The sequence below is a fragment of the Acipenser ruthenus genome, chromosome 19 (assembly GCF_902713425.1).
Source record: "Acipenser ruthenus chromosome 19, fAciRut3.2 maternal haplotype, whole genome shotgun sequence".
NCBI classification, from domain to species: Eukaryota; Metazoa; Chordata; class Actinopteri; order Acipenseriformes; family Acipenseridae; genus Acipenser; species Acipenser ruthenus.
The window spans coordinates 15183759-15327937 of record NC_081207.1 but is presented as its reverse complement, the minus strand read 5'-3'; the positions used below and the strand labels follow the sequence as shown (position 1 = coordinate 15327937).

Below are 144179 nucleotides of genomic sequence, written 5' to 3'. Positions count from 1 at the left end.
TCCCAAAACACTTCTATTGCTCTGTGGTCCCTGTTCCTCCCTTTTTATAATCAGCCGATGACTATCATTGGCTGGACAGGCAGGACTTCCTATTAACTGTGGGGATAGTGCTTAACCCAAAACGTCAGGTCACAGTGCACATGAGAACTAGCAGCAGTTTAAAAACAGATTCGCTAATAAAAACACACAACAAAAATACAGACAATTAAAACCATCACTTGTGACATTAGCTTTCCTTGCTTTACTGTTGATCGGAGGTGGTTTTTGACATGCTTCGTTAAACAAAATGCTCGTTCTCCAAAATATTGAAATAATGCTCCCCTTTGCCACTTGCAATCTTCTTCCCGTTTGTGTGTTTATGCTTTGCTGCCCCCGAAAGAGGCTGTTTGCTGTATTCAAGCAAAATCAATCTGACTGACTGGGAATTTACTTGTGTCGCCGCGCGAAAGTGAGTGAGTAAGTTCAGGGTCATCCAGTTTGAGTTTGTTCTTCCAGTTTGCACTCCACTCCGCATCTGTTTTATTGACTTTGGGCCCTAGGCAGCTGCCTAGTTTGCCTATGTGTTAATCCATATAGGATGGGTAAGGCAGCTAATCTGATAGACTTGGGCTAGAAAGCAGACTGACAGCGGAGGTTTGGTGGGCAAGTGCTTCCAAAAGATCCAAAACAATCCTGATGTTTCACGAGTAACAAGTAAAAGCCAGAACTGACTGCCGATTTCCATCACCCAATACAACACAACAGCACTCCAGAAGGAACTGGAGTCTCGTATTCATCAATTAAGAACAGGTCTGTACACCGCCAGAGCAATTTCACAACCTGCCTGCCTTGTCCAATCAGAGCATCCATAAATCTAAAAAATATGTCCAACGTTGTTCATTTTACACAAAAGTATAAAACAATTGATTCCACACAGTATACACAACAGATTATCAGCATTGTAAGCAGTCTAAATGGGACTTTTTAAAAATCAAATGAGAACGTTAAATAGGGAACAACAAATTGAAAGGGGGGACCCTTTTAAACTGCTGCACCCTGGAAACAACTATGGTTTTTTCGGTCAGTCACTAATTAAATTGTAGTTGTATCAAACTAATAATAATTTGTATTGAACTAAAACTAATATTTATGCAAGAATGAATTAGTTTCAAATCAAATTAAACACATCCTTTAAAACTTTTTTAAACCTTGAGGGGTAGGTTTAGTAAGATGGGCCAGTTGCAGTGCAAACATACAGCAATTTGTATTTTTGTTGCAACACTTACCAAAGTAAACATACAGTCATATGTACTAAGAGAAAATATGTTAATGAAGACAGGTGCAATATACAAATTTAAATATCTGTTGTGTCTTCATAGCGAGATCTGTAGCATTATACATTGCAAGAGTCGAGTGGCATTGTTCAAATAAATAGCGGGAGTTGAGTGAGGGTGCCGGAAGGATAACGTCTATACATGCAAGGGTGCAGAGTAGAGTAGAATGAGCAAATGGAAAATGTCCATTGATACAGACAGGCGGGAAGGTGAGGGAAAGTTCTTAAGAATCCCAGGGAGGCTCAGGCAAACTGCTTGTATGGAGAGAATGGTGGAGATTGAGAGAATCCCTAGTGTGGAAGATGAAAGCCAGGATCTGGTTTTGATTGAAGGAATAAGATGAATCCGATTCTGGGCACAGAAGGTTGAAAACACTCACCAAGCTGTAGAATATGAAGCTCTCGAAGAAGGGGCGAGGGCTGCAGACATGAAATGCTGAGCAGATTGAAGGAGGTTACTGAGAGTAGGATTCAGTCAAATAGCAGCTGGTGAAGCTGGGGTCTGAGGGGGGTTGGGGAAGCAGACAAGAACAACTGATGGAACTTGGATACCGAAAGTAGAGGGAGAAGGGGAGCTGGAACTGAGGGTTGAGGTGGCAGCTGGAACTGAACGAACATGTGTAATCGATTGCTGGGGAAGCTCAGCACCCTTTGCGCTCCATTTTCTGGAAATGAGGGCAGAGATGAGATGTCGACCATCCTATGTGTTAGTTAATACAGGATCGATCAGCGGTTTGATACTATCATGTCTGCTTGGAAAAGTTGAACTCGCATTCAGAGATTTGGGTTTCACAACTGTCCTAGTAGTGGAACTCCTTAACTCATAATCAAGACAGATTTCCAGTCTCACCGCGTGTCTCGCCATGTATTAATGCTGTAATATTTGAGAGGATGTGTGGACATATGAATAGATTGCTGAGAAAGTCAAGCGCCCCTGTGGCAATGTGCCCCGCCTCTGTGTGTATTTTTGTGTTTTATGTTGTATGCTGCCTGTGTTAATGTTGGTGTTTTGTAGTTGGTACACGGGATATAACGGGTTTGAAATTTAAGAATGTCGGTTGATATGGGTAGACAAAAGGCTGAGGCAGGAGGGGAACTCCCGAGAATCCATCAGAGTGACAACAAACTGCAGGAATGGATAGAAAAGCTTCGCAGCGATAGCAAACCGGCTTAAAATATATATAGAACTTATTATACTGTATTATAAGTATTATACTGCCATCTAGAGGTTATGATTAGAATTAAACCATTGGCTTGAGTGAAGCAGGGTAGAATATATGAGGTTATTACGATTAAAATCCTTGTCTATGTTATGTAGAACAACATTTGCTTATTCCTTTAGATTTGAATAGTAAATATTCAAGACATGTTTACGCACTATTTAGATGTCATGATTCGGCGAGTTGAACTCGTCCCCACCAGTTGTGAAAGCGCAGCAACAGGAAGCTAAAAGATTGCAGTACAGAGCACGCAGTGCCTAATGAAGCTGCCTGGTCACCATGGCAACATACCACTCCCCGCAGTCACTCAATGAGGGCGTTACCGTGGTAACCATGGTCTGTGAAGCGCCGGTGGAAAAGTTGTAGTAAAGCAGTGTCATTGGAGCATGTTGTGACCAGTCAAATCACAAGCTGCCACTGGTTGAAATCGAGTTTGTAATGGGCTTTAAGTCTTTAAGACGTTGAACTAACCTGATGGAAGTCCAGGGCAGGATCTTCTGATGGAACGGTAAATTGAGTTGGCTTTGTGGGAGCGGGGGAGGGGGTCTGATTGCAGGCCAGGAGTAAAGAGAGATTCCACAGACAAAGCTTCCTGGTGGATTTAAATAGAGCTAAAGTAAGGCAATCGCTGACAACGGAAATGTTGATGTCTTGTCGAAGGAGCTTGAAAGTTTAGCGGAGGGCCAGTCTTTCTGATAAAGTTGCAGACAAGTTGAGTAATGAAGCTGCGCTTTGGACTGCGCTGTTGCTGGGGTGGAGAGTGGATGGAAAGACTAACGTTGGAGCTCTTGGAGCCGAAAAGAGAAGCTGAATGAAAAGAAGGATCACCTGAGCAGGTAGGAAAAAATGATTGATAATATCTTGGCAGCGCTGTGCAAAGAAATGACCTGTAGTGAGCGAGGCAACGAAGTTTAGATATTAGCGGTGAAGCACGAAATGACAGCGTCTGAGCGTTTGCTACAAAACGAAACATTAGACAGCAAAGGTGCAAGTGATCAGGGCTTAAATAGACAATAGATACTAATTAACAGGAAATTAGAAGCCCCCAGCTCCACACCCCCTGAACCACGCAGGCTAACATTTAATATGCAATTGCATATATATTTAATATCAATTTATGCCACTCAATATAAAGCCTTAGCTAAATTTCTTATGATCGAGTACACTCGCATGAGGACGTCAGTCAGAAAGTGCAAATGTGGTAACGTTACATTGGTAAGCAGAAATCAATGTTTTGCAATGATTATTGTGAAGAGTCTGAATCGGATTAATTTGTTTCCCAAAGCAGATTTTTATTTGGCGGTTTGTCTAGATACGTCAGCAGAATTTCTTGTTGCCTCTTGACTTTAATTTATATGTTTTATTTTCCTTTTACAATGGCCCGACTCGTACTTGCGAGGGGCCGACATAATACTCATGAGACTGTTTCGACTCTGAATACAATTTGTGACGCGCGCAGGTCTCCCTTAGGTGTGGGGCCCTAGGCCGCCGCCTTGCCCTAAGGCCGTCCCTGGTCTTATGAAGTGTCCATCGGCTGTATTACAATAAGGTACAATGTGATCATGTGATTGGGGTGTTCAGTCGGCAGTATAATGATGACGTCTATATGATGACGTAAAAGCTGCACACGCATGACGAGAGCTGCTTGGCTGGAGGATCCAGGCTGCAGAGATACACTCTGTGTGTGTGATTACTGCAGTCTATATATTTAGCAGGGTTTAGGACCCAGGGGAGTCCTGTGACAGGCATGCATTCGGTGTGTGAGGCAAGTTCACATACTTAGCCACGCACCTGCACCCCGTCCATACCCCCTACCCCCTACAACTTAAAACAAACAAAACACTTTAAACACAAAGGCTTTTTTAAAGAGCCAACCGCATTTTCACGAAAGTGTTAATCCTGTTACGATTTACTTTCATACAATTTAAATGCAGTTACAGTACGTGCTGATACTGCCCTCAGATTATAATAAACATCGCTTTATAGAGCAAGTGTGTTTTAAATGTATTAAGGTTTCTTAAAATAAATCCAGGAACAATATACAATATATATTAAGTATGGATTATTCCTGGGTGATATAATACAGTACAGATCCAAAGAATAGTTTTCACGTGTATAGCCCATATTAAAGATAATCAAACAAGGGTGTTTAAGGCTGACAAGCAGATTTGAAATCTGCAGCAAATTTGGTTACTGATAGTCTATCGAAAAGGGTTTCTGAAATACAAACAAAAGATCTGGATTATTATTTTTTTTATTATTGAAGTACATTAACAACCCCATAAACAAAGGGTTTCAACAACATTAAAAATGGTTTAAACTTTTTTTTTCTTTCTTTTCATTAACGATGACTGGTTTTGGGAAGCAACGACCCCACGAGACTCAACACTCCGGTGCAGTAATAACGTTTTTTCAGATTTAACCCTTTCATGTGCATATTCTTTGAAAAGTCCCCCAAGAAATCCTCTTAGATTTTACTTTATAATTAGTTAGTTTTTAAAAAATGTAACCACCTTTTTTTAAATTTTTATTTTATTATTATTTCATTCTTAGCAGAAATATTTTTATATATATTTGGATTCATTATTCATATGTCCTCATTTGAGGACACTGCATTTAAGTTCCCTCCCATCTCAGTATAATTGTAGTTATTAGAGTCCTACGCTTACTTGTGGAAATTTCCCATACATGTTTGGCATACAGCTATATTGACTACCTGTAAAGTTCGGCATACAGGTATACTGGCTACCTGTAAAGTTCAGGATTACTTTAAAAATTCTCCTGCTCACCTACAATGCCCTTTATCACACAAGTCCTGAGTACCTCTTCAACCTGCTGACCTGTTAAGTCCCTGCCCGCAAGCTGAGGTCCTCCGACTCTGGCCTGCTTGTTATCCCCGAGCAAAGGTGCACCACACTTGGAGAACGGTCATGTAGCTTCATGGCTCCGACTCTCTGGAACTCTCTCCCAGCTTTGGTACGTGATGCTCCCACCGTCGCTCGCTTTAAATCAACTCTCAAGACCCCTCTTGTTCTCTCTTGCTTTCCATGCTCTTTAAGCCTGATATCTGTTATTAGTTGCTGTGTCTCTGCTACGTCTGATCTTTCACTGTATCTTACGATTCTATATGACATACGCATCCACAATGTTTAAGAATTTTCACAGCCTAGCCTTGTATTTAATGTATTATGCTTGGTTTTTCACTGTATTTAATGTATCATGCATTGTTTTTTACTGTATCTTGTAAAGCACTTTGTGATTGTGGTCCACTATGAAAGGTGATAAATAAAGACTGATTGATTGATATTGCATTTGCCACATCGAAATCTGGTCTTTTTGCATGCAGTCATGACACTGATTTCTCTTTCTCTGTCTTTACTGACCAGTGAGCGCCCACTTCTTGGTATCGGGCAGTTGCATCTGGTGGTTTTCTCTTGAGTGGGAGTGTGTGTTTGTGTGTGTGTGGGGTGGGGGGGGGTCATGTTTTCAGAGGGACTCCTCTTCCTCGCTTCTCCAAAGTGTCCATGCTGATTACAGCAGATGCAGTAGATACCTTGAATTGAAGCAGGTCAAGTGATGTATTTGTGGCATGCCACTTGTGAATAATCCACTCGTTGACAACAGCTAGGTTAAGAAAGTGGTAGAAGATTCACATGTACCACCTCTTCTGATGGGTGGTTTTGGTGGTACAAAGCAATGAGGTGGTCCATCTTATTCACATCTTCTATGTGATAGTTGTACAAATTCACTGAGTTTGGGCGGTCAATTTCCACTTTCGGCCCTATCACCCCAGCAAAAAATGGTTAAGATTATATATATATATATATATATATATATATATATATATATATATATATATATATATATATATATATATTACACTGTGGTTTGCAGAAGTATTCATCCCCCTGCAAAGTTTTTGCATTTTGTTGGCACCTCAGCGTACTCCACAACGATTTCAAATTAGACTTTACATGTAGAAGCTACGCTACACAAACTACTCCACATTGTTAAAGTTAAAAAAAATGCATATAGAATATAAGTAAGATTTACAGGGAAAAAGATCTCGGTTGCGTAAGTATTCAACCCCTTTGCTACTGCAGCCCTAAATCAGCTAAGGTTTGTTTGAAAGGTCACAAAATTAGTGAAATGATTTCAGCCTGTGTGTACTCAAAGTGGTTTAACTTGTAGATAATTTCCCTCAGGTAAAAAAAGACTTTCAAGCTGCAATCCACATAGTGATCTGTAACAGGGCCTTGTTTGTTTATTTTTAGAACGGAGTCTCCCCCTCCGCACCTGTGCACTGTGTTATTTTGTATTTGTGTTTTTTGATTTATTATTGTATTTATATGACGGCGAAGCGGCATGTGTTTTGTTGTTTTTGTTTAATTTAAAACGTGTTCTTCCAGAGGCGAGATTGGTGCTCGTCCTCAGAATAACTAGAATAATTACTAGCCAGTTAAACCCCTCGGCCACGATATATAAACCTGCTGCTCTCTGCACTCCAGGTGGGAGTTATGAAGTGGGTGTGGTAGGAGCGAGAGCAGAGAGTGAGAGGAGCGAGAGAGAAACGAAACTTATTTAAAATTAAAGTATACAGGAACAGTGACAGCGACTGCCCAGCCTGACCTGTATTTTGTGTTTGTGATTTTGTTTTGTTTTAACATTTTATTTTTGCTCCGTGAGCAAGTGTTTTGTGTTTAAACCTTTTATTTTATTTTTGTATTTGAATAAACGGTGCGCACAGCGTCTTTTTGTTTTGAATCTGCAGTACTTGGTGTCAGTGTTTTTCCCTTCCTGCTCTGACCTGATGTCACCGCACAGCCACCCTGTCACATGATCCAACAAAGCAACCATGATGACCAAGGAGCTTTCAAAACAAGTCAGGGATAAAGTGGTAGAGAGGCACAGAGCAGGAGAAGGGTACAAGAAATTTTCAAAGGTGCTGATTATCCCTCTCAGCACAGTGAAGTCCATCATTAGAAGACTGGCTCTACCTCCGCTACGCTCCCCTGCCTCCCGAGCCCGCTCCTTCTCCACCCTTGCTCCGCAGTGGTGGAACGACCTTCCTACAGATGTCAGGACTGCCCAGTCCCTGACCACATTCCGGCGCCTCCTTAAGACTCACCTCTTCAAACAGCACCTGTAGAACTCCTCTGTTGTATCCTGGGACACTATCACCCTTCATTTAAATATGCTTTATTTTGCTCTTATCTGCCCCCTATTTTACTGCATTTAATCCTGTACCTCAGAATATTGTAATCTCCCAAGTGTTTAATCTGTAGTATTTTGTACTTAATCATATCCTGATGTAACTATCACTACTTAATCATATCCTGATGTAACTTTCACTATTATCTGCTGTATTATTGAATTGTGGTTTGTCACACTTGAGAATTATTGTATTTCTTGTTCTTATTGTATGACTTATATTGTAACACTTGAATGTATTTGTATTTGCTTGCGATTGTAAGTCGCCCTGGATAAGGGCGTCTGCTAAGAAATAAATAATAATAAAAATAATCATTAAGAAGTGGAAGATGCATCATATCACCCAACTCTACCCAGATCAGGTCGCCCTCCTAAACTGAGCAAGCAGGAAACTGGTTCAGGATATCACTCTGAAGCCAACAATGACCTTGAGAAGGTTTTGTGGTCAGATGATTCAAAAATTGAACTTTTCTCGTCCAAGTGTGAAAAGTCACGTCTGTTGCAAGCCCAACACTGCATCTTACCCAGTCGACACCATCCCAACTGTCAAGCATGGTGGTGGCAGCATCATGTTATGGAGATGCTTCTCCTCAGCAGGGACTCGGAAGCTTGTCAGCACAGAGGGGGGAATGGATGGTTTAAAATACAGGTGAATCCTTGAGGAAAACCTGTTTGAGTCAGCCAAGACTCTGAAACTGGGGAGGAAATTCATTTTCTTTACAAGTTTTGTTGACATTTAACCACCTCCTCATATAACAGTGTTCAGTTTAACCACTACAGCTTTGAATAAAAATAGTTTGTTTGAAAAACTGTGCAAAATTATTTGTAATTCAACATAATGTGACATTATTGGTAGGGGGTGAATACTTCTGCAAACCACTGTATATATGTGTGTATGTAGATAGATAGTTATACAGTCACCTCCAAAATTATTGGCACCCTTGATAAAGATGAGCAAAAACGGCTGTATAAAATAAACAACACAGGGAATGAGCTATATTTTATGCTCAAATATATGGGAAAACCATATTCTTTTATTATAATACAATTGCTCAGAGAAAAAAAAAATTAACAAGTAATAAAACATTTTCTCAAAAAGATAGGTGTCAGAATTAATGGCACCCCTAAGGATTCTTATAAATAAAAATTAAATATAAAATTAAATCTTCATTCTACTACTTTAAGTTCATCTCAGTCTTAAGGAACTGTATTGTGGCCTTCCATGGCTTCCTGTTTCACTGGGGTATAAAAATGAGGTAATACACATATGAAATCCATTTGTCATCCATCACCATGGAGAAAGGCAGAGAACTCACAAATGAAAAGAGACAAATGGTTGTTGACCTTCATAAATCAGGCAATGGGTCCAAAACAATAGCTAAAAAACTAAATATACCACTTACCACTATTAGGGCAATAATTAAGGAGTTCAAAACCACTGGAACAGTGGTAAACTTGCCTGGTAGAGGACGCAAGTGTATCTTGCCCCACGCACAGTGTGGCAGATGGTTTGGGAGGCAAAGGGAAATCCAAGGGCCACAGTTGGAGAATTACAGAACTTGGTTGCATCTTGGGGTCACCAAGTCTCCAAATCTACAATTAGACACCACCTCCATGCCAAAAGGCTATTTGGAAGGGTTGCCAGAAAAAAGCCTTTATTGAGAGCAACCAACAAACGTAAGCGCCTTGAGTTTGCTAAACGGCATTGACACGTCGATTGGAACCGGGTCAGATGAGACGAAAATAGAGCTCTTATTGAGAGTAACCAACAAACGTAAGCACCTGGAGTTTGCTAAACGGCATTGGCACTTCGATTGGAACCGGATCAGATGAGATGAAAATAGAGCTCTTTGGCCACGCACACCAGTGGTGGATTTGGCGTCGAAAGAAGGATGTGTGTGCAGAAAAGAACCTCATACCTACTGTAAAATATGGTGGTGGATCTAAGGTCAACGGCATCATGAACTCTACCCAGTACCAGGACATTTTAGCCAAAAACCTGGTTGCCTCTGCCAGGAGGCTGAAACTTGGCCGCAAGTGGATCTTACAGCAAGACAATGACCCCAAGCACACATCAAAATCCACAAAGAAATGGTTAATTAACCACAAAATCAACATTTTGCAATGGCCATCTCAGTCTCCGGACTTGAACCCCATTGAAAACATGTGGTTTCAATTGAAGAGGGCAGTCCATAAGTGCAGACCGAAGGATATCAAGGATCTGGAAAGATTCTGTATGGAGGAATGGTCTAAGATCCCTCCCAATGTGTTCTCCAGTCTCATTAAACATTATAGAAAAAGACTCGGTGCCGTTATCCTTGCAAGGGGAGGGTGCACAAAGTACTGAAAACAAGGGTGCCAATAATTGTGACACTTCATTTTTTTTGGAAATAAATTTATAATTTGAGAAATGTGTAATTTGGGTTGATTCCATTGAATCAAATATATTCCACACGTTGGAAAATTACAATATAGCTCAGTACTGGTATTATTTTGTACTGGTCTTTTTTGCTCATCTTTATCAAGGGTGCCAATAATTTTGGATGTGACTGTGTATGTGTGTGTGTGTGTGTATATATATATATATATATATATATATATATATATATATATATATATATATATATATATATATATACTGTATTGTGGCAATGTGGTGAGTGAATACAGGTGAGTGCAGTGCAGAGCGAATATAAAAACAGACAGACAATGATTTCCAGGTGCAAAGGTGTTTATTGATTTAATTAATTATGTCCAGAGCCTTATGGCAAACACCTGTAAATAATAATGTTGGAGTGATACAGCGGCGTGTATCACTCGGTATTTGTAAATCCCCGGGTTTGACCCGTAACCAAAAGTTCAGTTTTACACTAAACACAAACACAGTTCTTAGTGATAGTGAATACGTGCAAGTGGTGTAATACAGTTATCCGTGAAATGCAGGGGTGAAAGTGATGTCCGGGTTTATGCTGGCTTTCGCTACAGCTCCGGATCGTGCAACTGGTAGTCTATTAAAAAACAGACGACAGTTAACAAAACACTAACAAACACAAGACAAAACTCACAGTTCACGATACAGCACACAGACTCCTTGTAGGTTTTCAACACTAACCATTTACCAAGGAACAGATCACGTCAGCTATGACCCCTATTTATATCCTCACTCATGACCCCTAGGTTAACGAGCGCATCTGCTCCTCCAATTCCCTTTACTCCCCCCTCCCAGGAAAAATAATCCACATTTTGGTGGTCTTTCCCTGCACGGTGTACCATGTGGTACATGAAGGCCTGCAATGCAAGATACCACCGAGTTATCCGGGCATTGCTGTCCTTCATTGTGCTTAACCACTTGAGTGGGGCGTGGTCAGTGATGAGGTCAAATGAATGCCCCAGCAGGTAGTATCTCAAAGAGTGAGTAGCCCATTTGATGGCCAAACACTCTTTTACGACAACGGAGTAGTTGCGCTCTTTAATAAATGTATATGATAAATTTCTTTTTCATTACAGCGATCAGGCTAATATCATAATTCACCTTTCCTTAGCCTGAATCACTTTATATGGCCCCTGCCATTTAGCACATAGTTTTGATTCTGAGGAGGGAAGCAGCAGCATTACCTTGTCTCCAGGTCGAAAGGTTCGAATTAACCCTTTGCGGTCCATTTATTCAGCGCTGTTTTTGCTCCTGATTCACAAATCGTCTCAGCATCGCCTTCAAGGTCTGATTAAAACGTTCCACCAAACCGTCCGTCTGTGGATGATAAACAGACGTCCTGATGGGACGTATTTTTAATAGTTTGTATACTTGCTGTAACGTATTAGACAAGAAATTAGTTCCATGATCAGTCAAGAGTAGGGATCCCTACTCTAGCCATAATCTGCACTAGCTATATCCCTTTCATTCAGTCAATACAGCATATAGGGGATCAGGTGATGCTGCGTATACTACCCTGGCTTAGAAACTCTACCCGTTGTGACGGCTGACAGCTGCTGAGGAAGCATTCAACACCACGCTTGGGCAAATATGGGTAGTGGGCACTAGAAAGGGAGATGGTGGATACTGATGAAATTGGACTGAAGTGCAGCATTAGTTAGTTTTCAAAATTGCCACTGCCTGCTGTATCCTGCACAAACTCTTGTCAACAACAAAATGAGGTGGAATCAGTTGCTGCCTGTGAGACAGACAGGGAAGGTTACCAGTGTTGCCAAGTCTCACAAGAAAAAAACAGCAGAACTGCCTTTCAAACAAGCCCAAAACAAGCGAACCCATGTTAGAGTATGGGTGTTTATGCAAATGTGAACCCGCACGCTCAAAAAACAAGCCCAATCCCCCTTATTATAACTTGTGGACTTGGAAATTGTGAAGGTTTCCTCAGCCGCCAGTTTCAATTGGACAGCAGCGATCTAAGGAGGCTCGTGCTGTCAGAGATTCTCTCCTTTCTTTTAAATTGTGTTGGATTTGCTGTTGTGTTAAATAATAATGATGGAAACATATAAAACACAATCAATACATTCATTTTCAATTTTATTTGGCCAGCTCTGAGTGGGAATCAACAACTTGTTGGATGTTGTTGCGCTGTTTTGGGAGATCGAGCTGGCTCATGACATCCAGTTCACCAACTATATTTATTAACGTGGAGGGCAGACATGTGTTGTTATTTGGACATAGCTGGGACCAAAAAGAGGACGGGATTTAATTCAGTTAGACATTTAAGCAGCTCACTGTTTAACTTTAGCGTAGTTTTTACAGCAAGGGTATTCTCAAACAGCTGCTTTTAATATTATAACAAGGGCATAACACAATTCATGGTAAGTGGTTTTATGCAGAACTGTAAACCCACAAGAGATATACAACATAACAGACTAGACACATCAAAAAACAAGCCAACACATTATCATTAAGGTGAACTACACCACTGCTAACCATAAAATCACCCATCAGCCACTACTTTATGCCATCTTGGAATCCACAGTAACAACTGACCTGCTGCCTTGCAGTATTTATAGTTAAGGATAAACACGCTCATTAACGTTTACACGGTTTCTATGCAAATCTGGGCGTGGATTTTCCCATGTGTTTCGTCATTTATAAGAGTAAATGAGATTTACCCTATCTCTCTTTGACCGTTTTTTTCTGCCACAAACCTGATTTACACAAGTAATTCTCCCAAACGTGCACGCGCATCGCCGTTTCACGTGTAAATTTACCAGGCATGGAAACCCCAAGACTGTCATTGTTTTGTTGCTGCTGTCGTTCCACTCGCAGCCACTAGAGGGCACTAAATACCACTGCAGTCCAACATTCATATATTGTCACCCTACCTCTGATGGTATTTATCGTTTATGACTATTATCACAATTCCAAACAAGCTTTGTTGTGCAATGCCTCAACTATTGACTTCAGTGCACTGTGCAATTGTTATATGCTTTGCCATCTCCCTTCAGAAATTCATCCTTGAGCAATATGATTCACTACAGTCAGACTACATATCATTAGAACCCCTTATCAACAAAGTTTATATTTTCAGAGTGAAGTCCATAAAGTTACACTTCAAACTGAGTGGTGTGGTGGAAAAGAACACCACCCTCCAAGACAGAGACACACATTCTTACATGAGAACGTATGCAAAACATTACAAGAGAGGAGGCCATTTGGCCCTCTTGAAGAATTCCAGTAAATCAACAATGACGACATTGCTCTCAACCCATTGTGAAGAAGAAAGTGCCACCTTCCCTCTGTGTTACAGAACTACTGGGTGTGGAATTATTTTGTTGTCCCTTTTATTTATTTATTTAAAATGTTATTCACTGGAAAAGCCATATGAGATACAAACTGCTCATTTACAACAGCTTCCCAGGAGGAAGGCAGGAGCAAGTTACAGTCAAATACAAGCATACAGTTTTACACTCCATGAGTTAGTGTATTCAGTTCCATTGCATGCAGTCACAAGGCTGATTCAAATGATCAAACAGCAGTCTCTTAAAATGAGAACGTGTCTCTGTGGATCTGAGTTCTGTGGGTAATTTATTCCAGAGGGGGCAGCAAAAGCAAAAGCTTTCCTTCCAATAGTACTTATCACTGTTGGTATTTTGAAATGTTTAGTATAACCGGTATTTCTTAAGGAATAAACACAATGAAACTCCTGGAACAGACTATTTCGACAGACAGGCAGTTTTTATTCAGATCCCTTGCTTCAATCCTTGCTTTTTTACTCACTAAAGATGTCCCCTGGATAGATAACAGATCCCTCTTTAAATGGAAAAGATATTAAGAAAGCAAGCCATCCTGCAAAAGCTCTGCGATCCCAAAATCTATTTACTAGGATTGACAAACAACCCATTGACCCTAATCAACCTCAATCACCTTTCTTACAAAATGTTGGTGTCCTTGAAAAGACAATCACACTCTTGTACAATCACTTCTAAGTAAATGTGCATGAATGGAGACAATAAGTGCAGCCGACATTATTAGGAGTTCAACAATGACCAGGCAAAACAGCATTAAAACACAGAAGGAGGATCGACACAACAAATATACTCATTCTACTGGGAAACTCAAATACAGCACAAGGTACTGCATTGATTACAATAGTGTTTAGTAATGAGGGTGTTCTCTTATATATATATGCTTTTCCAGTGTTTTTATTATCATTTCAATATACAGTACTGGTACAAAGTACAGTATGGCAAGAACAAATGATTTACAGCAAGCCATGGGGTGGGGGTTGCATTGCTCACCATGTTTCCTCACTCAGACCCCTTACTTACTAAATACTGTGCTATCACTGAGTAGATAATTGGCTTCTCTTTAAAAATATGCTAAATATTTTAATGAGGAAGATATCTCACAAGTACAGTGGTACCCGAAATAATCAATTTACTAACAATGTTGAATGACTGGGTGGAGCATTTGTTCTCTATTTTACCCCAAACATTTCCCTGAGTGTTGACTGCCAAGACTGGTACACTATTCAATGCAGTGCTGTCCTGGGCAGGTAAAATGAAATGAAAAAGAAAAAGAAAATGTCATACCCAGTCATTCTGCATTGGTAGTCATTGAGGGTGATTAATATTCATATGAAGGAATTATTTAACTAGTGTGAGGGAAAAGGGCGCTGGCCCTTTAAGGAAATCTGGCAGTGTAAAACTACAGGTACCAGAATGCCCAGCACTGCAATTACAAAAGGGGCGGGGCCAGTGAGTATATAAGGAAGTGCACAGAAGAGTCAGAGGTATTGACGTGGGGAGACAGCCATGTCTCTGCTGGGAGACATGCCGCTATTGAAGCCTGTGGAGAGAAGCAGTATTAGAGTGAGTAGTTTGAGCAATACGCGGCCTGAGCGGGACCGACCATTGTGTGTTTATATGTAAAAGTTTATGTAAGAACTGTGCTGTTTTATCATGACGCAGTGGGTGGGTATAATCACTGCTAGGTTTAATATGTAACGACAGTAAACTCCCGGTTTGGAGATAGACAAGCAAGAGAGGAGACCATTGTGTGGTATAACCATTTATTATTGTTTACAACAGATACTTGGGAAAAGGAGACCCTTGGGTGTTATAATCTGTTATTGTTGTTTACAACTAAAGGAACAAGAAGGAATCTTTGTATCAAACGATACCAGACTGTGCTGAGATGGTTGTCAAAGCGCAGCAGGGCCATCCTTCACTGTTCCTGGAGGGGAAGCCATTTCCCCAACTTACTTGTGCTTTACTGTTCCCGGAGGGGGAGCCAATTCCCCGACTTACCTGTGCTTTACTGTTCCCGGAGGGGGAGCCAATTCCCCGACTTACCTGTGCTCTACTGTTCCTGGAGGGGGAGCTAATTCCCTGATGTACCTGTGCTCCACTGTTCCTGGAGGGGGCGACAGTTCCCCAACTTACCTGTGCTTTACTGTTCCTGGAGGGGGCGACATTTCCCCAATCTATCTGTGCTACCCAGTCACAGGATCAAGAGAGGTCATTCCCAGCCGGCGGAAGAATGCTGAGACCAAACAGGGAATCGTATATTTAAAGCTCTAGAATAGAGAGGGATCAAGAAGTGAGTTAGTTAATGTCCGTACAGGACTAGGGACTATTAACTGACAATTGTAAATAAAAATCAACTCGCAGTGTATTTCCTGGTCCAGTCTCGTCTATTGGGGAAATTACGCCAACTAGTGGCAAAAATCGGAGTGACAGTTTACACTAGTTTCATGTCATTTTAGTTGCCCCTATACAGTAACTGTTATAGTCTGCAACCTAATCAGCTACTGTGCCCCACCCCTTTTGGTTGTTAACTTTACTGGAAACAACTCTCAAGTGATACGTCAGTTTAACACATTCCGCCCATTTCAAACACATCTTACACTTACTGTATCACTTCTGCTTTCTCACTTTGTTAGCATCCTGTCCTTCTGCTAACAGTTACTTCTCAGGTCAAGAAAAACAAATAGAAAAATATATTATTTAAAAGAAAATTGACTAATCAACTAATTTTAAATTTTAGAACCAACATACACAGCAGCCAGCCAATTCAAATTTACCCGCATACTAGTTACATTGGCCATACACCAATCTGCTCACCATTATTCTGTTTTGATTTAAAATGAAAGGACCAGGTTATACGATCTACATTTTCCTCATGCTTTTATTTCTCAATGTAATATCCTAGAATGAGACTGAATATACAATGTGGGGGTGTCAGGATGTGGGGTCCTAATACCTGCTGCACAGGTGGGGTAAATGTACAGGGGGAAAAAAAGATACAACTGATCTGTCAAAACAGCCTCTTAATGCTATAAAACCCTGTATAGAACTACAGCAGCTACTTAACATGGTGTCTATATCAAGTTGTAATCTAGTGTGCTGGCATTGCCTGCTGTGTGCTGAGCAGAGCCTTGCTGTACTGTCCTGTACACAGGGCAATGCTGGCGGGACCACACTAGAGCCTCGCTGTACTGTCCTGTGCACAGGGCAATGCTGGCGGGACCACACTAGAGCCTCGCTGTACTGTCCTGTGCACAGGGCAATGCTGGCAGGACCACACTAGAGCCTCGCTGTACTGTCCTGTACACAGGGCAATGCTGGCAGGACCACACCAGAGCCTCGCTGTACTGTCCTTTAATTAGTTAGTGAGCAAGCCTGGTAAATAATGATCCAAGCAGTAACTGTAATTGAAAATTATACAAAACGCACACAATAGGATATTAAACAGGTAGGACCTGACATTTAGAAAATGTAAAAGGTATAAAGTGTTCTTAAACTGCTCCTAATGTCCCTGTTATTTATTTTGGTAGCTGATTAAACCACAGTGAACAATATTATGTGTGGGAAAGAGCTAACATTTTTCAGGTCTCGTTTCATTATCACACAGTCAGCATGCTGTCTTATCTTCAGTCACTTAATTGTTCTGTAAAGGTTTTCTCTCCTAATCTGACTCGTTTGTTTTCATGATACATTAACACAGTGTTGCATCTTGTAAAGATGTTTAAAGTAGGAAAAGTTTCTGTGGCAAAGTGGTTGATTGGGTACAGGTGCAGGAGTGATGCAGTGCGTAATTAAGCAGACAGAGAGGTTTGAAATCCGGTTTGGAAACAGTTTTTATTTATATCCAGGTCTGGTGATCAAATAATAATCCCTGGCAATACACAGCAATGTGTAGTGCACAGAGTATATACAACAGGTTGCAGTCCCAAACAATAAACACAAATATCCATCCCACAATATACTAACACGGTCACCAGTCCTGGGTGCGTGCAGTAGTGCTCGTGGTGGGTAATACAGGTTTATAACAGTGACAATAGTGCAGTGCTGTTCCAGGTTTTGGTGCTGGCCCTTGGCGACAGCTCCGGAACGTGTTAGCCATCTAACAATAACAAACAAGACACTGATGATACGCATACTCACTGCTCTCTTCTCGGGTCCTTTCAGATTTAAAATACAAACCAAAGCGAAGGAACAGATTGCGATTCTCCGTCCCCTTTTATGCCATCACACATGACCCCTTGGTTTTAATGGTGAAACAACATCTATAGTAAATATTTCCTTTTTGGCCATCAGTTGTAGGCAAAATTCCCATCTTTCATTAAAAAAAAAAAAAAAAAAACATTTATAAAAATTCACTGTTAAAAGTGTTTTACAACCAGCTACAGTAACATTTCATTACTGATTTACTAAAAAACAGTGCAGTGATAAATGCAGATTTCAGGCAGAGTTTCAGAAACGATAGCTGATGAAATTTTCCCCCATATCTTTTCAGTGCATTGCATTTCTACATTAGAGTTTTCTGCAGCAGACCCCTGAAAATGCAGTGTGAAACGGTCATGTCTAACCCCATGGCGAATCTTAACCCGAGAATTGTAGAGCACGGCAAACGTGAATGCATGCAGGCCTGAACTCGGGTGAGTCACCCCGGGTTTTGGTGGTCTAGTGTGAAAAGCCCTTATGTGTAAATGTACCTTTGCGTGTGGTGCTGTCTGTGTCTCCCCTGTAAGTGGCTGTTATTTGTCTGTGCCCATTGGTCCTGGTGTGCGGCTGAGGACAAATGGGAAGTGTTTAAAGCTCCAGCACCCGTTAACATAAAGGAGAGGATCTATGTTATAAAAGGGTGCTGCGTCGCCAATTATTTGTTGTTGTTGCTGTGCTGATTTGGTTGTGTTCCAGAAAGCCGTGAAGCAGTCAGAGCAGTGGCCTCTGAATAGGTGCTAGATTAGCGTCCCGAAGTAAAAGATTTGGAACTGATTTGATCGTGTTGTCTCCCTTCTTCCCTCCCTGCCTGCGCATAACGCTACAATAGCCAGCATTTAAATGAAAAATGTGCTTGTTTCTGGTTTTTAAAAATGACACAGAAAGGTCCCGCATTCACACAACTTGAACATGTGACCTAATTTTAAGCTATGGCTTTTTTTTGTTTGTTTGTTTGCTTTTATCATAAATAATGTTTTGTTCACTAAATTGTTATGTAGCACAAATCAGTGACATGAACAATGTCTTTACATATGCATAAAGTGAACATATGCATAAAGATATTGACCAAACAAACAAAAATAATATCGAGGTCCTACTATTCTATATATTTTAAAACAAAGCCAGCAACACGTTTGTATTCTATGTGACACATCCCAACATTACCAAACTCATAGTTTTGAAGATTATGAGCCATATCTGTTCACTGGACTGTTTTAAAAGGAAAAACTAAATAAAAGTCTTGCCATGGCACACAACCTTGTTCTGTGTCTAAGTGGTGACTTTCGCATAAATAATAATAATAATAATAATAATAATAATAATAATAATAATAATGTTGCACTTTAAACGACTTAAAGAAGTTAATAAGATGGATCAATGAAGGAATTTGTAAAGAAACACATTTCAGATTGCAATAATTTGTAGGCTATATATAAATGTATAACAATAAAATTATTTTGTTGAAAATATCAGTTCAACTATACTACTATTGTCCAGCTGACTACTACTACTGCTGGTACCATGAAGAAAATAATAATAATGCTATGAGTACAACTGTACAATTACTACTAATGTATGATAATAATAAAACTGTTGGATAACTGTTGGGCAGCAGTGTGGAGTAGTGGTTAGGGCACTGGACTCTTGACCGGAGGGTTGTGGGTTCAATCCCCAGTGGGGGACACTGCTGCTGTACCCCTGAGCAAGGTACTTTACCTAGATTGCTCCAGTAAAAACCCAACTGTATAAATGGGTAATTGTATGTAAAAATAATGTGATAACTGTATAATGTGAAATAATGTATAATGTGATATCTTGTAACAATTGTAAGTCGCCCTGGATAAGGGCGTCTGCTAAGAAATGAATAATAATAATAATAATAATATATAGGGATGTTCAGTAACTCTGATCTATAGATTTTACCACACAGTTGCCAGGGTGGTAATCTTTGATAAAAACAAGACCTGTTTTGTAATGGGACAGCCCATCTCTAGTGTGTCCAATAGGAATGCATGGGCAGGGTCATGTATTTATTTCCAGTCTTTTGGATCGTTTCCAAGTCGCGTCTGGTGTTGATTGATATTCGGTGACTTCGCTCGCTCGTGTTGCTCGTGTCCAGTGTGGATGCAGTTAACTTACCGGTATAGTAAAAATATTTGCTTATATTGGTAAATTCCAGTAAGAGCACGTAGTAAGTATTATAAATGGATGAGAAAGATTTCAAATAAGAGCAATTACAAAAAACGTGAATACGGATACGTATAAGAGTAAAATCAATGAGCAGTTCTGATTTCATGGGTAGGTCATTCCACCACTCAGGGGCAAGGGTGGAGAAGGAGCAGGCTCTGGAAGGGGGGGAGCGGAAGGGGCGTACAGCTAATCTGCCGGTAGTGGAGGAGCGGAGAGGGCGAGAGGTGGTGTAGGGAGAAATGATAGTCTGGAGATAGGATAGTTCTAAATTGTATGTGGGCAGCGATAGAGAGCCAGTGCAGGGAGCGAAGTAGCAGTGTAGCGTGGGAGAAACGAAGAAGGTAAAATACAACTGATATTAGCGTATAGTATACTCTCCTTCTGTCATTGTGTGGCCAGTAAGTGTATTTTACAATAAGAATTAGTAAGATTGTGGGACACTTCATTCAAAATGACATGGACACACTATAATTATCTAGGTCACAAAAAGTGACTAAGCAAACTTAACAATATGGGATATCGCTGTCAGGCGGTAGGGATTTGCTGAGCTTCATAGCAAAGATGCCAATAGGCCTCTGCGCGAGCTGATGTGTAAGCCCGCCCCTTTGGAAGCTTACAATACGCAGCACGCAGAGATCCTCTTCCTCTTTTGCCTTCAGCCTATGTAGGATTGAGCAGGTAGCCTAAGTTTTCTCTTTGAGAATACTCACTCACTGATTGTACTCGTTTAGCTTTTCAGCTTGAGAAGCTGGCTATCGCCCCTTCTCAGAGTTGATTTCAGTGTACGCTCTTCGGAGCATTTAATATATATATTTTATATATATTATATTTTCACTCTCACGCTTTGCTTCGGCATTGCGTTCTGTCCGCGTTGGCCTCTTCGCCACCCATCTTCCTTACATATTAGTATTTTTATTAATTATTATTATTATTATTATTATTATTATTATTATTATTATTATTATTATTTATTTAGCAGATGCCTTTATCCAAGGCGACTTACAGAGACTAGGGTGTGTGAACTATGCATCAGCTGCAGAGTCACTTACAATTACGTCTCACCCGAAAGACGGAGCACAAGGAGGTTAAGTGACTTGCTCAGTGTCACACAATGAGTCAGTGGCTGAGGTGGGATTTGAACTGGGGACCTCCTGGTTACAAGCCCTTTTCTTTAACCACTGGACCACACAGCCTCCTTAATATTAATATTAATATTAATATATTATATTTGGGGTTTTTTGTATTTGTCTGTTCTCTCCCTTAGGTAGTAGAATAGAGTTTAGAGGACGGATTGTGCGCTTGGCCTTAGGCCGTGTAATTTTTTGCAGCCTCGGTCTCGGTCGCCTGCAGCGAGACCCAGTGTGCAGTCTGCTGCTGCAGTCACTCCAATAAATACCACCCGCGGCTTGTAAACATCACTGCTGCGTGGTAGCTGTAGGGCTGTAGCCCACTTTACAGCGATTGTTTTGCACTAGTTACAGTGCTGCTGCAGCGCTGTAATAATAAAAAAATTTCCATACATATATAAGGAAGACGACCACCAAGTGCACCTATACAGGCAGTAGCACCATAGGTAAGTATAACACAGCACCATTGTCTTTTAAGACAAAGACACTGTACTAGCACTTAGCGACTCCGCTCTGCGGGTCAACTGACGCCCTGGCGTCTCGTGCATAGCGTCTCGACGCTTGGTACTCGCGCTTCGGAGCTCTTGGTGTCAGCGCTTCAGCCCCTGTGCAGTGCTTCGGCGCTCGGTGCATAGCGCTTCGGCGCTCTTGGTGTCAGCGCTTCGGCACTCTTGGTGTCAGCGCTTCGGCGTTTGGTGCAGTGCTTTGGCGCTTGGGGCTCGATGCTCGGTGCACATACCTTTGGCGCCTCAACGCACGGCGTCCTGGCGCTCAGTGCTCTGCACACGCACTCAATGCACACCCTTCAACGCTTGGTGCTCGGCGCTCGACACTCAACGCTCGGTGCTCAACGCTTTGGCGCTCGGCGCTCGGTGCACGCACCCTTGCCGCTTTGGCACGTGGTGCTCGGCGCACGGTGCGCGACGCCTCGGTGGTCGGCGCTCAGTACACGCACCCTCGACGCATCAACGTTTGGTGCGCGGCGCTTCGAAGCTCGGTGCTTGACGCTTCAGCACGCGGTATCGCCGCTTCGACCAGTACATAATTGACACGCAAGGCTTCGGCGATTGGGGTGTCATAAACATGTCCGGGTTCCACCGTTGTGTCACCTGCGAGGCAAAATTGCCGGCGAACGACCCACATGAGGACTGCGTGGCGTGTCTGGGTCCAGACCATGCTGCGTCTGCCTTAGCAGACAGGACGTTCTGCGCATTGTGCGTGAATTTTCAGATGCGCACTCTCTGCCAGAGGGCAAGGAAAGTGGTTGGGGGTCACTCCCCCTCCTCAGGGTCTTCCCACACCCTATCTGCCCTGCCGTTGTCTTCAGTGACTCTGCCAGTGAAGCTATGGCTGTCCAGGAGTCCGTCTTCCCAGCTTACGGCTGGTCAAAGGTCTCCGGACACCAGACGCGCTCGGGAACGTTCTCCCATAGCCCGTCTATGCAGCCGCGAGGTCCCTCCCCTCGCAGGGAACACCCCCGCTGGGCCTCAAGATCCTGTTCCGGGTCACCTTGCTGAAGAGGATGTTCTCGTTCTCCTCGTCGAGACAATCGATACAGGGAAAGGTTGAGCGTCACAGAGCTCCCCTCCAAAATGTCCCAATTTATGGATGTTATGATGGGTCAGCAGTAACAGGTGATAGTTAGTCAAAATAGACAGTGTATGCACATCTGTAAGCTACAACTTCTAATGCATCCTGAAGTGACTTTTGCTGTTAACTATTAACATCTGTATTACTTTTAATTGCACCTGTTTTGACTCCGCTGCATGTACTTCTATCTAATTCGTGCTATTGCCAGATTATCTGATTTTACTTGTTCTGCCCCTTAATTGAATCATTCTGTATTTTGGTCTTAATTAAATTTCCCCTTTTTTGAACAGAAGTTATTGTTTATTGTAATGTATGTATATTTTGTAACAACTGAAAGTCATCCTGGGTAAGGGCATCTTCTAAGATATAATAATAGACACAAGGCACTAATTATATATATATATTAAATTAAGATCAAAACTTTATAACATCTCAGTTCTTCCTTCAGTGCAGTATCTCTTTTTTTCATTTTATTCATCAATTCAGTTTTGGAGTCTGATTCCTGTAAAATATATAGTGATTATACAATACTATTCATTGTTGACACCGATAGAATACTTTAAATGTATGATTGCAAACAAAAGTATATCTATAACCTGCTGGTATCTTGCATGTATGGATGAGTCCTCAGATGAAAAATTATTATCGTGTTTTTATTACGTAGCCTAGGTAAAAATGTACAATATATTAGAAACTACACTTTTAACATGTTTATGAAAGTGCTACAAAACTTTATTTGGGGCTTTCAACAAGCCATTACTAATCTTTGGTTTCATCTTCTGCAGAATATGTTCTTCTGTTTATTACACCTTTTTACAACCTTGGCAGGTTTGGTGATTTTTGCTCCTCCTAGAAAATAGGATAACAACAACAAGGATCACAACAAAAAACCACTTGACTTACATGAAGGTGTTCTTTATCCTTGTACACAAAAATGTCTATTTTAATGTAAAAGTACCAGTCTGTGTTTGTGTACATTTCAGTTACCAGGTCAAACTGTATTAGCGTAACACTGTAAACACTATTTGTTTACACTTTATTTGTATTTGCTACATTCAATTTAAATACATAATACAGGACAGCTAATCAGCAAAAGCAAAAGTCGGTGCTTAGCCTACTGTTTACTTTCAGTGCACTTCACTGATTGACTCAAAGTAAGGACGATTTCCATTAACACCCCCTGGCTTGCTTGCAACCGAACCAGTATTAGATACTGTGCAGGTTGTGGGGCCAGAGTTTCACGGTTGGTTCCTGCTCAGCTTGACATAACAGCAGTGTAGGCCAGTGGAAAAGAGGTACTAGAGCCAACATTATACTTTAGAACTTTGAGAACCAGAAAAAAATTGTGATTACCTGGTACAGCATTGAATGCATATTACAGCAAGGATCAAACCCCAAATTACCCAGCTAACACAAGGTTTCTACATTTCACAACGTTGCCGAAAGGTTGTGGTTATGTCAGATATAACTTTGCAGCAACTTTTTAACAATGTTGCTAAAACGTAGAATTGTTAGCTGGGTATCTCTTTGCAAAAACTGAACAGCTACTGTAAACAGTGTTGAACAATATTAATCTCTTTGAAAAACAAATACATTAGTTTGTTATACCAAAATACCTGTACTTCTCCTTGATCACGTGGTCTCTTTTGTTTGCTCCTCAAACCCTTTCCTTTACCTCCTTCTGATTTTAGTATAGCGCTCTTTAAGGAATCTCCTCTTTCCAGGCAGCTCATTATATTCATGAGAACAGATCGTTCATCTGGGCAATAATTATTATTATTATTATTATTTATTTCTTAGCAGACGCCCTTATCCAGGGCGAATTACAATTGTTACAAGATATCACATTATTTTTACATACAATTACCCATTTATACAGCTGGGTTTTTTTTACTGGAGCAATCTAGGTAAAGTACCTTGCTCAAGGGTACAGCAGCCGTGTCCCCCACTGGGGATTGAACCCACGACCCTCCGGTCATGAGTCCAGAGCCCTGACCACTACTCCACACTGCAGCCATTTAAAAAAATATATATATTATAAATGCAATTAATTTACTTTGGCTTCTGAATGTATATACACACATATTTGTGTTTAAATTACTTACCTGAAAACCTCAACACCTTGGCTGCCACTTTTTTGAAAGTTTTCTTCATTCCCTATTTTACACAAACATGGGTTTCAAAATCAAATGCTTCATTTGTAGTACTTTCTTCTGCAATCCCTTCAATGTACGAAGTCTCCCCAATATCCGTAGCACAATTTTCTTTGATAAATTCAAATAAAGCGTATTTCAAGTCTTTTTCCAATTGTATCCTTAGGACAACAGGAGCCTACTTTCCTTCCCATTTTAAACCCAACAACTAGTTGACAGCTGTGGTATGGTTTATTAACACCTGCTTTGATTTTTTGCATTTCTAAAAGGCTATTTTTCTAATGTTTGATTCAAGAATGACTCAAAAAAGAGCAACTCATAAGAAATATAAACAATATCTAAGAGACTTCTCTATAGATATCCCTTACAATACAGAGAAATACAGGCTTCATACAGATAATGAAGGACATGCCCTGGAGCAAGAGGAGGACAATCAACAGACAGCAGACCGGCAGGTGAAGGTAATACAATACATTGTTTCTATTGTGCTATTGTTTTAATATATATTTTTTAAATATGTATCCACAATACAACTTTTCTATATTTCAGGAGGCATTACATCTGTTTCATTATAAAGACAATGATAGAAGTTCACCTGCACCACAGGTAAAAAGTCATTATTTGTAGTTTTCTTTTTAATGTCATACACATTTGATCCAATGATGGCATGCCACACTGTAATGTTTGTCAGTCTTGCTGTTTCTTAATGTGTATCCTTTTTGTATTTTTAAAATATAAATTATAAAAAGATACATGTTAGTATGATATATTCATTAGATCTCATACTTTGTTCATTTAAATCAATTGATTGATTAAAATAAGTCAATTGATTAAAAAAAATCTATTAAGGCTTTTGGAAATGTTTTGGAAAACCATGTAATGAGTGTCTATGTGGAAGGGTGTGGGTATTCACTGACACAGGAGACAGAAGTTGTAGTCGAAACACAGCACAGGTGCTCTGTTTAATCTTATGATTTGTACTGATTTCTTTTAGCCCACAGAGGGCGCTGCTGTCCGTGGTCTGGCTACCAACTATGGTATCCAGAACCTACGGGAATACCACGTCAGGGTACACAGTACAGTTCAGGTGCACTCGCAGGTGCTCAAAAATAATGAAAACGAAAAGGCAAAAAGAAAAAGGGAAAATAAAACACAGTAATCAAAACTACAAAATAAAGGTGCTGCACTTTGCAGCGTGAATTTCCCCAGTCGCTGCTACCCGTACGACGCGGGTCTCCGTCCTACTCTCTCTGCTGTTCCTCAGCTAGGTTTTAAAAACACTATCGGGGTCTGCCCAAGGATTCCCCACTTTCTCTCTATCTCTTTAGATTCTTCCCTTTAAGATTCTTTGTGGAAGTTTTTCTCCCGTCCATCAGCTGGTCTTGCCGAGCAGCGTAACCGCTTGCTCGTTGTACAGGTCTAAAGGGACAGAGCTGAGGAAACAACAAAGTATTAATTTATAGGACCAGCAAATCCCCCCAAGACCCGCCTCCCAGCCACTCAGAGAGGGGGAAAGCCCACACACCCTCTTCCCCACCTCTCTGTGTCACTGCCATGACTGGCAGGCAGATCCCATGGGACTGCCACCCTCTTCCTGCAGCATCGTGCATATGTCAGACGGGCAGTCCAGATCTCTCCCTGTTACACATCCTCCCCATCAGAATGGCACCACCGGTCCATTCGAAATCCTACACCCCCATGCCTTTCCGAGAGAAAAAATCTGCATTTTGATGCAGCTTTCCTGCTATGTGGACAACCCTGAAGGCATAGGGCTGCAGGGCCAAATACCACTGGGTGATTCTGGCATTGTTATTTTTCATCCGGTGGAGCCACGCTAAGGGGGCATGATCTGTCACCAGGGTGAAGTGTCGCCCCAGGAGGTAGTACCGGAGTGACTCGACTGCCCATTTTACTGCGAGACACTCCTTCTCGATGATACTATAGTTCTTTTCACAGGAAAGGATCTTCCTGCTGATATACAGGACTGGGTGCTCGCTTCCCCGCACCTCCTGAGACAACACTGCCCTGAGACCTGTCTCTGACGCATCCGTCTGCAGGGTGAACCTCTTGCTGAAATCAGGACTGCATAGCACTGGCTTGCTACACAACCTTCGCTTCAGAGTGAGAAAGGCCCTCTGGCATGGCTCCATCCACTGAACCATATTTGGGGCAGTCTTCCGGGTGAGGTTTGTCAAAGGCGCAGCGAGCGTGGCGAAGTTCGGAATGAACTTCCTATAATAGCCCGCTAGACCCAAGAAAGGCGCACCTGGGTTTTGGTCGTAGGGACCGGCCAGTCAGCCAAGGCTTTCACCTTAGCAATCAGCGGTCTGATCTGGCCGCTCCCTACTCGATACCCCAAATACTCCGACTCACTCTTCCCAATGGCACATTTCCTTGGGTTAGCAGTGAGCCCAGCCTACCGCAAGGACTGCAGTACCGCCGCTACCTTACACAGATGACTCGGCAAATCCTCGCTGTGGATAACCACATCATCTATGTAAGCAGCGGTGTACTGCTGATGGGGCCGCAAAATGCGATCCATCATCCGCTGGAACGTGGCTGGTGCTCCGTGCAACCCAAAAGGCATGGTCCTAAATTGGTATAACCCGAAGGGATTTGAAAATGCTGTCATCTCTCTGGATTCCGGGGTCGGGTATCTGCCAGTACCCCTTCGTTAAATACAGTGTCGTCATAAAATGAGCCATGCCTAGACGCTCCAGCAACTCATCTACTCGGGGCATGGGATAAGCATCGAACTTCGATTTTTCATTAACTTGTCTGAAGTCAATGCAAAACCGAGTTGACCCGTCTGGCTTATCCACTAAAACAATAGGACTGTTCCAGTCACTTTGGGACTCTTCTATTACCCCCAGTCTCAGCATCTCATCAATCTCCGTTTTTATTACCTGTCTTTTACGTTCAGGTATACGGTACGGCATCTGGCGAACTGGCGCCCCCGGCTCAACTTCAGTGTGTTGATGGGCTACTCGAGTCTGCCCCGGGACGGGAGAAAACACATCAGGAAATTCCGTCACCAGCGCCCGAGCCTGACATTTCTGTGTTGTTGTCAGATTGTCTGCAATCTGTACTGACCCTGTTTTCGCCAACACAGAAAGATCAGGTCCCAGGTCTGTGACGTCATCTGCCTGCGCCACTACAAATGCCTCCTGTTGCAACCAGGGCTTCAAGAGGTTAACATGATAAATGTGTTTTTCTCTCCGTCACTCTGGCTGGCAGATCTCATAATCCACCGTCCCAATCCGGTGTGTAACCTCAAAAGGTCCTTGCCACTTAGCCAGAAGTTTCAACTCAAAACTGGGTAATAATAGAAGTACTTTATCCCCCGGCTGGAATGTGCGTAACCGAGCTCCTCGGTTGTACTGTGTCTCCTATCTGTGCTGAGCTTGCAGCAAATTGTCATGCGCCCATTTTCCAACAGACTCAAGACGTTTGCGCAGGTCCAACACATGCCTGACTGTATTGGTCGAATTATCCTGCTGTTCCTCCCACAACTCTCTAACCAGATCAAGCAGACCCCGGGGTCTTCGCCCTTACAGCAGCTCGAATGGCAAAAAGCCTGTGGAAGCCTGGGTTACCTCTCTGATAGCAAAGAGAAGGGGAGGAATCAGCTGGTCCCAGTAACGCACATCACTATCAATAAATCTACGCAACATGTTCTTAAGGGTCTTGTTAAAACGCTCCACCAGACCATCGGTTTGAGGATGAAACACTGATGTCCTAATGGTCTTAATTCCCAAAAGCTTACATGTTCTGCGGATTAGTGGGGACATTAAGTTGGTGCCTTGGTCGGTTAGTATTTCTTTGGGAATCCCGACTCGGGAAAAGACCTTCACAAGCTTGTTGGCAACAGATATGGCTGAGGCAGAGTGAAGGGGAATGGCCTCGGGATAACGCGTGGTGTAATCCAGAATGACCAATAGGTGTGTGTATCCCGCCGCACTCCTCTCCAGCTGCCCAACCAAATCCATTCCAATACGCTCAAATGGAGCTTCCACTAGGGGTAACGGCACCAGTAGGGCCCGTGGGACAGCTCTAGGACTGGCCTTCTGACACTCCCCACAACGTTCGCAAAAACGTCTGACGTCAGCATCCAGCCCCATCCAGTAGAACCATGACACAAGCCTTGCTTTAGTCTTATCCCTTCCCAAATGACCAAAAGAATAGCGTGAGCCAGCTGCAGCAAATCCTCCTTAAAAGGTTGAGGAATTAACAACACTTCCCCCGGTCTGGGGCAATTTTTCAACACGGTTGTGGCAGAATGGCTTGCAGTAGTGAGGTGTGGTGACGTCATGGACCAGGAAGTACCAGAACCAAAACAGTGGATGGGCGGGTGAAAGCTGAAACGCTACAGCGTTCAGCTGCTTTTATTAAATCATAATACAAAACAAAAGATTTAAACAAATAACAAAACACAAAACAAAAAGGTGCGTTGGCCAAACAAATAGAAACTAATAAGCGTGCTGGTTTTAACCCAGCACGATACTTAGCAGTTATTTTATTTTATTTTCCTCGCTTTCTCCGCTCCCCGTACTCTCCTCTGTACACTCTACCGTCACAGCACGGACAGCTACAGGTTCTTATACTCTGGCCGAGGGGTTAACTAGCTGTGAATTATCTTATTACCCCTCGGCCACAGTCTGCACGAGTTTAGTAAGGATGCGTGACTGTCAGCTAGTTAAATAATCAGTAGCTGATCAGCTACACATCCTCAAGGTTTTTAAATTATAAATAACAAATAACAAAATCAGCTTTTGCCGTAATAAACAAATCATAATAAATAAATAAACAAAGGGGCAGGACAACGGTACAGGAGGTCTCAAGCGATTTCAAAGTGAGGGTACGTGGCGGCGCGTCTGGGCTCGACCACCTGACCATTAACCACCGCTGCTTGGTCAAAGAGCCAGCCCAGCACATCGTCACACCCTTGCTCGAGTCGGAAGTCACGGGATCGAGCTAAAAAATCAGCTCCCATGGCTTCCAACTCGGGATCAGGTCTGTCCTGAGCGGAGGCAGCTGAACCAGACGCCTGCGCTGGCTCCACGGCCTCCCCCCCAGACTCTTCACCGATCACCCCCATCTGAAACCTCACACCCCCTCCACTGCCAGCCCTCATTCTTAGCAGCCCGGTGCTCCCGTTTAGTTTTACGGGGTTTAAATTTATGACAAAACCACTCCGGGTCGCAAAAGGGAAAGATTTCTCCAATTACTTCCTCTTTCTTAGCCAATAGGGAGGACGGGGCCATCAGGGCAGCCAACCAACTCTTGAACTGCCCACAGTCCCGTTACTGGCAATCGAGGACACAACCCCACCTGCACCTGCGTCACCTGCTGGCCAATTTTCACCGTTATGCTAATCTTGGGATAAGAACGAACATCCCCATGAATACATTTAATATGCACCGGTCCCAATATTTGCTTATGCCCCAGTGAGATTAGGCTCTCCTGTACTAGGGACTGACCACACCCTGAGTCCAAGAGAGCCTGGGTTTTTGTACCATCCACTGTCACAGGAATAACAAAACCTGTCTGCTGAAGTGACTGAGGTAATTGAACATGCTTACCTGGTCGGCTGAGGTCACAATCCATCACGGGGCAATCCCGAGCGATGTGGCCCACCTCCCTGATGTCCAACACCTTGGTGGGCTGGTTTCTTGCCCCAATGCTTCAACAAGAGGTGGAAACACTGGAGCCATCAAAGGGGCTCGACGGTGAGGTGGCCGCGTGAGATCCCGGTCCGACACCGCAGCAGTCAGTGGCTAACCCCACCCCGGCCCAGGAGCTTGAGAGCTCCCGCCGACACCCCCCGTCCAAATACCTGTCTACCTCTTCCCCCCAGTCCCTTCGCCCTCTCCGGGGCCGGGGGGGGGGGGGGTGATACAGTAGTTGCGCTCCTTCCAGGCAGTCTTGTTGGCGTTGGCTCTGCTGCCTGATACTGCTCCGCCAACTCGACCGCCCGATCCAAAGTGGCAGGTGCCTGCCGTTGCACCCATAGCCGAGGTGCCGGGGCCAAGCACTCCAAAAATCACCTCCACCAACCTGGCTTTGGTGCTCGCGTCCGGGTTCAACCAGCCCATGGCGTAATCTTTTAGACGATGGGCGATGGTTCTGGGATGCTCCTCCGCCGAGAAAAGCTCCTCCCGGAACTTTCGCCGATATCCCTCTGGTGTGGCCCCCATGCAATTAAGGATGGCCGCTTTCAGCATGGGGTAATCCTTTCAGGGGATTGCGTTCTCGCTGCTGCCTGTGCCTCCCCCGTCAACTGGGGCAAGAGGTAGCTGGCCCACTGTGCCTGAGCCCACCCGGCAGAGGTCGCCATGGCCTCGAACACCTCTAGGTAGGCTTCGGGTCGATCATCGGCCGTTATCTTTGTGGGTCTCTGCAATTGGGGATCAGGACCTGCCGGTCCAGCAGGCCTCTGCACCGCAGCAGTTAGGGTCTGGCGCAGGAGGTCCATCATGGCCGCAAACTTAACGGCATCCATTTCTGCTCCGTTTGTGGGTGCACTGCTTTGTATGGGCAGTGAATGAATCCCTCTTCTGTCACCACGTGTGGAAGGGTGTGGGTATTCACTGACACAGGAGACAGAAGTTGTAGTTGAAACACCACACAGGTGCTCAGTTTTATTTTGTTTAATCTTATGATTTCTACTGATTTCTTTTAGCCCGCAGAGGGCGCTGTTGTCCATGGTCTGGCTACCAACTATGGTATCCAGAACCTATGGGAATACCACGTCAGGGTACACAGTACAGTTCAGGTGCACTCGCAGGTGCTCAAAAATAATGAAAACGAAAAGGCAAAAAGAAAAAGGGAAAATAAAACACAGTAATCAAAACTACAAAATAAAGGTGCTGCACTTTGCAGCGTGAATTTCCCCAGTCGCCGCTACCCGTACGGCCCGGGTCTCCGTCCTACTCTCTCTGCTGTTCCTCAGCTAGGTTTTAAAAACACTATCGGGGTCTGCCCAAGGATTCCCCACTTTCTCTCTATCTCTTTAGATTCTTTCCTTTAAGATTCTTTGTGGAAGTTTTTCTCCCGTCCATCAGCTGGTCTTGCCGAGCAGCGTAACCGCTTGCTCGTTGTACAGGTCTAAAGGGACAGAGCTGAGGAAACAACAAAGTATTAATTTATAGGACCAGCAACCCCCCCAAGACCCACCTCCCAGCCACTCAGAGAGGGGGAAAGCCCACACACCCTCTTCCCCACCTCTCTGTGTCACTGCCATGACTGGCAGGCAGATCCCATGGGACTGCCACCCTCTTCCTGCAGCATCATGCATACGTCAGACGGCCAGTCCAGATCTCTCCCTGTTACAGTCTAATTAAGCACTTATTTTGTTTTACATCATTAATATTTTTTTCTGTGCGATTGAGCATCTAGACATATTTAAACAGCAATGTTTTACATCTGCTTCAACTGGGTATAACTAACATCCAAGTCAATATAAAGGAATGTTTGTCTAAAACTCCTCCAAGGCATAATAGCGGATTTATTGGTAGAGTGTTTGCCGTTGTTCTGAAAAACTGAGCATCCCCTCCAAATGGGCTACTGCACATGCGCATTTCCATTTTTTGACATCTTATGACGTCATATGACACACCGCCAGAATTTGAGCTACCATCAGAATTCAAACTGCCATAGCAAGGAACAATCATTTCATTTAATTTGTGTTTTAAGCTATGTAATACGATTTAGTACCATCATTTGCAATCGGTATTGTGTACATTATATTACTTCACTTGAGATAATTAAAAAAAAAAACGCAAATGTGAACTTAAACTGAGTATCTTTGATCAGAGGTTCATTTTTTTTTTTCATAACGTGAATAACAGACCTCTTTTCTATTATAATTATCATGGACGCCTAACTGATAAACTAATTTACGAAAGTGGCTATATGTGGGGGTTCTGTTTTTTGGGTCATTTCTTATTCTATTTTTAAATCGGGAAGAATTATTGAATGGAAAAACAAAAAATCGAGCAACAATGTCTAGCTAAATATAATCAGAGAGTAGATTCTGAACTGTATGCAGAAGAAGAAACCCCCCCCCCTGTAATTTACAGCTTTAAAATGACAAGTTACAGTGTCAAGTAGGATACTTTAAATGCTTAAAGAAAAATGAAAATTTATTTTCAACTTTGGTGCCTTTACCAGCTCAGAGGGAGCCCGCGGACCAGGACCAGGACCAGGACCAGCACGGAGACCAGTGGACGAAATTGTGTTTGCGTAATTCAGGCAAGTTACTGCCCTTCGAATGTAGGTTATTTAATTCAGTGTAACCAAGTAGATGTTAAGGACACGACTCCTGGAGTATTTCCACATCCATGGAAATATCATGGAATGCCCATCACTACCATTACAGTTTATTCTAAAAAGACGTGCCTGTTGAGCAATAGAGCGAGCAGAACAGCAGCTAGCCGCGATTGCGAGATGCTTTCATGTGCACAGTGTTTAAAACATTTTTACACCCTGTGAAATTGGTAGGTTTGCCCTGTGAAAGGTCAACCGCTAAGTCCACCACTGATCTATTCAGGGGCGTAGCCTGGTTATTATTATTAGTCGTAGTAGTATTGATGTATCTCTTGTATTATAACCTGAAGTGATTGTATTTTGTATCTTGCTCTTAATTGAACTGCAATTCTTTTTTTTTTTGAACAATTGTTTTTTATTTGTTTTCCATAACAAGAAAGTAAAATAATTGGGCATAATACACATGAATACAAACTAACAATTGGGGGCTTTAAAACAAGTAAAACAATGACAGAGAGAAGAAAAAAAGAGGGGGGGGGGGGGGGGGGGGGGTTAGGGCCTAATTGAACTGTAATTCTTGATGTATCTCTTTTGTATACAACTGTAAGTCACCCTGGATAAGGGTGTCTGCTAAGAAATAAATATTTATTTATTTATTTATTTATTTATTTATTTATTTATTAGCAGACACCCTTACCCAGGGCGATCCCCGGAGGAAAAGAGCACAGTTTTCGTGCACGGAGGATTGTGGCTAACAGCGTGTCTTTTTGTTTACTTTTGGACCCTGAACCTTTTTGTTATTTTTACCAGCGGGCTTATTATTGTTTTGGTTTGGATTTCGTTGTGAACTTTCTGTTGGATTTATTAAACTTTGATTATTATTGGGAAACGGCAGCCTGGACATTTCACTCTTTTGCACTGCACCAGTCATCTTTATCACAGTGTGTCTCAGTGTATGTGTGTCTCAGTGTTTATGTCAGTTTGTGTGTGAGTGCCTCAGTGTGTGTGTGTCTCAGTCACAAAAAGAGTCATACAAAGAGCATTTCAAGTGGAGCGATAAAGTGGAGCAAAGCGATCAAAAAAAGGAACCAAGTTGGAAGCAAGAATTGTGTGAATCTTGGGCCCCAGCACCTTTCCAATTGTGCCTATTTGCTTGATGCTTGACAAGATTGGCCTAATTGCTTCTCCTAACTTGGACTTTGGTGTTTGATATCACCCCTTTAAATGGCTGTTGCATTTTTCTAACTTTTTTTTTACATAGATATAAAATGCCACCAAATATAAAAAACATAAGAAAGTTTACAAACGAGAGGAAGTCATTCAACCCATCTTGCTCGTTTGGTTGTTAGTAGCTTATTGATCCCAGAATCTCATCAAGCAGCTTCTTGAAGGATCCCAGGGTGTCAGCTTCAACAACATTACTGGGGAGTTGGTTCCAGACCCTCACAATTCTCTGTGTAAAAAAGTGCCTCCTATTTTCTGTTCTGAATGCTCCTTTATCTAATCTCCATTTGTGACCCCTGGTCCTTGTTTCTTTTTTCAGGTCAAAGAAGTCCCCTGGGTCGACATTGTCTATCCCTTTTAGGATTTTGAATGTTTGAATCAGATCGCCACGTAGTCTTCTTTGTTCAAGACTGAATAGATTCAATTCTTTTAGCCTGTCTGCATATGACATGCCTTTTAAACCAGGGATAATTCTGGTGGCTCTTCTTTGCACTCTTTCTAGAGCAGCAATATCCTTTTTGTAGTGAGGTGACCAGAACTGAACAAAATATTCTAGGTGAGGTCTTACTAATGCATTGTAAAGTTTTAACATTACTTCCCTTGATTTAAATTCAACACTTCTCACAATATATCCGAGCATCTTGTTGGCCTTTTTTATAGCTTCCCCACATTGTCTAGATGAAGACATTTCTGAGTCAACATAAACTCCTAGGTCTTTTTCATAGTTCCCTTCTTCAATTATCACTATCTCCCATATGATATTTATAATGCAATTTTTTTATTGCCTGCATGCAATACTTTACACTTTTCTCTATTAAATTTCATTTGCCATGTGTCTGCCCAGTTCTGAATGCTGTCTAGATCATTTTGAATGACCTTTGCTGCTGCAACAGTGTTTGCCACTCCTCCTATTTTTGTGTCGTCTGCAAATTTAACAAGTTTGCTTACTACACCAGAATCTAAATCATTAATGTAGATTCACTGGTTGCCTACGAGGGCTTGAGAGGAGGCGAAATTGGGAGTGAGATATTGAGAATGAGACAAGATGAGAGGATTTCTCCGGTTGCTTAGGAGGCTTGAGAGGGGCGAGAGATTTGAGAGTTTAAGAGTGAGACGAGTTTGAGAGGGATGGCGAGATTAAGGGATGGAGTTTTGGAATTGTGCTTAGTAACATTGAGATTAGATACTGATAGCAGGACGAGATAGGGTAGACGAAGAGTTTTCCCTTCTCGTCGCGTCAGGCAGCATCCTCTGGCTGCTGGGCGACATAGCGAGGGAGACACGAGAAGAACAAAGGATTAGATATAAACACTTTCCACCAGGTCAGGCAGCATCCTCTGACTGCTGGGTGATTTAAAAGTGAGAGAGAAAGAGCAAAGTTTAGACACATAACATACAACAAATCTGACTCTCGCTCCCGACGGGTCAGGCAGCATCCTCTGGCTGCTGGGTGTTTAGTGGAGCAAGAGATAGGAAGGGGACGAACAGGACAAAAGAACAGATCCTTCGCAACTCAGTGCAGCATCCTCAGGCAGCTAAGCTGGCAGCTGGGCAGCATGGAGAGCTTAGGAAAAGTGTCTTGGGTCCGTTTAGGAGAGACGAAAACAGAGAAACCCCCCCACCCCTCGGTCAGGGCCCGCTCGGCAGGTGGAGGCTCGGCCTACTGCATGAGGGGGCTGAAATGGTCCTGGACCTGAAATGGAAGAGAGGAGATGGGACAGCAAGGTTGAGGCCTGAAAGGCTTAGCGCATAAGCAGCAGAATAGGATGTGGCCAGGGGTCCCCTCAGGCCGGTGAGGAACAGCCGGGTGGCAGTGGTTGAGATGAGAGGCCGACCCGTACAGCCGGGGGAGTGAGACTCACTTGCCCCCCAAAAGAGGACCCCTGGTTCCCCGCAAGAACCGCACCGTGGGATAGAAAAGAGATTGCAGAGCCGCACACATAGACAAAAGCTAAAAGAGAAATGAGTAAACAACCTATGCCTATAAGCCGTCTGCACTATGGAGAGGAAAAAACCCTCCCTGTAGGGAGGAAACCTCTCGTGGCCATGGCGGAAAGGGTGCCTCCCACTCCGGGCAAGCTAACGAGTACTTGGTGAGCTGTGGTGATGTCTGCAGAAAATGTTCTAATATAAAGTTCAACAGCTGAAGAGGTCCAGCGCCCCATAGACTTAATCAAGTGTTGACTGATTCCTGCCCTGGCCACGGAGGCAGCTGCTCCGATTCGGAATGAATGGGGGGAGAAATAGCTTGAAGAAAGCCCGATCCGTGACAAGAGGGTGCATAAACGGGATGAGAACCAGTGTCTCGTAACTATAGATCTGGAGCTGTCGATGAAGAGGGGATCAGACGGAAGACACAGAATCCTTGGCTTAATTGGACCGTTTTTGAAGATCTGACGTGGAGGATAAAGTTGTTTCTGGGAATTTGAGAGAGATCGGAGCGCTTGAGGCCTAGAGCTGGGAAGCTGGAAGTTGATGGAGTTGAGAATTCTGCACAGCAGAGAAATCCAAAGGTGGCGGTCAGGCACAGGGTTTCCATGACGATGTCGTCGAATAGGCTGAAGCATCCTTGCCGGAGAGCAGTCATGAGACAAAGGAGAAGGTCTGTAGAGATTGGTTAACTTGAGGGAGAGGAGGGGAGCAGGCTTTTCTCCATGCCTCTGAGCGTTCTCTCTTGAGATCCGCCATCTCTAGAAAGGACGAGAGGAGATGAGAGACGAGGGTTGGGGTCTGTTCCTGGGACCAGGTTGCGGAACTTCTTGATCTTGATGTAACTGTCTGTTTTTGAAGTCCTGGTGAATAAGAGGAAGTTATTTCCAGGGACTTGAGTGATGTCAAAGTGCCGCAGGCTGATGGCTGGGAAACTGGAGATTCCAATGAGATTGGTTGTCTTGATGGAGAGGAGGATGCAAGACTCTCAGGCGGACCTCCGGGATTGAAAGGAGCAGGGTGGGGGGGAACGGAGGAGGAACTGGTGCTGGATACCTGAGATAATTCCTGATGGAGGAAGGGGCCAGGTTAAGGGATAGCCTGAGGTCTGACATAAAGGGAAGGAGGTGCTGAAGGTTATAGATGGCGAGAGAGATATGAATCTGGGCACAGAATGTGGTGAAGGAAGACCAGGCAGTAGAATAAGAAGAGCGAGTGGAAGGGGCGAAGGCAATTCTTCCTGAAGCTGCAGGTAGACTGGAGGAGGCTGGAGAGTGTGGAGTTTAGTGGAACACCAGCTGATTGAAAGGAGGAACTTGCCACTGGTTGGGGTCTGCTTTTGGGACCGCTGTGCAACTTGCGGACCATCACACAACCTCCACCATGTTTAATACTGGGCATGGTTAACTTTTTTTTTTTTTTACTGCAAGGTGTAGTATTCTGTAGTAAAATTACTACAGCTGGCCAAAGTCCAGTATCTGGGTGCATGGAATGGTTCACAAGACCTCATGGTTGAAATGGCTTAACGCTCCAAGTCTATCCATTGATTCCCCTTGATGTCCTGGTAACTGTTGCTTTTTTTTTTTTTTTAAACCGGTAAATCAACTGGTGTTGTCACGGTATATTCACAGGGTGCACTCTGTTCCTTCAGGAGTCCTGCAGAGGAAGTGCTCCACAAGAGCAGTTAGACATAGTATTTCCATGGTCAGGTCATTGAATAGACAGAGCAGCCTTTTCTGAGGGTAGAGATTAATAGATGGATAGGAGTGTTGGAGAAGGGACGGAGATGAGGCGGCAGAAATACTGAATTCCAACCACTGGACCACACTGCCTCCTATATTATCTTTGAACAACCTGAAACCCAACTTCCTTTGTAACACAACCTAACAGGCGTGACAGGAAATACAAATACGCTGCACAAAACTGACAAACTTTTCAGGAAACAAAATGACAGGCTATTTATTTTAAATTAACCGTTTTGTGTCAAGTTAAATACAGTGCCTTACTTTGGCTCACTTGATGTTTGTGCCCACAACATCAACATAAATACATAATATGGATAGGGGTCCTTAGATCAGATACAGTAGACACATCTGATAGATACGGGACAGCACATGAAAGAATACAGACATTTGCCTACTTTTTTACATTTTAAAACAAGTTTATTTATGCAGTACATAAGTGTTTTTTTTCTCCGGTTGAAATAATACAAATGAAAGTTTTAAATAACTTGTATTAAAACAAACAAAAAAAAGATTAAGATGAAGCAGAACTGACTGGCAAAATGAGCATTCCTGGCTGACAGCTGGCTATACAAATGTGTCGGCTACATACACCCCACCCCACCCCCCCGCCACGTTGCAAAGAACAACCCTTCATAAAAAACCTGAATGGGAAAGAAAAAGAAAAATCACCAAGACCTACATTCACCATTTGCACATTGAAAATGGAGAGGCACCGAGTAGTCTAACATACTTTCAATAACTATGTTTCATCACAATTGGACAATGGTGGATAACGAACCAAAACAAACAAAAAGCACTTTTCAATTACTGTGTTCATCTTTGCATACAGTACTATTGTGCTGCATTGATTCCTATATTTACATTCAGTCTTGCCTTTATTATTATTAGGGTAATGATTGTGGGGCACAGTCTGTGTGCAGCTTTAAGAACCAAGGTCTTTCTTTACTTTATTCTAATAAAGCAGTGCACAGAAAGATTACAGACAACACAATTATATTGCAGTGTTCAACTGAACATGATTGTGGAGCACTGTCTGTGTGTTTAAGAACCAGTCTGTCTGTCTTTCTTTTTCCCCATTGCAAAACATTAAGCACTGAAACTGAAGATAATCCTAATGGTTACTAATATATACTGTACTATATTACAAAAAAAAGACAAATGTACAACACTAACAATGGTGTTTCATATTAAGTTTTTTTTTTTTTTTAAAGCACCAATTTGGGGAAAAAAAGGCAAAATTCCCAAATATTGAATTGAGAAAGTGAAGTTTCACAAAGAAGAACATGCACACACTCCAAACTCATTGTATAAACTGGTTATAAAATAGTGATAAATGCTTCTGGACTGAAAAATCATTAACTCATTTTTAAGTTCCCAGGGGGCCACGCACAATTGGCCAAGCGCTGCCCGGGTGGGGAGGGCTTAGGTCGGCTGGGGAATCCTTGGCTCACGGCGCACCGGCGACCCCTGTGGCTGGCCTGCCTGTGTGCAATTCAGAACTACATGATCCTCCAACGCTGTAGTTCTGTAATGGCTTCACGGCAGGCTTGCAGTGCGAAAAAATGCAGATGGCTGACGGCACACGTTTCGGAGGACGTGAGTGCTCACCTTCATCTCTCCCGAGTTAGTGCAGGGGTTGCAGCGGTGAGCCGGGTTGAATAATTGGGCATTCCAAATTGGGAGAAAAGTCGGGGGTAAAATTCCAAATTTAAAATAAAGAAATGTTGAAGTCAAAGATATTTTTTAACAAATCAAATGTGCTTAAATGGTAACCTACAGTTTTATATACATATTCAGTTCAGCATAATGTGTGGAGTTTTCTGTGGGTTAATTAAAAACAGACCTACATGGTGAGGATCCATTCAGTAGCTTCTCTCTTTAGATGAATATATCATTTTTTTAAAACCATTGCTGTTTATAACCAAGCTACATCCTGCATGGAGAGACTCACTCAAAATTGTGTATAAAGAGTGATTCACAAAGTAGCAGGGGAAACAAGAACATTCATCGAAAATATGTCTTTTGGTTTGGTTTGAGGTTCAAGTAGACAGTCATAGTATCATCTCTTAAACTATTAGAAACACTATTAAACTTCATGAAGTTTATTTTCTTCCAGTATTTCTTAAGACAGTCCTAGTAGACATGAGCGCATAGAGTACTGATCAACAGGTTTGACTTGGCTGTGGTCTGTCTGTCTGGATGCTATTCATGGAGGGCCTCTGCTGCACCTCAAGTATTTTGCCCAGGACAGTCTTGCACACACAAAAAGTCTGCGTGTTCTGCATTCAACACAATGTATTCCTGCCTGCTATGACTGTCTACTTGTAAACCTGAAACCATACAAAAAAAAATTCCCCAAGCAACGTTCCAAACAGATGTTTATTAAAGTGCTAACCAAGGTTTTCAAATGTATTTTCTTACCTCTAAATTAGCCCTAGCAACATTATCACTGCCCCCCCCCCCACCTTCAAAGGAGTGCTTAACAAGTCGTCTTGAAAATCAACTTCCTTAACTTCCTTTAACAATAGCAACATCATCACTGGTCCCTCGTCAAAGGGGTGCTAACCAAGGGTATACATTGCCTTAACTCTTATTAGTGCACCAGTAACATTATCACTGCCATCTTTAAAGACAGTTTACATTGTTCTACTTAAACCCTCTCCAGACGTTTTATCATAAGACTCCTACAGCCTCCTTGGATTGCCTGTGGCTGTAATCCGTTAAATCTTGGCGACTGTTCCCAATATGTTTTTTACAAATCTTATTTTGGGGACTATGGGGTCTGTTCAACTGATCTAAGCAGTGGCAGTGTTTAGATCGACCGACTCCTGTGTGCCCGCATTCACTGGTGTTCCTGGACCCAGTTTGAACGTCACACTGGACAGACTTTCAGGGATGGAAATAAGGCTATTGCATAGCACTTGAACCCAGTCCAGGTTTTACTACGGGCTTGAGCTCAGGTGTGTCCGATTAAACTTATAGTAAAACTAGGAATGGATCAAACCGCTGTGCAATGGGAGTCTTGTTTCCATCCCTGACTCATTCCCTAGCCCTCCTTCAGCATGTTGATGCGCGCGCAGATCTTCAGCGCTGGTCCCAGCTTTATGTTCATGGTGGTCATCAGGTGCTCTTCCTTCAGAAGCAGCAGGGCCTGCCCATCAATCTCCTGCGCCAGAAACTCTGTCGCCACCTCCTGGCAGCCTGCAAAATTACGACCAAAGGGAAAAAACAAACAAACGTGTTAATAAGTAAACACATTAAAGATTAAAAAGAAACTTCTACTACCACCATCAACATCATCAGAATATTAAATGTCTTATCTGTTTAATATCTTATTGTGTGTGTCTGTTTCTGCTTAGATTATTGTTTACCAGGTGCACTAACTCAGGGATGAAAATAAGACTCCTATTGCATGGCAGTTTCATCCATTCCTGATTTTACTAGGAATTTAATAAGACATACCTGAGTTTGTTATCTGTACACTGTGGCTAATCAAGCTTCTAGTAAAACCTGGAATGGGTGAAACTGCTATGAAACACAAGTCTTGTTTCCATCCCTGGTTTTAACTGCGCTTTCAACCACTGGGTCAGTTAAGAGTCGTTCAACATATAGCCCCAATTTGTTTTTTAAAAACCAGGGCATTAGGTTTGTAAGCCTGGTAAATAAGGAAAGCAAACAGCAATAGAGAATATACAATAAGTCACGGCCACTGTTGTAGACAGAAACACAGACACAGAGAGAGAGAGAGAGATGGAAAGACTCACCATGCAGAGAGGAAATGAACTCGCACACTTCCTCCACGCTCCAATGGGCAGGGCTCCCAGACAGGAAGTGAGGCACGCCATCCAATGGCAGCTCAGCAGGAGCGGATCCAGACGAATCACGTGCAGCCTGCTCAGAGTGGGAGGGTCGAGAGCAGGAAGGTGAGGGGCTTGGGGAGGGAGCCTCGTCTTCATAGCTGGAGTTCTCATCCGAGCCTCGGCTGGAATCAGAGCGAGTCTGAGAGACACAAGACAAGCATTCAGCAAAGCATATCAACTGCTATCATACACTGACTGGACACAATAACCGGAGAATGCGTGAGAAATTAATCAGAGTAAAGAGCTTCAAATGACATCTGTTCTTTACTCTTCCCTTACCTTGATACTTGAAGTCATTCTGAGTGGTTCTTATTGCAGTAATTCAATATGGTTTGTTTTATATATCGTCAATGTTGTTTAGAAGCAGCTCTTCAGTACTTGTTGCCAGCCTTTGACATGCTGCACAGGCTAAATCAGCTAAAGTTCCTGTATAGTAGAAAACTATAAAAGGATATTTGGTATTCACTAGATAGATGTAACACAGGCTGGATCAAAGTGTTTTCATACTAGAAAAGTACAAAAGGAAACTTGATCTACAGCAGATGTCAGCTGGCTCTGACCACTATATGACTGACCTAGCCTATGTTCCCCCTGTCTCTCTCTCTCTCTTACCTTGATATCAAGGTGTCTACCAGTGATTTTTGCACAGGCAATCTCGCTGCTGCTCCTGTGAGGACCCCTGCGCCTCATCCTGACTCCTCCCCCATCCGCAAGCCCGGCCCCCTTCACCTTCTTATGTTTCAGGCGGAACTGGTGACTGCAGCTCACGTTGTACCTGGGGACGGGACAGGATACAGGGTTACACCAGGGACTGGGGGAGGGGAAGGATACAGCATAACACAACTAACTAATGAATATGGTGGGGGGAGGGGGTTTACACCTAGGGACTTTTTTTTGGGGGGGGGGGGGGGGGGCTAAATACAGGTTATACACCTAAAACTGGGGAGGACATAAAAAAAGGGACCTAATACAGAAACACACCAAGAAGGTGCACTGGGGACCACATATAGTGTTGTTGGGTGCGATGGGGACTGGACATGTAGTGTCTGCTCAGAATTCTCAGCACTCTGTAAGGAGCCCCCTCCCCCAAGCCTACCTCTTAGCACAGGTCATGGAGCAGAAGCGCTTGGATCCTCTGAACTGCTGCACAGGCTCCAGGTTCCCACAGTACTCGCACTTCAGCAGAGAGGACTTCCCATTAGAGACTGAAACAGCACCACACACATCCACAGTATCAGTGTCAACCGCAACATACAGAGATGCACAACCACTTATCAATTTCAGGGAAACTGTCAAAAAATAGTAATTTCACAGTAGCAGATATCGTGTTTTAAAATGAATTTACAAGTGATTCTTTCAAAACTGAACAGTGAAGACGAATGTATCATTTTTATTAATTTCTTGTTTTCTTAAATTGCTTTAGTAAGTTTTTTATGTATTGATATTATTATCATTATTTATTGTTATTTTGTAATTTTTAGTGTTTCTTGATACTGCAGACATCTTTCTGTTTGAACCGACATGTAAAGCACTTTGGAGATACTGTGGTATCAAAGGTGCTATAGAAATAAAATAAATTAAATTAAATGTAGCTAATGGTATTATTTTGTTAGTCGCAATTACTTTAAGCAAAAAAGGGGGGTTTTAATGGGAGATCTGTGCTGACTGTCTGGCACATGCGTGGTACTGCAGGAAGGGGGCAGCAGCCTCGTAGATCCGCCTGTCAGTCATGGCAGTGACACGGAGAGGTGGGGAAGAGGGTGTGTTGGCTTTCCCTCTCTCGGAGTGGCTGAGAGGCGGACCTTGGGGGATTGCTGACCCTATAAGATAACGCTCTGTTGTTCCCTCAGCCTGCCCCTCTAAGACAAATGAGCCAGCTGGTGGAAGCTCTACTGCCGGAATGAGCACGGCCAGAGAAGAACGAGCACAACAACAAATTAATTAAAAAGAAAAAGAAAAGAAATTTTTTGAAAAACCTGGGCAGAACCCCGAACAGTACAAGCAGGTTGAGGAAACAGGTGTGTGTAGGACGAAGACCCGGGCCATGCGGGTAGTGATAGTCGGGGTAATGCTGCAGAGTGCAGCCCTTTATTTTGTAGTTGTATTACTGTGTTTTATTTTCCCTTTTTCTTTCACCTTTTGCTTCCATTATTCTTTTGAGCACCTGTGAGTGCAAGGCATTGGACTACTGGTATTGGTATTACTGTGGACCTGACTGCCGTTGTCGGTATTCAGGCCACAGACAACAGCGCCCTCTGTGGGCTAAAGAGAAAATAAAGCCAGAAAAAAAAGAAAATAATAAAACTGGGCACCAGTGCGGTGTTGCAAATAAACCTTCTGTCTCCCGTGTGTCTCAATGAATTGCCCACTACCCTTCCACAAGGTTAATTTTGAAAAAGTATGTGTCGATTTTTAGCTCACTTCTTTCTCCTTCTAGTTTTACCTGTGTTTTGATAATAGTGATCAGGAAGTGAGGAAGGGGACGGGGCTAGGAGAGGGGACACTCCTTCCTGCCTGTCTTTCACTGGTCCACCCACCTGTCAATCACAAAAGAAGACTTAAGAAACACACACTATGACTTTGCTCCTGAATATTTACACCTGAATTTGGAACATGCCGATATTTCAAAAGACAATACCCTAGAACTGGTTCTCAACTATTAGCTGAAGCTAATAGGTTTTAGAGTGTCTTAAGCATGCAGGGAAAATAACACATTCACTGGTTTATTTTTGGAGGACCCCCTGAAACTTCCTCAAGGCCCCCTAGGGGGCCGCGGACCCCCGGGTGAGAACCCCTGCCCTAGAAGACCAGCTGCTGCTTCCTGGTATCTAATCACTTCATGATTGCGATCACTCCAATGGCAGAGCTCCAATCAGACCACATGACCTACAGCAAAGGCACCAGGATGCAGCAGTTTATCTACAGTGCTGTATTTGAACATCCTAAATTATAGACCGCTCAGGTTCTTTCAGCCAATCAGAGCACACGTTTCTCCTTCTGTATTCCACGACACATAATGGAGAAACCCTATTAATGATATCAGCCATGCCACTTTCAGTTTTTACCGGGCTGTATTCTGCATATCCGCATGGCTGACATCAATTGCTTTAAAAAAAAAAAAAATCACACCTGAGGCGCCTCTCAAATACATGTTATTACATACATGTAAATGTAATTGCAGTTGAATTACACCTTTATTTGTCACTTATTTTTTCACAATTTAGCTGAATGACAATTACAGCAGCACTGTTAACTTGATATTAGAAGCAGCTTCATCTAATTGCATTAAGCAAACAACCAAGGAAGAACTATACCTTGATCAGAGACCAACAGTCCAAATGAATTACACTTCAAGTATATGTGAGCTGCTAATTAAATATATGTGAGCTGCTAATTATGAGCTCTATGTAAAGACACACCTTACAAAGCTTAATCATGCACATGTTTTACATTGAGCGATCATTACTCTGACATATTCAACCACTTTTAGTGACACCATTTGTTTGAAGAAATTGTAAAGATTTGTACCTGTGATTATTGCTTGGTTATTTAGAATAAAGAGTAAACATGTAAATTTGTATAGCTGTTTGTTACTTTTTAGTATAATTGTAATTACTGCAGCATAATTATAACTGTAACTGAACAACATATCACTGTCATTGTAATTTCAGCTCCCAGTGCTGCTGTAGTTGTAATTAGGGATGGGCATTTGGAATTATTTCACTATTCGAGTACTCTCATGATATTATTATCGAGTACTCGATTACTCTTGAGAATATTTAATGCGTGCACATTTATGTAAATTATCTTAACGCCAGCCATGATGTAAGTCTTATTAACCATGACAGATTTCATACATGAGTCAACAACGAAAACAAGTGCAATTTGAAAATAATTTATTAAAACATGAGAACGGAGGATCACTTTGTGTCCTTCTAAGTAACCAGGCTACATTTAGCCTATTGCACAATTAAAAAGTTTTTAATGAAACCATCAAAAGTTAACATAAATCAGTTATTTCAATAACTGAAATCTGAGCGAAATAAATACTTAGTGTAGGCCTGACGCATTCTTGTGCAAAAGTTTTTAAAAAGTTCACATACCCTAAATATTTTGCTAGCAAATCAATAATTTTTGTTTAAAAAACAAGCATGTCTACATGCTCAGGGGAGAGGCGAGTGTGGAGCCAATTTACAATTAGTCCCGTTGTGGAAAAGACCCTCTCTGCTGGAACTGAGGTTGAAGGGATTGATAGGTACTGCTTAGCCAGGACACTGAGTTTGGTGTACTTTTCTTAGTTGATTTTCCACCATTGCAATGGGTTTTGATCGGGTGGGATGCATGGCTCGGTGAAATATTGCTCAATCTCGTTCCAATCGGCATCGGAGTCGGCAATGCAATAATCCTCCCCAAAGAGTGTGTTGAGCGCTGCGGCACTTGTGATGTGGGAGCTCGCTGTGGGTGTGTCATTGCGGCTTGTCGCTTCTGTCTGGGCATCAGCTCTGAATAACACGCCGTTGCAAAAACTGCATTAAAAATGTATTGTTAACGTAAGCATTTCAAATTTCATGGTCTATCTTTGTATTTCACAATACCACATTGACATCACGTTTTTTATGTTTTATTTTACGAAGACTATGAAATTAATCCAGCATATTGTTGTAAATCTAAAAAAAAAAAAAAAATGATTACTTCATATGTTAACGTATACAGTATTCGAGTACTCGTGCCCATCCCTAGTTGTAATTGTGTTTATAATTATGCTTGACCCCAGGTCTAGTTCCCTGTATACAGCAACACTCACAGGGAAAGGTTCTGCGCCCTCCTGAATCACAAAGCCCTCAATGAGATGAGTCAGAACCTGTGGCTTCACAATGGCCTGGGGAGGCTTGGAATCGTTCCCGTGGCGACTGCTGGACAAGAGGGAGGGGCCTGAGGCCACACCCCTGCAGGCAGTGGAGGGGCTGGAGAAGGAGGGGTCAAGTGGAGTGAGGTCTGGAGAGAGGAGGGAGACATTATTTATTTTATTACAAGCCACTTTCACACACAAATGCCGGTACTGAGCTATCTCAGAGACGTCTCAAAAATTCTTAAAGAAAAATTCACACAACACAAAACTGTGCCATCTATGCCGATATAATACCGTCATAACCCTTTCACACAGCCAATGAGATCATGAGAGACCAACTTTCAAACCTGTCAGTCAACAGATCATTCTCATGGCAATGGAATCAATATACAAAATACCACCATCTTTGGCCGAAGAAGTGGATTTGGCAGCGGTTTGCTTGCTTTTAATTTTCAATGATATTATGCAATAGAACTACCTATTAAGTGCCAAATTGAAGGAGCTTCAGGCACACCACATCTTGCATTTTATTGTGAAGGTTCCAGCTGTTCAGGCAACAGCAAAGAGCAAAAATATGGGGGATATTTGCTTCATATGAAGCATGTTTGTGTGAACACTTGACTTGGGTAAGGGAACAACAACATTTTGATGTATTTTAATATGTATGTCTGGTTTAGTCACGAGAAGTTGCTTTTTAATCCACAGCCACTATAGCCGCTGTAGCTCTTCACACATCCCAGCAAGCCACTGCAATGCTGCCTTTGAGCTGTAATAACTCGTCTGTGTGAAATATACATGTGTATGTAAATATATTTCAACACAAACCACAACTTTTTATAGTTGCCACAACTTTTAATGTGGCTTTAATGTTTCTATTATTTATATGTAATTTAGTTGCAAAATAATGCTGAAAAATAAACTGAAACAGAAAAGGAAACGTCACTCACACATTGTCTTTTGCTAGTGGGGGATTGGTATGCCTTGTCATTCTCTCTAGCCAATCAGTGATCTTCTTTCCATTGCTATGGTTAGCAACAGGAAAGAAGTCTGGGGGCCGTGATGCAAGGACTGTACTTACATACTTACTGTTACATTTTGTGACTGATGGTTTATTGCCGTATTTATTTATATATATAATAAAGATAGAAAGGCTATATTAACTAGACAATTTTCTTTGTGCAATCCCCACAGAGCATTCTCTATTAACAATATGGCTGTCATATTGGCTCCAATGTGGAACGCGTCTCCAGTAAAAATGGGCGGCCAGAGACCAAGTGAGAGTTAGCAGGGCTGTCCAATCACAGTACTGGAGGGCCGTTCCACTCCAGGTTTAACAGTTAAAGTTACATAATGAACTACTTCAGGGTCTGGATGCAGGTATAATTGGTTCAATTAAACAATTTAGTAGAAGAGGGTTAGAACAGAGATCAGGAGTGGAAGGGCCAACTTTGGTCACCCTTGCTCTGCATAACAAATAGATTTTACCTGAGGTCTGGTTTTTCTCTGGGGTGTTGTCTGGTTTTTGGTATGACCCCTCCAATGAGGGATGAAGGGAGGGGGGGCTCGCTCTCTTTGTCTCATTCAGTTCATCTGCCTCTACCTTTCTTTTTATTCCTCCCACTGGCTGCTTAACCTGGGAGGGAGAGAAAAGGGGCAGTACATTTTTGTTGTGTCCCCGAAACAAACATATCGTTGACTCCCATTATTATTTCTGAACCCTAACTCCTGGCATGGTGAAAAAGGACACAAAACTCTTTAGCACTCTTCAGTTTAGCACGCTTCAGTTTTAATCAAAGCAGATTGCGAGCACTCACCAGTAGGTTTTGTCACACCTTTCACATCAACTACTGCACACTAAACTATTCAGACTCTTACAGACTATATCATGTCATAAAGAAGTCCAATTGAGGGAACTACTCACTCACGCAAATGAAAAACTAACATTCAATTAACTCTGCATTGCTAAAACAGTGCTTACCATTTAGTAAATGCAGAATACACCAACATAAACTGTTAAAAGCAAATGGGTACATACAGATTTAGTGACTAATATCTAATGGCTAAACATTTAGTAGTAGGGTTGTTGTTTATCAACTTGATTTAATGACTTACATGAGGTTTTTTGTTGGAAAGCCCTTGAAACAAGTCCAGCTCATCCCCTCCAAATGGAGAAAAATGTGATCAAAGTTCATTAGAATGTGAATGGAGTGTTTGGAAATGCCCATTCTCACCACATGGGGCATCGCATGTGGTTTACGTATAGTTACCAACCACGAACGGAGGAAAAACATCTCCCGACACACGCGCTGTGTAACTAACACATGCTTGCTTACCTGCAGTTGAAGTGGCTGCACATATACTCCGCTGGCTGCAGCAGATCCTGTCTTCGGTGTCACGTCCGTCGCAGAGGTCTGCATGGCGGCACTAGCGCCACTAACACTTCCAGGCCCCACAGAACCGCAAATGGCACCAGAACAGGGTCTGACAATCTGGGGCTGTTGTTTCTGCTGATGCTGCTGCTGCTGCTGCTGTTGTTGTTGCTGGGGGCTCTGTTGCTGTGGTAACTGCAGTTGCTGGGGCAACACAGCTGCCGTCGTCACCGAAGAAGAGAAGCCTATACCGACATTCCCAAAAGTAGCGGTAGTGGGGGACACACGCACATTACCAGATCCCATTGGCTGCTGGGCCTTCCCGCCTCCTCCTCCTCCTCCTTGCTGATGGCGATTGGCCTGACTGTTGTCATGGACAGCCCCAGAGAGAGGCTTGACATGCACATGTTGCTGAGAGACCCCGCTGTGTTGAATATTATGAATGTGACCCATTGTGCTGCTGTTACTGTTACAGCTTTGCGCGCTACTAACGGAGATCGCTTGGGTTAGGCCCAAAGCCTGGGCACTCGCTTGCCCTGGCTGCCTGGCTCCTACCAGCTGAACCGGAATGTGGGGAGCGTGAGAAGGGGGGGTCGGTAAAATGGGGGGAGGGTGTTTGACTGGGAACTGGGCGTGGCAATGGGAACCCGGAACTGGGATCTTAAGCTGGGCGGTGGCAGTCACCATTTGTGAACCGGTTTTGGGTTGTATGGGAACTGGGGTCAGGTTGCTGTGACGGGTTACTGACAAGCTGTTTTCGTAGGAGGTCTGATTCTGGGGTGGTAATGGTTGCACCACCAGTGTTTGGGCTCCCCCTACGGACTGGTTGCTCTGCGACAGCCCAACCGCCACCGAGGTGTGCAGAATCTGAGCGGTGTTGGTCACTGAAGTGATGGCTCGGGGCTGGTAACTGGGAGTGGAGGTATGGAGGACCATCTGCTGGGACGACTGGGAGGAGCTGGGGTGTTGCTGCTGGTGGGCGGCTGCGTTGGCCAGTGATACAAGGCAATGGGAGTTGTTCAAAGTTGCATTGGTGCTGGATGCGCTACAATGGTGCGTCTGCTGCATGGCTGTGGCCGTGTTGTTTGCTTGCTGATGCTGTTGCTGATTTGTGTGGTGTGTAGCCAGGCTGCTTGCTGATTGCTGCTGGTGATGCATTACAACTTGCTGCTGGTTCTGTTGGCTCTGATTTGTTTTTTGTTGTTGGTGAGAAGTGAACTGCTGTTGAAGCAATGAGTAAGGTGCTGGAGTGCGAGAGAGAGAGAGAGAGAGAGAGAGAGACACACACACACACAGAGAATACATTGGTTAATATCTGCACACCGTTAGTCCGTCTGTAGCTCACACTATGTCCTGGAGGTCTCTGTCACACAGCGAAACCAAGAGGCCTATTTGATTTAGACAACCCAGTTTCAAAAGCTCATCTTTTACTTAAGTTACACCTAAACCTGTTCACAGAGTAGGTTGCAATGGGAAACCAACAGTAGGTCTGGAACACACTATCAGCATAAGCAGTGTTATTGATTGAAGGAGAATGCACTTTGAAGCTAACTATATATATATATATATATATATATATATATATATATATATATATATATATATATATATATATATATATATATAATCAGGACTGCCCAGTCCCTGACCACATTCCGGCGCCTCCTTAAGACTCACCTCTGAGTACACATTAGCATTTAGATCCCTCCTTAAAGTGAAATAGCAATTACATTTGTGAAAGAGTTTTCTAAATAAGCACATGGCCTTATAATGCGGTTTATTTAATTTTTTTGTGCAAAAACGCAGTTTACCCTTTGATTTCAGATATAAGTCCATGCACCTCAGTATAAGCGCCCCCTGGTTGAAGATTAGTGTAAATGCAAGGCATGGAGGCTGTGATGTATAGAAACATGCATTGCTGTACAGCAGCAAGGTAAGCTGTGACAGTGACACTGATAAAATACCATGTTAGAGCCTGTAATGTAATAACTCAATACGGGCCCAACAGAACCTAGAACCGTTCCCTAAATGAATGCAAACACTAGAAAATAGTACAGGAATAGCAAAAAAAACCAATCCTCAAATCTTTCTAGTGGAGGGGACTGACCTGTAGTAATAAGAGTAGCCTGCGAGTTGCTGGTATTCCTGGTGAGATTGATGCCCTCTCCTCCTGCTTTCTTCTCCCCCTGTCCTGCTCCCTCTGTTTTGGGCAGAGTGGTTCTCTGAGCAGGTCCTGGAGCAGCTGAGACAGACACCACTGTAGAGCTGGGAGGGCAACGCAGTGCCAGGTTCTGAACCTGAGGAAACAAACACATCAGAGAAAGAGAGAGAGAGAGGTGTCAGGAACAGGGGGGCAACGACTGACCGCGTAGATTGCTGTGCTACTTTCTTTACACAATGTATCATGATACAAGACCACAGCATTGTAGTTCACCAAGTGTTTCGTGAATGAAGTGCGTTTTATAGTTTGTAAGAATACATACTCTCCCCGTCTCAATGGATTTTTAGTTTTTGTAACAAACTGGTCCATTGTTAAATGACTGTTTAATCTTATTGTGCATCATACAAGTAACCCATCTGGATTGTCACAGGTACAATGACATTATTGTATCATTACAACCCTAGTTAGGAAACTGAAGTTCATGAGCAACCATTACGGCTCACAACATCCTCGAGTTTACACAGGACATCAGACCGCATGGGACTGATAACGGCATCTGTTTGACATCAAATTATTTTCCTGAGAGTGACGAAGCACAATACAGTACAGCAATATAATAAACTATAGAATGTCCCTTAACTCAAGCAAACCATTCTGCACACAGAATGTCTGAACCGCTACGGAAATTATCAGATCAAGTTTCATTGGCGGTTACCTGGTCGATGTCGGGATGGCCACTGGTGTTTGTGGGCGGGACTTCCTGTTGTTGTTGTTGTTGCTGCTGCTGTTGGACTGTTGCCATGGCAGCAGCCCCACCCGGCATAAGGATGAACTGAGAGGAGAGGGGAGTTCTCAAAGAGCGGTTCACCTGGAGACCGAGAGAGCGAAGAGTGTCTAGGAAACTGCAATCTGGGCTGCACCGTCTTGACAAGTCTCCCTATAATTTACTCAGGAGGCTGGGTCCGCGTGAGAGCCAAAATGGGGCCAGTTGCAGATCACCCCACTGAATAGTTCTGAGCTTTGGAAACAGAACAATGCACAAGAAAACTGCAATCCGAGGTCACCATCTTGGCTGATGAAAGTGCAAGTCGAACTGACTCAAGTTCAATCCAGGATGGTCTAAATCAGGGTTCTCAACCAGGAGTCCGCGGCTCCCTAGGGGGCCTTGAGGAGGTTTCAAGGGGTCCTCCAAAAATAAACCAGAGAATGTGTTATTTTCCCTGCATGCTTATGACATGCTGAAACCTATTAGCTTCAGCTTGTCAAAAGCATGTGCAGAAATTCATGCATTCTCAGGTTACGTAACACGTTCTCGGGTTATACAGCCATTTCAACGGGAGCACAACCAATTACAAAGCAGAAGAAAAATCATTGGAAACACACACAATAAATGAAACGATTGCTGAGTCGATAATGCCGTGTGCATTGAAATTGTAAAGGAAATGTTTGGACAGCAGAACTGGCAAAAATACCAATGTCAAACGACGGATCACTTATGTCAGAAGACGTAGTTTCACAGTGCATTGATCGGCTCATTGACATTTCATCAGAAAGATCCCTCAGAACCAAATTCAGTGAAATGCCACTGGAGACATTTTGGTGTGAGTGCTCTGATGAATACAACACTGCTTCTTCTGCAGCACTGAAAGTGTTGGTCCCATTCAATACCACCTATTAATGCGAAACCAGGATGAACATTGACCACGATGTGCGTGTATGTGTATGTGTATATATATATATATATATATATATATATATATATATATATATATATATATATATATATATATATATATATATATCATGCTCAAATATATGGGAAAACCATATTCTTTTATTCTAATACAATTGCTTAGAGAAAATGTTTTTTAATTAACAAGTAATAAAAAATTCTCAAAAAGATAGGTGTCAGAACAAAATCAAACAAAATTAAATCTGCATTAACATTCTACTTCTTTAAGTTCATCTCAGTCTTAAGGAACTGTATTGTGGCCTTCCATGGCTTCCTGTTTCACTGGGGTATAAAAATGAGGTAACACGCATATGAAATCCATTTGTCATCCATCACCATGGGGAAAGGCAAAGAAATCACAAATGAAGAGAGACAAATGGTTGTTGACCTTCATAAATCAGGCAATGAGTAGAAAACAATAGCTAAAAAACTAAATATACCACTTACCACTATTAGGACAATAATTAAGAAATTCAAAACCACTGGAACAGTGGTAAACTTGCCTGGTAGAGGACGCAAGTGTATCTTGCCCCCACACACAGTGAGGCAGATGGTTCGGGAGGCAAAGGGAAATCCAAGGGCCACAGTTGGAGAATTACAGAACTTGGTTGCATCTTGGGGTCACCAAGTCTCCAAATCTACAATTAGACATCACCTCAAGCCAATAGGCTATTTGGAAGGGTTGCCAGAAAAAAGCCTTTATTGAGAGCAACCAACAAACTTAAGCGCCTGGAGTTTGCTAAACGGCATTGGCACTTCGATTGGAATCAGGTGCTATGGTCAGATGAGACGAAAATAGAGCTCTTTGGCCACGCACACCAGCGGTGGGTTTGGCGTCGAAAGAAGGATGCGTGTGCAGAAAAGAACCTCATACCTACTGTAAAATATGGTGGTGGATCTTTGATGTTATGGGGCTGTTTTGCTTCCACTGGTCCTGGGGCCCTGGTTAAGGTCAACGGCATCATGAACTCTACCCAATACCAGGACATTTTAGCCAGAAACCTGGTTGTCTCTGCCAGGAGGCTGAAACTTGGCCACAAGTGGATCTTCCAGCAAGACAATGACCCCAAGCACACATCAAAATCCACAAAGAAATGGTTAATTGACCACAAAATCAACATTTTGCAATGGCCATCTCAGTCTCCGGACTTGAACCTCATTGAAAACCTGTGGTTCCAATTGAAGAGGGCAGTCCATAAGCGCAGACCGAAGGATATCAAGGATCTAGAAAGATTCTGTATGGAGCAATGGTTTAAGATCCCTCCCAATGTGTTCTCCAATCTCATCAAACATTATAGAAAAAGACTCGGTGCCGTTATCCTTGCAAGGGGAGGGTGCACAAAGTACTGAAAACAAGAGTACCAATAATTGTGACACTTCATGTATATACAGTGCCCTCCATAAGTATTGGGACAGTGAAGTCAAAATTGCTATTTTTGCTGTACACTCAAACAATATGAAAATACGTGTAAAGATTAATATGAGGCAAAAGTACAGAATGTCACCTTTTATTTCTGGTGGTTTCAAGACATACATGTTTTACCAACTAAGAATAACAGCACTTTTAGAGTTCCATCCCCCCATTTTATGTGAGCATAAGTATTGGGACAATTCAACTTAAAGCAAATATAAGAAGTATAAAAGCTAGTATTTAGTCGCAAATCCCTTGCATGCAATAACAGCAGTAAGTCTGTGACACACTGACATCACCAAACTCTTTGTATTGTCTTTTGAGATGCTTTGCCAAGCCTTTACTGCAGCCATTTTCAGCTGTTGCTTGTTTTGGGGAGTTTCTGACTTTAGTCTCCTCTTCAGCAAGTGAAATGCATGTTCAATCTGATTTAAATCAGGAGATTGACTTGGCCAGTCTAAAACTTTCCACTTTTTTCCCCTGATGAACTCCTTGGTTGCGTTGGCAGTGTGTTTTGGGTTATTGCTCTGTTGCATTGTGAAGCGCCGCCCAATGAGTCTGGTGGCATTTTTTTGTACATTGGTAGCCAAGATGCTTCTGTACACTTCTGAAGTCATTCTGCTGCTGCCATCATTCGTTACATCATCAATAAAGATGAGTGAGCCCGTTCCAGAGGAAGCCATGCATGCCCATGCCATGCCACTACCTCCACCATGCTTCACAGATGAGGTGGTATGCTTTGGATCATCTGCAGTTTTTTTTTTCTCCACACTTTTTGCCTTCCCATTACTCGGATAAAGGTTAATCTTCATCTCATCTGTCCATAAAACTCTGTTCCATAACTCTACTTGCTCATCTCTGTACTTTTTAGCAAATTCTAATCTGGCCTTTCTGTTTTTGGTGCTGATCAGAGGTTTGCATCTTGCAGTGTAGACTTTGTAATTCTGCTGCCGAAGTCTTCTGCGAACAGTAGATTGTGACACTTTCACCCCAGCGTTCTGGAGGTTGTTGGTGATTTCATTGACACTTATTTTAGGGTTGTTTTTCACAGCTCTGGTCATTTTTCTGTCATCAACTGCTGTTGTTTTCCTTGGCTGACCTGGTTGTTGCCGATTGCTGAAGACACCAGTGGTTTCTTTCTTTTTCAGGACATTCCAAACTGTTGATTTGGCTATGCCCAACTTTTGTGCTATGGTTCTAATGGAGTTCCTCTTTTCTTTTAGCATCCAAATCGCTTGCTTTTCTTTCATAGACAGCTCCCTAGTCTTCATGTTGGATGATGCCTACTGACACCAAACACAGACTCCAAAGGCAAAAGCAAATGATAGAACTGAGACTACACATTCACAGCTCTTTTATGTGTGAACAATCAATGCAACAGGAAACACCTGATCAATTAGAAACACCTGTGAGCCAAATGTCCCAATACTTATGCTCACATAAAATGGGGGGATGGAACTCTGAAAGTGCTGTTATTCTTAATTGGTAAAACATATATGTGTTGAAACAGCCAGAAATAAAAGGTGACATTCTGTACTTTTGCCTCATATTCTTTTTTACTCGTATTTTCATATTGCTTGAGTGTACAGCAAAAATAGCAATTTTGACTTCTGTCCCAATACTTATAATATTACATATATATACACACACAAATATATATATATATATATATATATATATATATATATATATATATATATATATATATATATATATATATATATACACACACATACACATACACACACATACATACAGTGCCTTGCAAAAGTATTCGGCCCCCTTGAACTTTGCGACCTTTTGCCACATTTCAGGCTTCAAACAAAGATATGAAACTGTAATTTTTTGTGAAGAATCAACAACAAGTGGGACACAATCATGAAGTGGAATGAAATTTATTGGATATTTCAAACTTTTTTAACAAATAAAAAACTGAAAAATTGGGCGTGCAAAATTATTCAGCCCCCTTAAGTTAATACTTTGTAGCGCCACCTTTTGCTGCGATTACAGCTGTAAGTCGCTTGGGGTATGTCTCTATCAGTTTTGCACATCGAGAGACTGAAATTTTTGCCCATTCCTCCTTGCAAAACAGCTCGAGCTCAGTGAGGTTGGATGGAGAGCATATGTGGCAAAAGGGCGCAAAGTTCAAGGGGGCCGAATACTTTCGCAAGGCACTGTACATATATACATACACACACAGTGCCTATAGTAAGTATTCACCCCCCCTTAGATGTTTTCACTTTTTTACAGCCTGAAATCTTGATGCATTTAAATGGGATTTTTTTTCCCTTTGATTTACACAACCTATATAAAAATGGGGGGGGGGGGGGGGGGTGAAAAAACAAATCAATTAATAATAAAAACCTGAAAAGTCTTCATTAGATAAGTATTCACCCACTTTGCTATTACACTCATAAATAAGCTCAGGTGCAACCAATTGCCTTCAGAATTCACACAATTAGTTAAATGGAGTCCATCGGTGTGCAATAAAAGTGCTTCACATGATTTCATGTGAAGCACTTGAAAATCATGTGAAGCACTTGTCTCTAAGGTCCCACAGTTGGGTAGTGCATTCAAAGCAAAGATACTACCATGATGACCAAGGAGCTTTCAAAACAACTCCGGGATAGAGTTGTGGAAAGGCACAGATCAGGGGAGGGGGGAGAAAACAAAAAAACAGAAGGGAGACTACATCAAAACAAGAGCAACAACTCGGGTAAGACCACTATTAAATGTATTTATCTTAATGCTAGAAGTCTCAGAAACAAAATGTTAGAACTTGAAGCTACAGCACTAACAAGCAACTACGATGTGATAGGTGTTACAGAAACTTGGTTGTCTGAGAGTGATGGAGACGAATATAATATTAGTGGGTACACACTGTATAGGAAAGACAGGCAGGACAGAAGAGGCGGAGGGGTAGCGCTATACATAAGAAATAGCCTTGAAGCCCAGGTGTTAAATCAGGACAAAGAAAACAAAGCAGAATCAATATGGGTCAGAATAATGGACACAAATTCAAAGGGCATAATAATAGGAGCATGCTATAGACCGCCAAATTCAGACGCTGAGCAAAATAATCTGTTATACAATGACATTCGAAATGCGTGTAGAAAAGGAGAAGCCATACTAATGGGGGATTTCAACTTCCCCTGTATAAAATGGGAAAACCCAATGGGGGGCACGACGGACGAAATCGAAATGGTGGAAATGACAAATGACTGCTTCCTAACGGAATTTGTCAAGGCACCGACTAGAGGGGAGGCATGCCTTGACTTAGTCTTTTCAAATAATGAAGACAGAATAACTAAAACAGAGGTCAGAGAGCCATTGGCAAACTCAGACCACAACATGGTCTCATTTGAAATATTTTTTAAAACCCCAAAAGTAATGACTAAAGCTAAAGTTTACAATTTTAGAAAAGCAAACTACGAAGGTATGAAACAGAGACTAACAGAAGTAGATTGGAGTAAAATGGAGAAAACATCCACAGAAAAAGGGTGGCTGTTTTTTAAAAATGTAGTACTAGAGGCACAAAACAATTACATCCCAAAAGTAGACAAATCTAAATCTAAAACAAAATGGCCAAAATGGTTTAATAGATCAATTAAAAAAAATATTCAGCGAAAAAAGGCACTTTACAGAGCGTTTAAAAGGGACCAAAAACAAAGCACACAGAAAGAGTACTTGGAACTGCAAACACAAGTCAAAAAGGAAGTTAGAAAGGCCAAGAGAGAGATAGAAATCAATATTGCTAAGGGGGCTAAAACCAATTCCAAAATGTTTTTCCAATATTATAACAGCAAGAGAACATTCAAAGAGGAGGTTAAATGTCTAAGAGACACAAATGGCAAAATCATAGATGAAGAAAAAAAAATAGCAAATATATTAAATGATTACTTTTCACAGGTTTTTACAAAGGAGGACACGGACAACATGCCCCACATGTCGACCTGTTCCTATCCAGTTTTAAATAACTTTAGCATAACAGAGGCAGAAGTGTTAAAGGGACTAGGAGCTCTTAAAATAAACAAATCCCCTGGGCCGGATGAGATCCTCCCAATAGTACTCAAAGAAATGAAAGAAGTTATTTACAAACCGCTAACCAAGATCATGCAACAGTCTCTTGACACAGGGGTTGTACCAACAGACTGGAAAATAGCAAATGTAATACCAATCCACAAAAAGGGAGACAAAACCGAACCAGGTAACTACAGACCAATAAGCCTGACTTCTATTATATGTAAACTTATGGAAACTATAATAAGATCCAAAATGGAAAATTACTTATATGGTAACAATATCCTGGGAGACAGCCAGCATGGTTTTAGGAAAGGGAGATCATGTCTAACTAACCTACTTGACTTTTTTGAGGATGCAACATTGAAAATGGATAACTGCAAAGCATACGACATGGTTTATTTAGATTTCCAGAAAGCATTTGACAAAGTCCCGCATAAAAGATTAATTCTCAAACTGAACGCAGTAGGGATTCAAGGAAATGCATGCACATGGATTAGGGAGTGGTTAACAGGTAGAAAACAGAAAGTACTGATTAGAGGAGAAACCTCGAAATGGAGTGAGGTAACCAGTGGTGTACCACAGGGATCAGTATTAGGTCCTCTGCTATTCCTAATCTACATTAATGATTTAGACTCTGATATAGTAAGCAAACTCGTTAAATTTGCAGACGACACAAAAATAGGAGGAGTGGCAGACACTGTTGAAGCAGCAAAGGTCATTCAAAATGATCTAGACAGCATTCAAAATTGGGCAGACACATGGCAAATGAAATTTAATAGAGAAAAGTGTAAAGTATTGCATGCGGGCAATAAAAATGTGCATTATAAATATCATATGGGAGATAGTGAAATTGAAGAAGGGAACTATGAAAAAGACCTAGGAGTTTATGTTGACTCAGAAATGTCTTCATCTAGACAATGTGGGGAAGCTATAAAAAAGGCTAACAAGATGCTTGGATATATTGTGAGAAGTGTTGAATTTAAATCAAGGGAAGTAATGTTAAAACTCTACAATGCATTAGTAAGACCTCACCTAGAATATTGTGTTCAGTTCTGGTCACCTCGTTACAAAAAGGATATTGCTGCTCTAGAAAGAGTGCAAAGAAGAGCAACCAGAATTATCCCAGGTTTAAAAGGCATGTCGTATGCAGACAGGCTAAAAGAATTGAATCTATTCAGTCTTGAACAAAGAAGACTACGCGGCGATCTGATTCAAACATTCAAAATCCTAAAAGGTATAGACAATGTCAACCCGGGGGACTTCTTTGACTTGAAAAAAGAAAAAAGGACCAGGGGTCATAAATGGAGATTAGATAAAGGGGCATTCAGAACAGAAAATAGGAGGCACTTTTTTACACAGAGAATTGTGAGGGTCTGGAACCAACTCCCCAGTAATGTTGTTGAAGCTGACACCCTGGGATCCTTCAAGAAGCTGCTTGATGAGATTCTGGGATCAATAAGCTACTAACAACCAAACGAGCAAGATGGGCTGAATGGCCTCCTCTCGTTTGTAAACTTTCTTATGTTCTTATGTTCTTAAAAAGATTTCAAAGACATTTAATAGCCCTTGGAGCACAGGCAAGTCGATCATTAAGAAGTGGAAGGTATACGGCACCACCCAGAATCTGCTTAGAGCAGGCCGTCCTCCCAAACTGAGCAACCGGGTAAAGCCCGCCGCACACAGCCCGACTCAAGCCATCCCGACTCATCTCATCTCAACTGGCTGTACAGAGTCTGGATGAATCGTAGCAGTGTGCGTGCCCTTAAAACCAAGATTATGCACATTCCAGTCAAGATGTCTTAAGATTTGAAGATTGAACATGTTGAATCTTTTTCAGACACAGTTCGTTCAGAGGTGATCAGTCTGTCTGTGTGCAGTGGTTGCCGACCAAGACTGACTGAGACCGATTAGTCATAAGGGTGTCAACCAATGGTGAAGCAGGTTTAAGTGACGTAGCTTGTCATGTAACTTGTCATACAAGATGGCGGAATATTGACAGCTTTAGTTCCATAGGTAAAAATACATTAGTCTTGAATTGCTCTGAGTGTCCCGAATTCAAAAAACCAGAGATGTGCAAACTTGAATAGTTTTTTAGGCGTTTACTGATCAAAGGTAAATGATCAATTTACTTTTTTATTATCAATCTACTGGCAGCCTATATTTTCTTACTGCGCAAAACAGAAGTAACCGGTGCGTCGATCTCCAGTAGGTCACAAATCACAAGCCTCACACGCTGAGAAAAAAACGCCAAAGTCAAATAAAAATCAACAGGTTGGATTTTATTTACCACAGGCTAAAGTGTAGTAGACAAACTATACAAAAAGTCAAACACTGCCTGAAACATTTGCACGGTGTAAATGGTCAATAGCTAAATTAATAGGTTAAGCGCTTCTTTTGGTTGCCTCGCGGAGGGCTGTCTCTGCCGTCTAATCAGCATACGATGCCATGCATAATATGAGGGTCGCTAGTTGGGCTAAGTTAATACAAAAATGTGTACAGGGCATTATTAACCCTTTGCGGTCCATTGTCGGACTGGGTCCGACATTGAAATTATTCCTCACAGGTCCTTTGTCGGACTGGGTCCGACATCATTATAGCAACGCAATAAACGGGTGTCCAGTCGTTTTTTCTCCGGAAAAAGCCGAGAAAACCATACAATTGCCGAGTGGGAGCGACAGGAGCCGAGACAAGTCGAAAAAAAAAAAAAAAGGCGTATCTCATGAATAGTCATACATGGTATCAGGTATCAGATAACGGGGGCTGTCGTAAGTGAACAAGTTGGCTGACTGAATCAGCACACAGAAAACACGGACATTTGCAGAGCTTTTTTGAGATGTTATAGTAATAAAATAATGACTTGGATCGCATTATTAAGGAGTTTGGTGATAAAACGAGTCATCCGGAGATGATCGATCTGTATGTACAACTATTATTATTATTATTATTATTTATTTCTTACATAGGTGAACGCTATAGCAAACGAAAGGGTGGGGCGGGGCTGGAGATGCCTAGTGAGTGCTTTGTTGATATGCAGGGCCATTTAAACCCGTTTGACTGTGAAAAAAAATACTTTTAAACAGCGCGTATAAAATTAACTGCGTGTGTGAAAATGAATTAGACCTGGCGTGCCTGACACGCGATTAATAAATGGACCGCAAAGGGTTAATTAAATCTGCATACATAGTAAATCACCAGTATCTAGTTGTGGTCAGTAATTCAGTCTTAACAGTGTGCGACACCCAGTCGGGAAAAACTCAATTGTGACGTCAAACCAGAACTGTACACAACTGATCACAGAATCTTTGCATACTCAGATGAGATGAGTCGGGACGGCTTGAGTCGGGCTGTGTGTGGCGGGCCTAAGAAGGGCATTGGTCAGAGAAGCCGGCAAGAAGCCAATGACAACTCTGAAAGACCTACAGCGTTCCATGGCTGAAATGGAAGAAACTGTCCATGTGTCAACAATAGTTCAGGTACTCCACAAATCGGGTCTGTATGGAAGAGTGGCAAGATGGAAGCCATTTCTGAAAAAAGCCCATGTAAAATCTTGCTTGGAATTTGCAAAAAGGCATGTGGGAGACTCCGAAATGATGTGGCAAAAGATTCTGTGGTCCGATGAAACAAAAAGTGAACTATTTGGCCTAAATGCAAAGTGTTATGTCTGGCGCAAACCCAACACAGCACATCACCCAGGTAACACCATCCCAGGGCAAAATGGATGGAGCTAAATACAGGAAAATCCTTGAGGAAAACCTGCTTCAGTACAAAAGACCTAAGACTGGAACGGAGATTCAACTTTCAGCAGGACAATGACCCAAACAACCAGGCAAAGCGACACCGGAGTGACTTAAAAACAAGAAAGTGGCCCAAGTGGCCCAGTCTTGAATCCGACTGAGACTCTGTGGCAAGACTTGAAGATTGCTGTCCACCAACGATCCCCATCCAATTTGACAGAGCGTGAACAATTTTGCCAAGAAGAATGGGGGAATATTGCACGAGACTTACCCCAACATTAACTGTTGTTTCACAATAAAAATTCTCTTGCCTCTTCAAAGTGTTGAGTAGGTTGTGTAAATCAAAAGGAAAAAAAAGTCCAATTTAAAATGCATCAAGATTTCAGGTTGTAACACAACAAACTGTGAAAACGTCCAAGGGGGGTGAATACTTACTATAGGCACTGTATGTATATAGAAAGTCTACACCCCCTTAAACTTTTTTCACATTTTGTTGTGTCAGTGCCTCAGAATTTCATGCATTTAAATGAAGATTTTTTTCCACTTATCTACACACCATACTCCACACTGTTAAGGGGAAAAAGGGTTTTATTGGAGAAAAAAATGATATATTAAAAATACAAAACTGAAAGATCATAATTGGTTAAGTCTCCACCCCCGAGTTCATACTTGGTGGAAGCACCTTTGGCAGCAATTACAGCTGTGAGTCTGTTGGGATAGGTCTCTACCAACTTTGCACACCTAGATTTGGCAATATTTAACCATTCTTCTTTATAAAACTGTTCAACCTCTGTCAAGTTCCTTGGGGAGCATTGATGGACAGCAATCTTCAAGTCATGCCACAAATTTTCGATTGGATTTAGGTCGGGGCTCTGACTGGGCCACTCAAGGACATTTACCTTTTTGTTCCTTAGCCACTCCAGTGTAGCTTTAGCTGTGTGCTTTGGGTCGTTGTCATGCTGAAAGGTGAACTTCCGTCCCAGTTTCAGCTTTCTTGCAGAGGGCAGCAAGTTTTCCTCAAGGACTTCTCTGTACTTTGTTCCATTAATTTTCCCTTCTATCCTGACAAGTGCCCCAGTCCCTGCCAATGAGAAACATCCCCATATCATGATGATGCCACCACCATGCTTCACAGTAGGGATGGTGTTCTTTGGGTGATGTGCTGTGTTGGGTTTGCGCCAAACATAACACTTTGCATTTAAAAAGTTCCATTTTAGTTTCGTCAGACCACAAAACTTTTTGCCACATGGCTACAGAATCTCCCAAGTGTTTTTTTTGCATACTTCAAAACGTGATTCAAGGTGGGCTTTAAGTAAATGGCTTTCTTCTTGCCACCCTACCATACAGGCCAGATTTGTGGAGTGCTTGGGATATTGTTGTCACATACACACTTTAACCAGTCTTGGCCATAAAAGCCTGTAGCTCTTGCAAAGTTGCCATTGGCCTCCTGGTAGTCTCTCTGTTCAGTCTCCTTCTTTGCTCGGTCATCCAGTTTGGAGGGACGGCCTGATCTAGGCAGGATCTTGGTGGTGCCATACACCTTCCACTTCTCAATAATCGTCTTGACCGTGCTCCAAGGGATATTCAAGGCCTTGATATTTTTTTCTATCCATCCCCTGATCTGTGCCTTTCAACAACTTTGTCCCGGAGTTCTTTTGAAAGCGCCTTGGTGCTCATGATTGAGTTTTTGCTTTGAAATGCACTACCCAGCAGAGGAAACCTACAGGAACTGCTGAATTTATCCTGAAATCATGTGAATCACTACAATTTACACAGATGAGGCCACTTAACTTGGTGTGTGATTTTGAAGGTGATTTGTTACACCTGAGCTAATTTAGGATTGCTATTACAGTTTTTATTTTTAATTAATTTTCTACAAATTTCTAGAATATTTTTTTCACTTGGAAGTTGTGGGGTAGGATGTCTAGATAAATAAAAAAATATATATATATATATTTTAATGCATTTTAATTCCAGGCTATAAGACAACAAAAGGTGAACATTTTGAAAGGGGGTGTAGACTTTCTATAGGCACTGTATGTACTGTATATATATATGGTGGGCCGTGGAATTTTTATAACTTGAGGAGGGGGGGGGGGGGGCACTCGGAAGCAAAAAGGTTGAGAACCCCTCGTTTACAGACACCAAAATTCATCCTGGAAATCAATAGCATGCTTCCCCCACCCCCATCTGGTTCCTGGGATCCATGAAGAAGTAGAAACTCACTCTGAGATACATCTGCCCTTGCCCCGCCCCTGCACTGCCCAGCAGCACTGATTGGTTCAGAGCACTGGCTTGTGTGGAGGGGACAGGGCCCGTTGCTCGTGATGTCAGCAAGGCACCGCCCCCAGAAGATGTGGTTAAGTTCATCTGAAAAGACAAAGAGAAAAATTCTAACTTAGAGGGCCACTGTGTAATATGGGCAGCAGTGTGGAGTAGTGGTTAGGGCTCTGGACTCTTGACCGGAGGGTCGGTGGTTCAATCCCAGGTGGGGGACACTGCTGCTGTACCCTTGAGCAAGGTACTTTACCTAAATTGCACCAGTAAAAACCCAACTGTATAAATGGGTAATTGTATGTAAAAAATAATGTGATATCTTGTAACAATTGTAAGTTGCCCTGGATAAGGGCATCTGCTAAGAAATAAATAATAATAATAATAATAATAATAATAATAATAATAATAATAATAATAATAATAATAATAATAATAATATAAAATACCATGGAGATTGACACTTGGGAGAACAGAAGAAAAATATACAATATAAACAGATAAATTGACTCACGGTAGCTTGGGATGTACTGGTGGGCTGCGCAGAGCTGGCACTGGGAGAACTGGCCTGTCTGCTAGCTGCAAGTGTAGCCTGGGAAGGAGAGAGAGAGAGAGAGAGAGAGAGCACAGCACGAGAAAATGAGCTCTTAAACATTACTGAAGACAAGGCATTTTGAAAGAGAAATAATGAAAAGAAAAGAAAAACTAAAGAAAGACTGAAGAAATACTGAGAACATAGAGACAGGCAGCCAGAATAGAGCACAGAAACAGGAGGTAAGAATCTATATTAACCAGCAAGATAAATACAAGAAAAAATACCAATAAAAAAAAAAAATAATAATCATCATCATCAAGTCAGTATAGCTTCATAGAAACTGCTGTGAGAATTTAAAAAAATGCAGAGTGAAGTGACAGTTGAAGAGGGCCTCCCAACTGCCAGTGAATTTGATACATTTGAAAATGTAACAGTTTTTGACAGACTGAGCAGCAACGGCTGCTGCAGCATTGAAATAGAATACCCAGAGGAGCTGAGCTCTGCAAAGGCCAGAAAAAATTACAAAGACAGAGTGCTGAGGGAGTCCCCAGAGACTCTAATAGCAAACTACTCCACAGTGGGCAACTGCAGGGTCAAGTGCAACCTGCTGCTCTACACCGAGCACCCCAGTGCATGGCACTCTGCGCTGTGCAGCACCTACTGCAACATCCGCAAGGGAGGCATTGGCAGAGGCAGGCAGCTGACCGTGTTCGAGGACAGTGATGCTGACAGCGTCATGCTCACTGTCAACGTCTACCACAATGGTACTGTCATGGTGCAGGGCAGAGAGAGCAGCCTGGACCTGTTTGAACACAGCTTCCCAGCATTGAGAGAGCGTGTGGAGAGAGCGAAGACAATACCAGAGCTTGCAAACCCCCAGCCTCTCCCCCCACCCCCAGCACAACCCAGCAGCCAGCCTCCCCACCCCCACCACAGCCCTGTCACTGACTACCCCAGACAGGTCAGCAACATCAAAGCCCCGAAGGAGTGCCTGTCAGTGCTGGAGCTGCAGTTCACGGAGTTCAGGAAACACACTGAGCACAAGCTGGCCACCCTGAGCCAGGCCAGCCCATCAGAGCAGCTCAGGGACGAGGTGCACAGGCTGAAGACACAACACAGGGCCAAGGTTCAGGAGCTGAGAGAGGCGATGAGAGGACTGGAGGAGGACAACCAGGCCATGAAGACAGAGCTGCGGAGACTGAGAGAGGACCTGACCAGGACAGCACAGCACAGAGAGCTGAGGAGCCTGCAGAGAGAGCTGGAGGGACTGACAGGCAGCCAGCTCCGCACACCAGCAGCACAAGAGCAACAAAGTACCCGCCCGGACTGCACCGACACACACACTGACAACCCAGACACTCACACACAACCACAGCCATACAGGCAGACACACAGACAGCCCCAAACACACACACACACACACACACACACACACAACACCAGCCACACAGGCAGACACACAGACAGCCCCAAACACACAGTCGGAGCAGCAGGGCAGTGCGGAGGTGCTCATCCTAATAGATTCAAACGGGAGGTACCTGGACGAAAGACGGCTTTTCCCTGGCCTAAGTGTCGACAAGATCAAGTGCCCAACGACACAGAGCGCCCTGCAAATCCTGTCCAAAAACAGACAGAGGAGCCCGAAATACATTGTGATCCACACCGGCACCAACAACCTGCGCGCAGACAGAGGAGATGTGGCCAAATCCCTGCAGCAGGTGGCAGAAACAGCAGCCAGAAAATACCCCAGCGCCAAAGTCATCGTGTCCACCCTGCTGCCCTTCCACATCATCAACACAGAGGTGTCCCAGGGCTGCGCCCTGCTACCCAGCGTGCACCTGGCACACCACCACCACATCAGGCCCCACCACATGTACGACCAGTTGCACCTCAACAGGGAGGGCATGAAGCTTTTTACTAAATCCCTCAAGGACATCGCACTGGGCCGAGAGCTCACCAGCACACCCTACACCGAGACCAGGCGCACGCCCAGCCGCCCCCGAGCTCCTAGGATCCCCCAGCCCCCCAGGCCACGCCCCCACCACAGAGCTGCCAGTCAGCAGGAGCAGCGCCTGGGACCCCCACGTCCCCTGCATTCCCTCCAGCCCCCCAGGCCACGCCCCCACCACAGAGCTGCCAATCAGTAGGAGCGACGCCAGGGACCCCCACGTCACCCACATTCCCCCCAGCACAGCTATGCTGCAGCCATGTCCCGTCGGCCAGGAAACCCCGCCAGCACGGAGCTGAATGAGATAAGACATCTCTTAAACCTTATCTGCACTAAGCTAATTAGCTAATGTATCACCTGTATACCACAAAATTAAGGAAAATAACAATAATATAGTATAAATATATAAATCATAACCAAATTTAAATATGAATATGTAAAACTTTGTCACTTCTTATTTCTTTACTACTATAAACCATAGATTTTTTGTTAATAAAAATGGCATCATTTAAAATAAGTAGCTGGAATATCCAGGGTCTGTGCTCCTCAACCTTTGGAATGAAGAGCACAGACCCAGACTTTGTAAATAGTATAAATAACATGGAGGTAATAATCCTCCATGAAACATGGAGTCGTGCGAACGTGTCTACACACTGTCCCAATGGATACAGGGAACTGATAGTCCCCTCCCTAAAGAACCCCCACATCAAACATGGCAGGGACTTGGGGGGCATCATTGTGTGGTACAAAGAGGAACTTAAAAACACTGTCTCTCCCATTAAAAGAGGAGAGACACATTTATGGCTCAAAATTGAAAAAAAAATCATCCAATCCCAATCTGACACATTCCTGTGTGCAGTTTACATGCCAATTGACTCCCCCTACCACCGAGAGGGGTGCTTCCAAAATTTACAATCAGAAATTAGCCATTTCCAATCCCTGGGCTCTGTGCTGTTGTGTGGAGATCTCAATGCCAGGACCAGCAGAGAGGTCGACTACATCAGCACAGAGGGGGAAAAGCCATGTGATTGGACAGCAGACTTCTTTGTACCACACACCCATCACCACACAGAGGAATAGTTTTGACAGTGTGGTGAACAAGAGTGGGAAGCAGGTACTGCATATCTGTAAAGGCCTGGGTCTGTACATCATTAACGGCAGGATCAGAGGGGATCTCAGGGCAGATATACATACAGCTCTGCTCTAGGTAATAGTGTAGTGGACTACGCTATCAGACATGGACCCATAATCTATTAATGCATTTATAGTCCGGCAACAAAACCCCCTATCAGACCACTGCCAAACAGTCCTGTATCTAAAAACAAACCCAAAACTAAATAATTCAAACCCGACCCCACCCGCCAAATTATACGGTCTTAAACCAGCCTATAAGTGGGCACAAAGCAGTACTGAGGAGTATAAACAAGCAATTCATAATGCAGAAATAGAAAGTATGCTAAACAGCTTTCTAACTAAATTTTTTAAATTAGACAAAAATGGAATCAATTCAGCCATCAAAGAAATCAATTTTATATTCGAAACAACAGCAACAAAATCAAAACTCAAGAAAACAAACAAGAAAAAAACGAATTCTAAAAAGAAATCAAATGAAAAATGGTTTGACATGGAGTGTAAAACAAACAGAAAAAAATTAAGAAAATTGTCAAACCAGAAACACAGAGAGCCAAACAATATCGAACTGAGACTCAGCTACTGCAAGGCTCCGAAACAATACAAACACCTTCTCAATAAGAAAAGAGAAGAACACGTGTCCAAACAATTATCCCAAATTGAAGAATCCATAGAGCAAAATTCCTTTTGGAAACTATGGAACAAATTAAACACATCAAAAACTAGTCACGAATTGGCAATCAAAAATGGTAACATTTGGAAAAATGACTTTGATAAACAAGAATTAGACGAAAACAAACTAAATCCAGACCAAAATTCTATTTTAAAAAAACTAAACAAATTGGAAACCATAATCAAGGACAATCAGAACCCACTGGAATTCCCAATAACAGGACCAGAGCTAAAAGAAAAGCTCCAAGCCCTCAAGCCCAGGAAAGCCTGCGGGCCCAACAGCATCATAAACGAGATGCTGAAACACAGCAGCCCCAGGATGCAGGAGGCCCTGCTCAAAGTATTCAACCTCATCCTGGCTATGGGCTGTTTCCCTGACATCTGGAACCAAGGGCTAATAACACCAATTCATAAAAGTGGAGACAAATTCGACCCCAATAATTACCGAGGCATCTGTGTGAGCAGTAATCTGGGGAAGGTGTTCTGCAGTATCATTAACGCCCGGATACTGGCCTTCCTTACCGAACACAGTGTCTTGAGTAAGAGTCAGATTGGATTTCTACCAAATTACTGCACCTCTGACCAGGTTTACACCCTACACACCCTAATAAACAAACATGTGCACCAAAAAAATAAAGGAAAAATCTTTGCTTGTTTTATAGATTTTAAAAAAGCATTCGACTCAATTTGGCATTCAGGTCTATTCCTTAGAATTCTTGAGAGCGGTGTAGGGGGTAAAATTTATGACATCATTAAGTCAATGTATACAGAGAATAAGTGTGGTGTGAAATTTGGAAACCAAAGAACAGGGTTTTTCACCCAAGGGCGTGGAGTGAGACAGGGCTGCAGTCTGAGCCCAACACTGTTCAACATCTACATCAACGAGTTGGCTACGATGCTGGAACAGTCTGCAGCCCCTGGCATCACTCTACACGACAAAGAAATCAAATTCCTGCTCTATGCAGATGACCTGGTCCTGCTGTCACCCACTGAACAGGGGTTGCAGCAGAGCTTGGCACTGCTAGAGCAGTACTGTCAGAAATGGGCACTGACAGTAAACCTGGACAAGACCAGAGTTATGGTATTCCAGAAGAAAGCCAGATCTCAGGGAAACAGGTACCACTTCACCCTGGGAAACAACACCCTGGAGCACAGCACCAGCTACAATTACCTGCGTCTAAAAATCAGTGTATCTGGGAACTTCAACCTGGCTATAAATGCATTAAGAGAGAAAGTGCGCAGGGTTTTTTATGCAATAAAGAAATCGGCCATACAAAATTAAACCACCAATAAAAATTTGGCTAAAAATTTTCGACAGCATAATACAGCCAATCCTTCTGTATGGTAGTGAAGTATGGGGTCCCCTTATGAACCCTGATTATAAAAAATGGGATCAAAGCCCCATAGAGAATTTCCATCTGGAATTCTGTAAACACCTCCTGCAGGTTCACAGGAGTGCAGCCAATAGCGCTTGCAGGGCTGAATTGGGCCGGTTCCCTTTACTCCACTCCATACAGAAACGAGCGCTCAACTACTGGGTCCATCTACTGCAGGCTGATCCGCAGTCCTACCACCACACTGCACTGCGGAGCTGCTCACAGCCCCCACAAGAGAATCCCCTCAGTAGAATGGTACTGAAGCTCAGCCAAATAAGTCAAATTAATACCAGCGAGCTTCAGAACACCACCAACAAAAAACTCCCAGCACAAAAAATGAAACAAATTAATCTAAATCTGGAAAACAGTTATAAAGTACATTGGAATAACGAAATTGAATCATACAATGAATTACAATGCTATCCGGCCCTAAAAAAAGAATTTACCCTGGCAGAATATCTGGTCAGGGTCAAAAACACAAAACATAGACAGATCCTGACCAAGTACAGACTCAGTGACCACAGCCTGGCCAACGAAACTGGCCGGCACAAAAAAACCTGGATTGCCAAAGAAAAAAGGCTGTGCTGTCACTGTGATCTGGGAGAGGTAGAAACAGAAATGCACTTCCTGTTGTCCTGCCCAAAATACACAGAGATACGGGAGAGATATATCCCCCAATTCAAAAAACAAATGGCAGAGTTTAACTTCCTCTCCAATTCGAGTAAAATCCCCATCCTTCTAGGAGAGGAGGAGCGAACTGCAAATCTAGCAGCACAGTATGTGTCTGCCTGCCACAACCTGAGGGACAGTGTGTGACACCCTGCATACACGACCATGGGTTACTGGTGATGAGGAGGGAGGGAGGGAGGGAGGTAGTTATATTGTTCAAAGGGAAGGGAACAATGGTTTTTTGTGTTTGTTATGTTCTGTAATTGTATTTCTGTTTTATTATTTCTGTTTTGTATTATAAAAGCTTTGGCAATACCTGAGCGCTCTCATCATGCCAATAAAGCATTTTTTTAATTTGAATTTGAGAGAGAGAGAGAGAGAGAGAGAGAGAGAGAGAGAGAGAGAGAGAGAGAGAGAGAGACTTGACTTTTAAGGGTCTTTTATTGAAAACATTTTGAAAAAACAAATAAAGTAATTAACAATTTCACAATACACCCTTTTTTTTTAAAGATAAACAAGGTTATATATTTTCCCCCCAATTAGATAAATCTGTATATACATGCACATAAATAAATACATCCAGATTATTTCACACAAAAAACTGTAGCTCTCCCTCCTCCCCCAGCACACACAATCCCTCATTATCACACCAATGCTGCTGAAAACTCTGTAAGTCATGGACTAAAGAAAAATAAGCAAAAGCAATTTGAATTCTTGTTTTCAACAACAATTTCAACATTAATTCAGCGTTATAAATTCCCGACCCCTGCAGCTTGTTTTTCCTGGTTTTCCAGATTGCTAATTTTCCTTCCCCAAACATAAAATTAATTAAAGCACTTTTAAATCGTGTCTTGTGACTGTAAGGAAAATTAAAAATGAATAATTATTTAGTAAAAATCACATTTAAAGAATTTAGCAATTCAGCAATAGCATTAAACAAGGGGTCCAGCCTTCTGCAGTCAGTAAAAAGGTGAAACAGTGTTTCTTCCTCTCCACAAAAAACAGTCTTTACTAACTGCAGGGTCAATACGGTGGACGTGGCGCCCAGTGGCTATGATGCCATGAAGAATGCGCCACTGTAGATCTCCTGAACGCTTAGGCAAAGGCGGTTTATATAAAGACCTCCAGGCCAGAGCAGTACTACCTACACAGTCCACATGAGCTCTCCACCTGGTATCAGGCACTGTCTTTAGCGCATTCACATGGCACACCTTAACACAGGGTGTGTACAGCTCCTTTTTTCCAGAAGAGTGTGCAGGAAGCTGTTGTAGCCTCTCAATACTGTACAAACCTTCCCCAAGGTTTTCAGGAACAGCAGGGGACACTAAAAAGGAAGGGCAAGCCAACTCTTGCTCATCAGTGCCTCCCAGAGCCTGGTTCAACATCTCTGTAACCCTAGGGGAGAAAGAGTCTCTGAGCTTTTTCAGAAGATTCTCTAGTACTCTGAGTGAGTGAATTCCCAGCTGTTTGGCCAGGCTTTCCAGCTCTCTCCACCTCCCAATGCTCACCTGCAGTAAATCTTTTAGTTTTGTAATGCCCCCTTTTGCAAAACTAGAGCACAACGCCCCAGATTGGAAACCATCTGCAGGGAACAAGGACTTAAAAAATAAAGGCTCCTCTAGCAATGCTTCTACGGTCAAATAATCCTCCAGTCTCTCCACCTTCACCATTCGCCAGGCATTGAGCATGTTCTTATAGAAATCTGGGAGTTCATTGGTGTCTAGCTGAGATAGATTTATTAAAAACAATTGCCAACCCCAGCCCAGTTCACTCACTCTGTGCAGGAAAGAGAAGGCGATGTTTCTCCAGCTTAGCTCAGGTAAAAACAGCAAACGCTGCACTGCTTGCAACCGGAAAGTAGCCACACGATTGCGTACATCCACTAACCCTTGACCCCCTTCACTCGGGGGCAGGTACAAGACAGCTGGCTTTAGCCAATGATGGCCACTCCAAAAAAACTCCAATAGCACTCTTTGTATCTCATTTATCAGCCCTGGGGGATGATCCAGGCACACCAGCCTGTGCCATAGCATGGAGGCCACCAGATTGTTGATCACAAGAACTCTCCCCTTGTATGACAACTGAGGTATCAGCCACTGCCAACGCTGCAGCCTTCCCTTAACCTTTTCTGTTAAATCCTCCCAATTCTTGGATTCATACTGTCGTTCTCCCAAATAGACTCCCAGATACCCCTTGGGCATCAAGACTAAATCCTCAGGTGTGATAAAAGTCTTACTCAGTACCACACTGGAAGGAGATATCCAGAAAAAATACATAAAAAACAACAAATCAGTGAACATCAATGAGAAAATAATAAAAATGGTCAGGAAGCAACAATTATTTCTTGCAACTTTTATTGCATGTAAAGATCAGAGACTGTATAGAGCAGCACAGCACAGTTGAGACATGGTGTTGCTAAAAAATTATTAAAAAAACGTTATTTCTATGTGTCCCTTGAGAGTCAAATGGTTGCATTTTCTAATAACATACTTACAGTAAAAAATGCATATTGAACATTATGCATAATAATAATAATAATAAAATAAAAAAATAAAAATAAAAATATATATTAAAAAAAATAAAATAAAAAAATATATAATAATAATAATAATAATAATAATAATAATAATAATAATAATAATATGTAGTGTGGATCCATTATACTTACAAATCCTGAAGAGGATCCAATCCATCTTCAATGCTGCTTCAGACACTGAATCAGCGCTCTCCAAACCAGGAAGTTGATCATTTTCGCAATCACTTTCACTCCTATCCATCTCTTCCAAAACTTCAGAAAGACTGAATCTACTTTGTTTAGGATGCTTTGGAACACTGCTCGACATTTTGTTCGATTTTACAAATTTTATAAATTGAAAAATGTTCAGAAAATGTTATAAAACTGTGATCCGTTGTGCGTAACGCTGCGCACTCGGTTGCAATAGATAGGGGTATGTTTACTGCGCAGATAGATTACTCTGTAATGGATTGGGCTACAAACAAAGTCAAGGTATCATTGGACAGCTTGTGACCTCCCCTACAACGTAATCAGGGAGGTTTCACCATCATCAGACAGCTGTAAGACCAGAGCAGCAAAACGCACAGCTAGTCGATTGCAGCTGTTTTAGAAGCATGTGATACAAGTCACATTGCCAAGGGGATATCTCAGCGGTGAAATGACGGATTCGAAAAATTCCTTCGCTGTTTGACGGTAGGAAAACAACGATTTTGATATTGAATCAGCTTTTTTTTCTCTTTTGCTTTTGTAATAATATTACAAATGATTTATGAAATATAATGTGTAATTGCAGTACCATGTTCCGCCCGCGGGACAGGCGGGGCGTATGAAAATTAATTAGCCCTGACGTGCCTGACGCGCGATTAATAAATGGACCGCAAAGGGTTAGATCTCCTTTTTTTGGCAACAGTGTAATCACAGCCCGACAACAGCTCAAAGGCAGCTCTCCTTCTCTAATGCACTCTTGTAAAACCCGGAAAAGGTCTTCCCCAATCACTGGCCAGAGCTTCTTATAAAACTCTGCCTGAAGGCCATCAATCCCAGGGGCTTTTCCTGGTGACACCTGAGAGACTGCCTCCATCTGCCTCCGAGGGACCCCTTCACTCTTTCCTCCAGTAGACTGCTCAGAGTTTCTCTTTTCTCTCTCAGAGACTGGAAGATGTTTTCATCACTATCGAGAGTAATTTTTGTTTCTATTCTCAATATCTCTCTCTCAAGCTCTTCAACTGTCTGGTTCAAAACCCTGGTTGTATTTAAAGTATATTGCTGACAGAAAATTAATTTGTATTTTTCCAATGTCCCACCACTGTCGTATACTACTATATTTCATACTCTGCTGCCTCCAGGAGACCCAAAATGCTTTAAAAAGATCTAAGAACTGTTTGTCTTCCAATAATATTGTATTAAAATGCCAGTATGACTTTGAGGGAGCAGCAGAAGGCAGACAAATGGTAAGTAACACACAGTGGTGATCAGACAACATAGTGGGAATGATATTGCTCTTAAAAATCTGATTAAGATTTTGTTTAGTGCAGTACAATCTATCTAGTCGCGCTTTTGATATCTGATTATTATTATTGATTTTAACCCAAGTGTACTGCTTTACTCTGGGATATAAATTCCTCCAGACATCAACCAGGCTTTGAACTTTTAAAACAGCAGACAGTTCTTTTGAAGACTGGGGATGTGGCTCTTCATGATTCCTATCCATAATAAAATGTTCTGTACAATTAAAATCCCCCCCCCCCCCCCCCTAAAATCATATGTGCAGGATTACAATTAGATAAAACCTGATTTAATTTTTTAAAAAATAAAACTTTTTCCCTGCCCTCATTTGGTACATATAAATTGATAAAAACAATCTCAGGGCCTTTAAAAACCGTTTCTATTTTTAAAAGGCGCCCTTGGATTTCCTCACTAACTGATAAAATATCTATTTGCAGCCCTGGGGAGAACAGCACAGCTACTCCAGCACTAACATTAGAACCGTGACTTAAGACGCCCCGCCCCTTCCATTCGCTCAGCCACTTACTCTCATTCATACTGTCTGTATGCGTTTCCTGTAAAAACATCACATTCACTCTCTGTGTGATAAAATGAAATAAATGTGCTCTTTTATTGACACTCCTACAACCATTTACATTAAAAGTAGCTATATGAATGTGTTCCATAGGAAACAAAGAAAGCAAAAACAAAGACAAACAACTAAAAACTATATTAAAATGTCTTATTAAATAATACATTAATATGTCTTCGGTTTGTTATCATTCAACAACTTTCTTGCAGAGACTACTACTTTTTTAAAACGATACCGTTTCTTTTGGTCTAGCTCCTCTAACGTAGCTTTTCTCATGGCTATTTTTGCAGAGTAGATAAACAGCTGGATATTAGGAAAGAACTGTGTTAAATCAGTTCCCCTTTTCCCTTTGGTTTTATCTAAAAACGCTGATATTGTATCAACTGGATACATTTTACTCTTACCAGACGGGTTGGGCAGAGCCTCATCGAGCAGCACCGAGGAGTCAGAGAGCTCTCCTCCATCATCCATCTCTGATATCACCGACTCCTCTTCGGATTCTTCAGCGTCATCCACAGCTACTGTATCCGGCAACAGGTCCTCTGATCTGGAGGCTGTCTCAGTGCTGGACTGAACTGCAGCGCCGCTGTTACCCTTCTTCCCTGAACGCGGGGTTATCACAGGTTTACACTGAGATCCAGCTTTACCTTGATCTCCTGTCCCAGAGCTCTGAGCTGCAGCAGCACCGCTGCCCTGAGAGAGCGTCTCAGAGTCCCAGACAGACTGCCCTTCTTCAGCTACCTTTCCTGGGGTGGCCACACGTCTTTTCCTCTTTTTTTCAACAAGTTGAAAATCTTCATCATCTGGGGAATTCAGTTTCAGCTCCTGTTTCTTTATTGTTTTCTTTAACCTCCGCACTAATCCCCCGCTTCAATTGAGGCGCCGGCTCGGGTCTCACTGTCTGCGCTGGCGGCTGCGTTTGCTGCTCATCCCCCGGTGCTGTCTCAGAGACTCCGTCCTCCCCACTTGCTGGCTCTCTTGCCTTATTATGCTCAGTATCATTATTTTTTGGACGGCAAGCCCTTCTAAGGTGTCCTTGTCCTCCACAATGAAAACATTTAATTGATTCTGTGCTGGCAAATAACATAATTACTACCGTCAATATTGAAAGTCCACGCAACTTCAATAGACGAGTTGGGGTCATTCAATAATATAAAAACTTGTCTCCTAAAAGACATGACATGCTTAACATCTGTGTTTTTACACCAGAGTAAAATAGGTTTAATTGGGGACATTATTTTTCCGTATCTTAGTAGCTCATTAATAATCAACTCATCTTTAATGAAAGGCGGGACGTTTGAAAGGATAACTTTAGTGACAGGGGAAGCTAAAGGTAAAACGCTGACAAAACTTTCTTTGATATACAAACCTTCTTCAACAATCCTGTTCACTAACAGTTCACTACTAAGAAAAACAACGATGGCTTTATTCATTCTTGCAGCAGAGTTTATATTTCCATACCCTATTTTTTCCCCTGACAGCTAACAAACACTCCTCCACTGTTACTGAACTGTCTGGAATACATTTAAATCCGTGCCTGCGGGTCAGCGACCCAAAACCTCCTGATTTGGAACCCATGGCGGCTCCAAATCAGGAGAAAAAACTCAAATTAAATAATACAAATAAATAAATAAAACTAAACGTGTACAAAATGAATATAACTTCAGTAAAAGTTTTACTCACGCACAGTACACACCACTCACTCTACACAATCCTCAGAGAGAGAGAGAGAGAGACACACAGAGAATACATTGGTTAATATCTGCACACCGTTAGTCCATCTGTAGCTCACACTATGTCCTGGAGGTCTCTGTCACACAGCGAAACCAAGAGGCCTATTTGATTTAGACAACCCAGTTTCAAAAGCTCACCTTTTACTTAAGTTACACCTAAACCTGTTCACAGAGTAGGTTGCAATGGGAAGCCAACAGTAGGTCTGGAACACACTATCAGTATTAGCAGTGTTATTGATTGAAGGAGAATGCACTTTGAAGCTAACTATAGATTTTTTATATATATATATCTATATCTATATTATATATATATATATATAAAAATCTCAGGACTGCCCAGTCCCTGACCACATTCCGGCGCCTCCTTAAGACTCACCTCTTCAAACAGCACCTGTAGAACTCCTCTGTTTGTATCCTGGGACACTATCACCCTTCATTTAAATGTGCTTTATTTTGCTCTTATCTGCCCCCTATTTTACTGCATTTAATCCTGTACTTCAGAATACTGTAATCTGCCAAGTGTTTAACCTGTAGTATTTTGTATTTAATCATATCCTGATGTAACTATCACTATTTAATCATATCCTGATGTAACTATCACTATTTAATCATATCCTAATGTAACTATCACTATTATCTGCTGTATTATTGAATTAGCGTCTGCTAAGAAATAAATAATAAAAATAATAATAATAAAGAAGAATTATATATATATATATATATATATATATATATATATATATATATATATATATATATATATATAGCTCTGGAAAAAATTAAGAGACCACTGCAAAATTATCAGTTTCTCTGGTTTTACTATTTATAGGTATGTGTTTGGGTAAAATGAACATTTTTGTTTTATTCTATAAACTACTGACAACATTTCTCCCAAATTCCAAATAAAAATAGAGCATTTAATTGCAGAAAATGACAACTGGTCAAAATAACAAAAAAGATGCAGTGTTGTCAGACCTCAAATAATGCAAAGAAAATAAGTTCATATTCATTTTTAAACAACACAATACTAATGTTTTAACTTAGGAAGAGTTCAGAAATCAATATTTGGTGGAATAACCCTGATTTTCAAGCACAGCTTTCATGCGTCTTGGCATGCTCTCCACCAGTCTTTCACATGGATGTTGGGTGACATTTATGCCACTCCTGGCGCAAACATTCAAGCAGCTCGGCTTGGTTTGATGGCTTGTGACCATCCATCTTCCTCTTGATCACATTCCAGAAGTTTTCAATGGGGTTCAGTTCTGGAGATTGGGCTGGCCATGACAGGGTCTTGATCTGGTGGTCCTCCATCCACACCTTGATTGACCTGGCTGTGTGGCATGGAGCATTGTCCTGCTGGAAAAACCAATCCTCAGAGTTGGGGAACATTGTCAGAGCAGAAGGAAGCAAGTTTTCTTCCAGGACAACCTTGTACTTGGCTTGATTCATGCGTCCTTCACAAAGACAAATCCCGATTCCAGCCTTGCTGAAGCACCCCGAGATCATCACCGATCCTCCACCACATTTCACAGTGGGTGCGAGACACTGTGGTTTGTAGGCCTCTCCAGGTCTCTGTCTAACCATTAGATGACCAGGTGTTGGGCAAAGCTGAAAATTGGACTCATCAGATTAGATGACCTTACTCCAGTCCTCTACGGTCCAATCCTTATGGTCTTTTGCAAACCGCAGCCTGGCTCTTCTTTGCTTCTCATTGATGAAGGGCTTTTTTCTAGCTTTGCACGACTTCAGCCCTGCCCCTAGGAGCCTGTTTCAAACCGTCCTCGTCGTGCACTTCACCCCAGCTGCCGTTTGCCATTCTTTTTGTAGGTCACTTGATGTCATCCTATGGTTGCTGAGTGACATTCGAATGAGTTGGCGGTCATCCCGGTCAGTGGAGAGTCGTTTTCGCCCTCTGCCGGTCTGTAGCTTTGTCGTTCCCAATGTGTGCTGCTTGACCTTGTTCTTATGAACCGCCGTCTTTGAAATTTTAAGGATGGAAGCAACCCGACGCTCACTGTATCCCTCTGCCAGTAAAGCCAGAATTGAACCCTTCTTTTCCTCACTCAAAACTTTCCTTTTTAACTCTTTGGGCATGGTCAATAGTTATTTTTTGATTCCAATTACTTTTGACGTACTACTAGCACCGTTTTGCCATCCAGCTGGTCCTATTGCAAGAGGATAGTGATGACCACAGGAGTGGTTTTTATACTTTTCCTCGTTAAATAAGATTTGGTTCAGGTGATCCCCTAATCAGTACCTCATTCAGTAGAATGAGGTGTGCCTGTGCTGGAATTCAACAGACACTGGAATGGAATGGCTGCCATACATGTAGAGATGCTGATTTAAGAAAAAATTGCAGTGGTCTCTTAATTTTTTCCAGAGCTATATATATATACATACATTATATATATATATATATATATATATATATATATATATATATATATATATATATATATATATACACACACACAGTACTGTGCAAAAGTTTTAGGCAGGTGTGAAAAAATGCTGTAAAGTAAGAATGCTTTCAAAAATAGACATGTTAATAGATTATATTTATCAATTAACTAAATGCAAAGTGAGTGAACAGAAGAAAAATCTAAATCAAATCCATATTTGGTGTGACCACCCTTTGCCTTCAAAACAGCATCAATTGTTCTAGGTACACTTGCACAAAGTCAGGAATTTTCTAGGCATATAGTCAGGTGTATGATTAAACAATTATACCAAACAGGTGCTAATGATCATCAATTCAATATGTAGGTTGAAACACAATCATTAACTCAAACAGAAACAGCTGTGTAGGAGGAATAAAACTGGGTGAGGAACAGCCAAACTCAGCTAACAAGGTGAGGTTGCAGAAGACAGTTTACTATCAAAAGTCATACACCATGGCAAGACTGAGCACAGCAACAAGACACAAGGTATTTATACTGCATCAGCAAGGTCTCTCCCAGGCAGAAATTTCAAGGCAGACAGGGGTTTCCAGATGTGCTGTCCAAGCTCTTTTGAAGAAGCACAAAGAAACGGGCAACGTTGAGGACCGTAGACGCAGTGGTCGGCCAAGGAAACTTACTGCAGTAGCAGTAGCAGAAGGCAGTTTGTTCGCCGAAGGGCTGGAGAGCGGTACACGAATGAGTGTCTGCAGGCAACAGTGAAGCATGGTGGAGGTTCCTTGCAAGTTTGGGGCTGCATTTCTGCAAATGGACTTGGGGATTTGATCAGAATTAATGGTCTCCTCAATGCTGAGAAGTACAGGCAGATACTTATCCATCATGCAATACCATCAGGGAGGCATCTGATTGGCCCCAAATTTATTCTGCAGCATGACAACGACCCCAAACATACAGCGAAAGTCATTAAGAACTATCTTCAGCGTAAAGAAGAACAAGGAGTCCTGGAAGTGATGGTATGGCCCCCACAGAGCCCTGATCTCAACATCATCGAGTCTGTCTGGGATTACATGAAGAGAGAGAAGCAACTGAGGCTGCCTAAATCCACAGAAGAACTGTGGTTAGTTCTCCAAGATGTTTGGGCCAACCTACCTGCCGAGTTCCTTCAAAAACTGTGTGCAAGTGTACCTAGAAGAATTGATGCTGTTTTGAAGGCAAAGGGTGGTCACACCAAATATTGATTTGATGTAGATTTTTCTTCTGTTCACTCACTTTGCATTTTGTTAATTGATAAATATAAACTATTAACTATTGAAAGCATTCTTACTTTACAGCATTTTTTCACACCTGCCTAAAACTTTTGCACAGTACTGTATTTATATATATATATATATATATATATATATATATATATATATAAAATCCAGGGCTCGTAATGGAATGTGAAACAAGCAATGTGATTGGTCAAGCAAGGTTCTAGCTGTCCGTATATTGGATGGAATTTAAACTGTATCGGTAGCCGTGTTTCTTAGACTCACTTACAGATGTACAGCTGTAACTATGAAACTGAGGGACCAATTACCGGCAAAAATCCCGTAGTAGGAAGTAGACATGCTGATTTGGATGAAGAACAATTAAATGAACTGGAAGATTGCAAAACCCCGACTTTGTCACTTCAAATAATGTCTTTTTAGCAGTTTGTAAACACTAAAGAAAAACACAAAAAGAAAAACACTTGCGCACATTATCCACCCCTCTCTGAAATCCGAGACGTCATTGAATTTATTTTTATTCCGCACGGCTGTTCTGCTCAGAAAGAAAATAACTCATAGCTGTCTCAACTCCGCCCCCTGGTGTATTTTCTCAATGGCAATGTGCACACTATCAAAAAAATTATTAACTTTCTTTTACATGTTTTAATTGAATTAATTTACTCATCTTAACAGTGTGTAATTCAGAGTTATACATGGGACTACTGCCGTAAGGATATTTAATAAAAAAACACTAATCATTCTTTGCCTTAAACATGATTTATGTTTTTTTGTTTTTTTTTCTTCAAATCCACTGTTTTACCTGGATTATAAATGCAATAGCCCTTTAGGGCATCCGTATTCGTTGAATATACAAACTTCCCGAGGCATCCGTATATTCGACGTACATGGACGCCCAGCTGGACCTTATTGCATGCATAGATAGATAGAGAGATAGAGAGATAGATAAGGGATGGAAATGACTCCTATTGCATAGCAGTTTTACCCATTTCATGTTTTACAATGAGCTTGATTAGCCCCAGTGTATAGGTAAGTTCAGGTGTCTCTTAAACTCATACTGAAACCAGGAGTTTGCCAGAAAGCATGAGAGTGACCCAGCTGCGATGTGGGAAAAGGTTTTGTGGTCAGATGAGACCAAGATAGAGCTTTTTGGTCAAAACTCAAAGCGCTATGTGTGGTGCAAACCTAACACTGCCCATGCCTCAAGACACACCATCCCTACAGTGAGGTATGGTGGTGGTGGCAGCATCATGCTGTGGGGATGCTTCTCATCAGCAGGGACTGGGCATCTTGTTAAAATTGAAGGAAGAATGGATGGTGCAAAATACAGGGAAATACTGCAAGAGAACCTGCTTCAGTCCGCTAAAAACTGAAGCTTGGGAGGAAATTCACCTTTCAGCAGGACAATGATCCCAAGCACAAGGCCAAAGCAACATTGGAGTGGCTCAAGAACAAAAAGGTGAATGTCCTACAGTGGCCCAGTCAAAGTATAAAACTATTTGAAAATTGCGGTCCACAAGCGTCGTCCAACCAACCTGAACCTGGAGCAAATCTGCCAAGAAGAATGGGCCAAAATCACTCCGACACTGTGTGCAAAGCTGGTACATACTTACCCCAAAAGACTTAAAGCTGTTATTGCAGCAAAAAGTGGCTCCACCAAATATTAATGTGTGGGGGTTGAATACTTATGCAAGCAAGATATTTCAGTTTTTTTATTTTTCTTAAAAATATTTCCCAACATAAAACCAATGTCACCTTACAATAATTGACTTTGAGTTTCAGTGTTTTAAAATAAAATATCAAACAGAACGAAATTTCAATGTTCCATTTGTAATTCAGTTAATATGAGAGAATTGGTCAGGGGTCTGAATACTTTTGCAAGGCACTGTACATACATATATTTTAAAAACCTTGTGAGGATGCGTGACTGATCAGCTAGCGATTTATTTAGCTGGCTGACAGTCACGCATCCTTATTAAACTCGTGCAGACATTGACCATCTCCCGAGTTAATTCATTGATTAATTGTTGCTAATCGGGAGATGGTCACTGTATATAAACCTGCAGCTCTCTACCCTTGCAGAGAGTGTATTAGGAGTGAGAGCGGAGAGAGCGAGGACAGAAAAAACAAAACTTAAAAATAACTGCTAAGCGTGCTGGTTTACACCAGCAAGATACTTATTTGTTTATTTGTTTGGCCAACGCGCCTTTTTGTTTGTTGTTTGTTTAAATCTTTTGTTTTATTTTATTATTTAATAAAAGCACCGAATGCCGTAGGGTTCAGTTTCACCACCACCATCCATTTCCTTGTTTACTGTTACTCCTTCCTGGTCCGTGACGTCATCACAGCAACAGCTCGGCCACATATGGTGTCCTGCGTGGGACAAACAACGCCTCCAGGAGCCGGGCCAGGAACAGCAAAGTGCGTTTTTTTGTTCTTTTTTTTTTTCAAAAATAGTGTTTTGTTTGGGGAAAAAAAAAGAATAAAATGGATAAAGTGGAGGAGTACATGGAGAGGTGGCATGAGCATCAGAGGGAGTTGAAGGGGCACAAAGCACCCGACCAAACCCCTCCATGGCAGGAGGTGGGACTGCTGGTCCCGAAGAAGGGAAGGAAGGGCAGTGCCAAGGAGGCGAGGAAGCAGGCTCCAGCGCCCAGAGGGGGGGAGCCTGTGCATCCAGCGCCCAGAAGGGGGGGAGCCCGTGCATCCAGTGCCCAGAAGGGGGGGAGCCCGTGCATCCAGCAGCCATGAAGGTGGCGCCCGAGCGTCAAGAGCCCAAGAGAGGGAAGCTCAGGAGTGGACGCTGGGATAGCTACCTTCGCCTGGTCGAGGCCTCAAGTTGGTGCCCTTCCTGCGGGAAGGGGGGCCACTCGGTCATCAACTGCCCCCGCCCTGGAGAGGAGGAGGAGGGACGATCGAAGGGCAGCTGGGAAGCCTACCTCAGCGCACTTGAGGCCGTGAACTGGCCACTTCGTGGTCAACTGCCCCATTCTCCAGGACTGAGTAAAATTCCAATTGAATAAAAAACAAAACAACTAAACCCCCTACAAGAAGATATCTTCAGCCAGCTTTCAGATAGCGCTTAGAGTGACCGGCAAAGCTCTAAGTTAGTCTGAGTTAAGTTTTCACCATCCAAGCTGACGACGAGGTAAACATACAGCCCATGTTTTATCCCCTGCTGTGTTGGCACTGAACTCTGCTGGAAAAAAAGGGACGTATGGGACTGCTGTCGGGACTATACTGTAACGATCATGTATGTAGGGACAAACAGAAGGCTAAACAGTATCACCAAACAGAAATGAATGGTGTCCGGAGGGTCTCCAATAAACCCACACTCACAAACACAACACACACAGATAAAGACCAAGGATAAATAAATAGATACAGATGAAAAACAGTGACTTGTGGAAACAATTACATTTAACAGTCTCTATGGCAATGGTGGGAAAATGACAGGTAGGCCCAACAAGTCCAGTAATAGCAGGATAATTGAAATCCATACAAAGTAACAAAATGACAAAAAATACAGGAAACAAAGTATCAAATTAAAGTAGAAAAAATCCAAACAAAAAAGAAATGATCTCACCCACAAATAAGGCAGTCCAGCAAAGTGTCCCGAAATGATGGTGATTGTAGAAGGTTGAAAACATTGAGTACGTTAAAATTGTTGAGACTGTCCAGTAGTTTTGAGTTGAATGGTGAACAGTTGTTTTGGAAAAAATCAGGAGGATCAGGAAAAAATGGAGGCTGTCACACATAAAACAAACACCACTAAACAGACCTAGAAAAACAGCTAAACTTAAACAAGTAACAGTGAAAACAAAAAGAGCAGCTTAGACAAAGCACAGCGACAAAAGAAAATGAACGGATGCACTGGAATTATCTAAGGATGGTAAAGGATTCACTGAAATTTAAGTAGAGAAAATGCTGTAGTTTAATGGATTCCTGTGAGAAAGGGAGTCCCTCTCAGGCCTCATTAGCCAGCTTTAATACAAGTGCTGGCTACTAAGGAGCTCTGAGATTGGAGGGGTGGAAATCTGAATGAGCCAATGGGGAGAGAGGATGAACAGAGGGTGGTTGCAAGGAACTATGGGAAATGAAGTTTTAACCTGGCCAGGCTACTGACCCTAATTAAAGGGACAGGTGGGTGAGACTTACACCCACATTATGTAGCATGGAAATTGCTACAATACTATAAAATAGCATTTGCATTACATGCTGGATTGAGTTTGCAGTCTCTTCGGGGGTGTCATGTACATAGGCGGAGTAGAAAAAAATACCTTTACGTTTCCTTGGGAGCAGTGTTTAATATAGATAGAAATGAATATTGCTAACGGGGATAAAACCAATTCCAAAATGTTTTTCCAATATTATAACAGCAAGAGAACATTCAAAGAGGAGGTTAAATGTCTAAGAGAAAAAAATAACAAATATATTAAATGATTACTTTTCACAAGTTTTTACGAAGCAGGATACAAACAACATGCCCCACATGTCGACCAGTTCCTATCCAGTTTTAAATAACTTTAGCAGAACAGAGGCACAAGTGTTAAAGGGACTAGGAGCTCTTAAAATAAACAAATCCCCTGGGCCGGATGAGTACTCAAAGAATCCCCTGGGCCCAATAGTACTCAAAAAAATGAAAGAAGTTATTTACAAACCGCTAACCAAGATCATGCAACAGTCTCTTGACACAGGGGTTGTACCGACAGACTGGAGAATTGCAAACGTAATACCGATCCACAAAAAGGGAGACAAACCGAACCAGGTAACTACAGACCAATAAGCCTGACTTCTATTATATGTAAACTTATGGAAACTATAAGATCTAAAATGGAAAATTACCTATATGGTAACAGTATCCTGGGAGACAGTCAGCATGGTTTTAGGAAAGGGAGATTGTGTCCAACTAACCTGTTTGATTTTTTTGAGGATGCAACATCGACAATGGGTAATTGCAAAGCATACAACATGGTTTATTTAAATTTCCAGAAAGCTTTTGACAAAGTCCTGCATAAAAGATTAATTCTCAAAATGAACGCAGTAGGGATTCAAGGAAATGCATGCACATGGATTAGGGAGTGGTTAACATGTAGAAAACAGAAAGTACTGATTAGAGGAGAAACCTCAAAATGGAGCGAGGTAACCAGTGGTGTATCACAGGGATCAGTATTAGGTCCTCTGCTTTTCTTAATCTGCATTAATGATTTAGATTCTGGTATAGTAAGCAAACTTTAAATTTGCAGACGACACAAAAATAGGAGGAGTGGCAAACACTGTTGCAGCAGCAAAGGTCATTCAGAATTATCTAGACAGCATTCAGAACTGGGCAGACACATGGCAAATGACATTTAAAGGAGAAAAGTGTAAGGTACTGCACGCAGGCAATAAAAATATCATATGGGAGATACTGAAATTGAAGAAGGAATCTATGAAAACGACCTAGGAGTTTATGTTGACTCATCAAGACAATGTGGGGAAGCTATAAAAAAGGCCAACAAGATGCTCGTCTATATTGTGAAAAGTGCTGAATTTAAATCAAGGGAAGTAATGTTAAAACTTTACAATGCATTAGTAAGACCTCATCTAGAATATTGTGTTCAGTTCTGGTCACCTCGCTACAAAAAGGATATTGCTGCTCTAGAAAGAGTTCAAACAAGAGCGACCAGAATTATCCCGGTTTTAAAAAGGCATGTCGTATGCAGACAGGCTAAAAGAATTGAATCCATCAGTCTTGAAAAAAGAAGACTACGCGGTGATCCGATTCAAGCATTCAAAATTCTAAAAGGTACTGACAATGTCGACCCAGGGCTTTTTCGACCTGAAAAAAGAAACAAGGACCAGGGGTCACAAATTGAGAGTAGATAAAGGGGCATTCAGAACAGAAAATAGGAGGCACTTTTTTACACAGAGAATTGTGAGGGTCTGGAACCAACTCCCCAGTAATGTTGTTGAAGCTGACACCCTGGGATCCTTCAAGCTGCTTGATGAGATTCTGGGATCAATAAGCTAATAACAACCAAAATGAGCAAGATGGGCCGAATGGCCTCCTCTCGTTTGTAAACTTTCTTATGTTCTTATATAACGAGTATAAAAGTGTAGCTGTATTAGCATTATGGGGCAAATGGGAGCCAGGACAATGCTGCCTTATAACCAATTTCATGACATATAGACAGACACATAGACAGACAGATAGATATAGACAGACAGACAGAATATGGTATAGGAAGCAGTACGATACAAGCCGATATCCACTCCACGTGAAGTCAGAGCAGCTGCTCACAACACAAAACCCAGGTTTTAGTCAAATAAACTGTTTTCAAACTCCTGCCTTTCGCAAGGTCACATACTGGGATCGGGGGAACACCTGAATGTCATTTGCAGCGTTGTGCCTGCTTTCTTTTTGATATTATGATATTAACACTCATCGTACTGACCTGCTGCACGGCTGCGAAACTGTGGAGCTGAGCACTGCTGATATGCTGCTGGAGCATCAACTGCTGGAAGTACTGAGCTGCATTGGGCTGCCTCTGCAACGCCTGGAGAGCCTGAGAGGGGAGAGGGGAGAGTTAGAATACTTGCCAGGGATGGAAATAGGACTATTGCATAACAGTTTGATCCATTCCTGGTTTTACTAGGAGTTTAGTAAAATACACCTAAACGTGTTACCAAGACAATGTGGCAAATCAAGCTTGCATTAACACCTGGAATGGGTGAAAGAGCTTTGCACAACAAAGTCAGACAGATACACACAGGCAGCCAGACAAACACAGACAGGCATACACACAATCAGACACACCCACAGACATTCCGACAAACACAGACATTCAGCCACACAAACAGTCAAAGACACACACAGTCATACAGCCAGTCAGGCACACACACACACAGTTACCTGTACAGCCTGTCTCTCATACAGCGACATCTGTGCTATCTGTGTGGGGCGAGAACTTCCCCCGGAGGCTGTGTTACCATTGGCCGAGCCAGAGTTCTGATCACCATCCGTCTCCATGGCGAGATCAGGACTGTCAGTCACTCAAGCCCAAGAAGAAGAAAAAAAAAGATTCTGCAATAAATAAATGTATTCAGCATTTGACCAAATCATGTTCATTTACGTTTTCCTAATACTTGAAGCAGCCTGCTCCGATTCCTGTGCATCACTGATATGCTTCCCCACCTCACTTCCCAAGTCTTTTCAGAAGCATTGTCTGCATTTTTAAAATCCAGTTTTAACAACTCTTTAGCCACTTTCAGTTCTCTGCTTGTATTTTCTTACTTCAGTTTGTGATATGCACATATTTCGAAGATATTTTAAGACAACGTTGTAGTTGCTGCTTCCTGGATCCTAATCACTTATACTTTTTGCATTTGAACATTATTTATTTATTTATTGCATTTACATAGCGCTTTTTAAATAAATGTATTGCAAAGCACTGTACAGTACATACCAGAAAAAAAGAACAAACCACAATACATTTGCATAGCATGTCACACACACATGCCACAATCAGACCATTTAAATAACAGTATACACAATACAAAAGCAGCAATGTTAAAATTACATTAAAACCTACTAAGATAAGAAAGCCATTTTATAAAAGTGCGGTTTTAGTCTTGACTTGAAAACTGCAATGGTCCCAGCTTCCCTGACAAACAAAGGCAGAGCATTCCATAATTTCGGAGCTCTACAAGAAAAAGCCCTACCTCCCGTGTTGCTTTTATTGACCCTAGAAATAACCAGCAGCCCCGCATCCTGTGATCTCAGAGTGCAGTTTGGAAGATACAAGGTCAGTAACTCCTGCAAATAACTAGGTGCTAATCCATTCAGGGCCTTGTAAGTTAACAGGGAGCCAGTGTAAATTGGTCAAAACAGGGGTAATATGTTCACTTTTCCTGGTTTTATTCAGAATTCTAGCAGCGGTATTCTGAACAAGCTGCAAGTGGGATACCCCACATTTTGGGACACCAGAAAAAAAGTGCATTACAATAATCAGCTCTAGATGAAACAAAGGCATGCATTAGTCTCTCTGCAACAGATACAGAAATAATTGGTCTGTTTGGCTATATTTCTCAAATGGTAAACAGATACTTTAGTAACTTCCCTAATAAGAGTCTCAAATGAGAGATCAGGATCAAAGATGATCCCTACAGCAGAAACGTTATTTTTGTCTATCAAAGATTTTTTTTTCCGATTGAATCTGCCTCTCCAGCGTCTACAGGGTTATTGTTTTGATGGTGCAAGCAACATGTCTGGCCAGTTCTGGAGTGTGCAAGCTCAACTTAAAGAAATATGCCTTGATTCACTGTTTGTTCACTGTAGTAACCATTCACAGATCTTGTTCTGCAAGAGGTGGGCTGGGAAGTACGTCTTGTGGCAGACACATTAAACTTTGTTCAGGAAGTTTCCGTTCTTATTCGAGAATCTGCAAAGCGCAAAAACGTGTCTGAATCTGTCTTTTGCTGCGGTGAAGTGGTGTGCAACATTTCAGGTCTGTGCCCTACTAGATGGAGCATTCGTACAGTGGCAATCTCCTATGCTCTCCTGGAGACCCTGCTAACCCTTCAGCATGACAGCAGTGTTAGACGCGAAACACGAGCAAAGATTGCTGGGCTTTCCAAACGAGCAAAAAATGCAAAGACATACTTCGGTTTGCTGTGCTGTGAAGCTGTTTTTAGACCTGTGACATATTAGTCAAAGGCCTTTAGAGTGATAATGCAAGTGCACTTGGAGCACTGGAATGTGTAAAATTGTTAAAAGAATGGATAAGTGTATTAAACCAAAATTAATGACTGCGCGGCCAAGAACAATCTAAGATTCCACAGCCTAAAACTAGGGTCAGCAAAACACCAGCTTGCTTCCGCCAAACCACTAAAGCAGAAGACGTATTGTCTGAAACATGACATGCTATGGAAGCGGGAATTTTACGAAGCCCTGGATCTATCTCGTAAAGGCCGAACTATAGCGACGTTTCAACCAGGAAGGACTGAAAACTTCAGCACACAAGGAGCACATTCTTATTGATGCAGCACGGGGAAAGATAAGCTTTGCAGATTTAGAGGCAAACTCTCAACTTCACCTTCCACAACAATTTGATAAATCCAAGCTTACATGCAGTTAACAATGCTGGGTGATCTCACCAAAGAAAAGTCATTCAATACTGTTGCAGAGATTGCAGGATTTTTTGGAACCCTACTGCCACAAACAAGGTGACTCTTTAAAGAAGCTGAAAACTTCATTAAACGTTGCCTGTGTTTACCAGTGTCAGTTGCAGGGTCAGAGTGATCTTGGATGCGAAGCACAATGACCCAGAAGAGACTAACACACTTTGCGCTAATGCACATACACAGTGACATTCTGGATGCACTAGATGGCCATTCCCTCATGAAAAGATTCACCAGCATGACACCGGAGCGCAAGTCCACCTTTGGAGCGTTCTGACAGACTGTTTTGTTTTGTTGTCCCCCCCCCAAGTAAACAAGACATTTTTATGCTCTGTTATTTAACTGGATAATAAAAGTATGTGCTGCTTTATTAAACACTTATGGTAAGCATGTTATAAACAATATTGTTAAAGCATTTTTTGTACGTGATGATGGCTTTGTTTTATTAACATATTTTAACACAATAACCAAATGTATACTGTAGCATCCCTCATATACGGTGCCGTGAAAAAGTATTTGCCCCCTGTCTGATTTTCTGCATTTTTGCACATTTTTCACATTGTATTTGGTCAGATTTTTTTATGGGTGTAGTAGTATATAGAGGGAGTCTGAGAGAAAAAATGACACCAACGTTTGGTGCTTCTTTCATTTGTTTGGTGTGCAAGGTAATCAAACATGCAATCTTCAGGTGTGAAAGTTATTGCCCCCCCCTAGTTAACTCAACCCAATTAAAGGGATAATTAGGGTCAGCTGTTTGAGTACTTTGGTTAACAACCAGGCCTGATTTGGGCCAGCCCTGCCCAATATAAATCTGACTAACTTTGGCCCTTACCATCAGAGTGAAGTTGTCAGCACACAGGTTCTAGAGGCACATCATGCCACAAACAAAAGAAATTCCTGAAGACCTCCGGGAAAAAAGTTGTTGATCCCTATCAGTCTGGAAAGGGTTACAAAGCCATTTCTAAGGCTCTGGGGCTCAACTGAACCCCATATTGTCCAAATAGAGAAGGTTTGGGACAGTAGTGAATCTTCCCAGGAGTGGCCATCCTGCCAAAATCTCTCCAAGAGCAAGGCGTAAAATCATCCAGGAAGTCACAAAGAACCCTAGAACAACATCCAGGGATCTGCAGGCCTCTCTCGCCTCGGCTAAGGTGAGTGTTCATGACTCCACCATCAGAAAGACACTGGGCAAAAATGGGATTCATGGCAGAGTAGCAAGGCAGAAACCATTGCTCACTAAGAATAACATGAATGCTCATCTCAAGTTTGCCAAAAAGCACCTGGATGATCCTCAAGAGTTCTGGAACAATGTTCTATGGACAGATGAGTCAAAAGTGGAACTTTTTAGCTGACATGGGCCCCGTTATGGCTGGCAAAAACCAAACACTGCATTCCACAGTAAGAACCTCATACCAACGGTCAAGCATGGTGGTGGTAGTGTCATGGTTTGGGTATGCTTTGCTGCATCAGGACCTGGACGCCTTGCCATCATTGAAGGAACCATGAATTCCGCTCTGTATCAGATAATTCTACAGGAAAGTGTCAGGCCATCCGTCCGTGAGCTGAAGCTGAAGCGCAGCTGGGTCATGCAGCAAGACAATGATCCGAAACACACAATCAAGTCTACATAAGAATGGTTGAAGAACAAGAAATGTAAAGTTTTCGAATGGCCTAGTCAAAGTCCAGACCTAAACCCCATTGAGATGTTGTGGCAGGACCTGAAATGAGCAGTTCATGCTCAAACGGGATTCAAGGTGGGCTTTCTTGAGTAATGGCTTCCTTCTTGCCACCCTACCATAGGCCAGATTTGTGGAGTGCTTGAGATATTGCTGTCACATGCACACCAGTCAGCCATAAAAGCCTGTAGCTCTTGCAAAATTGCCTCATCCAGTTTGGAGGGATGGCCTAGAATATTTTTCACTTGGAAGTTGTGAGGTAGGATGTGTAGATAAATTAAAAAAAAAAAAAAAACTTTTAATGCATTTTAATTCTAGACTATAAGGCAACAAAAGGTGAACATTTTAAATGGGGGTGTAGACTTTCTATAGGCACTGTACCCTTTGCATTTCTCAAAACTCAGGTAGAATAAAACTGTTTCTCTTTCAGGAGCTGGGCCCGTTGCGCTACACGCTCCGAGGATGAAAATCAACAACACGAAACGATCAGAAATTGCTTCTGTATCTGTTTGATGTATGTCAGAATTATTTATTTAATTCATTCATTCACTATTTTTATATTTTCGTAACACTGGAATCGCTTTAAACACACACACACATACATATATACATCTATCTATCTCTCTCTCTCTCTCTCTCTCAAATTCATATATATATATATATATATATATATATATAATTTCTTTTTTTTGAGAACAAAGAAAATGTAACATGACGTTTGTTTAGTTTATCCCCACTCTGACAAATTAAAACATTTTTTTTTTTTCTGCCAAAAATACGGAATAAAACCTGCACCGTTCTAGAATTTGCGCGCAACAATGTGTACGTTGTTTACGCGTTATAGATATTCTGTATCGTGTCTGTCATCGCTGTGCAGGGTCGTACCGTAGTCCAGCATGAGTCAAAAATGTAAATATCAGCCCAATGACAATGTACCACTAGGGTGATTTAAGTGTATACTATACATACTACGAGAATCCTGTGTTAACCACAAACCACTAACTGGTTTGACAACAAAAAATGTAAAGTGGCAGGCTGTTTTCAGTTTGACCACGAAGGATTCGCTATTATTTTAAGAATATAAATATCGTACCTACCTTTTTTCTAAGTTGTGTGTATGTGTCTTCTTTCTCTTTATCCTACCTCCTAATACTTTTCTGTGATAGTGTTTTCTTTTCGGTCTGTTTTTTTTTATTAATTTATTTTTTCCACGAACCTACTTCCGTTCTTCTGCTGCCCCCCATTCCGTCGCGTCGCCACTGACGTCAGTCATGTAGTTTGCGGTAGAGGTATGAATATTTTTTTTTTGGTTTTTGGGATGAAACCGCATAATAACAGTCTCGCGTTTTGATTGGTCCATGACTGTCTCAGGAATATGTCACCACACGAGTGGGAGAGCGTGCAGGCATTTTTAACATGAGAGAGAGAGAGAGAGAGAGAGAGAGAGAGAGAGAGAGAGAGAGAGAGAGAGAGAGAGAGAGAGAGAGAGAGAGAGAGAGAGAGAGGCTTTCCACAACCTTTCAATTAAAGTATAATGCGGTATTACGCTGTACTAATATAACAAACTGTGGGTTATTTATTACTTTATGTCAATTGTCATGTTATGCACGCATGTAAGAACTGGCTTTCTGTGGTGGTGTACTTTTTTCCTTTCAAATAGCATATGTCTATAATCGTTTGCACATATATATCTTCCACACTATTACAGTTTTGTTACAGGATACATTAGTTTATCACTAATGTAATCACATCTTTATATATTGACTGCCCCTCTTTTCATTTACGTTCTATTTTCATGGGCCGCTTTGCTTTTCAGATAATCTCCCAAATTCTCGGCCGCTATAGTTTTCAGATAACGTCCCAAATTCCGGCCGCTCTGATAACGTCCCAATTTCTGGGCCGCTCATCCCGTAGCACAGATTATCAGACTAGTCTGATCATTTGCGCATCCCCCTCCAAATAAGATATCTAAAGCGAACAATGCGAGGAAGCTCATTTGGAGAAAAAGACTGCTCCAAATGGGCTATCTTGTGCTTTAATTGAAATGTACAGGTTTTAATGCTCTAAATCCTGGGTAGCTCATTTGGATGAGAAGAAAAGACTGCTCCAAATGGGCTACCCTGTGCTTTAATTGAAATGTAGAGGTTTTAATGCTCTAAATCCCGGGTAGCTCATTTGGAGGGGCAGCACAATGAAACTGATAATGGTGATGTGTATTTGGAAGTACAATGTAGATGTGTCTAAGACAGAAAAGAAGGCTCTGTGTGCAGCTTTAGATTGCAGGGTAGATGGATCAGAGACAACATCTTGAGGAAGTTATTATTTATTTAGCTAATTACTGTTTTTGTGGCAGAAAAAGAACAACAGAAATCCCAGCAATAACAATTGGCTTCTCCAGCTATGCTGTGGAAGCCTAACTAAACAACTAAAAAAGAACAAAGCAAAGACATTCTTCTACCCATTGACTTTACATTTTTTGCACATAAATGAAAAATCATGCGATAACTCTTCAGCAGAGTACAGAGTGCATTCAGTGTGTGCCCATCTGTTGATAACTCTTCAGCAGAGTACGGAGTGCATTCAGTGTGTGCCCGTCTGTTGATAACTCTTCAGCAGAGTACGGAGTGCATTCAGTGTGTGCCCGTCTGTTGATAACTCTTCAGCAGAGTACGGAGTGCATTCAGTGTGTGCCCGTCTGTTGATAACTCTTCAGCAGAGTACGGTGTGCATTCAGTGTGTGCCTGTCTGTTGATAACTCTTCAGCAGAGTACGGTGTGCATTCAGTGTGTGCCCGTCTGTTGATAACTCTTCAGCAGAGTACGGAGTGCATTCAGTGTGTGCCCGTCTGTTGATAACTCTTCAGCAGAGTACGGAGTGCATTCAGTGTGTGCCCGTCTGTTGATAACTCTTCAGCAGAGTACGGAGTGCATTCAGTGTGTGCCCGTCTGTTGATAACTCTTCAGCAGAGTACGGAGTGCATTCAGTGTGTGCCCGTCTGTTGATAACTCTTCAGCAGAGTACGGAGTGCATTCAGTGTGTGCCCGTCTGTTGCAGTGATCACATTGCACCTGAAAAAAGTAAAATAAATACATATTGTCCACTTGATGATTGCTAAACATATTACCCAGCTATAGATGACACTAAGAAATTATTTAATAGTTTATTACACTTAAAATATATAACTGTGTATATTCTGTGGCAGATATACAATAGAAAAATAAAGAATATTGTGATCTTCCAGGGGATATCTAGTGTCAGCAAATTATGCCCCGACACCAGTTATATAGAAATAGTGCAATCATTCCAAAACACACAACACCTACTCACAATAGTATCAGAAAATACCAAGGAAGATCACATTCATTATTTGTCGATGCAATTAGTTGTTCTGGTTCAGTAAACACAAGTTAAATCTATCAAATGTACACTTACTTATGAAACAACTAAATACTATATATAATTACTAGAATAAATAATTAGTAATACACACGTTGTGTAATAATACAGGTATATTTACCATGTTAATTGTGGTGTTGGCTGATTGCAGGTCCATCATGCTGCATATTATGCAGTATTCATCTATGTTACCTGTGATAAAGCAAACAAATTAGACAAACTAAAACATTAAACAAGTATTTTAAAACCCTAATTATTTTGATCAATATTTTCAAATATAAAGATGTCACATTTTAAAGCAGTATAGTTCAACATGTACATGTAGCATCTATGGAAATTACATTTAGGAATAATATTGTGAACAAGAAATGTTTCTTGATGCAGTCCTTAAAAAAACAAAAAATACACAACAACACTATCCAGTATCAAACAAGGGCAATTAGGGATTGTATTTATATTAGGTATCACAGAGAGATGAGTTCTACGCAATGCCATGGATTGTGGCTTTCAACACAGTATTGTATATCAGCCCTTCATTACTGCAAATATAATAAACATTTTACAAAAAGCATGAGGCAGAACGGCTCAATAGATTCTCTTAGTTGTGTTGTTCAGTCCTGGACTGTTGTGTCCTTTCCTTTCATGTTGCTCATTCAATCTGCTATATATTCATAAGTGTTCAAATTACATGGTAGTCTTCCAGTTGTTTTAAACCTGCACACAGTAATGTGTTACCCTGATTTTCCATAAGGAGGCCAGCAATCTCCAGTCTTTCTGCTCTTATAGATGCTGGGCTGGTTTCCACCTGATCAATTGATCCACTTGTAAGGTACTGTTCTGCAAACTAAAAAACAAAGCAAAGACATAATGTAAAAATTAAAAACACAAAAAGATAGGATTTAAGATAATAATGTTAGCTTTTTACATTTAATATTAGAACACCACAACTGCTGCCATTCATCTGAAGTTGGTATTTGAAAGTCTGCAGTTTCCAAACTGTCTTGTTTCCTGTGTCCACATTAGCTCTCACGAAACTCCTAGAAACAGACAGTTTTTTAGAATTCCCATTGTAATGCCAACTCTACGGAGTGTACCTGCGCTCCTAACTCAGGTCTACAGCCTGTATTCAATTCAATGTATAGCTGGAATCAAGTGTTTATTTGACAGGAGTTATATTTCAATCTTAACCATAGCCACTAGTTATTTTTTCAAATTTCTGGAAACTGTGCATTTGAGATACTTCACAATAGTAAACTGAATCCATTTTTATTCTGCTTAAGATACATTTAATAATATAACACATATACCAACCTCCAGTTTCTTAAAATTTGTCTGCTATACTTGTCCTCTTCGCCCAGTGGATCAATCAGGACCACAGTATTTTCACACATTTTCTCGATCTGCAAAATACCGTATTTTATAAGGGTAGCAGCAGCAGATGTCGCCGTGTTAGTGAGAATAATTTAAATCTGTTAAGTTAGTAGATTCTTTTAATATTGTTTATTTACAAAAATCTTGGATCTTTACTTAACCATATATAAAGATAAAGTAGTTTTGTATACCTAGACATAACATTTTGGAAATATTAGTTGTAACCAAAACACAATTTAAGCAAAACAGAAAATGTAGATACGATGAAAATGTTTCTCTTGAATTTTGTTAATGTTACATAATAACATACCACAAGAATCCAATGACTTCCAGTATTGTAAGGGCACAGCACAATCTCATGTTCTTGTATTCTGATCTGTTAAAAAATGTATGTCCTGATGTTACATTTACATTTTACTAATTTCTTTGAGAACAGCTTATATATTACATGATTAGTACTCACATTTCTGACAGATCTGAATAGTCCATTTAATTATTATTTTTTGTTTATTTAGCAGACGCCTTTATCCAAGGCGACTTACAGAGACTAGGGTGTGTGAACTATGCATCAGCTGCAGACTCACTTACAAGTGCATCTCACCTGAAAGACGGAGCACAAGGAGGTTAAGTGACTCAGTGAGTCAGTGGCTGACGTGGGATTTGAACTGGGGACCTCCTGGTTACAAGCCCTTTTCTTTAACCACTGGCCCACACAGCCTCCTAATATTGATGTGGCAATAACTGCAGTCATGCAGTAGACCTTTTTTCTGGTCAAAGAAAACATGTTTTACTCCTAATGTAATATAAAGTTACCTGAACAAATTGCCAAGAATGAATAAACATTTGTAATAAATGCAGATACACAATGAAAGGTAATGGATACTTTAGTTAACACAAATGGGTAATTCATTTGTGCAGATCTGTATTCCATAACTATTGAGAATTTAAGCAAGCTCAGATTCATTTAAATAAATAACGTATACTTACCTTTAGTGTGTTTGTTAATACATGGAGGTATGAATCAATCACCTAATGTTACACACACACACAAAAGGTATAAGCAGAAGGTATTTTATCAGTATTATTATGTCATGAAAAAGGGCTGTTCAAATGGTTTAAATGAGATATTTCCTTACCTCATCTGACAACCAGAGTTTCAAATGAAGTGTCATACAGCTTGTAAGGACCGACAATAGCTTAAATTTGTCCAACAGCCTTTTGAGACCACAGTTGCACTACTGAGAAGATTAAACAGTATGCAAGATGCAGAATGTTAAATCCAAGGATCTGATTAATATTGCAGAGAACAAATAAGAAATTGCCTAAACATTTTAAATTATTATTTTTCAAATAAAGTAGTGTTATTAAATTCATTTTGTAGTAATAGACAGATGTGAATTTTACTTTTGTTACATTTCTGGTGTTCCATTATGGGGGGTTCCATTGGGAGAAGTAACTCCTGTCAGCAGTAACCTGTTCCATCGAGCCAGTACCTAATATCAACCATCATTCCTGGCCAGTAAAATCTGGATGACAAGGCATTTCTTGTTTTGGAAACTCCACTATGCCCCCCCATGGGAGAGCAGTGGAATTCTTGGAACACGCTCCCTTGTAAACACCACCTTTTTTGCTGTTCCCTTTGCAGAATAATACAGCTCTCCATCTAAATCAGTGAACACATGTTTATTTCAGTGCTTTAGTTGGAGGATATGTCATATCAGCAATTTGTCCCAAGAAATGCCAGAAAACTTTATTTAGAAAAGCATGAGTTTAAGGTACTCTAAATCACATTGCAGGGTCCACATATTTCAGTGACATTTAATCAAATATGTAAGGGTTATTGTAACTGAAAAATTGGCCTTGTTGTATAATACCTAGCATTGAATGCAAGAGTCCACTATTTAATGTACTTACTTTGAATGGAAAATTTGAAGCTATCTTCTTAAAGTTAGCTTCTGTAGCATGGAGTAGGATGGTGGGTAATTGTTATCAGAAAGGTAATTGTACACTTCATGCATTCGATCATCCATGGCTATCTGTGCTTTAAAAAACAGAAACATAACTTATAATACAAGAGAATACAAACTAACAGTAGCTTTCATATGTGCAGGTGATTCAGGCTGCACCAGAATAAGAAACCAACTTTTAGGTGTGTGTGGGAAAAGAAGGGGGGCCCATCTAAGAATTCTGCACCAGGGCCCATTCCAAGCACTTTACAAGGTTCCCAGCTGAGCTGAATACCAGAAAAACCCTCCTGCATCAAGCAAGTTAAGTATAGCCTTGTTTTTATTATTGAATTAATCTAACTTATTTGTAACTTACTTTAGCACTATTACTATTAGTGGCATGTTTTAACTATACAAGTTCTAGCTGGTGGTTTTATTTAATTTAATTTTAACTACAATTGCAAGCACTGTTTGGAACCAAGGTAAATTCCTTAAACCAGTTCCAAGTGTATCTCAGCTTTGAAATAGTGCTAATTACTACTGGGCTAATTTGCCAATCATGCCCAGGTGCAGAACCTAGCCAACGATAAAATCCTCAGCAGCCGCTTGATGCGCCAGCACCAAGCACCTCTGAACGGAAGAGCCTGTGAACAAGAGAGCCAGAGGAGTCAAGAGCCTGTGAACTCTTGAAATGTGTTTAATTTGTAGAATCTAAATTGGCCAATTTTTTGCACTTGTTAACAGTTAAACTTGCTCTTATTAGGACTGAAGCTATTGTATATTGCATGTATTTTTATTTATTTATTTTTTTTAAAATATGTATATTTTGTGACAAATGTAAGTCGCCCTGGGTAAGGGTGTCTGCTAATAAATAAATAAATAAATAAATCATTATTTATTTCTTAGCAGACGCCCTTATCCAGGGCGACTTACAGTTGTATACAAAAGAGATACATCAAGAATTACAGTTCAATTAGGCCCTAACCCCCCCCCTCTTTTTTTCTTCTGTCTGTCATTGTTTTACTTGTTTTAAAGCCCCCAATTGTTAGTTTATATTCATGTGTACTATGCCCAATTATTTTACTTTCTTGTTATTTATTCTAGAATAAACTGTAATGGTAATGATGGGCATTCCATGATATTTCCATGGATGTGGAAATACTCCAGGAGTCGTGTCCTTAACATCTTCTTGGTTACACTGAATTAAATAACCTACATTCGAAGGGTAGTAACTTGTCTGAATTACGCAAACACAATTTCGTCCACTGGTCTCCGTGCTGGTCCTGGTCCTGGTCCTGGTCCGCGGGCTCCCTCTGAGCTGGTAAAGGCACCAAAGTTGAAAATAAATTTTCATTTTTCTTTAAGCATTTAAAGTATCCTAGTTGACACTAACTTGTCATTTTAAAGGTATAAATTACAGGGTTTTTTTTTTTTTCTTCTTCTGCATACAGTTCAGAATCTACTCTCTGATTACACTGTGTAACAAATATTTTATTTATTTTTTGTTCCTGGGTAGTAAGTGTTATTTCCTAATTGCTTATGCCTCAAAAGTATAGAAAATGGCTATTATTCCCCACAAACTTTGCTTTTGTGACCAGGACAGTGATATTTTGAAATGTACCTATTTTCCAGAACATTCCAGATAGATTCAGTGCTGAGTAAACTTGGAGTAACTTCTAGAACTTTCCAGTAATATAAATAGTAGTATAAATACAGGGGCCTTAGCCCACCAGTTCAGTTTAGTTCCAGCTGCCTAAGTGGATACATATCTGCATTTTTCTGAGATGGCATCAAGGTCATAGGAGACTTCAAAATGGTGGCATTCCTGATGGGTCTCCAAGGTGGTTTTACCAAGTTTCCCTGCTATCTTTGCCTTTGGGACAGCAGGGACACCAAGGCGCACTACCACAGGCGGGACTGGCCACAGCGGACCGAGTTCTCTGTGGGGAGGAACAACGTCAAGTGGGAGCCACTGGTGGACCCCCGGAAGGTGCTGATGCCACCACTGCACATCAAATTGGGCCTTATGAAACAATTTGTCAGAGCTCTAGATAAGGAGTCGGCAGCCTTCAAGTACCTTCAAGACTTCTTCCCTAAGCTGTCTGAGGCAAAGGTCAAAGCCGGTGTCTTCGTCGGACCACAGATAAAGAAGATCCTGGAGTGCAATGAATTCCCCAAGAAGCTCACTAGTAAGGAGAAAGCGGCATGGAACAGCTTTGTCGCAGTGGTTCGGGGCTTCCTGGGCAATCACAAGGCCGAAAACTATGTGGAGCTGGTTGAGACTCTGGTGAAGAACTACGGCACAATGGGCTGTAGGATGTCCCTCAAAGTCCATATCCTTGATGCTCATCTTGATAAATTCAAGGAGAACATGGGAGCGTACTCGGAGGAGCAAGGCGAGCGCTTCCACCAGGATATACTGGACTTTGAACGCCGCTACCAAGGACAGTATAACGAGAACATGATGGGAGACTACATTTGGGGGCTGATTTGTGAAAGTGATTTACAGTATAATCGTAAATCTCGAAAAACTACTCACTTCTAAATCTTTTGTAGTCATTTTTGTATTACTTTAGTATAAATACATGTTAATTTGGATTCATATGTTGTTTTTTTCTGACTTTATGTGAATGAAAAGACACAAATTCGCCCGTTTTCTCATTGGAAATAGGTAAATTTCAAAATATCACTGTCCTGGTCACAAAAGCAAAGTTTGTGGGGAATAATAGCCATTTTCTATACTTTTGAGGCATAAGCAATTAGGAAATAACACGGACTACCCAGGAACAAAAATTGTGTTATAGTGTAATAAAAAAGCATATGATATTACACATCACAGTTACCATATGACCAATATTTAAATTTTCAAACACTCGCTCCTGTAATAAATATATCTAAAAGTTGGGAAGCTAGCAATGAGCTACCGAAAATACTTTACCATAATGACATTCTACTCTCTGTGTATGGAGCCAGAAATTCCATGAGTTTCATGTACTGTCCCTCTTTTCTGACTGTTAAGCCCTGACCGTTCTTGCCCTGTCACACTTCTTTCTCTGATATGTGTCTCCAGGTTAGGCCATTTTTTCTTTACTTCCTCGACTACAATTGAAATAAAAGGTATATGTGTGGATATGTAGAAAATATTTAGTTAATTGTATTCTGATTACGCGTGTTACAGCAGGTTTATAATCTGCCTTAGTTAATATTGTGTTTTGTTATAAAAACATGTTTTGGTAACTTGTTAGCTGATGAAAATGTATTACTGTATTATGGTGAATATACCGGCAGTGTGCCGGTCAATGAGCTGAATGAAAGCAACAGATGCACAGATGGCAGAGCAGTATGCAGAAAGTTACTGTACGAAAATACTGTACTAATAAGTGTCTTCTTTTAATTATTTTCAGACTAAATAAAATAATACGTTTACTTCAAACTTGGAAATTTCATTATTTTCCTCCTGATACTTGAGTCACTCTTAAATGCATTTTAAGAAGAACCCCTTTGAGCAACAAGCACTCAATTCCTTGTATACCAAGAGGTTAAAGAAACACAAGGCACACATGAACACACACACACACACACTTCTCAAATGCACTGTACATTTTTAATTAACAATTCAAGACTGACATGGTTAAATTGTCTTCACCCAAATTGAAAACAAAGAAATCTGGAAATCAAAATGGTGTCGGCAACTAAATTAGAACTCAGTTTTATGGTAATAAATAATATAAAAGTTATTTTAAATACACTTTTTTTTTTTTTTACATAATAAACAGCATCACAAGTTTTGCATTTAAAGCAAAGTTTTCACAAATTAGATCAATGCTCACATTTTGATTAATTGACTGTGACAGCAAATCAAAATCACAAGAAAAAATGAAAATAAAAAATCATAAATCTGTCACGTAATTAGGGCTGTAAATCTACGTTTAATTGACTACACGTTTAAACCCATTGTTAATCCGGTCGTTTAACCGTTTAAACAGCCATATATTTAATGTTTCACTCATTTCATATTTTTATATTTTACTTCCAATATTTTAAGTCATATTTTAACCTTGGTTTGTTGAATAACAAACCAAGGTTAAAATATGACTTAAAATATTGGCAGTAAACCGTACCATATAGATCCACTTAAAGACAAACAATAGTAAACATAAAAGCATAAAGGAGGACTGTAAATTAACACTAAAATGTAATCTATTTTAATAGCATAAAAAAACATTCATTGTTGATTTTACAACGTACCATTTCTCCAGAAGCTCCATAAAAAGTGTGTGTATCCAACATCGAAAAAACATTAGAAAACAACTCTATTTAATATTAAACTTAAAACACAGTGACAAGACTACATTTTTAATTTCATTCACTTGTATATTGTTGGCAGGAAACAAAACATGTCCAGAACCAAAAACCTTTATTTTGTTTTCATTAAAAAGCCGTTGTCTGATACAATTCTAGTTCCCAGCGTCCCTCCCCTTCACAACGGCGCTTGCACATTCAAAAAATAAAGACTTCATTTCCCAGCGTTCCTTTTTCCTGGCTTCTCAGTTCAGCTCGCTTGAATAATTAAAAGCTGTTCTGTAATTGCAGATGTCCTATTGAACACACACAATAAAATATGGACAATTAAAAAGGTGTAAGCACTTTGTAACAGACATCTTATTCGCCATTCTTTTTATAAATAAATAAATACATAAATAAATAGTAGCTACATGTTTATTTTCCAATGTGTTACAAAGGAGGTTAAATATCTAAGAGACACAAATGGCAAAATCATAGATGAAGAAAAAAAAAATAGCAAATATATTAAATGATTACTTTCCACAGGTTTTTACAAAGGAGGACACGGACAACATGCCCTACATGTCGACCTGTTCCTATCCAATTTTAAATAACTTTAGCATAACAGAGGCAGAAGTGTTAAAGGGACTAGGAGCTCTTAAAATAAACAAATCCTCTGGGCCAGATGAGATCCTCCCAATACTACTCAAAGAAATGAAAGAAGTTATTTACAAACCGCTAACCAAGATCATGCAACAGTCTCTTGACACGGGTTGTACCGACAGACTGGAAAATTGCAAATGTAATACCGATCCACAAAAAAGGAGACAAAACCGAACCAGGAAACTACAGACCAATAAGCCTGACTTCTATTTTATGTAAACTTATGGAAACTATAATAAGATCTAAAATGGAAAATTACCTATATGGTAACAATATCCTGGGAGGCAGTCAGCATGGTTTTAGGAAAGGGACATCGTGTCTAACCTACTTGACTTTTTTGAGGATGCAACATTGAAAATGGATAATTGCAAAGCATACGACATGGTTTATTTAGATTTCCAGAAAGCTTGAGACAAAGTCACGCATACAAGATTAATTCTCAAGGGATTCAAGGAAATGCATGCACATTGATTAGGGAGTGGTTAACATGGTGAAAACAGAAAGTACTGATTAGAGGAGTAACCTCAGAATGGAGCGAGGTAACCAGTGGTGTACCACAGGGATCAATATTAGGTCCTCTGCTATTCCTAATCTACATTAATGATTTAGATTCTGGTATAGTAAGCAAACTCGTTAAATTTGCAGACGACACAAAAATAGGAGGAATGGCAAACACTGTTGCAGCAGCAAAGGTCATTCAAAATGATCTAGACAGCATTCAGAACTGGGCAGACACATGGCAAATGAAATTTAATAGAGAAAAGTGTAAAGTATTGCACGCAGGCAATAAAAATGTGCATTATAAATATCTCATGGGAGATACTGAAATTGAAGAAGGAATCTATGAAAAAGACCTAGGAGTTTATGATGACTCAGAAATGTCTTTTATGCCTCATTTATAACCCAGCTACAGAAACTCTCCTCCCGCCACCCATTCCCCCACTTTTGAAACCAAAGTTATGCCACTGTCTGTACTGACCATTAGTTTCAGATTTTCCCTTCAATATGTAAATCTCAAGCTTAATGCTCTACTGCCAAATGCATTTTTTCGTACAGCACTTAATTCCGCGTTAATATTCTTTTGATTCCGTAATTCCGTCCGTGCTCTTGTTAACACGGATTCCATAGAGATACACAACAATGCAGGAAGCTGGTCTATCCTTAATTAATGCAAGACGTATTTAGAGTGATCATGTGGAAGAACAGGTCAGGTTTCCTTAAAGGGGAAAACCATAGAAAGGGAAACATATCTTTGCGGAAAATATGCAAAAATAATTTGATAATATATTTTACTGTTAAATTGTGTTTAAGAGTATAATAAACATTTTAAATGAAAATCTTTTTAATCCACGTTTACCGTTTAAACCCTTACAGCCCTACACGCAATACAATAAAAAAATTAAAAGCAAGCACCTGCAAACCAAACCCTTCCTATAACCAGCCCTCAATCAAAGTAGGTTCAGTGTTTCATAATAATATTAATACAAGTAAAGCATTGCAACGAAAAACATACAATAATTCGAGCAAGGTTTGCATTTAAAGAATTTTCTTTGCAACAGCAAATCAAAAATCAGAAAAAAAAATATCTTACAATATGACGGACTAAAGAGTAATTTAAAGGGCACATTTTCCTAAAGATTTATTTCCTTTCTAATATCCTGTTGTGTTCAGTATCATTCTGTAATGTTGTTTGTGCTCCATTATTTGGCGTACCAACTATCGCTTCTTAAAGACTCAAGGCTGAAGAGGAGTGGGGAAGCAAATCACTGTTGCACAGTGCACTGAAACCCACAGGAAAGACCTGTGCAACACTAATATTTGTCCTTATCTAACTTCAGCTAATTAGCTTTGACATGTCTTTTCAGAAGCAGTTATTTAGTAAGTCGCATACAGTAATGACAGAGAACAGGTAAGAATGAAATATCTGGAAAATGAAGACGATATCCCTTTAAGGGGAAAAAGAAACGTTTTAAAGGGGAAAACCATTGACAAAGCAGGTCTAGTCAATTATTTGAATTGTATCAGAACTCAAAAAAGTATTCAACCACCCATGTTGGGTGGGATATTTGAACTTCATTTTCCGCTAAAAAGTATGTTTCTGCAACAATGACTGACTGTCTGTGAAGACAGGTTCAACACTTTATGCAGCTGTGTGGGTTTACAGGGTCGTGACAAAGCACTGGGCTGGACTGAGACGAAACAAAAGCAGTTTCCAGAACCTCAGAAAATCAGTTACAATGAAGTCAAAAATATGACCAGAAGAAAGATTTGGGAAAGAGAGGAGGCTGTTTGGCCCATCAAGGCTCACGCCTTCATTGCACACCATTAGTGGATCTAATTTAATAGGACCGAATCTAATTGTTTTTTAATGTTCCGCATATTTTCGATCCTTGCATTTATAACTCTGTGTAGAAATGCTTCCTGCCATCTATTCCTATAGGCTTGTAACGATAACGATAATAATCAAATTATTTATCAATTGGGACCCCATGATAACAAATCGATAATATTTTAATGAAATCGAATATTCCATTAAATTAATAACGTGTCTTGTATATATTAACTTACTGTCAGAACATAATCTGTGTTATTGCTTCTAAAAGTTACTGAATATGCGACTGTGAACAAATACAGGATGGTGATGCAGAGATCAAGAGTAACCTGCTTTGTTAATGTATTTTATACATATTATTTTGTTTTAAATCAGTCCCAACTGTAGCCGTCTGTCTTGATTGAAACTAATAATATTTAACATTACTACATTGTCACGAGCCGCTGTTTCAGAAAGTTTTTTTTTAATTTTTTTTTTTTACCCTTTCATTTTGAAGCAATGCACTATCCGCAACCAAAATCTCGTTTTTGATTGCTGTCTGAGTCTAAATGCCGCTGGATTGTAGCTCGACGTATATGATCCTATGAAACCTGCAGGTTGTACAAAATAGTTTGCCACCAGTAGAATGCAAAATTATTGTACACGATCTGCTGCAGTAATTATTGTAGATTTTTTTTAATTCATTTTGGACACTCGCAAAATATTCACTCGTTTAACAATATCAGTTGAAATCTCCTAGGATACTTGTAACTGAGTTGAATTTAAGCGCAGGGTAAAAGTACACAAAATACAGTTGATTTTTTTTTTCTTTTCTTAATTTACCATTACACAAAACAAGGCAAAGGCTAGCGATGGCAGGAATATGAAAATTGGAGAGTGCTATATTTAAATACCAATGTATTTATCAAAAGTGTCTTAAAACATTGGATTTTTTTGTTTTTTTATACCATGCTCTATAAAAAGTGACATATTGTTCCTTTAAACTGGTACTGTGAGTGAAGTTATTTTTTTATTTTTTATTTTTTTAACTCGATAATGATCAATAATCGTTAGAATTTGCACGATAATCGATGTCAACGTCAGGGTTCGATTTACAACACTACTAACTTACTCTGCCCTCTCCTTCTGCTCTCTGTGCTAATGTAGCAACTTAGGTTAACTGTATTCAATGGAGGATTTTATACACTTCAATCAAGTGCCCTCTTTCCCTTCTTTTTTTCTAGGCTGAAGAGAATCTTTCAATCTGTCCTCACAGGTCATGTCTATTGAGTCCTGGGATCAGCCTAGTCCTCTCTTCCTTCTCGAATCATCTCTGTGCAGATTTACAAATGGGAAAGGGACAGTTAGTCTAGAACTTGCCCATCTCCTGCACACTGTAAGCAGGGAGAGCAGACTTAGAAGGAGCAATGCAGAACAGTGATTCAGATACAAAGTTGTGAAGCAGGACAAAATCAGTGCTGCTGTACCAGAATCATGAAAAAGAAGATACACTGTATGCACATGGGGGCAAAGTCCGATATACAGACAGACAGACAGCCTTCATGCACCCCAATATTAAGATACATTCAATAACTCATGCTAAAGTATGTCCATACCAAGTCTCATCCCAACTGAATGTGCCTCTCTGGACATACATCAAAATGTAAGTGTGCTACACAGACGGACAGATACAAACAGCCCCCAAACACCCCGCCATTCTGATACCCTCAAAGCTTGTGCTAAAAAATGTCTTCACCAAGTTTCATCACAATTGGAGAAGTGGCTCCTAGATCTATATCAAAATCTAAGTGCAACATGCAGACAGACTACTTCCCCCCACATTCTGACAATATCAACTTGTGCAAGTCCAATCACAAGTGGACAAGCCGTTGTCTAGATACATGTCAAAATTTAAATGGGACATACAGACAGACAGACGCCATACACCCTCAGTTATTGATAGACTCAATAACTTGTGCTAACGAAGGTTCTTAGCAGGTTTCATCACAATCGGACAAACAGTTTTCTACCACACGCATCTCCAAACAGCCCTTACATGGAGAAGTTTCACTACCAAAAGCCCAGAAATTACAGTCCAGTAAACTAATCTAACATACCAATCTGTGGCTGTACACCCCTTCACTATTTCACTGTTAATCCTAGTGTGCTGACACTGGCGCGCTAACCAAGGTTTACAAATCTGTTCGCTTTCCTCTTATTAGCACTAGCAATAATAAGTCCTCCTTCTGTTGAAGATCATTTGATTTTGTACTTTATACTTTTGAAATATACAGACATCTAAGTGACAACACTATAGATGATAATCACTTCCTCATGTGCTGTAGGTCAAACTCACTCCAGCCGTCTAGCAGCAATCAGACCGTGTGACCTACAGCCGCCAGGATGCAGCAGTTTATCTGTAGTATTTGAATTATTTTATGTTTCTGACAGATTCACGACAATAGGACCAGGTAATAATATTGCTGGTGTTATTAATAGGAGGTATGAAATTAGATTTTAAAACCTTGGCAAGCACCCCTTTATATTCTGGTCTTCACTCCAGTTACAGACAGATAGACAGACAGGCAGTGCTAAGTAGTTGTGATGTCACAGATCACATGGGTAGCAGGTGGTCATCTCTCTCCTCAGTCTCCTCCCCTCCCAGGGGTTCCGAAGGCACGCCCCTGTAAGTGGGAGAGGCGTTGCGTGCTCTTGATCGACAGATGAAGTCACAGCCGTCCTGCCGTAGAGAAGAGTCATTGTGATGCAGCACAGTATCAGAGTCAGTATAGCAAATACAGTAGTGGTAGAATCAGCAGACGCCTACATGGATATAAACTGCAAGAGCTACAGTCTTGTTATCTTTTATGCTTGTCATTTCAAGTTCTGATTCCCATTTTTAAACTGCAGAATTAACTTTCTAAAAATAAAGTTTGAAAAACTTTTCTGGTGTGATATATTCCATTTCGTGCCTGTGGGTTTAGAGTGTCACCAACACCACTTGATAAAATACAGCATTATTATGAACAGCTATAGAATGAAAAATACTGCTTATTTTTAATAGCAGTAGTAGTAATTTATATTTGAGTCTGTGTAGTACAAAAATTATCACAGAGGCACTAATACGTACACAAACAGACTCAGACACACAGACTCTCACACAGAGACACACACACAAACAGACAGACTCTCACACACAGTCTCTCACAGACAGACACACTCGCACACAGACACGACGACAGATTCGCGCACTCACACACACTCAGACTCACACACACAGTCTCACACACAGACACACACTCAGACTCGCACACAGTCTCTCTCACAGACAGACTCTCACATACATACACACACAGTCAGACTCACACACACAGTCAGACTCTCTCTCTCACAAACACACACACACACACACACAGTCAGACTCTCACATACATACACACACACACACACACACACACACACACACACACAGACAGACAGACTCACAGCTGTCAGGTTTCCCAGGTCTTGCCAGAAGGAATAGTTGGGGAACTGCTCCATCCCCTTCGCTCCTATGACCAATCGCTGATAAAGGAACCCGCCCACAATGTACAGAGTCAGACACGAGAAAAACCTGCAAACACAAAAACACACACTTCAAAGAGTCAGCCTGGGTTACACAGGACAGGGAACTAGAACTAAGAGCAGCTCCTGAACGCAGCTCAAATCAAAGGGACAGTAATAAAACTTAAATACTGTAGTCTCTCGCTAAACCGGACATGTCTGGAGACAAAATAACGAGGTGTCCAATTTAAATAGTTAATTAAATTAAATTAAAAGGTGGGACACTCACATATACTTTTTCAGTACCCAATTTTAAATGTATAAATCATTGCATTGAAATATTACATTATGTTAAAATATAAATCTGTACAGTAGTAAAATTAATTGAACACCTAGCGCACTTTCATTTTACTTTAGCCTACCAGTAACACAAAATAAATCACGCTGCTCCATTGTACACATTACTGTACAGTGTGGAAATAATAAAATATTATTTTAAATTGAAACAGTGATTTTAGAGCATTTTCTTTTTTTACTGTAGTCTACAGTACTTGGTACACAATTAATACAAAATAGATCATGGTGCCTGTGACAGGATGGACGAGAGTTCACCAGTACTGGAGATTCAAAACAAATGCGGTGTGCGTCGTTTTATTTAAATAATACAAAAATAAATAAAAAGGTTTAAACAGAAAACACTCGCTCACAGAGCCAAATAAAAGGTTTAAACAAAACAAAATCACAAACAGAAAAACAATAAATAATCCAGGTCAGGCTGGGCAGTAGCCATCACTGATCCTGTATTAAATTTGAAGTTTCGTTCTCTCTCGCTCCTCTAGCTCTCTCCGCTCTCGCTCCTAACACCCACCCTGAGTGCAGAGAGCTGCAGGCTTTCATGCAGGTGACCATCTCCCGATTAGCAACAAATTAATCACTTAATTAATTTGGGAGATGGCCACCTTCTGCACGAGGTATTTAAATTACTGTGGATGGGAATACCCATCCACGCTACTAAACAAAAACACACATTTGGCTACGCCATCATTTAAATACATTTCTAAATAAATAAAATAACAAAACACCCGGAGCTTTGCCGTCATATAAATATAAATACAATAATAAATCATAAAACAAAACAAATACAAAATAACACAGGGGTGGAGGGGGAGACCCCGTTCTAAAAAATAAACAAATCACCTGTTATATATCCCCCTCCTTGTGCAAAGCACACATGGCCCCATGGCCACCTCCCCCCTCAGTCTCATAGTCCCGGAAGAGGGGAAAGGAAGATGTTTCTGGGGGCGGCCATGGTGGAATGTCTTCCACCCCCCACTTCTTCACGGCTAGCAGCTCCCTCTTCTGGGGCTTCAGCCACACACTATCCGGCAGCGAAAATGCTGCGGGGGGAGCTGGTCTCCTGACCCCCCCCCCCTTCTTCGTGGCCGACAGCTCCCCTCCATGAGGCTCCAGCCACAGTATTTCTTGCTGCATGGCAGGACTGGTAGCGACCCCAGGCGAAGCAGGACCCTTGGCGACCCCAGGCGAAGCAGGACCCTCGGCGACCCCAGGCGAAGCAGGACCGGGCGACAGCGAACTGGCATCCCCGGGCGATGCACGATAGGGCAGCGGTGGTCCCTTGGGAGGCGACGGCGGCAGCGGACCCTCGGGAGGCGATTGCAGGAGGGGAGCCAGGACCAGCAGTTGTGCTGGGGTTGGCCCACTTCTCAGCCGCTGCGACCCGGCGGTTTTCCCCCTTGCTCTGCTTAGCAGCCTATGCAAGGGCAGCTGCGGACTGCCAGCATCTTGTCCCGGTCCGTCCTGTCTTGAAGGAGGAGGCAGCTCCTGCTCCTCTCCCTCGGGTGGTGGAGGCAGAGGCAGCTCCTGCTGCTCTGCTCCTGGCAAAGGTGGCAGGGGCTCCTCCCCTTCTGGCTGCGAAGGCGGCAGGGGCTCCTCCCCTTCTGGCTGCGAAGGCGGCAGGGGCACCTCCCCTGGCTGCGAAGGCGGCAGGGGCTCCTCCCCTTCTGGCTGCGAAGGGGAAACCAGCAGGCATGCTCCCTCTGCTGGTGATGGCGATGGAGGCGGAACCAGCAGGTACTCTCCCTCTGCTGGCAGAGGTGTAAGCGACACACAGTCCTCCCAAGGCGGTGGAGGCGGAACCAGCAGATATTCTCCCTCTGCTGGGATACCTGGGCTGTGGAAATTCGGCTTTCCCCCTCTTGGACTGTGGACGCACTGACTCCCCCCACTTGGGCTGTGGACGTTCGGGCTCCTCCCACTCAGGCGCAGGACGTTCGGGCTCCTCCCACTCAGGCGCAGGACGTTCGGGCTCCTCCCACTCAGGCGCAGGACGTTCGGGCTCCTCCCACTCAGGCGCAGGACGTTCGGACTCCTCCCACTCAGGTGCAGGACGTTTGGGCTCCTCCCATTCCAGGTCCGTGTCTTGGAAGACCTCCAGGCAGTGGTGCTCCTCATACCCATACTGCATGCAGTTGGTGCACCACTCCTCTTCCTCTCGTTCCTTCTTTCCACTCTGCCTCCTTCTCCTCACCTCTGTCTGGGTCTCTTCCTCCTGCCATATGGGGAAGGTGCCAGGGGATATGTGCCATGGCTCCCCACAATTAAAGCACCACTCCTCCCCCCACAGGCAGGTAAGGCAGACTTGCTGCGGCTGTTGCTGCTGCAGCGTCTGCCATCTCCTTCCCATCATCCTTTTTCCTCCCATCCTTCTTCTTCACTCTCCTTTCCTCCACAAGTGTTAGAAAAAAAACAAAAAAAAACAAAAAAAATGAGAAAACAAATCTGCAGTACCCTACTCTGACCTGAGTCCAGGAGGTGCTGATGATCCCACGCTGGACACCACTTGTGACAGGATGGACGAGTGGTCACGTCAGGTCAGAAGCAGGAACCGAAAAACTGACATCAGTACTGCAGATTCAAAACAAACACGGCGTGTGCCGTTTTATTTAAATACAAAAATAAATAAAAAGGTTTAAACAGAAAACACTCGCTCACAGAGCCAAATAAAAGGTTTAAAAAAAACAAAATCACGAACAGAAAAACAATAAATGATCCCGGTCAGGCTGGGCAGTGGCCATCACTGATCCTGTATTAAATTTGAAGTTTCGTTTCTCTCTCGCTCCTCTTGCTCTCTCCGCTCTCGCTCCTAACACCCACCCTGAGTGCAGAGAGCTGCAGGCTTTCATGCAGGTGACCATCTCCCGATTAGCAACAAATTAACCACTTAATTAATTCGGGAGATGGCCACCTTCTGCACGAGGTATTTAAATTACTGTGGGTGGGAATACCCATCCACGCTACTAAACAAAAACACACATTTGGCTACGCCGTCAATTAAATACATTTCTAAATATATAAAATAACAAAACACCCGGAGCTTTGCCGTCATATAAATATAAATACAATAATAAATCATAAAACAAAACAAATACAAAATAACACAGGGGCAGAGGGGGAGACCCCGTTCTAAAAATAAACATATCAATGTACAGGGCTCCTCGCCCTGTTACAGTGCCACATTATGATACTAAACAGTACCTTACATGTACTGCACATACTTTACAGAAATACATCATTTTTAAATGTACATAAAAAAATGTTACAGTTTACCTGGATGCAAGTAAAACAAATAGCCCACCTGCTACTCTTGTTTTCTGTTGGTATGAGCCAGACTTTCTTTTCTTTGCAAAAAGCAATTAAAGACTTAAAATTCAGAATTGTAAATACTGTAGTGCACAGCTTGCACTGCGAACCACTGGAGTCCAGCAGTATTTCTGAAAGCCTTTTTCCAACCAATCGCTTGCAGTTCGTTTAAACTCTGTAGAGTATGAGTTTATATGCCCTCTTTTAATCATGTTCTTAATGCTACTTGTATCTATTCTCCCTTTTAGATCCGAATGTACGGCATAACTGTATTAGCGAGGGACAACTATCCATTATAACACTAATACCACTAAACCTAACTGCCCCTTCTCCAATACTACCCCAGATCTCAGTGATACTCACACGATAAGCAGGATGGAGCCGGCATTCAGCTTGCTGGTGATCACGGGGCAGACAGTGCTAGAGTCCAACTCAAACAGGTAGAAGCAGTCTGTGGGCTTGGTGCGCTCCTCATCTATCACAGCAAAACCACCCTGAGACACAGAGACGATTAAAAACTACATCTCCCACAATCCTCTGCAAGTAGACAATTGGGTACGGCCAATGCTGTTGTATGCTGTAATGCATCATGGGAGGTGTCCTCTCTTATTTATTTATTTATTTATTTATTTATTTATTTATTTATTTATTTATTTTTATTATTATTATTATTATTATTATTTTTTGTTTAGGACAAAGCCACAGAGACAGACTGTGCTGAAACTACACCTTCCACAATCCTTTTGGAGTTCGGTTATCTGACACACACACACACACAGAGACTCACCCCAATAGTGTTTCTGTTGCAGGATATCATCACCATTGACTTCCTGGTCTCGTTGTTGCAGTGGTTGTCATATTTGGAACCGTTTTTATAAACCAGAATCACCCAGTCACCTGTGTTAGAGATCATATATAAGAAATCAACTAGGGGTGTGCTGATGCTGCTGCTCAGAACTGCCTTCAAGAAGTATTAATCAGCAGGTATTAAATATATCCATTCATTACTGTGTTGATTTCAAAATACAGTCTAACTTCACTACAACGAACCCTTCTTACAACGAACCCCCTTTTTTAACGATCCAAGCAGCAAGAACAGTTTTTTTCAATGGAAATTAGTCCTGTGATTAGAATGATCACTTTTACAAAATCTACCCAGATAAAATGATCTCGGTAGTAACTGACACTGAACTTTCTCCAGTGTGAATGTGTTATTCTCTCAGTGAAAACAAAGACCTTGGTAGGCTAATTCAAAGATTAGGCTGATTCATAGATGACCTATTGTAGTGCAAATCATGTGTGACGTATGTAACCATTGCATCTTCACACAAGCTGCAACCATGGCAACAGGCGTGAGGAGGTAACAAGATTGAAACAGCGTGCATTGAGAAAAGCACGAAAAATATGAAGCAATCTACGCTGGATATGTTTTTCAAGAGAAAGGGCACATAATTACTGTATTCAGCGTGTAAGTGTACTTTTTATTTTTTTCATTTCTTTACTTTTTATTTTTTTCATTTCTGTACTGTTTTATAAATCCAACTGCCTTATATCCTGACAGAGTGGTTGAATGTGTTAATTACCTAGATGTTAGATTCATTAAAAAGGGACAGAAATAAGACTCCCATTGCAGAGCAGTTTGATTGATTCCTGGTTTTACTGGGCGTTTAATAAAACACACCTGAGTTTGTTATATATACACAGTGGCTAATCAACTCTGTATTACAACCTGGAATGGGGAAAACTGCTATGCAATAGGAGTCTTATTCCCATGCCTGTTTTACTGAATCGACAGCCCACTCACTTCCCCCAAAGATCTGGGTCTCTGTGTATCGTCCAATGATGGTTTTGATGCCGGACTTGTTGATTTGCACCAGCCCTGCGTTGCTGGTATTGGCCACGTTCCCACACACTGAGAAATAATACTTGAAGCTGTCGTCATCCTGAGTGTCAGCGGAGAAACTGAGAGGAAGAGAGGGGAGAGAGAATTAGTCAGAATTCAGAGCATTTTATATACACTGGAAGTGGGAGAGACAGAGAGAATTAGTCAGTATAAGATTTATCTACAGCAGAGTTGGGGTCAATTCCTATTTTTCAGTTCCTTTTTAAATTAAATTCCAAGTCCAATTCCCATTTCTTGATATTTTAGAGACATAATAATTGTTGTGATTGTTCAACTGCTTTCATCTGAAGCCAATTTAATTGACTAACAGTGACTTTGAGTTAAGTAATGTGTTGTCACTGTGAGAAGCTCATTTTAACAGAATGCTGCTAATTGCAGTTTTGATCACTGATGTGTCGGAAACTGATTAAAAGGGAATTGGAACTGGAGTTGGAATTGGGAATTGATTTTAAAATGGAATTGGAATTGAAAAACAGGAATTTACCCCACCCCTGATATACGCTAGCATGTGGGAGGGAGGCAGAGAGAGGGAGGGGGAAAAGAAAGGTGAAGTGGGAGAGTGGGAGAGGCAGAGAGGAAACAATGACAGTGAAACGATGGATTTTTACCAGACAACGACTGCAATGGAACTTGACTGGAAGAATAATAGACTATAGCTGTCTACCAAATATAAGGAGGTAACTCAAACTGTTGGTTTCACAGATCAGATTAGTACTTGGACTATGTTAAGTTACAGGGATGTAAAAAAAGACTCCTATTGCATAGCAGTTTCACCCATTCCAGGCTTTACTATGAGCTTGATTAGCCACAGTGTATAGGTAACAGGCTCAGGTGTATCGTATTAAACACACAGTAAAACCAGGAATGGAGTCTAATTTCCATACCGGAGTTAGGAAAGGTAGTCCAAGATCAGGGTTGGGGGCAATTCCTGTTTTTCAATTCCATATCCAATTCCTTTTTTAAAGCAATTCCCAAATTCCCATTCCCTTTTAATTAACTCCAACACATCATTGATAAAAAATGCAATTTGCAGCACTCTGTTAAAATGAGCTTCTCACGGTTCTTAAATTAAAGTCACAGTTAGTCAAATAAATTGGCTTCACATGAAAGCAGTTGAACAATCACAACAATGATTATGTATCTACAATATAAATTCCAGTTCCTTCAAAGGAATAGGTATTGGGAATTCATTTTAAAAAGGAGTTGGAATTGACCCCGACCCTGTCTAAGATTAGTGTTTATCAGGGTCTCTGATTCTAGCTGAAAGCATTCCATCTTTATACAGCAAACAAACATGATCCTCGTATTTCTGCTGTGATATTTCCCGTCGTGGCCAGGGGTGTATTCACCTCAGAGAAGCCAGGGGTTCCAGTTTGCTCAGCAGTTTTCTCTCAGTCTCAGATTCCTTCCCCTGGTCAATGACCAGCTTACAGTTTCCAGTCTGCCCTTGGCATCGCCCCCACTCAGTGACGAATAGGAGGACTAGAGCAGACCAGGTCAACTGTCCAATCACAGACATCCTTCTTAGTATCTGCAAATCAAAATCAAGCAAAAAAAAACAAACAAACATTAAATCACCTAACTTTAGTTTGTGTTGAGTTTTAGACAGACAGGACCCCACAGTAACTGTGTTCAGTTTGACACTGCAATATGATTCCTTCCTGGTTTACTATGCTCTTCCAGAATTTAGCGTTCTCTGTACTGAGAGAAATGAGAGAAAGCAAGGCCTATTTGACAATCAAGTTTGTGTACATTCTCCCTAAAGGAAGGTCATTTTCCCTTGGAACCTGGAATGGAATTGAATAAAATAGGCATTACCTGATACCACTTGCAGCAAACGTATAGGAGGAATATAATACATAAAAAAATACTGAACATACAAAACTTCTTGGAACTCCTTAACTTAACATGCAAAAAGGGCTTTTAGGGAATAGCCTACGTCATTTACAGTAAAGCTACAGCCAAAAAGACTGCAGCACCTAGAACTGTAGGATTGGGGCATAATTAAAAAAAAAAGAAAAAAAAACTAATAATCTAGATCTTTTATATCATAAAAAAAACAAAAAAACAATTACATCACACAAGTCTACCGGAAACTACAACAGTACTGTAGTACAGTATTTCATGTTAGATTTTGAAATGTCACATTGTTCAATGTGTCAGTTTTTCGTTAAGCATATGTTAAGCGGTGTGTAATTCAATATGCTAACGTAACATTATTCATCAGGTTTCATTCAACTTCAAAGCAAAATGTGGGCGATGCAAAACGTTTGGCTGTTGACAGACAGACACAGATGCACTATTCAGATAGTTAGATAGATAAATACTTACCAGCACCTCCACAGTTCAAGTTTTTGAACGAAATGAAGAATACTAAGTAACCTTAATCGTAAACGTGTTGTTAATTATCTACCGCTGTATTAACGACGAACAGTATTTGATTTCAATTAATTAATTGTTTAAAAGTAAAAAGATCGCATTAAAAATGTGTGTCACGTTATGCTCATATGCAATATTACTTCAGATATCAAACAAGTTGATCAATTCACAATCATATAGCTAGCTATTGCAATACAACTTAGTACCTTAGTAATACATGTGCGTTTGCAAGATGCGTGCAAATTACAGTTGTGCATATACACATTAAGATATTAAACAGAGATTATTCAATATATACAATATATAAACGCTACACTATAATATTATAATATGAAAGAACCGGTTGGAAAGAGGAAGCAGGAAGCGAAACATTTCAGACCACGTGATTTGTCATACGTTTATGCGTGAGACATGCCATGTGACTGAAACAACCACAACAGTACCCCAATCATGTGACAGGGGTGTAAGGCAGTTTATTGAAGCGCTATCCGGGTATGGAAAGCTATCGGTGCCTTAAATGTATTGACAACGCGTAAGAAAGTGACCAATGAGAACAGGCATTTATCAACGCGTAAAGAAGACTGTGATTAGACTACGCGTCTTAAAAACAATGGTAAACGCCAAAAGAGCCATAATGTTAAAACCCAACGCGTAATGAAATGTATGCTACGCGTAGCATAAAGAGCCAAGAGGGGGGGGGGGGTAGTATCATATTAAGGGGGGGGGGGGGGGGGGGGGGGTAATGAGTCACGCAAGAGCCAATCAACGCTTTGCTTTACTTTGTAGGTAGATAAGGTAATGAACTCGTCTCATGCATAAAATAGGCCTAATTTACAAATTAATTCATGATATTGCAACCTAAATAATGTTTATTTTTTTAATACCTCATTAGCGTAAATTCCAAATTTACCCGAGGAGGGGGAGTAGACATCCTAAGTCTGTAGCACTGTTACCAGTTCCATTGCAAAGTGAGGTTGGAGCCTATTTAAGCTGCGTGAATCTACTAGTGGTCAGTCTACAGGTAACCAACGTCTGAGGCAGATAGGTAAGTGTTTCTGCTTCAAGTAACTTTAAATTAATTACATTAAGTAACATTGTAATGTGGTGTTTGAATTAGGTGAGGTAGTGTGTGATTAGTACCAGGTGAGTGGTTACATTGAATAGAGGTTGATTTGCTATTTGATTGGTTTCCACACATTTTAGTTTTTTTCCACCCAGTTGTTATATTAGTCAAGCAGGCTATTTGTGTGCCAGCACGATGTGCCAGCAAATCGAAGAGCCTCACAACAAAAGAGCCGGGAGTCTAGCTGCGGGAGTTAGCAAGGGGAGGCCTGCACCGAGACGCTGTTGGGAAAGATCCGAACAGCGCTCTGGAAGATGCCATCTACTAGTCAGGTCTGTACCTCCCCCCCCCCACTGTGCCTATTTGTCTCACCTGTCCTGCTATAACTGTCTCTCACATCCCTGTTCTGTCCTCTCGCTCTCGTCCTCTGCTCTCTCTCCGCCGCTGCTCCTCCAACCCCTCTAACCTCATACCTCTGTCTCTCACACTCTCCCCCCTTGCACTCTCTCTGGTGCATTCTGGAACTGTCACTCTTCTGCTAACAAAGCTGATTTCATCTCTGCCTTTGTCTCCCACCTCTCTCTCGATTTCCGTGCTCTCACTGAAACCTGGCTGTCCCCTGAAAACACTAACTCCTGCCGCCCTGTCCTCTCTCTACATCCTGTCCCATACCCTGCGTCTCCCTGGATGAGGAGGTGGGACTGGTCTTCTCCTCTCTCTCTCCTTACTCTTTTCTGTCCCCTCCGACCTCTCCCCACTCTCTGTTAATAGCTTTGAATTTCATGCTGTCCAACTAACCTCTCCCTGTCAACTCCTGCTAATTGTACTATCGACTCCTTCTCCCAACTCTCTGTAGACTCTGCTACCTCCACCCTCTTCTCCTCCCTCATCTCCTCCCTTGACTCCCTCTGTCCCCGCACCTCCCGACCTGCTCGCCCCTCCCCTCCCCAACCCTGGCTCTCCTCTGCGCTCCGCTCAGCAAGAACCACACTGCGATCTGCTGAAAAGAAATGGAAGAGAACCAAACTCCCTGCTGCCCTAGACCGCTACCGCTCTCTCCTCTCCTCCTTCTCCTCTACTCTCCTCTGCTAAATGTTCTTATTTCCAATCTATAATTCAAGCCTCCACTAACAACCCACATAAACTATTCTTTACCTTCTCCTGCCTCCTTAACCACCCCCCCTCCTCCTCCCCCTCTATCTCCTCTGATGACTTTGCCTCTTCTCTTCTAAAATCTCAGATATCCGCAAACTCTTTAAAACCTCTCCCGCTTCAACCCCTACACCCACTGCATCCCCACTAACTCACCCTCCTTCTCCACCTTCTCTCCCCTCTCAGACTCTGACCTCTCCTCCTTGCTCCAGGGTCATAAACCCACCACATGTGCCCTGGACCCCCTCCCCACTCACTTCTTTCAAGCTGCTGCTCCTGCTCTACTTCCCTTCATCTCCTCCCTTCTCAACACCTATCTCCTTTCTGGTCTCTTTCCCTGCCTTCAAACAAGCCTCTATCACTCCCCTCCTCAAAAAACCTACCCTCGACCCCACCTCCCTCCAGAGCTACCATCCTGTCTCCCTCGTACCGTTCCTCTCCAAAACCCTCGAGCCGGCTGTACGCCGCCAGCTCTCTGCTTTCTTCTCCAACCACTCTCTCCTCGACCCTCTCCAATCTGGCTTCCGCTCTGCTCACTCCACTGAAACCGCCCTCCTGTCTGTCACTAACTCACTAAACTATGCCCGAGCTGCCTCTCTCTCCTCTGTCCTAATTCTCCTCGACCTCTCTGCTGCCTTTGACACTGTCGATCACTCTATTCTACTATCCTCTCTCGCTGACCTGGGAATCTCTGGCACTGCTCTGGCCTGGTTCTCCTCCTACCTCTCCAACCGCATTTATTAGGTAACCTGGCGTGGAGCAACCTCCACACATTGCCCTCTCTCAACAGGAGTCCCCCAAGGGTCAGTCTTGGGTCCTCTCCTGTTCTCTCTCTATACCCGCTCCCTGGGCCCCCTCATCGCATCCTATGGTTTCTCATACCATTTCTATGCTGATAATGCTCAGATTTTCCTTTCCTTCCCCACCTCTGACTCCACCATCCCTTCCCGTATCTCTACCTGTCTTTCTGCTATCTTCTCCTGGATGCACTTGCATCACCTCAAACTCAACCTCTCTAAATCTGACCTCCTTTTCTTTCCCTCCTCCTCCTCCTCCCTCCTCTGATCTCTCTATCTCCATTCCTCTGGAATCTACCACACTCTCTCCCTCCTCCTCAGCTAAGAACCTCGGAGTCACCCTGGACCCCTTCCTCTCTTATTCCCAGCACATCACCCTGGCACGCACTTGCCGATTCTTCCTGAGCAACATACGAAGAATCTGACCCTTCTTCACCAACTACGCCACCCACTTCCTGGTCCAGGCCCTGGTACTCTCCCGCCTAGACTACTGCAACTCCCTCCTGGCTGGCCTCCCTTGGTCCGCCACCCGTCCGCTCCAGCTCATCCAGAACTCCGCAGCTCGCCTGGTGTTCTCTCTGCCTCGCTTCTCCCATGCAACTCCACTGCTCCGCTCACTCCACTAGCTCCCGATCACCGCTCGCATCCAGTTCAAGACTCTTGTACTCGCCTACAGATGCCTTAACCAGACTGCACCCAGCTACCTCCAGACCCTCATCTCTCCCTACACCCCCACTCGATCTCTCCGCTCCTCCTGCACTAGAAGACTGGCTCTACCTCCTCTACGCTCCCCTGCCTCCAGAGCCCGCTTCTTCTCCACCCTCGCCCCACAGTGGTGGAATGACCTTCCTACAGATGTCAGGACTGTCCAGTCCCTGACCATCTTCCGGCGCCTCCTCAAGACTCACCTCTTCAGACAACACCTGTAGAAACTCCTCTTTTCCATCTGGACACTTATCACTCTTCCTTAAATGCACTTTACTTGCTCTTATTTGCTCCCTATTTTACTGCATTTAACCCTGTACTTTAGAGTACTGTAATCTGTCAAGTGTCATTTAATCTGTAGTGTTTTGTATTTAATTATATCCTGATGTAACTATCACTGACACTGTTATGTGCTCCGTTTTATTGAATCGTATTTTGTCATATACTTGTACTTGCTAGAACCGAAGTGATTGTATTTTATCTTGCTCTTAATTGTATTTGTACTGTGATTCTTGAAATGTATTTTTGTTTACGACTGTAAGTCGCCCTGGACAAGGGCGTCTGCTAAGGAATAAATAATAATAATAATAAGTGGAGACAGAAATGTACTGGAACAACATTATTTCCGTACTGTTTAGATTTTAATGTTCAAATGGCAGTGCTGAACAATTGTAACTTTTGTAAATTGACTTAATTATCTGTTCCATGTTTTAAAATAATCCTGATTAGAAAGATTAATCTGCTTGGTAACATATAGTGTTAATTTATACAATAAGATGTCGTACAAGAAGGAATAGTTATCTGAAACAGTTGTAATAAAAAATTTGAAGTTATAGCACCCGTGAGGGGCACTGATTCTTTCTGATCGGGCTGGGATCAGACAGGCAGCACACCAGAAGAGAAATTAGACCACAATATTATGTTAGGCAATGAACATCGTTTTATTAAATACAGGTAGTAACTATACTTAACAAATAGGAATCATGAAATCAGGAACATCTATACTGCTCAGCTTCTCCAAATACAATCAATTTACAGGCATGGGAGCTGCGAACAGGAGAGCATGAACTAACAGAAAATAATGTGCCAAAATAAATGTGCTTAAGTGATCAAAAAAAAAACATTCAATAAAAAGTGAATATAATACAAGAATGAAGTCAAACGTGCCTATTTAAAGTGACGTGAGCAACCCCGCTACATTACTAATTACATTTCATACAAGAATATATTCAGTGCTATTAAAAATAAATAAAACACCATGCAAGACACCGTAATGTAATCATTTTTATTGTATTATAAAAAATACATAAGAAAAAATCTTAACCTGTCTTGTTTGAATGAGAATTATAAATACGAACGTTTAAGATGTATCTACATACACGCACAGGCACATTATATATTTTTCTGCTTATAAAGTCAATCTTCTTACTCTGAGCAGGTCAGTGTTTTGAGCATTTATTATGCAGCCCTATAAGGGCAGTTGGGATTGGCAATGGCTGAAATTCCACAACGCATTGTGGGCAGGGTTACAAAGTACCACTTGATTTAAAAACTAGACACTGATTGGCTATGTGCCAATGCATTGAATCAAAGCGTTTTGGCCCTCTTGGCATAACATGTACACGTTAGTAAGAAATCCACTACACGATGCATTTCAAAATCTATAACAAAAACCTCTGTCAATATATCAATACCTACCAAAATAGACATTACCACTGATGCAACTATAAGAATACAATATTTACACTTTCAATACTCTCCAAAAGTCCCTTCTACCATTATTTTACTTTCAAATCTTTTCTCATTCCTCTTATATTACTCTACTTATTACTCTCTTGTCCTGTCTGTCTGTCTGTTTACTATACACATTCTCGAATATCTTTCCCTCGCTTTATTCATTATTTGATGAAGTAAAAAAAGAAGTGATATCTATAACAAACATTGGCAATGTAAAAAAACAAGTTAGAAAAACGCAACAGCCGTTTAAAGTGGTGCTATCAAACACAAAAGCCCAAGTTAGGAGAAGCAATTGGGGCAACCTTGTCAAGTATCAAGCAAATAGGCACAATTGGAAAAATGCTGGGGCCCAACATTCACACAATTGTTGCTTCTAACTTGGCTTCTTTTTTTCATCGCTCCACTTTATCGCTCCACTTTACATTGAAATGCTCATTCCCTTATCAGCTGGGTTGTAACCAGAATAAAGATGCTGAGACACATATGTGCCAAGGAAAGTGCTCAACACAGACTGAAGTGTTCTTGGTTATCCTTACAAGCACTACTACAGAGAGAAAGACAGACAGGGAATGGAAGAAGTGTCATCACAGGCACAGACAAGTATGCTTTGGGAAGACACACGGGCTAAGGCACAGGTAAATGAGGGCACACATGGACAGACATTTAACCCATTGTGGTCGAGCAGCTGTTGAGTGGCGTGTGTATGGTGACATCACGGACCAGGAAGTACCAGAAACAAAACAATGGATGGGCGGGTGAAGCTGAACGGTACGGCGCTCAGCTTATTTATTAAATAATTAACAAACAAAAGATTTAAACAAACAAGACAGTACAAAACAAAACAGCATGTTGGCCAAACAAATAAAATTTAGCAGTTGTTTGGTTTTGGTTTTGGTTTTGTTTTCTCTCTCCTCGCTCTCTCCGCTCTCACGCCTAATACACTCTCACCCTTAGTGCGGACAGCTGGAGGCTTTTATATTCTAGCCGAGGGGTTAACTAGCTGTTAATTATCTTATTACCCCTCGACCACAGTCTGCACGAGTTTAGTAAGGATGCGTGACTGTCAGCTAGTTAAATAATCAGTAGCTGATCAGCCACGCATCCTCACGAGGTTTTTAAAATATAAATACAAAACAATAACAAATACGCAGCGCTTTAATCTGCGCCGCAAACAAAAATACAAATAATAATACAAATATATATATATATATATATATATATATATATATATATATATATATATATATATATATATATATATAGGGGCGGGACACTCCGCCACACATGCCCCCCCTTGTGCGCATGGCCTTTTCGGCCACCTCCCCCCTTAGTCCCCAAAGTCCCGGCTAGCAGTCCCGGCCCAGGAACAGGGGCAGCAACGGGCCAAAGGTGGCAGCCACGGTGGGATGTCCTCCTCCCACCCAAACAGCCGTAGCATCCCGGTGGACTGCGCACAGGCCGACTCCTCCGGCCAAGGAAATTTTGGGGGTGGTCTCCAGACCCCCCCCCCCCTTCTTCATGGCCGGCAGCTCCCCTTCATGGGGCTCCAGCCACAGTATTTCTGGTAGCGACCTCAGGCAAAGCAGGACCCTCGGGAAGCGACGGCAGCAGCAGCGGACCCTCGAGAGGTGACGCAGCAGCAGCGGACCCTCGGGAGGCGACAGCAGCAGCAGCGGACCCTCAGGAGGTGACGGCAGCAGCGGACCCTCGGGAGGCAACGGCAGCAGCAGCAGCGGGAGGCGAACTCAGGAGCCCCTGGCCATGGAGGCGGCAGCGGGAGCTCCACTTCTCCCTCGTACCCTGTATCTGGTGGCTGTCTAGGCGATGCGGAGCAACAGGCAGCCCCAGGCGATGCAGAGCCACAGGCAGCCCCAGGCGATGCGGAGCAACAGGCAGCCCTAGGCGATGCATGGCTGGCATCCTTGGGCGGTGGAGGGCAGGCATTCTTGGGCGGTGCGAGGCAGGCATCCTTGGGCGGTGCGAGGCAGGGCAGGAGCAGTCCTTCCCATGACGGTGGAGGTGGAACCAGCAGGTAGGAACTCTGCTGGTGGAGCTGGGTGCGGCAAGCTGTTCTCCCACAGCGGTTGAGACGGAACTAGCAGGTATTCACCCTCTGCTGGTGGAGCTGCGAGCGGCAAGCTGTTCTCCCACAGCGGTTGAGACGGAACCAGCAGGTATTCACCCTCTGCTGGTGGAGGTGACGGAGGCAGAGGCAGCTCCTGCTGCTCTGCCCCTAGCAGTGGTGGAGACAGAGGCAGCTCCTTCTGCTTTGCTCCTGGTGGTGGTGGAGACAGAGGCAGCTCCTGCTGCTCTGCTCCTAGCAGTGGTGGAGACAGAGGCAGCTCCTGCTGCTCTGCTTCTAGCGGTGGTGAAGACAGAGGCAGCTCATGCTGCTCTGCTCCTGGTGGTGGTGGAGACAGAGGCAGCTCCTGCTGCTCTGCTCCTGGTGCTGGAGACAGTGGTGAGGGCTCCTCACCCTCTGGCGTTGGAGATGTCAGCGATGGGACCTCTCCCTCTTGTGCTGGAAACAATGGCGAGGGCTCCTCTCCCTCTGGCGTTGGAGATGGAAGCGATGGCTCCTCTCCCTCTGGCGCTGGAGATGGAAGCGATGGCTCCTCTCCCTCTGGCGCAGGAGATGGCAGCAACTGCTCCTCTTCCTCTGGCGCAGGAGACGGCAACAACTGCTCCTCTCCCTCTGGCGCTGGAGACGGCAGCAACTGCTCCTCTCCCTCTGGCGCTGGAGACGGCAGCAACTGCTCCTCTCCCTCTGGCGCTGGAGACGGCAGCGATGGCTCCTCTCCCACTGGCGCTGGAGATGGCAGTGGGGCCCCTCTCATATCCGCAGCCAGGTAGTTGAGTACCATGGCTGCGATGTCTGGGAGGGATGCTGGGTGGTGTTGCTGTTCCCAGGCCTCCCAGCGCTCCCCATCTCTCGCCCACAGGAGGTTGATTACAACAGGGAGGTCCTCCACGATATCCCTCTCAGGCCCCGCCAGCCAGTCCCAGATCCCCTCTGAGGACAGTGGACCAGTCCGCCTCGGAGGATGCAGAGGCAGCTCCTGCTCCTTTCCTTTGGATGGTGGTGGTGGAGGTAAAACCAGCAGGTATTCTTCCCCTGCTAGTGGAGCCTTGGACTGTGGATGCTCGGCCTCCCCCCTCTTGGGCTGTGGACGGACCGACCTCTCATCCTCCGGTTCCTGCTCTGGGCCATCCTCCTCCCACATGGGTGCAGGATGTTCAGGCTCCTCCCTCACCTGCCATGGAGGGGGTTGGTCAGGTGCTACATGCCTGACCTCACCAACAGCGAAGCACCATTCCTCACCTTTCAGAGAGGTGAGGCAGACGTCCAGCATAGCAGAGACCCTGCAGGACTTGCGACCAGCCCCGCGCTGTTGCTGATGCACTTGCTCCTGTCACTGCTGTTTTTTCTTCCCATTATTTATTTATTTATTTATTTATTTTTTCAAACACAAAAAACACTATTTGAAAAAACGAACACCAAAAAAAACGCACTTTTCTGTCCTGGTCCGGCTCCTGGAGGCGTTGTCTGTCCCACGCAGGACACCATATGTGGTCAAGCAGCTGTTGAGTGGCGTGTGTGGTGACGTTACGGACCAGGAAGTACCAGAAACAAAACAATGGATGGGCGGGTGAAGCTGAACTACGGCGCTCAGCGTATTTATTAAATAATAAACAAACAAAAAATGTAAACAAACAAGACAGTACAAAACAATATGGCGTGTTGGCCAAACATATAAAGTTTAGCAGTTGTTTGGTTTTGGTTTTGGTTTTGTTTTCTCTCTCCTCGTGAAAACAATATGTCTATTTTGGTAGGTATTGATATATTGATATTTACGTAGGTACAAAACTACAATATTATGAATGGTAAAAAAGGTACATATGCATGTCAGTGCTAAAGGGTAGTATACTAACACATTTTAATGCTGGAAAAAAACATTATTCTCCTTGATATAGTGGTGTTATGAACATGGGCTAAGGTATTTGTAAAGCATTAGATGTCTTCATAAAAAGCTATATACATGTCTTTGGCATTTCTTGGCCATGGTTTGACTTCAATAAGAGCATCTTTTGCATGCAACCATTTTCCAGTAGCACCCACAGCAAGAACAGACACATAGTGTCCTGAAGTAACACCCTGTCCTTGGTGTATGATAATGAAATCTAATTGGTCATTCCTGTTGTCCACAGTAATTGTGCTCTTCTGCACAGCAGTAAACTTAGCATTGTGTCACTTTGTAACGGTGCCGTCTGGTTTGGTTTCCCAAAGCATAAGTTGCACTGCAGTCATTCTTCCTTATGATTGAATAAGTTCACCTTTCATGATTGGAGAAGTTTTACATTGCCTACATTTGCTACCAGGAATCATTGTCCATTTGTCATTTCTATAAATGAGTTCTTCCAAACACATGGAATCTGTACCAGCAGGTACATGTAGAGGATAAACATGCAACACCTCTCGTTTTGATGAGCAGTAGTTACATCTAGTACATAGAATGTCATGACTTATTGTGACTGAAACCATGCGAGATACTTCAGGACAAATTTCAGACAATTTGGTGAGAAACTCTGCAACATGTTGCTGCTCACCTCTTGAAAGGTTCTCCTAAGAAGTGACAAATATCCACAGTAGTTAGGGATGCAGTGAACAAAGCTCCTGATAACCTCTTGTTGACTGTGTTTTAATGAATCCTTCAGAGGTTGCAGGTGAAGAAGGCACTACAATGTTGCATTTGCATAGCATGAGGTGAATTTGGGGTTGCTCAAGCCTCTGAATGGATGTGTAACTGCAAGTGTTCTCTTAGAAGATTGAGGCTTTTGCTGTTCCTGAACATTAATGATGGCTCGGTGAATGAAGTGCACATGATCTTTTACCTTGTGTCCCTTGTGCCTTTTAGTCTCCTTCAAGCTTATCAACTTAAAGGACAATAAATCCCTCTGAGCCGATGGTACTCTTCAACTGCAGTTTGACATGCATGTGAGTCAAACTTGATAAGGTGGATACCGCTTAAGGAAGTAACCCTGGAAAGTGGAATGAAACTTTGTCCATAGGAGAAAATGGAGTAACCAAGATCCATCAACCCTGGCATTTGTGAATGGTGAATGCATGAGCACCAATGACTGGGAACTGCTCTCGAACAATGTAGACTCTATCCATGATTTCAAACTTTGAGCATAATCGTTGAAAGGTATGGGTGACTCCATTGTTAAATTTGATGGTTATGGTTTTGAGCATACTTGTGTTTTCCAGATAGTAGGAAACAGCTTGAAGCTTCCCTGTTGCCCCATTGATGAGACCAGTGGCAATGTCAATGTTCTTGCGAATTTGCTTAATACAAATGCAAATGTGATAGATTTACTACCAAACTAAATACAAATGCAAATATGTGACAAATGCTAAATGGACTTCAAATACTTTCCCATACAACAAATGTTAATTCATTAACATGAATTTGGCAGAGGCCTTTATTCAAGGTGACATACAAGGAAAACAGTTTATATAATAAACTGTTATATAATTTAAACTAGAAAGGAAGGGGGGAGAAAACAAAAAACAGAAGGGAGACTACATCAAAACAAGGGCAACAACTCAGGTAAGACCACTATTAAATGTATTTATCTTAATGCTAGAAGTCTCAGAAACAAAGTGTTAGAACTTGAAGCTACTGCACTAACAAATAACTACGATGTGATAGGTGTTACAGAAACATGGTTGTCTGAGTTTGATGGAGACGAATATAATATTAGTGGGTACACACTGTATAGGAAAGACAGGCAGGACAGAAGAGGCGGAGGGGTAGCGCTATACATAAGAAATAGCCTTGAAGCCCAGGTGTTAAATCAGGACAAAGAAAACAATGCAGAATCAATATGGGTCAGAATAATGGACACAAATTCAAAGGGCATAATAATAGGAGCATGCTATAGACCGCCAAATTCAGACGCTGAGCAAAATAATCTGTTGTACAATGACATTCGAAATGCGTGTAGAAAAGGAGAAGCCATACTAATGGGGGATTTCAACTTCCTCTGTATAAAATGGGAAAACCCAATGGGGGGCACGACGGACGAAATTGCAATGGTGGAAATGACAAATGACTGCTTCCTAACGCAATTTGTCAAGGCACCGACTAGAGGGGAGGCATGCCTTGATTTAGTCTTTTCAAATAATGAAGACAGAATAACTAAAACAGAGGTCAGAGAGCCATTGGCAAACTCAGACCACAACATGGTCTCATTTGAAATATTTTTTAAAACCCCAAAAGTAATGACTAAAGCTAAGGTTTACAATTTTAGAAAAGCAAACTACGAAGGTATGAAACAGAGACTAATAGAAGTAGATTGGAGTAAAATAGAGAAAACATCCACAGAAAAAAGGTGGCTGTTTTTTAAAAATGTAGTACTAGAGGCACAAAACAATTACATCCCAAAAGTAGACAAATCTAAATCTAAAACAAAATGGCCAAAATGGTTTAATAGATCAATTAAAAAAAATATTCAGCGAAAAAAGGCACTTTACAGAGCGTTTAAAAGGGACCAAAAACAAAGCACACAGAAAGAGTACTTGGAACTGCAAACACAAGTCAAAAAGGAAGTTAGAAAGGCCAAGAGAGAGATAGAAATCAATATTGCTAAGGGGGCTAAAACCAATTCTAAAATGTTTTTCCAATATTATAACAGCAAGAGAACATTCAAAGAGGAGGTTAAATGTCTAAGAGACACAAATGGCAAAATCATAGATGAAGAAAAAAAAATAGCAAATATATTAAATGATTACTTTTCACAGGTTTTTACAAAGGAGGACACGGACAACATGCCCCACATGTCGACCTGTTCCCATCCAATTTTAAATAACTTTAGCATAACAGAGGCAGAAGTGTTAAAGGGACTAGGAGCTCTTAAAATAAACAAATCCCCTGGGCAGGATGAGATCCTCCCAATAGTACTCAAAGAAATGAAAGAAGTTATTTACAAACCGCTAACCAAGATCATGCAACAGTCTCTTGACACAGGGGTTGTACCGACAGACTGGAAAATAGCAAACGTAATACCGATCCACAAAAAGGGAGACAAAACCGAACCAGGTAACTACAGACCAATAAGCCTGACTTCTATTATATGTAAACTTATGGAAACTATAATAAGATCCAAAATGGAAAATTACCTATATGGTAACAATATCCTGGGAGACAGCCAGCATGGTTTTAGGAAAGGGAGATCATGTCTAACTAACCTACTTGACTTTTTTGAGGATGCAACATTGAAAATGGATAACTGCAAAGCATACGACATGGTTTATTTAGATTTCCAGAAAGCTTTTGACAAAGTCCCGCATAAAAGATTAATTCTCAAACTGAACGCAGTAGGGATTCAAGGAAATGCATGCACATGGATTAGGGAGTGGTTAACAGGTAGAAAACAGAAAGTACTGATTAGAGGAGAAACCTCGAAATGGAGTGAGGTAACCAGTGGTGTACCACAGGGATCAGTATTAGGTTCTCTGCTATTCCTAATCTACATTAATGATTTAGACTCTGATATAGTAAGCAAACTTGTTAAATTTGCAGACGACACAAAAATAGGAGGAGTGGCAGATACTGTTGCAGCAGCAAAGGTCATTCTAAATGATCTAGACAGCATTCAGAACTGGGCAGACACATGGCAAATGAAATTTAATAGAGAAAAGTGTAAAGTATTGCATGCGGGCAATAAAAATGTGCATTATAAATATAATATGGGAGATAGTGAAATTGAAGAAGGGAACTATGAAAAAGACCTAGGAGTTTATGTTGACTCAGAAATGTCTTCATCTAGACAATGTGGGGAAGCTATAAAAAAGGCCAACAAGATGCTCGGATATATTGTGAGGAGTGTTGAAAGAGTGCAAAGAAGAGCAACCAGAATGATCCTGGGTTTAAAAGGCATGTCGTATGCAGACAGGCTAAAAGAATTGAATCTATTCAGTCTTGAACAAAGAAGACTACGCGGCGATCTGATTCAAACATTCAAAATCCTAAAAGGTATAGACAATGTCAACCCAGGGGACTTCTTTGACCTGAAAAAAGAAACAAGGACCGGGGGTCACAAATGGAGATTAGATAAAGGGGCATTCAGAACAGAAAATAGGAGGCACTTTTTTACACAGAGAATTGTGAGGGTCTGGAACCAACTCCCCAGTAATGTTGTTGAAGCTGACACCCTGGGATCCTTCAAGAAGCTGCTTGATGAGATTCTGGGATCAATAAGCTACTAACAACCAAACGAGCAAGATGGGCTGAATGGCCTCCTCTCGTTTGTAAACTTTCTTATGTTCTTATGTTCTTTATAACAACATAAACACAGTAATCACATAGTTGATAATAATTAACAGGTATGTACCAATATAGGAAGCAAGTTACATAAAACAGTGTTTCCTAATCAGTGTTTGCTGATTTGTGTTCCAACTGAGCTTTAAATTATGAATTGAACCCTCAATTGAATTAATAGAATGTCTAAATCAGAGCATTTGAATTATTTGTAAAAATGGCTGGCTGCATAGGTCTCAATTAGCACTAATCTAGGACTACCTAATGTTAACTCAGGTAAGGTAGTCCAAGATTAGTGCTGATCAGGGTTTGTGAAAGCAGCCAGAAGAGTTGGATATTTCAAGTTATTTCTAACATTGCATTAAGTCACTAATTGTTAGTTCAATTAGGGGATCAATTTAATAATTGAGAACTCAGTTGGAACACAAACAGCAGACACAGTGGGACCAGGTTTGTGAAAAACTGACATAAATGCTGAGATATATGTATATATTTATATATGTGTGCATTGCACAATTATTCTTTGTACTTGTTTGATTGTTATGTAAAGTTCTCAAAAGTGTCCTTTAGTTTGCATCTTCAGGTTGATCAACTTTACCAGCAATACTGAGAAGTCTGTCTACTTTATTAAGAGCATTATTATTGAAAAGTATTAAATTTGAAATCGAAATATTTTTTAAGCTTTCCCATGATTTTAAATTCAAATGCAAATTCTTATATTTCAGAATATACAAATACCAAGTCAAATGCAAATAGTTCAGCAGATTGCATTTAAATTATTATTAATTTTTTTAGCAGACACCCTTATCCAGGGCAACTTACAATTGTCACAATTACATCACATTATGTTTACATACAATTACACATTTATCCATTTATACTGAATCTAGGTAAAATACCTTGCTCAAGAGTACAACAGCAGTGTCCCTCACCTGGGATTGAACCCACAGCCCTCTGGTCAAGAGTCCAGAGCCCTAACCACTACTTCACACTGCTGGCCCTGAGTCTATATACAAAGTAATGTGTTGATTTAAACCAAAGTAATGGTTTTGGAGACATTTTGTAGGGAAACGAAAACTACTTCAGATAATTCAAGAAAACAGAAAAATTGTTTAAGCACATATAGTACAGTGGCTAAGGTAAGAGTGTGTAATGAGCAAAACCAGGTGTCTGACCTTCATACATCTGTGTAAAATGTTGTTTGTGAAATAATAGAACAAAAAGTATAAAAGCTACACTGTAAAACACTTATTTGTCACACTTTTAGAACACGTCACTTGTTTTATGATTTTAAATGTGTTTAGGATTTAAACACCGTATGGTGTTTATTTTATAAACTGATGGGCGTGTTTATTATTTGTAACACTTTTTAAATATTCACATTTATAACAGGACTGGTGTTTAAAATCTAAAACAATAAACTTAGCAAAAATGACGCAGATTAAACACATAACGTTTAACAATTATTTAGAGTTCCAAGTGACTAAACACCAGTGTTATGTATTTATTCCTCTATGCATTTGTTTAAATCATTTATTCATTTCTACCAAATAAATTATTCCTTGATTTATTTTTAATTAAACGAGGAACTACAATTTATCAGAGATCAGAGATTTAGAGAAGGAAGCTACATGCTACTCTTGTGTACAATTCCATTCTATGGTATCTACCAAACAAACAGGAAACTGGATATTTTCAAACAGGAAATAGAACATTTTTAGAATCGAGCAGCATTCAGGTTTTCAGCGAAAGCTGGTCAGGCATGGGATGTAAGCTTAAAAGATTAATGCATTTCAACAATAGCCCAGTGGCACATCGGGCTAAGGTCGTGTGTACTTCAAGGATGTCATGTTGCAAGATCAAACAATGGAAAAAAAAAATTGTGCAATGTGCTGTTTTAAAACAGAAATATATTGTTTAATTCAAATGGTGTGGATATCAAACTGCTTGTTCCCTGGTTTATTTTGACGTTGACCAACATGTGGAATCACATGATTGGTAAATGTCCAGTTTAGCTTTTCTGTTTGAAAAGTCGCTAGACACCCTTAAAAAGTAAACGGAAGAGGAAGAAGAACAATTTTACCTTAGTTTGACAACTTATATCTCATTGTGTATAAGATGACAATTTTACCTTAGTTTGACATCTTATATCTCATTGTGTATATCTCATTGTGTATAAGATGAAGATTACGATATAAAAATGTACTAGTTACATTACCAAACCTGTAGTTCCTTCTTAATTAAATAAAAAGGTGTACATTAGTATAATTATTTAGTTTGTATGTCTACATATTTAAGATGCCAAACATAGTAAATACATCAGTATTCATTATCCTAAACAATACTGTACTTTTAATTCAAGGCTTTTGAGTGTAAGAAGGCAGACCTGAGATTTTTTAAAAAAATAAATCACTTCATTTACTGTTAAAACAAAAGATGTTATGATTGGGGGTCAAGTAGGAATGACAGGCATACTGCATACACGGCAAATTTAAAATAAAACAATGTTAAATACGCTACATATGTATTTTATTATTGTATGATAAATTTAATTAATAGTTTAATGTTATTGTAATCGTGGACATTAACATTTGCTTATCCACATACACACACTGCATTGCATATCAATAGAATACATATACAATAATTAACTAGATGAAATGCAGGAATCAGAATGTACTATAATGGCTGCATTCCTAAATTCAACGCTGAGAAACAACTACTCTTAAAATCGTTAAACTCACCGTTGAGAGCTAGTGACGCGCAGCGTTGGGTCAACGCTGACTCAGCGAACTCACCGACTCTCACTGATCAACAGAAAGATGGTGACACCCTCAAAACCGCGATCAAGCTGCTATATAAAAATTATGAATGAGATTTAAATGTAGATACTGATCCCGCAATCCGCCTACAAAACGGGAATGGTTAATACACATACACATATACATACATACATATATGTATGTATATATGTGTATATATATTGTAGCGTTTTCGTCAGGTTTATGAAGCAGGACTCACAGAGACAGTGTGGAACTCTCGGTCTCGAATTTTTATTTTAATAAACAGAGAATTCCTGTCAGGGGCCGGAATTCACGCCACTAAAACAACAAACCCTTATTTATCCTCTTTTGCTATCTCTCTCGCTTTCTCTCTAGTCGCTGTCACTCTCTCTCACTCATCCACCACCTTATATAACCTCCCCTCATCTCCCGCCACTGTCCGGCTCAACCAATCGACCCATGGTCTGCAGTCCCCCTTTTCCCGCTGCCAACTAACGGCGTGACCCGTTCCCCTTACAATACACATAACATAAAAGATAGACAAGACAAACGGGACAGACAACAAGTCCTGCAACAATACAATTGTCCGGGTCGTTACACAGCCCCTCCCTTAGTCCCTCGTCCTCGAGGGAGGGCAAAGTCTCGAAAACGGCCCGGAAGCCGACGATGTCGTTGCGGCCGTGGTCTCCTCACAGGCGTCGATCCCCCGTCAGTCACAGCAGATGGACTGACCGAGTCCAAGGGTGTGGAGCTCCCAGGCAAGGAGCTGTCAGGAACTGGGGTAGAAAGTGAGGGACTCGCAGGACACGGTGAATCAGCAGGAGGCAAGAGGGGACTGTCAGGGGTCGCTGTGTCAGTCTGTCCTGGGTTCCGTCCCAGGTAGGGGGCCAGCCGGTCCCGGTGCAGGACCACTTTGCGCCCTCTAGGTGGAAGCTGCACCCGGTACACTACCTCCCTGATCCGCTCCAGGACCTGGCAGGGCCCGAGCCAGTGGCTGTCCAGCTTGGGGCAACGGCCTCGCTTTCTCTTGGGGCTGAAGATCCAAACAAGCTCCCCGGCGATGAAGTGGCGGCCCCGAGCCCTGAGGTCGTAGTTCCGCTTCTGCCTGACACCAGCAGCCTGCATTTGGTCCCGGGCAAAGTGGTGGGCTACCTCCAGCCGGTCCTGCAGCCTCCGGGCGTACTCTGGACCTGGGGGCACACTGGGGGTGTCTGAGGGGCGACCGAAGATCATCTCCGCTGGCGTGCGGAGCTCACGACCCAGCATGAGCAGAGCTGGAGTGCAGGCAGTGGAGTCCTGCACAGCTGAACGACAGGCCATCAACACAAGAGGCAGGTGGGTGTCCTAGTCTTTTTGGTGGCTTGAGGTGGTCACAGCCAGCTGTACGGCCAGCGTGCGGTTGAAACGCTCAACCAATCCATCACTCTGCGGGTGGAGGGGGGTGGTCCGGGTCTTCCGGATCCCCATGCGCCGACACATCTCCGCAAAGACCCGGGACTCGAAGTTGCGCCCCTGGTCTGAATGGAGCTCCTGGGGGATCCCGAACCGGCTGAAGAACCCCCCCCAGCAGTGCTTCAGCGACCGTCTCTGCCTTCTGGTCTGGCAGAGCGTACGCTTCCGGCCACTTCGTGAAATAGTCAAAGGCCACCAGGACGAACCGGTTTCCCTTCTCTGAGCGCGGAAAGGGGCCTAAGACATCCACAGTGACCCTCTCCATGGGTCCACCGAGCTGGTACTGCTGGAGGGGGGCGTGCGACCGGCCCGGGGGTCCTTTTCGAGCAGTGCAGGTGTCACAGCGCCGGCAGTGGTCCTCAACGTCCCGTCTGCACTGCCCCCAGTAGAAGGACTGTCGGAGCCGCCGGAGCGTCTTCGTGACCCCGAAGTGGCCGGTGCCTGGGGTCCCATGGTGGGCCTTGAGTACCTCCAGGTGCAACGCTTGGGGGATGACCACCTGCCATCTCACCTCCCCTGTTGCTGGCTCCTTTCACTGCCGTTGGAGGATGCCATCCTTCAAACCCAGCCCTGTCCACTGCGACCAGAGCCCCCGGGTGGCAGTAGAGTATCTTGCTACCTCTTCCCAGGGTGGTCTCCACTGGTCCTCCAGCCACTGCAGCACAGGACAGAGGTCTGGGTCAGCCTCCTGGTGCCTCCTCCACTCCGTCCTCTCCACTGGCACCAGCGTACAGCACTGCTCCGTACTTCCTGAGGACAGCTCGGCCTCCTTCTGTTCCCTCCGGTCGCAGTGTGCACAGCCCTCCTGGGCACAGGGTCGGTGGGACAGGGCGTCCGCATTAGCGTGCTTCTCCCCTGCCCGATGCTGGATGGAATAGTTGAACGCTTGTAGTTGTTCTATCCAGCGGGCAACCTGTCCCTCCGGCTCCCTGAAGGTCAGGAGCCACTGCAGGGCTGTGTGGTCCGTCCGCACTGTGAAGGGGAGCCCACAGAGGTAGTGGCGGAAGTGACGGACCGACTCGACCACTGCCAGCAGCTCCCATCGCGTCACACAGTACCGGCGCTCGGTCTTGCTGAGCGACCGGCTGTAGTATGCAACTACCTGCTCACCGTCTGACCCCGGCTGCGACAGGACAGCTCCGATTCCCTCGTCGCTCGCGTCAGTGTCCAGCAAGAAGGTGGAGTGGGGGTCTGGGGGTACCAACACAGGGGACTGACACAGGGCCATTTTCAGGCTGTCGAATGCCTCCCGACGTTCCGGGGTCCACTCAAAGGGCTCACCCTTACGCAGGAGGCAGTGTAAGGGGGCAGCGATGGTGGCGAAGCCCTGCACAAACCTCCTATAGTAGGACGCTAGTCCAAGGAAGCCTCTCAGCTGGCGGAGGTTGATGGGGGTAGGCCAGTCTCTGACTGCTGCGACCTTGCAGGGCTCCGTACTGATACCGTCCTCTCCAACTTGATGACCCAAGAAGGTAACCTCCTTGCGCAAGAACTGGCACTTTTCAGGGTGTAGCTACAGTCCTGCCTCTGTGACTTGTCGGAGCACTTCTCGCAGGGAGGCCAGGGCCGCCTGGTAGGTCTTTCCATGGACCAGCAGGTCGTCCAAGTACACCAGGCACTCTGTAGGGGGCATGCCGACTAGCACTTTTTCCATGAGTCGCTCGAATGTTGCAGGGGGCGTTGCAAAGTCCGAACGGCATCACGGTGAACTGCCAGAGCCCTCGGCCAGTGGAGAAGGCAGTCTTGGGTCGGGCAGCCGGGGACAGGGCCACCTGCCAGTAGCCACTCCTTAGGTCAAGGGAGGAGAACCACTTCGACCCGGCCACCAGGTCCAGGGACTTGTCGATGCGGGGGAGGGGGTAGGAGTCCTTCTCCGTGACATCATTCAGGCGTCTGTAGTCGACACAGAAGCGCCACTTGCCATCTTTCTTCGGAACCATGACCACCGGGGATGTCCAGGGACTGTCTGAGGGCTCAATGATTCCAGCCTCCCGCATCTCCTTCAGTGCCTCCTCTGTAGCCTCCTGGCAGGCCAGTGGTTGGCGGCGGGGCCGCAGCTTGATGGGCCGGGCCTCCCCTGTGTCGATGGAATGTTGGACCATGTGTGTCCAGCCGACGTCTTCAGGGTTGGTAGCGAAGCTATGGTGGTAGGTCAGTAACAGCTCCCATAGCTGGGCCTATTGCTCCGGGTGAAGCCCCTCACAATTCTGGCTCCAGACTGTGGTCACTGTGGCAACAGTGGGGTCCTCCATAGTACCTGGGGGGGGAGCAGACGAACTTGGGGCTGACGCGGTCGTCTTTGCTACTGATGGGGGCTTGGAAAAGGAGGGTCTCCGTCCCTGGCCGCTGGGGGCCCAGGGAAGGGCTGAGGTCCCCTGGGCTGGCATGGAGAGCTGTGGGAGTGGAAGTCCTCTCCGACGCTGGGCCCGTCGGAATGCTGTGTTGCCCCTGGGGGCAGGGGTCGGCGAGGGGGTCAGTACGTGCTGGCGTGGTGGGGTCCGGGAGAGGGCTGAGGTCCCCCGACCCAACGTGGAGTGGCGTGGGCCATGGCGGTGTAACAGTGGGTATGGCTGGCTCATTAGCTCCCCTCTCTTAGCAGTCTGGCCCTGACGAGCAAAGGGGTCCCGGTCACGGCCCAGCTGCCCCGGCGGGATGGCTCGCCCCTCCGGATAGGCCAAGGCCAGGGCCGGGCCCCCTTGTAAGTGCAATGTCCCGGTTCGGAGGTCCAGTTGCCCGCCTGTGTAGCGCAGGAAGTCCAGACCCAGTATGCAGGGATCCTGGACAGCTGTTACCTAGACAGGGTGATGTACTGTCCGCCCAGCCACTTCTATGGCCAGGTTGCCCCTCCCTTTCATAGGCGTCAGCTCCCCAGTGACTGTGCGGAGTTGAACAGTTGTGGGTTCCAGCCGGACCCCCTCTGGGAGCACATCGGGACGGACCAGGGTCACCGTGGAGCCGGTGTCCACCAGGGCGGTACAGGGGACCCCCTCAATCTGGACAGTTCTCCCGACTACCACAGCTGGTCTGTGTGGATTGCTGTCAGTGGCTTCAGGAGAGTGGGGGGGCACCCTCTCCCCGCTTGGTGGTCGGGCCCCAGCTGTGTGTGGCGCAGGTGGACGGTGGTAAGTATGGGAGACAGGATGGGGGGCCCACGTTGTCCCACTTACGCGGGTCCCTTGGTGTTTTCCGACGATGAGCGGTTGGGTGGGGCTACAGCGGAGGGGCATCGCCACTGTAGGTGCCCAGGTTTGCCACAGTTCCAGCACAGGCGCGTGTGGGGGGCCTGTGTGGATACGGTTCGGATCAGGGCGGCCAGGTCAGAGATCCAGGGAGGAGCAGCGTGGCTGTCTGCAGTCTCCTCCTCTTCTGCTTGGGCTTGACGTGCAGTGGGCCTGGGGCGGTCGGTCCATTCTCTCCCCTCGCGCTGGTTTCCCCCAGGGGCCCAGTCACGCTCACCCTCCTCGAGCACAGCCTCGACACGTTCTGCGTGGGCCAAGGCGAGCTCTAAGGAGGTTGGGACAGCGAGCCGGACCTGCTGGCGCAGGGCATTAGGGGTCAGGCCACGGACAAAGGCCTCCATGGCCAGGTCCCCTTGCGTGGCTGGCGGGTAGTCGGGGTACCCCCGCCGGGCCAAGTACAGGACATCTGCTGCAAGCACACCTAACTTCTCTCCGGGGCCTCTGATCCATGTGGCTAGGCGTTGGCGCAGGCCGACAGCAGGCTCTACTCTCCCAAAGCGGCGGTCCAGGGCCATGGCGATAACATCATAGCTGTCCAGCTCGTCTGGGCCCAGGTCTAGCAGCACCTGCAGTGCTTTCCCGTCCAGGGCTGCCGCTAGCTGGCCAGCTTTCTCTGTCGGGCTCCAGGCATTGTTGAGCACAGCCATCTTGAATTTGGCCTGGTATGCCTCCCATGGCGATGTCCCGTCATAGCGGCCTGCTTTTACCGTACTTCGGCCAGCCCCCTGCATCCTGTCACTCACACTTGCTCTACTTCCACTCCCGTGGTCGGCACGGGGCCCATCTCGGGGCCTAGCTACCTGGATCCCCACAAAACAGTCACTTAATTGTGCCAACACACTTTCGTAGCTGTCACCATGAGCTACATCAATAAACCAGAGGTATGGTAAGGCATCACCGGTCAGGCTGGTGATAATGCCTACAGTTTTTTCCTTATCAGTCCATCCTTCTAATTTCGCCATTAATTCAAACTGTATTAAGAACAATCGCCAGTCGGCCTTACCATCATAAGTGGGTTTGTTGATGCAGGCCCCTTTGTTTTGATCCAGCAGCTCTGATGTTGCTCCTGCGCACCGTGATGACGTCACTTCTTCCTGGACAATTTTTTTTACATGGACGCTCAATGCCCTGTGCTCTGCCCCACTTCCGCCCCACTGTGACATTGCCTCCTGTTTGACGCGTCGTGATGCTTCAGCCGCAGCTCCGTCTTCGCTATCGACGTGATGACACACTGATCTCCTGCGCTTGTGGCAGATCTCCCGATCACAGCCTCTGCCATCTTGGCCCTTCGTTCTGTTTCGCCCTGCAGGCTCCCGCCTTGTATTCGTTCCCCGCTGTTCCTGGTCCTACTGGCGCTTGTCTTTTGCACCCCTCTGACACTCAGCTCTGCTACAAGGTCCTCAAGCCTGCAACGCAGCTCGTCTCCTCCCAGTGGCAGAGAAACTGCCATCTCCGCCGGTTCCTGCTTCATTTTCCGAGGCAAGTGCGCCATAATCCCGCTTCTGTACACCAATGTAGCGTTTTCGTCAGGTTTATGAAGCAGGACTCACGGAGACAGTGTGGAACTCTCGGTCTCGAATTTTTATTTTAATAAACAGAGAATTCCTGTCAGGGGCCGGAATTCACACCACTAAAACAACAAACCCTTATTTATCCTCTATTGCTATCTCTCTCGCTTTCTCTCTAGTCGCTGTCACTCTCTCGCACTCCCCATCTCCCCCCCTATCTCACTCATCCACCACCTTATATAACCTCCCCTCATCTCCCGCCACTGTCCGGCTCAACCAATCGACTCATGGTCTGCAGTCCCCCTTTTCCCGCTGTCAACTAACGGCGTGACCCGTTCCCCTTACAATACACATAACATACAAGATAGACAAGACAAACGGGACAGACAACAAGTCCTGCAACAATACAATTGTCCGGGTCATTACAATATATATATATATATATATATATATAGAGAGAGAGAGAGAGAGCGAGAGAGAGAGAGAGAGAGACACACACACACATTATAAACACGAGCCAGACGACAGCAGCAAGATCTCATTCACATGTTTATTCATTCAAAATCAGTACACCACAACACATTGTATAACAAATAAAACGCGGCAAGTATGACAACGTAACTACAACCGAAGTCATGCAGCATATTTAATAAAAACTTGTATTTAAGATTTTGTAATATTCTTTTTAGATTCTGAAGCTGCAGGTCGATATGCAGAATCGCTCATTTTAAATTTTACCATTTAGTTTAGGAATGCAACAAGCGTTCCTAAATACCCGGAAGTGTTGTGACAATTTTTGTGATGATTTTGTTGAGTCAATGCTCAACAGTACTGTTGAATTTAGGTACGCACACATACGCTGTCTATCTGACGTTATGATCTATCCTTATTATTACGTGCCACTACTATCAAATTTGATTGGCTGGTATTGAGAAAATGTTGTCCTCGTGTTGCCTGAAAAATAGAACATATTCAGTGGCAGACATATCGTCAGGTGTGTTGCCGGGTGTCATCCAGGGTGGTCACAGGAGGCGACCATCGTGACCAGGCCTTAAGAGGAATAAAACCACTGACGCCATATTGGGTAAGACACGAGTTCTAATTGCAGTATTTTTGTTACAGCTCCAGCGGTAAAAACATGCAACAGGAGACAGTTATTGCACAAATGTACCCTTTTAATCAAATGCATATTTTCTTTATAGAAAACTAACTTTGTTTTACAAAGATTGGTTTTACACCTCAAATCAAGTTCTTAAAACCTAGATCAGTTTGTATTATAGTCTGGTTCAGACTCCTATCAATTATTAACTTCACCCCCGCCTTAAACCTTGAGTCAAGCGTTGCTTCATGGGAAATGTAGTTTATTTACTCAAAAAATGCAGGAAAGAAATAAAGTGAATCTTAAGTGATCAAAATAGAGGTGTTTCATTATTTACCACAAGCACATTTTCCTTTTTTTTTTTTTTCCTTGGCAAACGATCAAAAGTAGGCCTAACGTTATGTTGGACATTTCAATAGAATTCCATCTCGATGTTGTGTTAGTTTGAATATTCTCCCATTGTTAAACCCTTTGTCTTGTTGTTGACACTCCTGTTGGTTCACATTCCATAAGGGCACACGAGATCCTATATTCTATTACAGCTCCTGTATGGTAGGTATCCTAATTTACTGTGTTTACATGTGCAGTAGTGTTCAAAAGTCTGACAACAAATGATTTACAGCAAGACTAGGGGTGGGGATTGTATTTCTCTAGGGAATTTTAGAATCTTAGCATATCAGTCATTAGGGAAAGCAGGTAGTTGGTTACCAGGAATGTTGAGAACAATTTCATTCTTCAGATGACTAAGGAAGTGCAAGACAAATGGGGCCAAATGTTTTAACATGAAAATATGTGTTTGATAAAACATAGATTTATATCAAAACGATACCTATATAGTGAATGGATGTACATGGCATGGAAAGTATGGATTTATTTAGCTATGATCACCTTAAGTGCATTTCTATGTGTTTTATAGACAAAGAGGGTGAAGGGGCTCCCCAAACTCCTCACAGCCCCCAGACCCCTCAGCAAGGAGATGGGAGGAGAGAGAAAATGGAGAGGGGAGAGAGTAGAGGAGAGAAGAACAATAGAGGAGAAAGGGGGAGGGGCAAAGAAGGAGGGCAGGATGGAGAAGGTAGAGAGAAGGGAGAGAGTAGAGGAAAGGAAAGGAGAGGGGAGAGAGGGAAGAGGAGAGGGGGCGAGGAGAGAGGGGAGATGGGAAGAGCATCTGGTCATAGAGATGGTAGTGCCGGATGTCACGGTGGTGTGCCAGGTGCACATTTGGCAGCAGGGCGCAGCCTCGGGACACCTCAGCATTGATGTAATGGATGACTCGCCGCGGCACGTCTGCTGTGGGCAGTAGGGTGGAGATGGTAACCTTGGCTGAGGGGAACTCTTATGATGCTTTAGCTGCCACCTGCCTCAGGGCTTTGGCCACGTCGCCCCTGTCTGCGCTCAGGTCGTTGGTCCCGGTGTGGTTCAGGATGTGCTTGGTGTTGCTCAGTCTTCGCCCTGACAGCAGGTCCTGGGCAGTCTGTGTTGTTGGGCACCAGGGAAGAGGCGCCTCTCATTCAGGTACTTCCCATTTGAGTCACTCAGGATGATAATTTCTGCACCGGCCTGCTGCACAGTGAGTGTGTCAGTGTTTGGGGTGTTAGAAGGGGCAGTCTGTGTGTGAATGTGTGTGTCGGTGCTGGTGGGGGGTCAGTGTGTGTGTCGGTGCTGGGGGGGGGCAGTGTGTGTGTCGGTGCTGGGTGGGGTAGTGTGTGTGTCGGTGCTGGGGGGGGGCAGTGTGTGTGTCGGTGCGGGGGGGGGGTTTGTGTGTGGGTGCTGGGGGGGCAGTGTGTGTCAGTTCTCGGGGGTGTAGTGTGTGTGTGTGTGTGTGTCGCTGCAGGCTGGGTGATGGGTGTTGTGCAGTGTTTCTCTCAGTTCCTCCAGTTCTCTCTGCAGGCTCTTCACGTAGTTGTGCTGGGCTGTCCTGGGCAGCTCCTCTCTCACTCTCCGGAGCTCAGTCTTCAGGGTCTGGTTGTCCTCCTCTAGTCCTCTCATCGCCGCTCTCAGCTCTTGCACCTCGGTCCTGTGCTGTGTCTTGAGCCTGGTCACCTCGTCTCTGAGCTGCTGTGTGGGGCTGCTCTAGTTTAGGTTGGCCAGGGTTTGCTCCCTGAACTCTGAACTCCAGCTCTAGTACTGGCAGGCACTCCTTCAGGGTTCTGATGTTGCTGCAGAGTTTTGGTGAAAGGGGGTGCAGTGAGTGCGGGGTGTTACTTAGCTCACTGGGTCAGTGTTTGAGGGGGGAGGGGCTGCAGTCTGCAGGGTTGCAGGCTCTGCTTCTTGTTTCTCCCTCTGTCTGTTCTTTCAGTGTCTGGAAACTGAGTGTAAACTGGTCTAGGCTGTTCTCAGTGCCTTGCACCATGATTGGGCCATTGTGTTACACATTGACATTTAGCATGGTGCTGTCTGCCTTTGCTAATCCCCCTCTTCCTGATGCAGGGGTAGGTCTTGCACAGAGTGCCAGGCGGTGGGATGCTGCATGTAAAACAGCAGGTTGCTCTTGACCCTGCTGTCCCCCAGCACTGTATAGTCTGCAATCAGGTTCACTGGAGATTCTCTCAGAATTTTGTTTTTATATTGTCTCTTGGCCTGAGCAGAGCAAACGCGACCTGTTTTTTTCAATTGTAATTCAACTGCTATCCCCTAGATGTCCCTGCAGCCACTCCAGTTATAGTAATCGAATTCACAATTAAGAAATCAACACATTACGCTTTGACTAATTAGAAAATTAAAAGCTAATTATGATGCGTATAAATGGTAATTGAATAAATTGATGCGTTAAAAGAAAAATCGAGAGACCTAAACATGGAGTCAAAGACATTGCAATCAAAAAGCATTTCATTGAGCGAACGCATGCAACAATATCCACCTGGTGTTCTGTGCACCGATGGGTATAATTTATTTTGCACAACTTGCAATTTATCTTTGGACCACACTCGAAAATCAACAATAGACCAACATTTATCATCAGAAAAACAGAGAAAACGAAAGGCTGAGATTGACAGCTTTGAGACGGCGTCCTCCAGTAAAAAACATAAGGTGAACGGAAATGAACTCGGACGAGATGTTATTTTCAATTTGACAGAGGCATTTGTTTGTGCTAATATTCCCCTGGAAAAACTGATAATCCCAAATTACATCCATTTCTGAACAAACATGTAATAAATGTGGGAGCAATTCCTAAAGCAAGTCAACTGAGAAGGGAATATCTAAACCAAATTGATGAGTTGCACAAGATGAAAATTGTACAACTGGTAAAGATGTCTGACAGTGTATCTGTAGTTACTGATGAGTCTACAAATGCAAAAGATCAGTATGTTTTGCACATTCTGTTTTTCTCCAAGGACTATCGAATACCTTTGAATTGAAAGTAATATTAGCCGAT

At 42.6% G+C, this 144179-nt stretch overlaps 2 protein-coding genes and 2 long non-coding RNA genes across 9 annotated transcripts; 1 reads left to right on the top strand and 3 right to left on the bottom strand.

The window, feature by feature from the left end:
- Positions 1-38309: 38309 nt before the first annotated feature.
- Positions 38310-92791, bottom strand: LOC117424604 (polyhomeotic-like protein 1). Of its 4 annotated transcripts, none has more exons than XM_034041118.3 (15): positions 92586-92791; positions 87546-87685; positions 87088-87198; positions 64842-64919; positions 64280-64423; positions 51869-52021; positions 51100-51289; positions 48957-50236; positions 48109-48256; positions 46579-46769; positions 44218-44311; positions 42871-42979; positions 42387-42549; positions 41679-41913; positions 38310-41115 (listed from the first exon to the last, which is right to left on the bottom strand). In XM_034041118.3, exons 2-15 carry the CDS (start codon positions 87660-87662, stop codon positions 40961-40963), a joined length of 3168 nt encoding a protein of 1055 aa, XP_033897009.3. In that variant the 5' UTR covers positions 87663-87685; positions 92586-92791; the 3' UTR covers positions 38310-40960. The 4 variants fall into 4 exon arrangements, with proteins under 4 accessions (XP_033897009.3, XP_033897010.3, XP_033897008.3 ...); XM_034041119.3 differs by having other exon boundaries at positions 87546-87675; XM_034041117.3 differs by having other exon boundaries at positions 87546-87716; positions 92586-92790.
- Positions 92792-94363: 1572 nt separating this feature from the next.
- LOC131698759 (uncharacterized) lies at positions 94364-95741 on the bottom strand. Its single transcript, XR_009307768.1, has 3 exons — positions 95620-95741; positions 95006-95076; positions 94364-94556 (listed from the first exon to the last, which is right to left on the bottom strand). It is a non-coding gene; the product is annotated as an uncharacterized LOC131698759 (long non-coding RNA).
- Positions 95742-101783: 6042 nt separating this feature from the next.
- LOC117424279 (cation-dependent mannose-6-phosphate receptor-like) lies at positions 101784-117345 on the bottom strand. The gene is made up of 7 exons (XM_034040486.3): positions 116897-117345; positions 115915-116096; positions 114467-114624; positions 113450-113559; positions 113026-113156; positions 108946-109072; positions 101784-108199 (listed from the first exon to the last, which is right to left on the bottom strand). Exons 2-7 carry the CDS (start codon positions 116082-116084, stop codon positions 108074-108076), a joined length of 822 nt encoding a protein of 273 aa, XP_033896377.1. The 5' UTR covers positions 116085-116096; positions 116897-117345; the 3' UTR covers positions 101784-108073.
- A 60-nt stretch (positions 117346-117405) lies between these two features.
- On the top strand, positions 117406-121761 carry LOC117424158 (uncharacterized). 3 transcript variants are annotated; one of them, XR_004547871.2, is made up of 4 exons: positions 117406-117557; positions 117837-117989; positions 118163-118339; positions 120325-121761. It is a non-coding gene; the product is annotated as an uncharacterized LOC117424158 (long non-coding RNA). The 3 variants fall into 3 exon arrangements; XR_009307769.1 differs by having other exon boundaries at positions 120278-121761; XR_004547870.2 differs by lacking the exon at positions 117406-117557 and having other exon boundaries at positions 117702-117989; positions 120278-121761.
- The last annotated feature ends 22418 nt before the right edge of the window (positions 121762-144179 follow it).

Bases quoted from the DNA above. Each gene is read 5' to 3' on its own strand.
- LOC117424604 (XM_034041118.3), bottom strand. From the start codon at position 87,662: ATGGAGACGGATGGTGATCAGAACTCTGGCTCGGCCAATGGTAACACA. The intron at 52,022-64,279 runs GTGAGTTTCTAC...CTCGGTCTCCAG, and splicing joins AAGGGCAGATGTATCTCAGA to GTGAACCGCTCTTTGAGAAC. The intron at 41,116-41,678 runs GTGAGTCTTTCC...GTAATTTTGCAG, and splicing joins GTTCATTTCCTCTCTGCATG to GCTGCCAGGAGGTGGCGACA.
- LOC117424279 (XM_034040486.3), bottom strand. From the start codon at position 116,084: ATGTCTGTGATTGGACAGTTGACCTGGTCTGCTCTAGTCCTCCTATTC. The intron at 114,625-115,914 runs GTGAATACACCC...TCTTCCTCTCAG, and splicing joins GAACCCCTGGCTTCTCTGAG to TTTCTCCGCTGACACTCAGG. The intron at 108,200-108,945 runs GTGAGTCTGTCT...TCTCTACGGCAG, and splicing joins ACCTGGGAAACCTGACAGCT to GACGGCTGTGACTTCATCTG.